General features: G+C 42.0%; 2 protein-coding genes across 3 annotated transcripts; one reads left to right on the forward strand and one right to left on the reverse strand.

Annotated features, from left to right (window-relative positions):
- Positions 1–5,387: 5,387 nt before the first annotated feature.
- RPL6 (ribosomal protein L6) lies at positions 5,388–13,660 on the reverse strand. Its single transcript, XM_088449236.1, has 6 exons — positions 13,488–13,660; positions 13,296–13,391; positions 11,078–11,221; positions 7,596–7,644; positions 6,162–6,346; positions 5,388–5,580 (listed from the first exon to the last, which is right to left on the reverse strand). The coding sequence occupies exons 1-6, from the start codon at positions 13,635–13,637 to the stop codon at positions 5,428–5,430; spliced, it is 777 nt and encodes a 258-aa protein (XP_088305362.1). The 5' UTR covers positions 13,638–13,660; the 3' UTR covers positions 5,388–5,427.
- A 935-nt stretch (positions 13,661–14,595) lies between these two features.
- PTPN11 (protein tyrosine phosphatase non-receptor type 11) lies at positions 14,596–83,317 on the forward strand. 2 transcript variants are annotated; one of them, XM_088449234.1, is made up of 16 exons: positions 14,597–15,046; positions 31,659–31,781; positions 32,912–33,106; positions 35,059–35,251; positions 41,932–42,048; positions 42,131–42,244; positions 46,927–47,023; positions 47,641–47,720; positions 47,859–48,017; positions 51,378–51,509; positions 52,596–52,750; positions 53,206–53,273; positions 59,490–59,641; positions 62,173–62,297; positions 76,166–76,267; positions 76,774–83,317. In XM_088449234.1, exons 1-15 carry the CDS (start codon positions 15,033–15,035, stop codon positions 76,233–76,235), a joined length of 1,794 nt encoding a protein of 597 aa, XP_088305360.1. In that variant the 5' UTR covers positions 14,597–15,032; the 3' UTR covers positions 76,236–76,267; positions 76,774–83,317. The 2 variants fall into 2 exon arrangements, with proteins under 2 accessions (XP_088305361.1, XP_088305360.1); XM_088449235.1 differs by lacking the exons at positions 59,490–59,641; positions 62,173–62,297; positions 76,166–76,267; positions 76,774–83,317 and adding an exon at positions 58,400–58,746 and having other exon boundaries at positions 14,596–15,046.
- The last annotated feature ends 60,862 nt before the right edge of the window (positions 83,318–144,179 follow it).

The raw sequence follows: 144,179 nt of genomic DNA on the forward strand, positions 1-144,179 counted from the left end.
CCGTGACAACAACTCCGGCAACTTCTCTACTATTCAGTTACTGCACCGTACCGTATGAACAATACAGTATGTGCAGTGATTTGCATCCTGTTATAAGATGTTACGGTACAGTACTACAGTATATACTGTAAATGTATATTATGCGACATTAAAAATACAGTATGGGTTGTGTGTTCATGCAAATGCTGTGAATATGATAGACATTCAGTACAGTGGAGCACTCGCCACCCAGCAGTTAAGCACTATATTACATGCAATTACAAAAGTGGAGCACTCGCCACCCAGCAGTTAAGCACTGTATTACATGCCGTAGCATATCCTTCGTTGAAGACCACGGTATTCCACAAGTCCATGGCGCGACTCAGAGGCGTGCACGCCACTCCACAAGTCCATGGCGCGACTCACGCCACGCCATGAGCAACAAAATAGCTGGGCAGATCTGTAGTTATAAAAGGTGTCGAAAACGCTCTCTATTTTTACCTTTGTGGGGTAACCCAGATTTTCCACCTAATAAAACATCACCATTTTTAAGACGTGGCACAGTGTAGGTCTGGATCATGTTTATTCGTTTTAGAACACCAAACCGCTGATCCCTATCACACGTTCACAATTACAGGAATGATTTCCTTCTCTCAATATCTCCATTTCCACAGACTATTAGTTATGCAAACTGGTTGAAAGGATTTGCGGAACCTAGATCAGCTTTGCAACTTTTAGAGATTCCCTCTCTACCTATGCATATGCATGCCCTGTCTTTGAAGTAGAATTTAGGTTTGCAAAAATGGAAGCTTCCCTCCCTGATCTATGAAAACTATTTAAGATTCCTATTTAAAGCTCAAACTATTCGTTTCAATATCAAATACTGAAATGCATTAAAAAAAAATTCATAGGGCGTACTTTACCCCGAAGTTAAAATTGAAGCACCTAACTCCAATTGTTACAAAATGTGGCGCACCTGATGCAGGTATAATACATTGTTTGTGGCTTTGCCCCCAGATTCAAACATTTTGGATGGCCCTTGAAACCTATATCACCAATACTTTAAAGAGTTTAAGATTAGTGCAGAATAGGCCTTTTGGGGTATTGAGATAACCGTATATTGCTAGTCAAACTGGCAGCAGCTGCCCCCCCCAAAAAAACCTATATTATCACAATGCATCTCCGCTGATCCCATACCTGTAAACTTATTGCACTCAAAATTTTCTCTTATTTTTTATTGATTGGACTGAAACTTGCATCCATAAAGAAATTATGACTGAAAACTTCTTTGATACTTGGCTCCCTTATATTCATACTCTATCAGAAAATTATTAAGGAAGTTCTGAGAAAAATGTTTCTACTTAACATCTTGGTATAATTTAGAAGTATTAAGTGCAGGGGTGCCTTTTAATTTCTATACAGTTAAATAAATGGTCTATATAACTTTTAAATTTAATTGAAATTAAAAATTGTAAGGTAGATTTTTTTGGGAGAACTGTTATTTGATATGAAATTATATGATTTGTAGTATATTCTTGTTAGCGCCAATAGCAAAAGTTTTTCTGCTTTGTATACATTTATGGCATTAATATTGCCATGCTGCTGGTACCATACGTGATATGGGTAAAACAGAGCGCGGGCATATTTCTTTTGTTTCAAAATTTTGCCTTATGCTATCATGGCAGCTTCAATTTAGGCTATAAAAGGCCTAGTTGGGTGTGACTAACAGCCAGCCCCTGTATAGATGTGTCCCTCTGTATCTAGGAGGTGAGTACATTTAACTGCATTGTAATGATATGCTAGGCATATATGCTAGTTAGGGACCTGCAGAAAAATGGGGTCCCTTGATGCTGGGCTGCAGGCTTGACAAACACCCTACAGTGTTTCATGACAAAGGCCCTGATTCAGAGCCTGTCGCTCTGACCAGAGCGCTCGCTCTGAATCAGGGCCCACCTCCATAATTAGGGAGCGTCCTCCTGGACGCTCGTATAGCTGTGGGTCACCACCCACAGCATATACGAGCGTGCAGGATGATGGTCGCGATGGTCTTGACCATCGCCACTGCGAGCCGAAGCCTGCGGTTGAGTTTCTCAACCGCAAGGCCCGGAGTGATTTTGGACAAAATCACTCCCACTGACATCACTAGTGATGTCAGTGGGGCCGGCTTCTGACGGTAGGCGTTCCCTTGGGAACGCCCCCGGCACGCCCACCAAAGGGGGCATGCTGTCAATCAACATCGACAGCACGCCCCCTTTGATCAGACACAACGAGCGAAGGAAAGTCCTTCGCTCGTCGCGTCTCGCGCATGCGCACCATCGACCCACTTGCGAGCGGACAGCTGCTCGCAAGTGTGTCTGAATCAGGCCCAAAATCCCATTTGTTTTATTTGCTGCACACATATAGATTTGTAGTATATTATTGTTAGCGCCGATAGCAAAAGTTTTTCTGATATGAAATTACCCCATTGGAGTTTATAAAGGCCTACCTATCTTTCAGTGTAAGGGCAGTTATACTAGGAATGCTCGCTATAAGTAAATCTACTTTAACCCCCTTCACTGCTGAGTTCTTATTTCTGTGCAGAGTCAATTTTCCAATGTGAACACTAATCACATTTCAACATATCTTTTTTTCTTTCACAAATTATACTTTACCTTTCACGAGGCTTTGTAATCTTAGAAAATACTACTCATCTTAAATGACCCAAAAATATATATATTTTTTAAATGACAAATTTTATTCATAAGATCATGCAAAGATCGACAGTAACATATATATCCATCTCATAATCAGGCATGGAGTACACATTGTGGTATGCTAAGTAATGTCTTTGATACCCAAAATAGAGCAGAAAAGATGAACCATCATCAATTTTAGTATGCCTTCATTATTAAATGGATAAACATTCCAGTTTAATTTTACAGCAACATCTTCAATTGTGACCATTCTTTCTGGATTTTCTACTTAATGGATATGCAATAAAAACCATAATTTTTGATCAAGTTCCTCAAGATACTTTTTCAGACTAAAGCTGGCCACACATCTAAAGATCTGTCCAACCAGCCAACTAGTTGATTGGTTGGAATGAAAATCTGGTAACGTATAGGAGTAAATGATGATCAGGAATTTGCTCCTAAATGCCAGAAAACAGATGAAAATGGACGTTCAGACAAGTTTGTTAAATGTTTGATCTAAACAATTTGTCCATTTTCCAGCATTTTTGAGCAAATTGACGATTGTCATTCGCTTTCATACCTTACCAGATTTTCATTCCAACCAATCAACTAGTTGGCTGGTTGGACAGATAATCTTTAGATGTGTGGCCAGCTTAAGGCTTTACATCTATACAATAAGCACAAAAGTGTGTGTGTCCTTTATGCACGGCCAGAGTTTTGTACCTACACCACTATACCAAATTTGGTGGAGCAAAGTTTGACCAGGATTAGGTTTTTGGCTATGTTTAGTCTGGGCCATTGAGATCTACATGGTGCACTGCACACCAAGTAGGCCGTGGAATCTGTTTTGAAATTTTTGTTTAAGCAAGTTTGCTCAGGATGTCTCCTCCCAGTACTTTAAACTGCACTGATCTGAAGGTACAGGCTGATCTTTACCAGTAGGGGGCAGGCAGAGCTCCAACAGAAGAGCAGTGAGTCAGAGGATCAACTGTCACATTGCACCGGCACTTACTAATTTCTTCCAAGCACATTTTCATATGCCATGGTCTCTGATGTTGTTCTGCAGAGATTTCTGTTCAGCAATGATTTCTGTTCTGCACAGATTTGGGAAGCTATACTGGATTTCTGTCCTGCAAGTCAATCTGCTCCTGATATACCCCCAATTCCAGACAGTTAAGAGAATATGCCTCCCTGCACTGTCATTTACTCCTAAATTGCATGGTTATCTAGGTGCGAATGACTTCTGTGTTTTGTCATAGCTTTCCCCCCCATAAGTATATCACATTCAAACTAAGTTTAGTTCTTTCCACTTCACAGCCTTCAAAAGTGTGGTCCTTTTCAAGACCATTCACTGTTAAAGCACAACCAAGATCAAGTTTCAGAATAGCCATGCCACCAAAAACCAAAACAAAAAAACCCCAAAACAATCCAGTCTGGGTAGCAGCTCCTCAACTGCTGGACATAAAAGAGGCAAGATGTGGAGCAGACCTCAGCGGAAGTACAAACAATGTCAATAGATTAATGAAATGGGGTTATAGGCAAGGACAATGCAAATTATGAAGTCTGCAGATGCACCTCAAGGTCCATTCTTCAACCCAGGCAATGTTGGGTATCACAGCTAATTTATCCCTAAGCATATGTTTTACTAAACCAGACATTGTCATTGTCCAAATTAAATCTGCTTTGTTTTGCCAATTTTATCTAATTTGTTATTAGAGGAATTACCCAGCACACTATGTACTGGGTGCAAATATCTTTACACTTCTAGTCATTAAGGACCTGTCTCTCAACCACTTCTTTAGTATAAGCTGCATGGTTTGTTTTATTAGCATTGTGATACTCTGGCTACAAAAGCCTACTACAGCCATATACCGTGCAGTATTAACTTATGCTAGAAAGTTCCATCACATTCCTTTGTAAGAGGAATTCTCTTTAGATCTAATACAACAATATTGAAAATATACACTATCACATGCATGTGCAGAATACTCTTCTGCTTAGAAAGATTTAAAATGTTTTGCCATCAGAATTGCTAGAGGCGGCACACTGTAGCCCCCTGGGTAGCCAGCCCGGTCCTCTGTCCTGCTGCATGAATGGTGCAGCTTTGGGACTCCTCAAAGATAGTAAAACCCATCTTAACCAACACACAACCTGCCTAGCAACCGGAAGCTCACTGGGGGGGGGGGGGGGGGGGGGGGAAAGGAGGAGAACCATTATATACCATCATGCAGGCATTCTTAAAACTACTCGACTTTACCCATCTAAAATAGACTCAAACCCATTGTAAAGGTTGCATGGAGTATAAGTATTGATCTGTACTAAAACACCAAAACTTAACAGGTCAACTCTTAATGGATAGACTTCAGTGATTCTCAACCTCGGTCCTCAAGGCACAGTAACAGTCCTGGTTTTAGTGATATCCATGATTGATCACAGATTGTTAAATCAAAATAACTAAGGTACTAATTAAGTCACCTGTGCTCAAGTATGGATATCCTTAAAACCTGGACTGTTAGTGTGCCTCAATGACCGTGGTTGGTAACCCCTGGGTTAGAGAGTAAAGATGATAATCCCAATGATATAATGTATTTTATCATAATCAGGATCCAGTTGAAATACTTAAGTAAACAAGTGGAACATTATCTCTAGACCGTTCAAAGAGTGACAAAATCAAAGCATTTCTTGAAAGAAAAACCCCCAGAGAACTAAATTCTGAAATAACACAAAACTCGGCAGTAGATTTACATTATCTTTTAATAATCCTTTGTGAAGTGTTTTAGAAAACCAGTTTGTGTGGATACATTCCGTTTGACAGTGAAAATACTGAGTGCAGGTATCCACGGAGCTGGGGCTCTTTTTTGATGAGAGGCAGGAGCTGCGAATCCACAAACTTCTGATCGGCTTTGCGCTGCTGTGTCACTGCGTATTTCTAGGAAACCAACAAAATAGTCAGGTACTATTCTGAATATATTCACTCAGACTTAAACAGTTTCAACAATCCAAGTTTAAAAAAGCATCTTAAAAACATTAAAATATACGAGTAAATATTCTTACACAATAAGATGTGCTATTTGGAGCTGTATGCTAGGTGCTCCTTTTTTCCAGGTATAAGTGACACGTATGACGGAGACCCTACTACAAAAATAATTCCTGGTCAGTGCCTCAAAGAGTGTTATTAAGGCATACATTTGAATGGCATATCTTATCTAGTTCTGTACTTGTTCAGGGAATGTAGCCAACAGCAACTGTTAATGTTATCGGCTTATACAACTACAATTTCAGCAAGATTACGGATCTGAATTTGAATGTAGTTTGTAACTTTATGTGAGAGACCAGTATGATTCGAAAGAGAAAAAAAAAAAAAAAAAAGCACACTGTAGAATACAGAAAAAGTTGCTCCACGTGTACCAGTCTCTAACACACAGGAGACTGGAGTCCTGCTAGACAGCAGACAGAATAACTACCCTCTAATAGGTCATAGCAGCTTACTGCTATAAGGCAATGACTTACCTCCTTCTCGGTGTCAAAGATCTCTCCCTCCTGGTGCTTGGGTTTTCGCAGCTTCTTCTTCTTGAAGTAAGAATCACTTAAGTGTTTTGGTACCTTGACACTGGAGATATCAATTTTAGTAGACGTTGCAATGACAAATTTCTGGTGGGCCCTCCTCAGGGGAACTCGGTTGAGAGCCAGAGGACCTAGTTTAATAGGAAAATATAAAAAATTAAATAGAGATTCAATATTCATAGTCCATCTAAATTATATACATATATGTTTTGCACTGACTTTAAAAAGCAGAATATTTAAAGGAAATTAGGTTTTCAATATTCAATGGTTTATTTTGATGCTCAAAAAGGCCCCTTGCCACTATGGACCAGAGATTTTAATGAAACAAAAATGGTTATTTTGGGGAGCACCTCAATTCTATTATGTAGGAATTACCAGTTTCATTTTACCTCAACAATTGAACGAATTAATAAATTGTATTCTAATTCAAATATGTGAGTGTGATAATTATCCCTTATATAAAACTAATCTTAGTACACCCAAACAAGTTAATCTCAAGTACAGATACATATATAAAACAGTTTAATTTCAATAAAACACAATAGGCTTTCACACAATACATGTACAAATCACCATTTTATAATTTATTTTTATTTTTTTTAAACAGTACGCGTATTAGTGCCCTGAAGTGGGCAGACGATGTTAGCCAGTCCACTTTGTTTTGCAGAACAGTAATGTTTTCACACAACGCGTTTCAGGTAACTACTTCTAAAAAGGGGTGTTTTTTAAATGGCTTTTTATTAGCTTTATTTTAATCTAACTAGTATAATAGTTGTTCTGAACAGGATATCCTAATAATAAAGTTAGTCTTAGTTTCTGGTTCCTCAAGTCGGACAGCTCTAAAAACTCCTAAAAAGGACTTTTAGTACAGCTCCATTGGTGAAAATTATCTTTAGAAGTACCTCAAGTCAGGCACCTCTAAAGATTTCCAGGACAGTTATTAGCACAAATATATCTCTCTCTCTGTGCAGCTCTGGAGCTTTAGTGATATAGCGTTCACGCTTTAAAATGGGAAAATGCACCCTGCTCTTATGGAGAGGTACCTTAAATGAACATACAGAGAAAAACTTTAACCACAAAGTCAGCCACTACCTACAACAGATGAATGTGTTTTTTTTTCCTGTCTTCTGTTGGAACAGTAGACTTTTTTATTTACATTTCTTTTTAAAAATAACCAAAGAGAGGAAACTGACAGAGGCAGTAAATAATAGGCTCAGAGTTGCAGGAGACACAATCATTGTAAATATACAGAAAGCTGATGTAGAGGATATTTTACATGTCAGTCTTAAAAATGGAACAATTTCACACCAATAATTTAGGAACGTATTGTTTTTGCTAGAGGAAAAAAAAAAAAAAAAACACCATACATATCCTGTTTACCTGTTACTAACAGGAGACCAGTTTGCAGTTGTTTCAGGAAGACAACACGCTGTAAAATAAATAAGTGTATTTAGTCTTAAGGTAGAAAGCAGTTTAGCAAAGCTATCCAAAGCAAAGAAAGTTCTGAAAATTGTTTGACCATAATATATGGAAGAACTACAAGCAGCAGTAGAATAAAAAGAAAGGTTTGATCTTCAAAATATAATGGTAATCTGTATATGACCACTTGGACGGCTGTGTATTGTTTGATAATGTGCCCCTGTTTTGCTTAACGTACAATGAGGACTATCGCCTTCTACAGCTGGGTACACACCATATGACTGTGACCCAGCAATGTAACAATGCATTGTGCACCGTACACACTGCTAGATCCAGCGTATGATGGCGTGATGTATTGTTACATGCGTTCATTGAATCATCCCATGTGCTGTGAAGAAGTGTGGACACCTCTGACGTACACACTATTATAATGTGTACGATATATAGTTCTGACCCGCGTTGGGACGAATAATAGTAAAACACAGGGTTGGGGGGAAAAAAAAAAAAAGTTTTTTTAAAAAAAGTAAAAAAAATAAATACTTTTTTGCAGGTTTATACAGTTTTTTGTGCATCACTGTTTTCATAAAAAAAAATGGATTCCTGCATATTATATTAATACTGTGAAACATTGCAATGTATTAGAAATATTTATCAATCATGTTTTAATGCTTTCAAACATTAACAATTCAAAGTTATTAGAATTTCTCTCACAAAAGGACAGCCAAACTAAGGGCCTCATTTATCAACGAGTTTCATCCGTCACAACAATTGATAAGCTTTGATGCTTATGATAATGGTGCTCCAGCCAATCAGCACCCAACTGTCATCAGTCTGAAAAATTAAAGTTGGGAGCAGATTGGCTTGAGCACCATTTATCATACGCAACAAGTTTTATCACTTATTGTGAAAGTTAAAACTAGTTGAGAAATGAGGCCTTGAAAGTCTTACACTCGCCTCAGTAGGATTGAAGGTTTTGAATTGAAATTAACATGAAGGAGATTAAACCATGAGGTGTTTCTCTGTATATTGCCTCTATAATGTGTTGGGAGTCAGGGGCGTCTTTAGAGAGGCGGCCTGTGTGCATCCCCCGACACGGGCCCCCTCCTCTCACTCCGGTGGCGACAGACAACTGCCGCGGCTGGCCGGCCACCAGAATCAATAGACTCTGGGCACTAGAGTGTGCCCAGGGTCTAGAAATGGCGCGGCTGCCATTTTCCTGGCGATCTCACAGCGCATGACGCCGGAAAAATGGCCGCGGCGGCAATTTTCCAGCATTTGAACAGCGCTGAGAGACCTGACACGGGACTTCGGAGAGGTAAGTAATACAAAGTTTGGGTGCAGGGTGTGCGGTGCGGGCCCCCCCTGAACCCGGGGGCCCGTGTGCACCGCACCCCCTGCAGCCGTTATAGATACGCCCCTGGTTGGCGTGGTTTACCCTTTAAGATTTACAATATTAGTTGTGGTTTTCTTCTGTCCTATAGGATTGTTAGTGAAGGAGTTTGTGCAGTCTTAGCTGATGCTAGGCAGATTTAGTACCCCTCTGATCTGTTCCATTTAGGTTATGTGTGTGAATTTATTGTATTGGTTCAGCTCAACCCAAGTGAAGACCAGAAGCAACAAGAATGGAATACTACCAGGGGGATTCCCTTATTCTAGGCTGTCTTTTTAAAGACATCACGGCACTGTGCCTGTAGTCACAACACAATAAAAAAAAGTAAACACTAACATTTGGTTTAAACCATGGAAACCATTTGGTTTAAACCAGCCAACCCTATATACATCATATAGTGTGTATCCATCTTAAGATCAAGTCAATCTGGAAATCCATCTAAGGTGAGGGGGGGGGGGGTATTTGAATGACTGCATGCTGGGATATGGAGAAAGGGCAACAAGTACTAAAGGGAGCACAGACCTCTGGAATGAGACACCAGGGAGGAGGGTTCGGTATACATGTACGACAGTCAATGTCAACATTGACCATGTAGACATTCAGCATGTCAACACTGATGTTATGTCGACATGTGTTAGGGACAGCATGAGAAGAAAACCAGTATGTTGATATTCTAACACTAGCCTTCCAGGAATTGTTGATGTTTTAACTATGTCAACGTTCCACTATTGACAGTGTGAATGTAGACATGCTAAATACTAGAGTAGTGACTGTGTATTGGGAGGAGGCCCACATAATAGGTTCATCATTAGGAAGGTTTTCCTCTAGCAACCACAAGGACGCCACAATCACTTCAGCATATTCTAATGCAAGTTCCTATATATAGTCATTTTTTAACATTTTAATTTATTGATGTATTTATTCTTAAAATGGATGCAACACCATTTGTGCAAATTTAACTGCTCACTACAACGCACAAACTAAATCTAGAACCAGTATACACATAACCATAATATAGAATACATGATCTAAGCCATATATTTAAGTGTAGTTTCTTGAGAAATGTATGCTATTTACAGGTTTTTTCCAAAATATCCACATCAAGAAACACTTAAATCTTGTTGGAAGCACTAATTATTTAAGTGAATTTGTAATGAACAATATTGCAATGATTAAAGAACTGTCATTTTTTTGGTCCATGCCCAGGTCAAACAAAATAAACTGCCCTGATATTAAATCGGGCACAAAAATGTGTCCAAAGCAAAGGAGCATTATGGTGTAACAGAATGCTCAGGCAAATGGATGCGACAGTATTAGGCCACCATAAAAAAAAATAAAAAAAAAATAGAAAGATATACAGGTCATTTCACCTTTGGGCCTCTGCAACCAGGCTGCAAATATTTTCCTACGCTATCTCACTAAATGCTGGAGCACCAAGAAAAAATTGCACTATAATCTATGCATTGTTGCACACCAGGGAGTCAGTGTAAACAAAGCAAAATAATGAGCAATTAGAGCATGTTTTCTGCAGTCTTTGTTAAAAGCACTGTATAAAATATCTACAACTGAAAACTTAACATTCAATAAAGGACTGACTTTATTCTTCTTTTGTTAGTTTGTTTTAATTAGACATTATGCGAGCAGTGTTGTGTTCCATACTTTATGCAAATAATGTACTTCGTATAGTGAGCGGCTGTTTTTATTTTTCTTTCTACTTCTTGTGGATACAGTCTAACATGCAAATAGGACTGACCAGGTCAACACATTTCAGTTTTTAAATGGATCTCCGTAAAACGAGTGCACTAAACTCAATTTACAAGAGAAAACGGTTCATTGACTGAGCTGCTGTTTCATACCCAAATTAAACTGAGCATTTTTTACATTTATTTTTTTTGACATGACCAAAACACTGCAAAAATGGCTCACTGGTTGATGAAACCCTGGCTTGTGTAGCTACTAATGATAAAACCTCTGCACTACACATAATACTGGAGTTTAGTAGGCCCAAAACAAATTATCCTACACCCCCAATAAGCAACCAAGGTGCATTTACCTTCCCCCTGTGACGTCCGTTAAGGAGGATCAGCACAGTCCCAGGAGTGATGCTAGCACGCAGGTTGCGCTTGTGTTTGCTGAAAGGCTTCTTGCCGTGGCTCAAAAGCTTGCGGGGAACATCTTCAGTGGGATAATAACGTGGCTGGGGGTAGAGGAAACAAAAGTTTTAAGCCCAGTCACAAACCGGTTCTGAGAAAATACAAATCGTTCGATTACTCCTATAATGTACACAATTCTGCCATCTGAGTCACAGAAGGAGATACTGTATACAGTGACAAATATAATTGCTGTTCAAAACCAACACAGAAGGTCTAATTTTACATTCACCATGTTCCTTATACACCGGGGCTATGCATGAAAATCTATTGACTGCATTAAGGGGACTATCCATTACACAACTTTTTAAATGATCCGACTAAACCAGGAGGTTTTGGTCACACTGTTCACAAAGTCGAGTAATGGATAGTCGGCAAGGACCAGCGATGCGCGTGCACGCTGGGTTCTTGCCAACCCCGCCACCTGATGACGCTAGTCAGGTTCGGCATGTTCAGAGATAGGAGTCCAGGCTCCTGCACTGAATGATGTTTAGTGCAGGCACCGCGGCGACCTGAAGGTCTGAACGCTAGACGTTCAGTCTTTCAGGTCGCCTAGTGGATAGGCCCCTTTAGAGTTCACATGTTTTAACTGACTATCACACAAGCTTTGTCCTGGGGTTTAAGGTAAATAGGAAGCACAGTATTAAAAGCAGTATCCATTTATATAGAGTGATTCATGTTTTCTGCACAAGAGTACATTAGAATCTTTATTATGCCACTCTTGTTCCATTAAGATTTTTGCCCAGCATGTTGGGATGCTATTAAGTGTACGCAGTCCCAGACTAGAACTAAGGGGTCGATTCAGACCCCGACGCTAACCTGGGCTCTCTCGCAGCCAAAAGGGACTGGGTATGCAAATTCCGCGTTTGCACTGTCTGGTGCAAAGACACCTCTGTCTCAGAGAGCGACGGCAGAGCGAACGCACGCCAGTCTAAAGACGCCCACTTTTCTATCTTAACTCACGTCACCTCCAGGAAGTGCATGATTAATCATGACCATCGAAAGCCATCGGAGCTGCTCGTAGCCCTCAAGGTAGACCCTACCTCGCCGCAAGCTGAAATATAAGTGAAGTATACAATGACGCTTCTTTGCCAATTATGCACACCCATAAGACGCCGTTGCCGCATAGACACGCCTACGTTCGCACCACCACTCCCCCGTTCACAAGTACCTTCCGGTTACCACCCTCAAATGGCACTGTCACTCAAAATAGCGACGAGCGCACGATTCCCGGCCGCAGTGACTGGTCCGCGCATGCGTACTTTGACACATACGCACGAAAGTCGCCCATAGCGTGTGTCCGCAGCTTAGCAAACTAGTCTGATTCGGGCCCTCAGGTTGCTGAGGGCAAAAAAAAAGAAAACCTCTGGATGAACAGTCTCAGATTAGTACAGGAAAGTTAACCTCTATTTTATCAAATAAAACGTTTTACTACAGAATTAGAAACATACAAATCCAACATCCACAATCTACACTCTAAATTTGCATAATAAACAAAAATACTTTGCACTTTAGATCTTGAGCGATTATGCGAAGCGTGATGTAATCATAATTAGGGATGTGCAGGCTCGTATAGGTTCGAGTTTGCACGTGGAGTTCGGATTTTTCCCTCCAAAAAAACGGAACTCAGAACGAGGCAAAACGTCATCTTACATGGACGAACATCATCATTCCTGGTCTTTTGTCCAGGAATGATGATGTTCGTCCATGTAAGATGACGTTTTGCCTCGTTCTGAGTTCCGTTTTTTTGGAGGGAAAAATCCGAACTCCACGTGCAAACTCGAACCTATCCGAGCCTGCACATCCCTAATCATAATAGTCGGCATGTCAGCGCCGGAACCCTGACACCTGTCAGAATCCCGGTGCCAGCATCCCGACGGTACGCAGTGATGTTAGGGAGAGGGGTATAATGAAGGTTAGTTTTAGGCAGCGGGGAGGGTTGGTTAGGGGTAGAGATGATTACTATACTTACAGGTGTCGATTTCCTAACGGGATGCCGGCGTCAGGCTCCCATACCCAACTCTGTTAAACTTTTAGTGCAATTATTTACTACAATTAAAAATATTGCCCACTAACTTAGTATTTACTTATGGATTACAGTTTTGCCTAATATACACTTACCATTTTACGGAGCTTAACCACACGTGTACCACCATTCTTGTCTCCACCAACTGTTTTGCTCACTGTGGCCCTGGGCTTCGCTCTCTTCTTTTCAATCTAAGAAAAGCAATAACAGTTGTTAAAAAAAAAAAATACACCCAAAACACAGAGTATACACAATTCTACTAAATGATGTATAGATTTGTTTGTTACCTTTGTCTCAGGGGCCTTATATTTGCGCTTGTATAGTGCTTTCCTGGCAAACATCGCAGAACGGGAATATTTTCCAATCCCACGCGCCAACACCGGGTTGCGACTGGCATGATGCCTTTTAACCTTCTTCACAGGCTGCTCTCCTGCCATCTACAAAAAATTAGTGGAAAAAAAAAAATTATAAGCCAAAGCTTTAGAACACAAGGCAGAATAAGTGTTTACCCTGAACTGCATTTATTTGTTAAAAGATGCAAGTAACTTGTGAGAGTTTGGCGGGATGGATGTAATGTACTATTCCGGAGTGGCAAATTTCAAGTAATACCCTTCACCTCAGAGGTGCACACAGAGAAACTTGCAGGGTTGATGGTACTGTAACTGGCCAATGTGTGCAGCAGGATATAAAAGTAATGCTCGGCTGCATATTGCCAGGAACTTACAGGTAACTGCACTAAGCTATATATGGACACACATTAGCATGCTGTACAATCCCACTATTACACTACACATAGGGCCACAGCACAAAACCTGCACAGCACACACTATGAGGCACAGGCAGCCCATGAGCAGTGTACAGCACATCTCTCTCACAGCCATCCCAGCACAGGGCCGGTGCACAGTACGGCGGAGATGAGACCTGAGCTGGGGCTGAATTCCAGAACTAGTGCTCCCTGGGTGCAGGAGCCGGGTCACTGTCACATCGCTGCCTTATTAGTGTCCCCACGACAGAAAGGCGAGACCGGGTAGCATATCCGAAGGCGGACAATTTGCATGTAAATCGGGACTATGATTACAGAAGGTGGCAGCGGCCCGGACATGTCAGAGTGACACTACACTGCCGGGACCCGGAGCAGCCTCCGCAATACCGGCCGTGTGTGAGCCCATACACTGGCCACTACAGCCCGGGGCGGGTTCGGGGTGTGCGGGAGACCTCCCGGAGCAGGATGACACCGGATTACACCGCACAGAGCCCGCGGCCTGCTAGCTGAGGCCCGCCATGCCTACCTTGGCTGAAAGGGAAAAGGAGCAACATCCGGCCAGAGCACCTATAAGAACCCGTTGCGTTGCGTCATTTCCGTCGCATGGGCTTCTGGGAGATGTAGTCCAGACTAGCCCGAGTCAGGAGAAAGCTTGTCGCTCGCAGATGACGTCATGTACGGCGCCGGTGACCGGTACGGCTGCTAGTGGCGGCGAGCTCTGGGCGGTGCGATAGGAGCTGATGCTGCATCTAGGTGCGGAAGCAGCCGGTGACACGGGCACTCGCCTCCCGGCGCTGCTGCTGGTGACTACGAACATCGGTCACAGCTGCTGAGGCGTACTCGGTGCTGCTGGTAACTCGGTAGACAGCGCTGTCGTCCCGTTTGGTGCCCGGTGTCATCTGCTGCTGTGAGCGACTGCGGAATGGGCCGCCGTGGCGCCGTTTGATGACGTCACTGGTGGCCGCCCGGGCGCTGCTGTTACTGCTGGAGGCCTCGACTGCTGCCGCTGCCGCCTTACACCCGAGCTGGGAGAGACCGAAGGGGAGACTGGAGCTGCTGAGCCCGTACAATGACATCCAGGAGGTGAGGCCGCTGCAGCCCTGCGCCTCCGCTCTGCACCGTCCGCCGAGATGTGGTGGCTACACATTGCCCGACATCTAGCTACACACCCCGGGGGGACACTCGCTGTTACCGCTCTCTGTAATCTTCCTGGCTGCACTGTGCTCCCCCTGTGCTGTTACTGGGTACATGGGGGGAATGCCGGCTATCTCCCAGTATTTACATGTATCCTGCACAGTGTGTGTATTGCGCTGTTCCCGGTGTGTATAGCGGTATTCCCGGTACAGTGCAGGGGTCATGTATGACTAATGTGAGGAGGCTTCACATGTGGAGTAGTTACACATGTCCCTATAACCATGGGAAGCCCCAGCAGCCTGTACTCCCTCAGGAACATCTGTGGGACTGGGCATACATACATACATACATACATAGGTCCTGCAGGAATGCTGAAAGAAATCTAAAATATGGATATAATTCTATAGCCCACACAGACCTGTTCCCTAATGTAATGGGCTCCAGATTTATGTGAGACACTTGTGTTTCCAAACCTCCTGCTATGACAGTCTGGGACTAAAGCCATCCTCAGGTAGCGATCATATTTGCCATAAAATAGGAAACCTACCTGGACGAAACTTTTATACATTGGCTCCAGTATTAATGTTATCCTCGTGACCATGAGCACTGTGTACAAAAAGTTGTCATTTCCATACTGTATACACACTTGTGCCTGAGACCATAAATCATATTGAATTCATAGCTATAGATTTGAGTAGATCACTGAAAACATTTATATTCTACAATTTTTTTTTTTTTACTCTGCATAAACTGAAATAGATACAGTATTTACGCAGTTTTTTTTTAATTAAAATGTAAAAGACTCTATAGCCAGATGACAAACAAAGCAGTGGTCACCTGGAAAGGCCTGGCCACTTGCTAGCTATTTCTATGCAATCACAGTCCACCATGTCAATTTTGTTTGCTAATCTCGTAATCCCTTATTGAGCACTGGGATTCAGCATTCCACTGCTAATTCTACCAGGGCATACAACTATTTTAAGCAAATAAAATGCACACAATTCATACACATTGTGTCAGAAAAAAATTAAATAAAATAAACCTTATTTTTTATAAATTCCAGTTTAAAAATAAACAAAACTGTTCTAGCTCTTTTAAGGTGCGTACACAGTAGACGATTTTTTGCACGATTTGTGCGATTTCGACGCATCGGAACGTCAAATCGTGGAAATCATACAGTGTGTACGAAGATATTGATGCCAATACGTGTTCCTGCTGGTTTTTTCGTCGCATTCTCAGATCTTCCCTGCATGCAGGAAGATCTGGCAATCTCGTTAACGACCCTATATATATATAACGATTTATATTATTAGGATGTTGGTCAGATTACACAGTGTGTATGCACAATATCGTTTGTGTGGGAGTTCAAGGGAAATCGTTCACGACATCGCATGATTTGCAGGTCATCTAGTGTGTAGGGGCCTTTATTTTTCCAGTGATACCCTGGTGAGATGTGCAAAATAATTGTCTGGCAAGGAAGCTGCTAGCAAACATTTAAAGCACAGGTTCTCAAACTCAGTACTCAGGACCCCAAACAGTGCATGTTTTCCAGGTCTCCTCACAGACTCACAAGTGAAATAATTAGCTCCACCTGTGGATCTTTTAAAATGTGTCAGTGAGTAATGACTACACCTGTGCACCTGCTGGGTGACCTGGAAAATGTGATCTTTGTGGGGTCCTGAGGACCGAGTTTGAGAATCACTGATTTAAAGTATTTTCATTGACCCAATGTGACTGGCAGTTTGTACGCTTATGCATTTTAGTGATTAATTATGTAGCTATTGTCTTTAATCTGGTATATTGTATGAGAGTAGGATTATTGATGGATCTATATAAAATAAACTAAAGGTTAAGGTAGTATGCTCCTTGTATCAGAACAATTCCAACAGAGTCATTCATCTGGTACAATATTTATTGCTTTACCAGAGGTATTTCTGGCTCATTGGTCAGTATTCAGTTGTTATAGCGCGCCCGATCTCCCGTCTAAAGTGACAGGAGATAACAGTGCGCTATTCAATTGTTGCCGATTTTCGCGCTAATCGCGCCCAATGAGGTCAGGTTTAGCCGCGTGAAGCGGCTATCCCCAAATAAAGTGCTGGGAGCGATCGCGAAAAGTGCACACAGGGAAATTTTTGCCCATTTCAGCTCGCACCCCCAGGGGTGGTTTGCGAGCTGAAATGGTGCGCTGGCAGCTGATCGCGCCCAACAGGAGCAACAGTTGAATAGGTCCTGTCGGGCGCGTAGGAGGGCGAAATAATTGAATACCGCCCATTGAATTAGAGACCTATTTATATAATTTTTCATCCATTTGTTTAGTGCATTCAGGTTACATTGCAAGTAAAGTAAAGCCAATGCAAGAATGTATTAGTGGGCTGAATAATGTACATGAAAGTATTTATACTTATCCAAATATACTCTCTTCCACTCAGCAGCAGGTTACCATGTTAGGAGGGTGATGCTTCTGTAACTAAATAGAGCTGATTAACCTTCCAATGAGGTGCAACATTCATACTGAACCACAGCAAATAATCTAAACTTGTGTTTTATCCATCTTGTTCAAGATAGATGATGATGGCAAAAGAAACTAATTTAGAGTTATGATCAAATCCATTTACTGGGTTCAACACTCTCACCTGTAAAACTGTTTTGTGCTGCAGGGTGAGGGGATGTAAAGTGAACTGATAGTTATGTCCGGGGCAACTGTAAAATGTAGTGTAAAAATAGAGTTGGCCAGTATGTATGTGCAGCATACAAGAGAATGTGTTTGAAGGAACTGCATGTAAGAAAAGGTTTTGCATTTGTATCCTGTGCTGTACGGTTTGTTTCAATGCAACGTCCTGCACATGACAGAAGTTGCACTGAACTCCACAACAGCTATGACTAGTATGGTTTATGGGGTAATTTTCAATGCTTGGAGATAGATAAAATGAAGATATAATGTAATAACCAATCAGCTTCTATCATTTTACAGGCTGCTGGGGTCTATGTACTAAGCCTTGGAGAGAGAGAAAGTGGACAGAGATAAAATACTTTACAATCAGCTCCTAACTGTAATTTTTCAAACGCAGGGCCATATTCAATTAGTTTCGCGTCCACAGAAAAGTTTAGCCTGTTTGACTTTCCATTGACATCGCATGTTTTGGAGGTGGAAACTTGTTGTGCGCGTCCCCACTATTCACCGTAATCAATTCAAACCATGCGAAAACGGCAAGCGGTGAAGTCAGAACAGGCGGAAAACGCTGTCAGAATTGGGGAAATCAGCCTGAACTCCCCCCAAAAATGCCCTAACATTGAGGATAAATGTAGATGTGTCTGAATAGCCCTAATAAAACTATTTGGGGTACTTAAGTTGTTTCAATAGCTTCATTTTAGCGACTTTGCACAAGCGGTGAAGAATAGCATTAAGCAGTATTTTTTTATGAAAATAAGTAGTCCAGTCAAATTTGGGGTACCTGAATATGGAGGCTAGCATATTTTAAAGTCTCAAAAGTGAAGTTTTAAAAAAACGTCAAAATCGCACCTGTTGTAATCACCTGACCCATCCTTGCAGACCCCCAAGGAGTCTATTTCACTAGTTTTTAAACTTGTCCCCCCATTTTGTGGCTTTTTGCCCCCAAAATGAAAGTATGGGATTTTTTGGCACAGTTATCCTTTGGGGCCTGTTCCAAGGGTTATGGGCCATTTCCCCACGTTTGCACCCCAAAATAAAAATGTTGCACTTCTTTTCTCCTGCTATTCAGAGGTGAATCTTTTTCGCCTATTACATTGTATTGACTTTCCGCATAGGCGAAAACATGCTGGAACTGAATACGGAGATAAGTTCTGAGCACGTGAAAAGCCCCGATCCACGATACTTTTCCGTGGAAGCCGGCTTATCTCCTTTCACTTTATTTCCATCCAAGGCTTAAGCTGGGTACACACTGGCAGATATATTGGCCGATCAATTGATCGGCCAATATATTGTGTGCCAGTCGGCCAGTGTGTATCAGCGACATGTCTGTTCACACATATCACGTCCGCTGTGCTGCACAGCCGATGGCAGATGTATCTGTCCATCGTGCTGTGTGTATGGGCGGTCAGCTGACCGCCGGTGTACTTGCAGCAGAGACCTTGGGGAGGGGGGCACGATGCGACCCCCGGCCAGCAGGACCCGTGGACACATCACAGATGATGGTTAAGTGTGCATAGCTTCCTACACACTAACAGGTATATGGGCCAATCAATTAAAGTGAACGGAGATAAAGTACCAACCAACAGCTCCTAACTGCTATGTCACAGGCTGTGTTTGAAAAATGACAGGAGCTGATTTGTTGGGACTATGGGTGTCATTCAGACCCGGTCGCAAGCACCGATGTGCTTGCAACCGGGTCGATGGGTAGCCCTGCGCACGCACAGTGGCCGCACTGCGCGTGTGCAAGCCCCGGAGCGAGAGAGAAACTCTCGCTCCGGAGCTCGCTACAAAAGGGGAGGCTGTCGATGTTGATTAACAGCTTGCCCCTTTTTGTAGCGGGTGGGGTGGTTTCCAAAGCGGAGGCGTTCCTTAAGGAACGCCTATCGTTTTGTGGGCGGCCGCACTGGCATCATCAGTGATGTCAGTGGGGAGCTTCCTGCTCTATCAGAGCAGAAAGCTCCCTGGGGCTTGCGAGGGCCCAGACCCAACCTTAGGGTCTTTTCACAAGCCCCGATGGTCGTTCGCTAAGCTGTGGGTGGTAACCCACAGCTTAGCTTGCGACCTGGAGGCCGCACCAAAAAACAAGAAGCGCCCGCCCTCATTCAGAGAGAGCGATCGCTTCTTGCGACCGCCTCTGAATGAGGTCCTATATCTACATCCACTTTATTACGGCATCGTTCACAGACGCATAGCGTCAGCTGTGCTGCACAGCCGATGGACAGATATATCTGCAGACATATCTGTCCATCGGTAAGTGTGTACGGGCGTTCTGCTGACCACCTGTACACATATACACATCTCTGAACTACCGTGTTTCCCCGATAATTAGACCTACCCCGAAAATAAGACTTATCCTTACTATTGATGAATGGCCCAAAATAAGCCCTACCCTGAAAGTAAGACCTAATAAAATCTTAATTTTTCCCGGTCCCTGCACTACACTAATATGCACCCAGCTCCGCCCCCCGAATGAAATCCGGTACTAAATAAAAGAGCTGGAGGAGGCTGCCCGGCCGCTCCTCCACCAGCTTACAGTACCGTAGTCAGACTGCAAAACAAGCTTTCAATACAGCTTGTTTTGGAGTCAGCGCACGTGACGTCACAACGCGCCTCTGAAGGTGGACAACGGAGGAGCCGCGGATCGTGGAGGAAGGCGCGACTCTGAAGGTGGACAACGGAGGAGCCGTGGATCGTGTGGGAAGGAGCCGCCTCCCGATTCTTCTTGTAAAGGTAAGTTGGGGAAATGGCTGCGTTCAACAGGGAGACGGACAGGCTGAATTCAACACCGGGGTGGGGGGGGCTGGAGACGCACAGGCTGTATTCAACAACAGGGGGGGAGAGAGGCACAGGCTGTATTCAACAACAGGGGGGAGGGCTGGAGAGGCACAGGCTGCATTCAACAACATAATAAGCCCTACCCCGAAAATAAGCCCTAGTGTGTTTTTTGGACCAAAAAAAAAAATAAGACAGTGTCTTATTATCGGGGAAACACGGTAGGAAAATATTCTTGTCATATGGTAACCTCAGCAGCTCAGTTAAAATGGTCTATTGTCCTGCCAGAAAATGCACAAGGTTTTTACTTGCCTGGCACCTTTTTCCTCTGTCAGGGGGTACGGGGTGATGTAGTGACTGAGGCCCGTGATACACATGATGATAGGGTGCTACCCTCTTTGGCATGAGATTTTTCTGTTACAGAGCTATTTTATCAATGGCAGGCATGAGAAGTTTTGCTATAAAAATTGAGTAGTTTTGTTAAAGGCAAAGGATTTTGTCCTGCTGTGCTTTATCCCAGCAGGCTTCCACTAGTCCGTACAGCAGGAGAGCTGTGACATGAAGCGAGTACAATGTACTGTGTAGTACTGCAAAACAATGATGGACCTGGTGAAATACTCTTTCCCCTCATCTGTCATGATTAGTAAATATTTGGGACCTCTGTACAGAGAATGACTCATAGTGACTGAAATGATCCTTAAAAATCAATTTACATTTTCAGACATGAACCATGAAGGTAAATCATTTTTTAGTGTAAAGTTGGGTACACACTAAACGATGTGTGTACCCAGCGATGTCGCTGACGGGCCGACATATCGGACAGTCCGTAAACACTGGGATCTGGAGCCCAATATGCCGCTCCACCCCTCCCCCACATAGCGCTGCATCGCCTGGTCTTGTATGCTACGCTGCACATAAGATCAGATGATGAGGCTGACGACCCCATGGGTGCGCTCACTAGACGATTTGTCGTTCCGATGTGTCGGAATTGGCCAAATCGTTAAAGATATCGTGTAGTGTGTAGGGGTCATAAAGGTAAAGTACAACATCAACCATCATTGTTTAGCAAACATTGGTGGCGTTTCAATTCGGCGTGAATTGCATAGTGCTGGGAGGGAGCTCCCGGAGCTATTCATTTGGCTGAGCTGTTTAGTCTGACTAATGATTTCTCTTAAACACTCTGCTTTAGTTGCGAGACTGGCATTCTAGTGGACTCAACATAGCTGTGAATTGAATAGTTCTGGGAGCTCCCTTCCAGTGCTATTCAACTCCCGGTTAATTGAATCACCCCCATTGATTGTTAAATTCCAATGGTCGATGTTTTGCCATCAGTGGTAGAGTTCATCAGAGTTATGGTCTTGAGGAACCTAATTAAGTGAAAGAACACAGTAGGAAAAAAGAAACCTTGATGCGCAGTTCCTGCACTATTTGTATGTAGACATTAAAGTAAGCACCCATTTGTCTAAGCTGTGACACGTGGTTGGATTTTCAAGCTTAAAGGTGAGCAATTGTTTCGTCTGTCGGATACGGCTCTGTTCATTGTTGAGAAACACTATATTCCCACTACATTCACCCTGGATTAGTGTTTTTGTGGCAAATGCTGGATTACACTATTGTCTTTCTGTGTATTTTATTATACATGTTTGCGGGAGATTTCAGGCCGCACTATCAAGAACACATTGATAAGTATTTTTCTATTGCGATATTCCTCTTGGAACAGCTGTATTTAGCGCATATTCGTGTCAATATCTGTATTTATTTTGCTTGCTTTGAGTTGGGTGACTTTTTTTTTGTTTGACATTGTGCAGCTTGATACAGTTTGCGCCTAAAGGGTGGGTTACTGTTTCCGTATATTTTAAGGAAACTGGATTACCCGGGGGAAGCCCGCACAAGCGCAGGGAGAATATACAAACACCACACAGGTAATTGAACCCATGACCTCAGTGCTGTGAGGCAGTAACGCTAACCATTACACCGTCTGTGCTGCCCATTTGATGTCCATCCCTAGTATTATCTCCTCAGTCCGTTACAGACCATTCGTTTTTCCCACTTCATCTGATACTACTTATCTCTAACCCCACGCCTGTGTTCGAATGAAGCAACATCCCTATGTGTCAGTCACTATTGGTTAGAGAAGCACCTAACTGCTAACATGGCATCCTGCCGCAGAGGGGGTAATTCAATTGAACGCAATGTTGAATAGCGCCAGGAATGAGCTCCCAGAGCTGTTCAATTGGCCACGCTGTTAACCCTGACTGCAGGATTTCTGCTCACTCCCTCCTGAGATGTAAGCAGAAATCCGAGTAATCTAGGACCGCGATGTTAGTTTCTGGTTTAGAGCATGCGCTAACAGCATTGCAGCCGGCACTTGAGTCAGAGAATGCCGATTACCGCAATGAAACACCCGCCGAGAGGCGCCGTAACCAGCCTCTCCTAACTAAAGTGCATGGTGTGATGGGGACAGTTGAATAGCTCCGGGCACTCCTATCCAGCGCTGTTCAACATTGCATGCAATTTATTTCCCGCCCACAGTGGATATATTTAATTGTGTAAACTCCAGTAATTTCATGATATTATTCCGCTCAGTGTAGCACAGCATTTGGTATATAGTAATGTCAAATAGTGGTTTTACTTCCCACTTTAAAATGGCTTCACCGTGTTCTTTTGAAATAACATTTCTCTGACCACATTTGTTTTGTAATGTGGATTTCACTATGTATTTGGATAGCAAAGCATGCCAGACTGTGACGTAAAAAACTACATCAATAACAACTCTTTATTATGATCTCTCGGCGCTGTAAGTCTGTAATGGGATTTATTATCCAAATAATAAAACAGTTACAAAGCATTTTTCTAATTATGCGCATTATGAGAACAAGAGACCTTTTTTTGTAGCATAATCTAAAAGCAGAAAGTGAAGTTTTCTTGACCTTTTGGAGCCCATTTCTATTCCACATTTAAACCACAAGAGGGAGCAAAAAGACTATAATAGACCATAACATTTTTCTTCAGTATCCAATTTATCAAAATGTTTTTACCTAAGTGGTGCATTGTTTAGTACCAGTTCTAGTTTCTAATTAGGAATGAATTCTGCTGCACAAGTATATATAAAAATGCAAGTAAAACAATTTTTTTAGATTAATACACATCAACAACTGTATTACCGAACTTATTAATAAGGATTATGTAAGTAGGATGTTTATATTTAACAAGATATGCCCACTAGGATCCTTCACACTTGCACAGGTTGTTAGGAGGGAGGATCTTTTCATATAGAGCAGACACAGGGTGCCTAACAGCATGGCAGTATTGCTTTCAGGAAATGGACTTTGTGGGTTGTTTTACTTATTGTCAGGGAGTGTGATGTCACAGCAACCCAAATGCCTGCAATCTTAAGCCGGGTACACACTAGACCAGGGGTGGGCAATAAGCGTACCTCCAGCTGTAGTTGAACTACACATCCCAGCATGCCTTGCAAAAGTTTTAGCATGGCCAAATAGCAAAACTGTGGCAGGGCATGCTAGGATGTGTAGTTTTACAACAGCTTGGGGGGCAGTTATTGCCCACCCCTACATTAGACGATATGTCGCCCGAACCGGCAGATCAGGCAGACATAGCGGGCAGTGTATACCTGCTATGTCGCTGATGATGCGCTCTCCCGCGTGTCATCAGCGGCATCTTCCGACAAGCGATATCGTCAGCTTTACTGTAACTTTTTTTCAGTGTTATGTTTGTCAGCATTCTTTTTTAACTGTAAAAATAGGAAGGATGAAAGAATACGAACAGTGTACATAATGAGTCACTTTGTGACACTCCCTGTCCCAATAGACGATTTAGTGCCACTGAAAGACGTTAAAGGATCAAGATCATGTGTCAAGTAACTTTCAATACTGGATGCTTAAATTAAATAGGGTCTAATGGGCATTTTTTTTTTTTTTTAAGCTTATCTGAAGTAATGCACAAGCTCATATTAGTCAGCAAGAGCCTTATGTCTGCTCCTTACAGAATTTATAGGGTGAAATCTCATGCTTTAGTTGATCATCAAGGCAAGTTCTCTGAGACATACGGCAGACCGGTTCTTTAAAGTGCAGTCAAATAAACAAAAATAGAAATGCTTATTATGCAGAGAGCACAGAAAATGCTGAGATAATGAAAATGTCCTAGGTTTTGAATATTCCATTATGTAAAGAGATAATTATGGTGAAGAATTGACTTGGAATATTGGGGGCACTTTATTAGTACCATCAGTGGTGATTTGGATGTTGTCCTGTCTGAACTTACTAGAATAATAATTACTAGTAAAGGGGCACAGCATATGCCAGGTCACCTCAATCAACCACTGGCCTTGCCCCACCTACTCCCTCTCTATCTGCTCCTCTGCTCGGACTGACTCCCTCCTTTGTCCTGCTCCTATACTTAAAGCTCATAAGAATCCAATAAAGTCTACTTTTAAACACTTTTCAAGAGTTGGCTAGTGAATAGAAAGTGCATAGATGTGATGTTAATGCATTAAAAAGTAGTTTTTAATACTCCTTCAATCGTCAGTGCTAAAAATTCACTATGTATACAGGGGATGCAGTCAGGAAGCCGACGGTCGAAATGCCGACCGCCGGCTTCCCAACTGTCAAATCCCGGTAGAGTACTAATGACAGGCTTCAAAATCCCGACGCCTGTCATTATACCTATGCCGGGTGCCCGACGCCCGGCATACCGATCGAAGGTTAGCCGGGCGGCGGGAGTGGACAGCCGTGTGCGGGGGGGGGTTATGTTAGGTGCTCCCGGGGGGGAGGACTTAGGGTTAGGCGCCCCCCGGGAGGGTTAGGCTTAGTCTAGGGAAAGAGGAGGTTAGGCACCCTCGGAGAGAGGTTAGGCACAACCCTGGGAGACTTAGGTTTAGGCTGTGTGGAAGGGGGGGTTAGGTTTAGGCACTAGGGGTGTGGTTAGGCACCCCCAGGGGGGGGGGGGTAGGGTTAATGATACTTATTCTAAATCCCCTGTCAGGCTTTCCACTGCTGCCGGTCTGCCGGCGTCGGGATTTGAACCGCCGACCTTACAGCCGCCGGTCATTCATGCTGATTCCGTATACAGAATGGTTTGACACTTGCTATACGCTGTCCTAAATAAAGACCAGTAAGACCATGCTACATATAACAGGTCATTGGTAACCAAATGTAAATCTGCATAAGAGTATGTGTTTGCAGATGTGTTTTATTTTGTCTCCTAAAATTTAATGTTGTGCTTGACATGGAACAATCTATTAGCACATGGAAAATATGTAAAATAAAAAAAAAATTACTAAAATTGTTCCCGGCGCTGATTATGCCGGCGGTCAGGATCCCGACATTAGAAATACTGTTGCATGCAGATAAGTATTCTAACTCTTCCCGTAACCCACTCCTCCCGCAGATTAAAGGTGCCCACACACATAGCGATATTTTACACGATCTGGCCGATTCCGACGAATCGTGACGACAGATCATTGTGTAAAATATGGCGAAATCGTGAGTCCTAACTCACGAACACGATGCGATGCGCGTCCCCGCTGGTCGCACATCGCATCGTCAGATCTGCCGTGCAGTAGGGCAGATCTGACAATCTGGGACAAAATGCACTGGGGAAAAAAAAAAAAAAAGTTAAGAAGCACGATAGATCTTATGCTTTTTACTCCAAATCGTGTGTAGGAGCTGCCGGGGGAGAGTTCAGGGGGAATCGCACACATCGTGGGATCGTGTGCAGATCGGTATGTGTGTGGGCACCTTGAGCCGTACCCTCCCCCTAGTGCCTAACCCTAATACTCTTCGGCGGGATTGCAGCCTGGGTTCTGTCCGTCGGCATTGTATGTGCCGAGATGCTGATTACATCCCCCCCACTGAACGTGTTTGTACAAGCCCTGAAGGTTCCACTGCATGAAAACCGCTACAAAAGGGAACCTTTCTCAATAACAATCTTGATCTACTTGGAGTTTAGAGAATGAAGGGGATCTGGCGATTTATGCCTTGCACACACCTCTTGTCTGCCTAGTACCTGCTTGTACATAGAACTAGTAGCGCTAAATGCAGCTTTGTCTGTCATTTGCCTTTTTCATTTTCTATAGTTCAGCTTCTAATTGCAGGTCTCTGTCAGCAGCATGACAGGTAAAGTTGTTACCTTTCATCATCTGCTGAATCAATACCTCCCAATTTGTTCTTTCTGATAGTTTAGGTGATCAGTCATGGAGAGGATTGCTCCATTCTGTCTGCAATACAGACTTCAGTCAACAGAAAAACCTGCATTCATGTGTAAAGCTCGGCCAATAGCAGTGCTCTTTAATCTTGGCTTGAGAAGATTCTTTTTAGTACTTTAGATGTTTTCGCTTGGAAGGTCTCAGAACTAACGTAAGTTTAACATAAAAGAAAGAGAAAGCATGAGCTAATAAGGTAGTCTTAATGACCTTTTTGAAGTGCACTGTATGTTTTTCTGTTCCTTTGTTATGCTTAGTACTCGCAGATACGAGTCATCACGACAACTGTACAATGGGCGCACTTGACCGCAGCCCGAATTGGCATAAAAGTGCGCGCAGCCCCTTAGGGCCGCCCCGAACAAAATTATGCAAGTAAGGGCTCTGAGCGGTGTGCGAGATGCCGTGCCGTTGCCGCCGTTTTAACGCCGTGGCAACGGCAACTCGCACCCTTCGCATGAGTTGGATTGCATAACTGCAAAATCGCCAAAAGATTGCAGCAAAAGGCATACTATTTGACTGTCAACCTTTATCAGTTTTGAGCTCTAGCAAAGGGGACTAAACTAAAATCAAACAGCTCTATGGTAATAATTATATCTAATTGCTGTAAATTTTGGGGATTTTGTTTACCTCCGCCTGATCGCTGTCTGTTGTAGATGGATAGTAGTGTCCAATCGCATCTAACCTCTGTATTACTATAGAGATTAATTTTTAGATAAAGGGGCAATTTAAGTCTGCACAATGGCTACAGAGTTTGTTCCGGAACATCACAACCCCCAGCATCTCTGATGTTTGCCCCAGACCATACTTGCCTACTTTTAAAAACTAGTTTCAGGGAGATTATAGTTGGTAATAGAATGCGGAACGCGGCGCACTGTTGAGGGGACGTGTCATGCTCTGCTCAAAGGGTGTGTCTAACTCCACCTGTGGGTGTATCTATTGCCATTCAGGGAACTCTTGTAGGATGCAGGAGGCTAGGCAAGTATGCCCCTTACCCATACAGTGCTAAGCAAACACCCCCATACCCATAGTGTTCAGTATACATCCCCCATACTTACTCAGTGCACAACATACACCCACCCATACAGTGCCGAGCACACACCCCTTTCATACACACACCCCATTCCAACACAGTGCCCAGTAAATACCCCCCCACATATACCCATACAGTGCCAGTCATACATACCCACAGACTCATACAGTGCTCAGCATGCACCCTCCAATACCCATACAGTACCCAGCATATAACCCCCACATATAACCATAGAGTTCCAGACATACATCCACCATACCCACCACTCTCACAGTGCCCAGCATACACCCCCATACCCGTACAGTTCCCAGAATGCACTGCCCATACCCAAACACTGACAGTGCCCAGCATACACACCCATACAGTGACTAGCATGAACTGCTCATACCCTTACAGTGCCCAGCATACACCACCCATACAGTGCCCAACATACAACCTCTATATCCACACATTCACACAGTGCCTAGCATACACCCCCCACACCCATAGTGCCAGACCCACACATATAACAGTACAGTAATGATATACTATTCTATTCCTGTAGCACAGCCACACAGCATCTGTCATAGCCCTGTGTCCAGCAGAAGAGAGCAGGGATATCTAGAGGAGAGGATAATTACTGATCTCACTGCAGAAGGTTGGCTGCCATGTTGCTGAAGTTCTATATGCTCTTTCATATGCTGTCCCCCTGGTGGCCGCCAGCGGCATCTGCAGCTAGAGAGGGTGCAAGTTATTTGGGGCAGAGGAATGCGGGGGTTTTAATTCATTTTCCGTGGCAGCGGGAGACTGGAGTCTCCTGTAGGATGCGGGAGGGTAGGGAAGTATGCCCCACACCTCAGATGTGTGCAGAAAATTGGCACCGTTGGGCTACCATTATATACTGTACAGTAATGTGCGCATCTGCACATTGCGACCCAGCGTTGCACTGTATTCAATCTTCCCCATAGTGTTTTGCTCAGTTGCAAGTAATGAAGTGTCCCAAGAACTTGTGCATACTTAAGAATCCTGCATTCACCATAACAATGCACAGCATAGGAGGGCTCGTTCAGTATACATGGGATTTTAATAGAATGCATGTAGTATATCAATCTGGATAAATAGCACAGACGTAAATCAACCTAGAAAAAGGAAATGTTACAAAATAACGGATAAAGAATATACATTACTTGAAAAAAAATATTATATAGTACCTGTACCACCATATCATGCAGCGCCGTACAGATATTTATTCATTCACATAATTCCCTGCCACATTATAGTGCACAGTCTAAATTCTCTACCTCACAAACATTTTGCTCTTGGTAGGTTGATGACATCCTTTTCATTGACATGTACAGCAATGTATGTGGCATAGTAAAGCCCACTGAATGGTCAGGAGGAGATCTATGTACATCTGAGGGTATGCAGTTGGGAAGCAGGCGGACCTAATCCTGACAGCCTTGCTTTATCCTGGCAAGGGTTAAATGGCAGGCATCTAAATCTAGATGCCTAGATTTAGATGCCTGATGGTGCGGTTTGGTTAGGTTTAGAGCCCCCGGGGGGGGGGGGGTGGGGGCGTGGGGTTGGGCACCCCCCGGGAGGTTGGGGTTAGGCTAGGGGGAGGGGTTAGGGTTAGGTACCCCCGAGGGGGACTTGGGGTTAGGCACCCCCCCAGGGGACTTAGGTTTAGGCAGCGGGGAAGGGGGGGGTTAGGTTTAGGCACTTAGAGAAGTGGTTTAGGGCTAGGCACTGGGGGGTAAGGTTAGGGTTAGACACCCGTAAGGAGGGTTAGGGTTAGGGGAGGGAATTAGGTTAATGAATACTTACCTTAAGGACAATCGGGATTTTCACCCATGTCTGGCAGCCGTTGTCGGGATTCCAACCGCCAAACTTGCGTCCGACGCTGAGTCATACCGATTCCTGTCTGAGAGACTGCACATATTTTCAGTGTAACGAATATACGAGAGCGAGTCAAAAAATTATCCGCACTCCAGTTATATTAAAATCTCTTTTTGCACTCTGTCTTACCAATGCTTTCCATACTAGGTAGCTGTCTCCCCAGTCAATGCTGTGCAGGTTTGAACGTGTTACGTCAGTTCATTTGTGACTGCAGTGCAAGAAAAGATAGCTGCACCACTTGTGATTTGCACGAAAGAAGAGCAGTGTGCAGTAATTAGTTTTTTGTGGTCTGAGGGTGTTTCTGGTGCCGATATTTATCGAAGACTCCTGTGCACAGTATGAATAAAGTGTTTTGTCGCAAAGAAGTGTGTATGAATGAATAGAGAAGTTCAAAGAAGATCGCACAAGTGTCAGCCATGAAGAAGGAACCGGATGCCCATCCACAACTGATGAGAACATTGAGCATGAACTTATTCTGTTGGATAGACGAGTGACGGTGGATTATTTTGCAAATCAGCCATGGCTCTGCCTATGCAATAATCCACAACAGATTTTGGTTTCAAAAGGGCAGAGTATGGAATGGAAACATCCTCAATCGCCGACCAAGAAAAAGTTCAAAAGTCAACCATCAGCTGGATTATTGATGCCTACAGTTTTCTGGGATTCTCAAGGGCCAGTATTGGAACATTATCAGGAAAAAGGTTCAACAATCAACAGTGCTCATTACAGTGAGATGCTCACTGAAGAGCTGAATCCTAAAATTCAAACAAAACGCAGAGGAATGTTATCCAAGGATGATGATGTATGACAATACACGTCCGCACACCGCTGTTCATATGGTCAACTGGACCTTATGCAAATTACACTCCCTGCAAGAAGTTAAACAGAAAGGAAACCACCCAAATCAGTCATTTATATATGCACGGCTGTGTATTATTGAGCTCCATAATATAATCACTGGACTATTAATACATCACTATGTCCACTGTGCTTTCTTTAACACCTCGGCAGCAGGTTCCAATATTAAGAGGAATGTGCTGCATATAACTGAATAGTCAGATGGCAACATTCTGCTGAAATGTTTTGCGTGTATTGATGGATTCATAAAACGGGGCAGGTTATAAATATGAGAGGAGCATCAGCTACTTGTAATGACAAGTTTCACCTCTATAGTTATTATCTGACCATTTTAGTTATGGAGTTTAGTGGTCTTTTAAGTAATTAAGTAAATTCCTTAGGTAATAGTATATTTATTGTAGACACATTCCTTTTAATTGTAGAATATGTTGCAGAACGTCTTTAGTTTGTTTATCTGGTAAACGGCTCTTAGAACGGGAAGCAATTGGGAAGCCGACTGCCTAAATACCGGCAGCGGGCTTCCCGACTGTCATATCCCAGCAAGGGTGAAATACCGGGCGTCTAGATGTAGACGCCCGCATTTCCCCGATGGCGGGAGACCGGCGCCCGGCATCCCGATCGTAGAGATGCCGGGCACCGCGAGCGGACAGCCGCGGGGGGGAGGGTTAGGTTTAGGGCTCCCGGGGGGGACTTAGGGTTAGGCACCCCCTCGTTAGGGTTAGGCTAGGGGGAGGGAGGGTTAGGGTTAGGTACCCCCCCGGGGGACTTAGGTTTAGGCAGCGGGGAAGGGGGTGGTTAGGGTTAGGCGGTATTTCATACCCATTCCCTTAGAACTGATCTCCCTTCTTCTGAAAAATACTCTATCAACTATTTTCTTTGAACACTATCCACAGCAAATTAGTACACCTGTAGAATATTTAATTTAGAAGGTGTTTTATCTCAATGGAAGTTTTGAGGTTTGTTTGTTTGCTTATTTAATTTTGCTTAAAGGAAATTAGTTATTTTAATTTGCTGTCAAATATTCTCTCTGGCTATAGAATATACTTTTTTTTTTTTTTTTTTTTTTCTTCATTTCAAAGTTTGCTAAAAAGAAGCATTCTGTTTCATGCTGTTGAATTCCCTTCTGGTACAGATGGTTCCACCCGAATATCACAGGCGTTGAGGCAGAAAATCTTCTATTGACTCGTGGTGTGGATGGTAGTTTTTTGGCTCGTCCCAGCAAAAGTAATCCAGGCGATTTCACACTTTCTGTAAGGTAAGAGGGTTCATATGTCCTTTTTATATTGTGTTTCTTGTCTGTGAATATGGAATACTGAATAAAAGATGTTCCGCGTATTTTCCGCTGATAAGAGTTGTTGTTTTTTGTTTTGTTTTTTTAATTTTCTTTCTTATTAATATTTGCATGATGTTAATTTGTTAGTGAACAGCAATACAATTTTATCCCTTCAGTACTCCAACTGTCCATAGGAAAAATTTGGTTTGGAAAATGTTGTACTTCATTGTAATATTAGGTCACGTTCCATTTTTCTAAACCTTGTTCTGTAATTCAACACTAATTACAGCTTGAGACTACTGTACATGGAACAGTGCTGTATTAATGTTTGGAAGGCCAACTGTGTTTCTACACCCTTACACAGAAACAATTTTTTATTTGTTGATATCTCTTATATTAAGGCGGCGTTAGACTGACTACCAGGAACACAGGAAAAGCGACATGCTATTGAGGCAGAGACAGAAAAAATACTGGAACATCTACAGTATAGACACATTGATTTCAATGCAATAAATCTGGACATTCGTTAATTTTTTTTTTTTTTAATTAACAAAATAGGGGACTTTTTTCTCCTTTAGCTAATTGCATGTATTATGGTTGAATATGAAGTCAACATTTTTCTACTAAAACTTTTCTTAAAATGTTTTTGCAACCTTTGATTTTGTTTTTTTGTTATTGTAATAAATTCTACAAGTATTAATCTTTAATAAAACTACAATTACTTTAGCTGAAAAATAATGCAATGGATGGATATCAGCCAATCAAAGCTTCTCAAAATTCCCCAAACTGCCAAAATGCTCTTGTAGACACCAATCTTGTTTTAGAAGGTTCATAAGATGCATTCTTGAGATGGCTTTACCATAAATACATATATCTATTTGTTTTTTTTCGGGAACTGATGGCATCTATACAGTGTGGGTTAGATTCTGGGGACAGGCCAGCATCTCTGAAAGTGATGAAAACGGGAATGCCGTGAGGCCTTGCCTTTTCATCATGAGACTACACCCATTTTCGTCAATGGTCCTGCTTTTAACTATCTGGGGACTCTTATAGGGGTAGGTAGTGGAGGATACCTAGAAATTAATGTTTTGGGTTTTTTCTTCATCTTTCAGGAGGAATGGAGCAGTAACACACATAAAGATCCAGAACACCGGAGATTACTATGATTTGTATGGAGGGGAGAAGTTTGCTACACTGGCTGAACTGGTTCAGTATTACATGGAACATCATGGTCAACTTAAAGAAAAAAATGGTGATGTTATTGAGCTGAAATACCCATTGAACTGTGCTGACCCTACATCTGAGAGGTGAGTGGTCTTTATTATGTGCCCAATTATAGACACAACACACAGACTTGTATAGCATTGTTTTACCTGGCTTATGTAATCACACGCCTTTTATGTATAGTGTTTTACTAGTGTACAACTCAATTTATGTAAGATGAGGGGGGTCATCACTTTTTGGCCAGTGCTTGTTTCTTTTTTTATCTATTCTGTTTTTATTGAAGAGATAACAAGTGGATGTCAAATAGAAATGTTACAAAGTACCAGAGAGAAGAGTGTGTAGTAGAAGAAAAGGTGGTGGTGGGATTTAAGACTATTATTAAGACAAGATATGTACCTCGTATAGTGTTGAAGCTAAACTCATCCCTACACTTGGGACATGTGGACTTGGGCTGATAAAGGCTTTTGGTCCTGCTGGGATGAAGGACAGATATGTTTTTTATAAGCATCTGAAGCTTTATATTTTAGCAAAGAGAACCGGGTCCCACTAAAATCTAAGTTTATCAGCTGAGGAAAGCAGGATGTCTTCCATGGACATAAAATAATCTAGTCTGTGGAACCAATTTTGTTCAGAGAGTCTGATAACATTTAACCATAAAGGTGAAATCAGAGGGCAATCCCACCATATATGGAGTAGTGATCCTAAAGAGCTAGACCTTCTCCAGCATGGAGCAGGAGTGATGGCTAACATAATATGTAGCAGGGGGGGTGTCTATACCATCTCATTATATTTTTGTATTATGTTTCCTTAACTGTAACACAGATGGAACTGGAATAAGCTTTAAGAAACCTTTTTAGCCAATCCGCATCCGTCAGAGACTAATCTAGGTCTCTTCCCCCATGCCTTAACATGCTGTGGGAGGCTATTAGAGAGGTTATCCATTAAAAAAATTATAAAATTAAGAAGTAGTATGTGATGGTGGCTGAGGGGGATATGTAAAGTTTCTCAAAGAGAGTAAGAACCCTCCTAGCAAGGTTCAGCTTATCAGTCATCAAAAGGAAATGTCTGAGTTGCAGATACCCCCCCCCCCCAAACTCAATATGAGGTATAGCCCACTTGTCATGAACATCTAAAAATTGAAAGAGCCCAGATATGGTTACCAGCTGGCTGATGCAGAGGGCCCCAGCTTTAGCCCACAGTGCAAAGTGAAAGGGTAGAAAGCTTAGATTAGCAGTGAAGGAGGTGAGAGGGCCAAAAACTGAGGACAATAATAGTAGGCATCTGAGAAGCTACCAGCAGGAAAGTGTAGGAGTGATTGTCAGATTTACAGGAAGGGTCTTGCAGGTATTAGGCACCCACAGAGCTATTTCAGAGTGTTGTTGCAAAGAGATGCCTTCTATAGTGACCACTGTTTAGTATCTATGGTCCTTGTCCATTTCATTATCCTACTCCGAATAATGGCACAGTGATGGTTCTTTATGTCTGATCGATGGAGACCCACTAGGTGCTTGGTCTTGATAAAACTTCACATCTAATTCCTCGGGTTTTCCAAGACAAGCTGAATTTTGGAATCAGAAGGTGTAACTGAGTGAAAATAGAAAATGGAAACGTGCTTGAAGCATGTAAAGCAATTTAGGTATTCATCTTTTCCACACTAAGGGCCGGAGTCAATTGCCGGCGATGATATTGCACCCGCGATAATATCGCCGATTTTTCGGCGATATTATCGCTCCTGTGATAATTTATCGCAGATTTTTCATTGAAAACTGGACAAAACTTTTCTCAATTTTGGAAATGGGGAAACATTTTCAAAATCCCTATTTTTAGGTAAAAGTGTGGGGATTTCTTTCAGAACCGTTTGGACAGCCCCACTAATGATACTTTAGTGAAAATATTTTTCGTAAGTTGCGTACTTTGGCGAAAAGCGACCAATATAGTTTCTTACTTAGAGAAATAAGTAAGTGCTTGATTCATTTGTAAATACAGTCAAGCTGAATAATCTTTAACCAGAAGTATGTATTATATTGGCTTTTAGGTGGTTCCATGGTCATCTCTCGGGTAAAGAAGCTGAGAAATTGCTAACCGAAAAAGGCAAACATGGAAGCTTTCTGGTGCGCGAGAGCCAAAGTCATCCTGGAGATTTTGTCTTGTCTGTTCGCACTGGTGATGACAAAGTAGAGAGCAATGATAGCAAGTCCAAAGTGACGCATGTCATGATACGGTGCCAGGTAATCCGTCTCGAGAAACATTTAATTTATTTCAAGCTCTTCTACAATATTTTGTTGTAAGGAAACCTAAAGAAATCTCTTTACAGAGATTTTACAGTACTTTTCACAGCTGATCTCTTAGATGTATAGCATTTTTCTAAATCGAAAATTTGGTTGGAAGCCAAGCTGAACACAGTGCACCCCTGGACACTGAATTCCTACTAAACATTGAAACATTTTAGATTACTGTTCCAGTGTGTCTTCATCTGGGACAGATCAGTGGACCTTGTTCTACAAATACCAGTAAAAAATAGTTCTTGAAAGATTTTCTATTTAAGCTTTTTTTTTTGTCTGTTTTCACAGCTTCTTGAATAGTTTGTTCATATTTGTTTGCCTTACTGTGTTTAGCACTTCTATATTCCACCATGATTGCCTATTGACCCTGAATCTACATTTTTTTTTTTCTAAAAAGAGAAACTGTCGTCCCAACACTGGTATTCATCTTACTTTATTTATTCGTTATTAATCAAAATGAAAATTCCAGGCTATTAGTACATTTTTATTGTTGAGATGTGCAATAATTAGCTAATCAAATAATAGTTGACCTGCCAGTTTATATTGGAGCTATATGTGTTGGTAGTGGCGGCGTCACTGTAATTTCAGCATGTGTCCCTATTTTTTTTTTTTTAATGCTTATATTTATACATCCCACCTAGATGGCTACATCTGTATCAAATATAAGGGGTATATTTACTAAAGTGCGGGTTTTTAGAAGTGGCGGTATTACCCATAGCAACCAATCAGATTCTACTTGTTTATCTAGCACCTTCTAGAAGATATTAACTAGAATCTGATTGGTTGCTGGTGACAACATCTCCACTTCTAAAAACCCGCACTTTAGTAAATATTCCCCTAAAAGTCTACATCTACTATCCTTCTGCTATAGAAAATTTGATTAATTAAGGTAGTTTTCCTATTTTTGTGAATTAATCTTCAGCAAACAAGTGTTTCCCAACTGTATTACAATGTAATATATATATTTATTGCACTATAAGTTCCCAAATGTGTTCAGAATAAAATTAAACATTTTGCTTGGCTCTGGTAAAAAGTATTGAACACTGTAAAAAAAAAAAAAATAGCTGTCCTCCTGTAGTGCACTTAATGCCAAATAAAATTTTATTCAAGCATCTTACAATGTCATTTTTTTTAAATGTAATTATATTTTCAATGATATTAAACAAAAAAAAAGTGTAATGATGTGAATTAAAGAGATTGTAGTTTTAATAAAATAACGTGAGCCAGGTGTGATATTTATTTCATCTACACATTTAAAGATTAATTTTGTTATTTAGGTACCTTTTTTTAAAATTTCATTTCACAAACCTCTTTTAAATGACCAGGTATTGACTGGATTGTTTCAGCAAAAAGATTTTATTATATATTTTTTTTTCATATCTTGGTCATATATTTTCATTAGTGCCTGATCACCATTTTAGACAGCTGTAGCATTCTTAAGGTGGGTACACACCTGACAGATATACAGATATATCTGCAGAACGAGAGATCTGCAGATGATGGTCGTTCATACACACTGAACGGCCATCATCTGCTTGTGCCCTCAGGTCCCGGCGGGACCCAGTGGGCGGGTCGGGGGCGTGTACCGCCCCCCCACCTCTCGGCTGTCGCTCTGTGTATACGGGCGGTTTGCAGACCGCCCGTACGCACTTGCCGATGGACAGATATCTGTCCATCGGCTGTGCAGCACAGCAAATGCCGACGTTCACCGACATATCGCGGCTACTCACTGGCCGACGGGCAGCAAATATATTGGCCGATCAATTGATCGGCTAATGTATCTGTCAGTATATACCCAGCATTAGGGGTATATTTACAAATTGGCTGTTTGTCTAAGCCAGGGATGGGGAACCGGCCCTCGGTATCATTTGGTCTGGCCCTCAGAGCTTTTATTCTGCTAGCCTCATTTGGCTAGCAGGGTACCTAGAATAGCACTGCAGCCAGAATATATGCAGCAGTGCTACCTGGAGCATCCGGGCATTGCTGTAATCACCGGGGATTGTGGCCCAAACCAGGCCCGCAAATGTTATATCAACATGGCCCTCAGCAGAAAAAAGGTTCCCCACCCCTGGTCTAAGCCGCCATTCATCAGCAGCTTTGACTGATTGTTTTGCAATGGCAACAGGAATCCATTCTAAACATGTCTGATGTAAGAGTTGATTCCTGTTGCCGTTTTTAAAAATATTGGTTAAAGCCACTGATGATCGGTTGGTTTGACAAACCACCCATTAGTTAAGATTCTACAAGACCCTAAAGAGTATATTATCTCAGATTCTCCCAAAATTGTATTAATCTCCTAAATGAGATTTTTTTTATTAGTAATATACACGCATCAACATATTTTTATTATTATTGTACTTGATATGACAGGAATCATCAAAATATACTGGTTTATAAGTGAAGTTGGCTTGCATATAATCATGTACAGAATCAGTATCCCTAATGAGAGGTTGGCTGGATAGTCTTGCAGTATGTAAGCAACTTGTCTTTATGTGCTAAAAATTCCTCCGAACTATAGGCAGAAGGGAGTAATAGATTTAGTGGCAACCATCTGGCATGCACTAAATTTTCAGAAAGGAGAGAAGCAGAGCCGACCCTACCTAATTTGGTGCCCTAGGCAGGATTTTTCTGGTGCCCCCTAGCAGATAATTATACCATTAAGGTGGGTGCACACTAGGCGATATTTTGCCTGATCCGACGGATCAGGCTGACATATCGTCAAATCGGCTAATGTGTACCCACTAAGTTGGGCCATGCATGCTCCCGCATCGTCAGGTCAGCCCTACATGCAGCTCAATCTGCCAATGCGACTTACGACCCCATGCAGTGGAATGCGGCTGATTCCGACATATTGTGTGATCGTGCGCCGGATTGTCTAATGTGTACCGGCCACCCGATATGTGCAGTCGTCATCACATCGCTGGGTACGCATGTTGTTTTGTGTGTACCCAGCTTTAGTGTTTATACGCGTGTTCTACCTTTTTCAAATATGATGCTCAATTTTCACTTCCCTCTGAGGTGGTCCTACTTTTTCTTTCTTCTTTTGCATACCATTTTAACATATTTACAGCACACCACCCCTTATCCAGCTCCCCTCATCCAGAACCGCTTTCCCAGCGCAGCACCACTGGCCTTATACAGCACGGCACCCCTAGACTCATCCAACACCCTTTCCCAGCAAAACACCACTCATCCAGCACAGCACCTTTGCCTCATCCAGCACCTCTCTCCCAACACAACACCCCTTTCTTGGCCTCATCCAGCACCCCTTTCTCAGCACAGCACCTTTCATCCACTACAGCACCCCTGGCCTCATCCAGCACCCCCTCTCCCAGCACTGCACCTCTTGCCTCATCCAGCACTCCATTCCCAGCCCAGTCAGCACCCAGGCAAGCAGCACCTCTTAGTCAGATCCAGCAGCATCCCTCTGTCCAGTGCCCTCTCCCAGCTCAGCTAATTTACTTAGTTGGACACACTCACTCTCATCTGTCTCTTCTTTTCAGCCAGGCCAGGGAGGCTGTCGTGGCCAAACTCCAACTTCTTGGACCATTCCTGCTGCTGTACTTGGTGGGCGGCTACGGATGGTGGAGGTGGAGCCGTGAGTTGTGACTCGCGACTCATCTCTGCAAAGACCCATGGGAGGAGTGGTCGCGACTGGGCATGTGCAGCATGCCCTTCTATGTCCATTTTACTTGTAGCCATAGTGATCTTCTGCGCATGTGCAGAGGCTTATTCTGCCTGCTGCCCGATCGGAGATGGGTATCATGGACTTGCCACGTCCAGTCAGCGAAATCACTATGCCGCAGAGTCACGGAAGGTCCATATGCCCTAGGCTTTTGCCTAGAATGCCTATGCTTTAGAAGTGTCAATAATTCTTAATCTAAAAGGAAGAGGATACTGTGTTTTTCACCTCTTTTCAGTGACCTGAAAGAAGGTTCCAGGTCACATGTAAGCTGCATATCTTTTATTCCCTCACCTGAAAGTATATGAAAGAATGATCCGCTGCCTGGGGTGGATGCTCCCATAGGGTAAGACCAGAATATCCTTTAAGCCCATGTGTTACTATTCAGACTGTGGTTGGCCAGGTTCAAGATGGATTTGTGGTGTCCATGATTATCAAACCAGAGAATGTGTTTTACCAGTGGAAAAATATCACTCTGCAAGAGCTCGGGTAATCCCGTTAAGCTCAAAGATGAATGTGTTTTCACCTGTTGTTGTTGTTGTCGTCGTCGTCTTATGGCGCCACAAGTGTTTCGCAGCGCCTTACAAAGTACATAAACAAATTGTTGACAAGCAACTTTTGCTTGAATGCCATTGGAAATATGGTTTGCCAAGACTGGGGGCAATCTCTCTTCATTTCCTGTTACAGGCTCTTTGGGCTCTGGAAGAATCAAAGTTCCTGATAAACATCCTGGAGCTCAGAGCAGTTTTCAACAATCTAGTCATCTTGTGTGGTAGGACCATTAAGATGCGTTTGGGTAATGCATTCTTTTATAGGCCATATGACAGACCAGCAGGATCATGCAGTGAGTGGAAAAAGCATTAGTGTTCCAATTACCGCAATGGTTTTCTTCCCTGGGATGGTAAAACGGGGAAGCAAACTACCTTAGAAGATGGAGACTTCACCCCGGGAATGGTTCCTTCATCCGGAGGTTTTCCAATAGCTGGTAGAGCAGTGGGGGCAATGGATGTTTTTCACAAAGGTATATCTGTTGAACCATAGTGTGGAATACTTCTTGTATTGGGGACCTACATGAGTTTCTGGTTGATGCTATGGGGTAAATGTAATAGCCTGTGGACTTCAGGCATCGACGAGTTCCGTGCGAGACTCATCAATGTTTTAAAGTAGCAGTCATTTAAAAGGCAAAATCAGGTTGCGTTTACCCTTATGTCTGTTCCTTGTAGTTTCCATCTGAGCAGCATGGTTTTTGAAACCATAATCCTTAGATCTAACACTTTTTTGGAAAATGTGGTTCTGACCATGTTCAAGGCTTAACATCCTGTTTCAGCTAAGAATTGCCACAGGGTTTGGAAGCTCTGCATCACGCGTGAGATGCAAAGGCTTTCCTTTCCATCCTTTTTGTGCTGACCAGTTGCTGCTGTTTCTGCTGGGCAGTCTGTTTGAGGGTTTAAAACTCTGCTCATTGAAGTTTCATGTCTCAGACCTTATGTTTTCTTTTAACCTAAAGTATAGACTTTTATTAAAGGGAGTAATGCAGCTAAAGCCTTCATACACCACCTCCCTGTAGCTCATTGGGATCTCATCTTGATGCTTACCTGGAAGAATGCTTTCTTTATAAAAATCCTCTCTATGGACTTGGTAGTAACAGCTAAATGATAAATGTCTGTTCAAGAGGGAAAGAGGGTTTTCCACCTTTTTGAGTTGTCACAACTATTTTCGTTGTAAATTGAAATCATTTGAGTAAATAGTACCACCTGGTGGAATTAAGTTAAAATAAATATATATATATATTATGTATAATGATGCGGCAGAAAAAAAACATTTGTCAAGACACACATTACTCGCAGTGAGTAATGGGTTTCCTATTTTTGGGTGGTGTTGGTTGAAATAATTTGTAATAGCACGTGTGCTTCGTTCTCCAAATATCAAGACAATCTCAACATGTTCTGTTTGTGTTAGTGCCATTGTCTTTAATGTCACTACTTGAAAAAGAAAACTCAGCTAAAACTTGAAAATGAATAAAGATACGTTAAAACGAAGATCATCATTGTTTATTTTTTAGGAATTCTGTTTGATATGTCACATGTCTACATTCCCAATTAAAAAAATTGTTGGATCCAAGATGGCCAATTTCAAGATGGCCTCCATACTGCTGACGTACCCTAAAAAGTTTTTCCCCCACTCCCATATCATATGTGTTGACACTGGATTAATATTGTCCTTACTCATTTATTTGTTTGCCTCTTTTAGTGAGTGGAGTTTACAGCTTGTTGTTACACCTTTTATAATGTGATAAGTTTTTTTTATTTTGCAATTATCCTCTGGTCGTGTGGTTGTATTTAAGTAAATAACACTTTCAAGTATATTTGGAATATACACTGGACTGTCCTGAGAACAATAAAATGTGACTTGGACAGTCTCCCTCATATATAATCTATATTTCTACTTTACATGTTTTACTAATCAACAAACAGAGCAATTTAACAGCAGACTTGGCCGCTTGTAGCGAGAAACTTATATCTACTGGCTTTTTTTTGTTTGTATTTTGTCATTTTCTTGCTTCAGACCTTGCAATCAGGAGCTGTATTCCACTTTTAAACTGTAGCAAAACTTTCAAATGGGAAAAAGTTACTTGATCTTGGCATTGTTTGCTGATGTTTTGAGTAATAAATAAAAACCCAGAAACAAGCTGTCAATGGCGTAAGTCAAACATGCAACGCAAGTGGTCTATTGTCACTTTTACAATTCTGTTTTATAATTTCAAATCTTTTTATGCCGAACACATTATAAAGACCTTGTCACTGAATTTAGAGCTCTCCTAAAAATATACATGAAAGTCCGTTATGCAGCTAAATTAACGGAGTGAAACAAATGTGAAAACATCATCTGCCAAAATGTCATCATCCAATAATAATCTTTTATGTTCTTCTTTTTTCTTTCCAAGGAATTGAAATATGATGTTGGAGGTGGAGAGAAGTTTGACTCCCTGACCGATCTGGTTGAACACTATAAGAAGAACCCAATGGTAGAGACCCTAGGGACCGTGCTACAGCTCAAACAGGTACAGAATAATACACGTCCTGTTGAGAAGCAGCTATAACCTGTAGCATTTATGTAACTCATCTTTTGTTTTTATTTTTAAGCCTCTGAATACAACCCGTATAAATGCTGCAGAAATTGAGAGTCGAGTAAAGGAGTTGAGTAAACCTGCTGAAACAGCTGATAAATTTAAGCAGGGATTTTGGGAAGAGTTTGAGGTATGTACTGTATGCAGCCCGCATTGTTCATTTATCCGTCTGTTACATTAGGCAGATTGTCTTTGCACCTCCATAGGCATCAAGCAAAATCTGCTTTCTGCAGTTAACACATGGTAGCCATTAAGACCCGTTCCAATGGCTCCTGTGCATAAATGCTTATGCACCTTCTGAAGCTCCCTGATTACGTCCAGGCTATTATGACCGTTTGATTAACTAGTTGGAACAAAGAACTTTCCCAACAACTACATAATAAGTGTTGCCCACGTATGTTCTGTATGGGGTCTACTACCAAAAATGCTTGTCTGCCTCATTTACTGCTTACAATTATAGTAATATTGCGTCAGGATAGCACATCTACTTACAAATATAATATTTGGCCCTCTTTTGTATGGTTTTCTTCCTCTAAATGGCAAAGCTAAACGGGTGAAATCTAATTTGAGAATCTTTCCACTTTTTTTATTGTTTGCTGTTTTTGGGCCTGAAATGTTCTGTAACTTACTAGACAGAATTTCTCAAACTTGTAAATGCTGACTATTGACAGTAGTTTGGCAACAGCTAACCTCTATTCAGCTAGTTCATGTGCAATGCAAATAAGTCATGGAAATGAAGGGGAAACTAGCATTTTCCTGTTCGTTACCCATACAAAGATTTATGTTTTGTAGTTGTAAGTAGTTTGCAAAATCACTTAAGATTGTTGTGGTTGGCACATTTTGATTCTCCTCTCTTACTCTTTAGTCCCTTTGTGGCATTGCAGTATTCTATCTAAAAAAGAACTGCACTGTCTGTGCTATAATATCTATCGCTGCAGTGTCTGAGACAGGGTATAGTGCCGCATAATGAGAACCTGTGAAAGTAAAATGACTAGACCTCAGTGGCTATGCCAATGCTTTTCACGGAATATACAATGCAACCAGATAGCCTGGTCAACAGACCGATTTATTACTAATTACTGTTCATTTACATTCCATTGCTGGTAAATTTGGAATGTGAGGCATTGTGAGTTGATAATTGCATGTAAAAGGGAATAAAACTGTTATTAGATTGGTAAAGATAACAAATACTGTAATAGATTATCAACAATGATGTGAGATGATAATAATAATAATAATAATAATTTTATTTATATAGCGCTTTTCTTCCATAGGACTCAGTCGCTTTACAGACATCAGATGTTAAAACAAAGTAGGTCTCGGCAAACAATTTATTAGGATATTAAGCTAGGTTCACACTATGCAATTTTTTGATCATACTGGTAATTGGGACGATTTTTCGTAAAAATCATGGTCCCGATATCTGTGCTACACACTATAAAATTTAAATGAAATACTTGGAGATTTTCAAAGTGAATTTGTGTATTTATGCCCACAAGAATGATGAGATAAGCAGGAAAAAGCAAAGGAAATATGGGCAGATTATTGAGAATGCGCACACTGCGCAATATCAGGAAATTGCGGCCAACCTTTTTGTTTTTGACCGACAGATCGGATAAATGAAGGAATGTGTTTGAGGATGTCTTCTAACCGTTTAATTGGTAAAATACTGAAATGATCGTTCATACACACTATGCAATAAATGAGGCCGATCACCCGATTATTGGCAAAACGGCACAATATTGTGCAGCTAGCTTTAAATTTTATGTTCAGGTTATCAGCAGTAACATACAATTGCACAACAACCCAAAAATTATTCAGAACATTTCAATTAATTTTGAATTGTCATAGTGAAACTAGAGTTATAAAGAGGGTGAATGGCTCAAATTATACTTGGCAATACATAAGGGTGTTATGACATGGGAGCGTTTGGTGAGTGGTCTTCAGACTTTTTAAGGTTTGTGGATGGCTCAGGAGAGCCGGTGACCCATCAATATTCTGGAACTCCAAGCAGTGTACAAAGCTCTTTGCCTTGCACAGCCTTTCCTCCAGTATCGACCTGTCAAACTGCAGCCTGACAATGCGACAGCTGTTGCCTACATAAAACTTCAGGGCGGCACCATGACTGAGGCAAGTACTATTCTTCAGTGGGCAGAGCTTCATCAACCAACTTGTGTCAGCTGTCTACATCCCTGGTGTCCAAAATTAGGAGGCAGACTTTTTAAGCTGCCAGGATGTTCACTTGGGCTCCCCACCCGGACGTCTTTCAGCTCCTAGTTCTCCGTTGGGGCCTGCCTGCATCGACATGGCGTTCACGGCACAACCACAAACTGCCAAGATACTGCTCGCGCACCAGGAGCTCTCCTATTGGATGCCTTGGAGGTTCAGTGGACCTTCCCTCATGTACATTTTCCCTCCAATCTCAATTGCGGGTTCTCCGCAAATTAAAGTTGGAGGGAAGCACAGTGATAAGAGTGGCTCTAGATTGGTCACACAGGGCTTCGTATGCGGATCTTCTAGACCTCTTCATCAAAGCTCCTCTTCGTCTTCCTCTACAGCTGGTTCTTCTATCTCAGGGCCAATGCTTCTATCCGGATCTGTATCGTCTTGCTTTGACGTGTGGTTCTTGAGACATCCATCCTGAGAGCTAAAGGGTTCTCATGGTTGATTATTTGTACCATGCTTAGTGCACGGAAGCCGCCTTCTGTCAGGATTTATCACAGCGGTTGGGGAACATATTTTTTGGTGGAGTTCGGCTCGAGATTTCAACCCCAGAGTTTTCCATCTTCGCTAGTACTGACTTTCTTGCAGTCTGGACTGGATTTGGGCCTGCAACTTTCCTCGTTTAAAGTTACAGGTTTCAGCCCTTCCTGTTCTCTTCCAGAGGCAAATTGCGCTGTTACGTGATATACAGACTTTTTTTTACAGGGTATCCACCATGTGCAACTTCCATTTGTTCCTTTGGTGACTAGTTCTTCAGGCTCTCCAATACGGGCTGTCCTTCAGATGCGATTGGGCTATCTTCCTAAGGTGGTGTCCCTGTTCCCTTTTTCAGATCAACCAGGATATTGTTGTCCCTTCCTCCTGGGTAACAGATTCTTCCCTGGAGCAGCCTCCTTGGATATCGTGCGGACCCTCCGGATTTATGTGGCCAGGACAAGTGATGCACCTGGCGTGCGGGGCTTTTGCACAGTTACCGGTTCCACTTATCACCTCCATTGCATGTTGTGTTTTGTACTGAGTGTATGCCGGTCTTCCTTCTCCTTCATCTTGTGCCTTGACTTGGGTTGTTAACTTAACTGGACCTCTGGACTGGGGGTGGGGTATAGGGGAGAAGGAGCCTGGGGTGCTGGGAAGAGAAACTTAACTATTTGGTGCCCAGACTCCAGCTCAGCCACCTATACCCAGTGTTGAAGCCTGTTTCCCCTATGGATTACAAGAAAACAATTTAACAGGTATAAATATAAACCACCTTATTATGGAGAATGGCTTAGGAACGTGCTACCATAAAAATAGCTTCTGTTATTTTAAGTTGGGATGCACTTTGGTTAATATCCTATATTTCTGTTGATATTGATTTGGTTCTAAAGCTGTCTGTACACCAAACAAACTTATCCATTTAGAATATGGCCACATACAGGTTACCTATTCCGCCTTGGCTGAGTGATCAAATCACTTGAGGCCCAGCTAGTTTGCTTACTGACAGATTACAGTTATTAGCCAACAGGACTGCATCAAAATCCAGATTGAAGTTTGATCCCTGTCAGATGATCTTCGAGGTTGCAGGTCATATTTTTTTGCATATAGCAGTTTTGTTTTATCTGGATTCAGTTTGCTTGTGTGGGTTTGATACCTTTTTTTTATTTAAAGGAACTGGCAGAATAACATGTAATAAGGTTATTTTGCAATTATTCATTGTACTACATACCTTGATTGAAGAGTAAAATGGTTATTGATTGTGACTCTGCAGGGAACCATTCTATTTTCTGCCATCTATTCTGCTAGAACATTATCCTCCAATGTAATGTACAGGAGCTGGAGGACCCTAAATTCTGTTCTGCTGCAGGATTAATCAGTTTATTAAAAATGGCATCTCATATATTGCCAAGAGCACACCATGCACTGTTTCCCTATTCTGATTGTGTGGTTCCTTGACAAATACAATCTGAAGGTTATTCCATGCTGTGTGCAATCTTTCAGCACTTAATGGATGGAAGACACTAAAAATATCCTGTATGCAAACAGGTACTTGTCTGTTACTTTGTGGAGACCTCATACTGTCAGAAATTGTGCATTTACATCACTACTTATGTTGCTTGGTAACGCTAGAAAGTTTGTTTGGAAACGTTTTAAAAGTTATTTCTGTGTTTCCCAACCTTAGCCTTGCAGATTGTCAGCAGTGTTTTATTTGAATGAAATCTTGCACTCTTGAATATGTTATATTACTTCCTTAGTGTGTTACACCTACATATAAATAAGATGTATGAATGAAAGTTGAAAAAATATATGTTTCGGTAATGAGTGTCCATGAAACAAAATGCTGATGCTAATGAGCTGCTACGGCTATTTTCACCTCTGCATCTCCATGTATAAGACTGTACCATCCACAAGAGGGATGTATATTGTAAGAACGCGTTGACAACAGACCTCATTGTGACTCTGACTGACAGGTAATTGCTCAGCCTGGAGCTGCAGCAGGTGGAGAGAAAGTGGAAAGCATCTGCCTTAAATGACAAAGGATAAATGTTTATTGTAAAATGAGCTCTATTAATTATTATTATTATTATTATTTTTTTTTTTTGTCCTTTTCAGACTTTGCAACAGCAGGAATGCAAACTACTGTACAGTCGCAAAGAGGGACAGAGACCTGAAAACAAGAACAAGAATCGTTATAAGAATATTTTACCTTGTGAGTATAGTGTGTCAGAACGTGTTTCTCTGTGGGCTTCAGTGACTTTCAGGCTTACTAAATCCTTAAGAAAACTAAAATCTTGACTTGGCTGTAAAGAACTGTCATGAGGAAAAATCTACATTGTAAAATATCTAATAATACTCTGTAAAACCATTCGTATTTGTATTATCCTTCATCACAAGAACACCTGCCGCACACCGAGATCAGTGAGTAGTGCTTCAGTGAGAGACCCGGTGATCTAGCACGTTGTGACTTTACAACATGCATGCACCCCTTAGGCAATGAACACTAAAAATGCCAGGGAAAGGGGGAAAGCTATTTCAGGCCCTTGTAATCAAGTTTTCTCGTTTGTAGCTGGTGATAAATTTATATAATTTGTGTCATTAAATGGGGAAGTCTGAAGTTGCAACATATATTTTGTTTGTCCAAGTGACATTAGAACGATACTACCATGTAATAAGGACCTACAGGAGCTGTTAGAGGTCATTTATCCTTGAGCAAACCTGCAATATGGGTTATCTTAGGCTACTTCCTTCAATTGCTTCACACATGTAGTCCTAGAAATAAACCTTCAGAATATTGATAACCTTACACCTAATTTTCTTTCAATACAGTTGATCACACAAGGGTTGTTCTTCATGATGGGGACCCTAACGAGCAGGTCTCTGATTACATCAATGCCAATACCATAATGGTGAGATCAGCCCCTTTGTTTAAATACAGATTTATCTTTGTAATCGTGAAACATGGATGGAAAAGTCGCAGTCGTTCATTTGTAATTTTTGTTTCTTTTTCTTTTGTTTTTTTTTTCCAACACATCTTTTTTTTTCAGCCTGAATTTGAAACAAAATGCAACAATCTGAAACCCAAGAAACGTTATATTGCTACTCAGGGCTGCCTGCAAAATACAGTGAATGACTTCTGGCGAATGGTTTTCCAAGAGAACTCCAGAGTCATTGTCATGACGACAAAGGAAGTAGAACGAGGGAAGGTGAGTGTCATCAATATATTAAGCATGGATGTCCCAAGATAGATGTACGTAGTGGGAACGAAGACACTTGTGCCCCCCTCCCTGTCAACAACTACCACACTGCGGGAGACAGAGATTTGACCCTGTCCAGTATACTAGTCATTATGTAGCAAATGAAACCTGCGCATCATTGGTTTCTCAACTGTCCATTACGTGCTCGCGGTTTTATTTATTGTTTGTTTAAGGTGGGATCTGCCTAAGGGCTTATACAAAACTCAGCAATTTGTGTGCAGTGCCTTTTCTTATTACAAGCAGACCACTTCAAATCTGGATGAAAAATGATGCCATTGCAGAGATTATTGATCCCTTTGATAACCGTTTCAGCCACTTCTGAACGTGCTGTGAATGCTGCTTGTAGTGGTTTCAGCTTCTTAGATATCTTAATGAATTATAATGTGTACAGGGCGAAGTGACCGCTATGGGAATTATTTTGCTTAAGACGAAAGCATTATTCATCCAGTTATGGGGTGTATTGCTTACAGTGAATGCCCTATAGTAGACTCTATGTGGGAGCTTCTAGGAGGTGCAAGGTTTCGTAGGAACTTGGTGTGAAGTTTGGCTGCACACATTGCGGGAAAATGTAGTAGGGAAAACCTTGCTCCTTCTTTTTTTTTTTTTTTTTTTCTTTTTTCCTCTGAGTAGCGAGCGAGAATAATGGAGGTTATCTGACACCCATAACTCATGTTTTAGTAGTGTGAGACGTTCAGATGGAACCTCGCCACTAATTGAATTTCCCCAGATTTTGAACAAGTTAAGTGCAGTAAATATTTTTTTTGCAGCTGTGATCTCTCTGTACTAAGCATAGGACAAGCACCTTTTACTTACATAAGTTATACGCGGGTGGTTCAATAAATAAGGTGACACAACCACTCCTTGCGTACATTTATTAAATACTGAAAATCCACCCTGTTCATCAAAGCGTATCCTTCCACCACATAACCCTGTCACCAGGCCGCTCACCCCACCTACCTTAGCCGTCTCTACCTCGTCTACTTCCTGCCCTCAGGTCCCCATGTAAGCTCCGAGGAACAGGGTCCTCCTCCCTCCTGTTCTCACATCCCTCTTCTTCTCTAGCACTTCTATGACAGCCTTCACCTTCCCAGCTGTATCTTGTACTGAGAATTGTGGTGCTAATTGTTACTGTTTAAGTTTCGTTTGCTGTATTGTAATGTTCTGTGTACCCTGCACTGTCCCACTGTTGCCATATGTACGGCGTTGGAGACCATTTGTGACGCCTTAAATAAAATGTAATGATAACTCTTACACATACGTGTAATCAATAGTATGGCCTTGGGGGATGCAATCGGGAAGCCGGTTGACATAAGCCCAACAGCCGGCTTCCCGACTGCTTTATCTCAGCGAGGGTTAAATGACAGGTGTCTAAATCTAGACGCCTGTCATTTTTCCAACGCCGGGAGACCAGCGCCCGGCATCCCGAACAAAGGGATGACGGGCGCCGCGAGCGGACAGCCGCGGGGGGGGAGGGTTAGGTTTAGGGCTCCCGGGGGGGACTTAGGGTTAGGCACCCCCCCGGGAGGGTAAGGGTTAGGCTAGGGGGAGGGAGGGTTAGGGTTAGGCACGCCCCCGGGGGACTTGGTTTAGGCAGCGGGGATGGGGGGGTTAGGGTTAGGCACCCCCCTGGGGGATTAGGGTTAGGCACAGGGGGGGAGTTTAGGGTTAGGCACCCCTAAGGAGGGTTCGGGTTAGGGAGGTTAGGTTAGTAGATACTTACCTGAGGACGATTGGGATTTCCAGCGCTGTCGGGCTGCCGTTGCCGGGATCTCTGCTTTTGTCTGCCTGACGCTGCCGGGATTCGAACTCCCAGCCATGCGGCCGCCGGCATTTCATACCGCTTCCGGCCTTGGTACGGATTGTTTTCCACATAGCCCCCATACTTATCTAAGCATTTGTTCCATGGTACACCAAGTCATCTATCCCGGCATAGAAGATATCTGTGTCAAGCGCCTGAAGTCGGGACATGACTGCTTGCTGAACTTCACTGTAGGTTACGAATCTCCTTCCACTTAGGTGCTTCTTCAATGGTCCAAAGAGATTGAAACCACTGTGTCAGAGCTGTAGGGAGGATGGTCCAGTACCTCCCAATGGTAGCGCCTTAAAAACTCACGCATGTGGTTGGCTGAGTGTGGCTTGGCGTTCTCATTCAGCAATACGATGCCTGTTCGCAGCAATCCAGGTCATTTGCCCTCCACAACCAGCTCAATGTGTCACAATAGTGGACAACATTCACAGTATCTACCTTGGTGAAGAAATCAACAAGAAGCATGCCTTTGTGGTCCCAAAACACGTTCGCCATGACCTTCTTTGCTGATGGAGTTGTTTTGAATTTCTTTGTGAAGGTGCGGAAGATGTGTGTTTCCATGTCATGGATGCTTGCTTCATCTCTGGTGTCACGTGATGCACCGATGTTTCATCGTCTGTAACAATAAGCTGCAGGAACTGCACTCCTTCATGGTACCATGTCAAGTGCACGAGAGACAATCCCATCCTATTGGTTTTGTGATTTGCTTCTGTACCCAGCGTGAACACTTTTTTTTTTTCCTGTACACCAGTTGCTCATGACTGTTGTGCAGAGTACCCACTGAGATGTTCAGTTTGTCAGCAATATCACTAACTTGAATGTCTGTCCTCCTGCGTCAGACCTTCAATGCAGCACAAATTGTCTTCTGTGGTGGACGTGCATGGTCGGCCGGATCGCTGCTCATCTTGAACGTCTGTTCTGCCATTATTAAAGGCAAGTGCACCAAACCAATTTCCGTGACCTGATGTTATCACCGTACACCTCGACAAGTTTGTGATGTATTTAAGCTGCTGATGTGCTCTTTGGATGCAGAAATCTGATCACACTAAGCACCTCAATGTTTGACCATGTTTCCGCCAGCGCCACCATCTTACAGCTTATGTTGGGACAGTATGACTGATGGGAGACACAGTCTAATGGCCATGAGGGGAAGCAGTGGTCTGCCTACTCTGCTAGGAAATTAGAATGAAATATAGAACATTACACACGTGAAAGTTCTTGTTACCTTACTTATTGAACCACCCTTGTAGTTGGTAATAAGTGTTATTGTCACGTCCTCCTAGAAATAACGGAAAAAGGAATGAATTGATTTTGGGACCTCTCCTAATGTGTTTTAAACAATTAGCATCTCTTCACATAAAAGTTTTCATTACTTTACAGTTTGTTTGACCATAGTGGCTGAAGGGGTTGCTGTAATGTAGCTAATAGCTTTACCAGTTGCACCATCTTTTATATTAGAACCTGTTTTTGAGATTTTACTGCTAGTTTTATCTATTTTGCAGAGTAAATGTGTGAAATACTGGCCAGAGGAGTTTGCCCTAAAGGAATATGGGGTTATGCGTGTGAGAAATGTCAAAGAAACACCAGCACATGATTATATATTAAGAGAGCTCAAACTTTCACAAGTAGGACAAGTAAGTAGTTTGGAGCAGTTTGCATTTATTCCACTTCCCTCTTCCCTCCTCCTTTATTGCTTTAAACGGGTTGGTTTATTTAATCACCCAAGTTAATTTGTTTATTTTATTTTTAATAAATGGAACCCATACTAGCCTAATCCTTCTTCATAACATAGGCTGTCAGTGTACATATGCCGATTATATACTGTGCGTGACAGACACTTTACAACACAACAAACATAAACAATCACTATGGGGCAGATTCAATTACTTGCGGTGTTTACCACATGGTTAAAGCTCGGAGGTTTGAACACCTGGAGCTATTCAATTATTAGTCAATTTCCCCGCATGGTAGACCTCCAGGTAGCGTGCAATAACCCATAGATTCTATATTAATTGCTGATATCTATGGGTTTCCCCACATGTAAAGCCCCAGTTCGTGCATTCAATGCGGATTTTTTCCTCACCGCTCCTGAGGCTGTAAGGAAAACTGTTACGTGCACACTCTGGTGGTTACGCCTAAAGCTGGGTACACACTAGACGATATACTAGATGATTTGTCGTTTTGAGGCGAATCGGAACTTATTGCGTGCTCTCGTGCATTGTTCATTGCATCTTTGTCAGAAGATCCGGTGGCCGACACCATGCTTCTGTATGCGGCCAGGGAAGTGATTATATTGGGCACTTGTAAACTAGATCATGCAGTGTGTTCGAATTGCCCAATATATCGTATCTGCCGTTGCTGGGTACATACACCGTCTATTGTGTACCCGACTTTAATTGAATAGTGCAGGGCTGACCATTAGCTGCGGGGCACTTCAATCTGCCCCTATAAGCTTTAAGAAACCTCATTGTAATATTAATCCCAAAGAGGACCGTCAACAAAGAAAAAACAAATAAAAAATGCCCGCAAAGGGAAACCAGTTCTTTAGACGGAGCTGCTACATGAGGAGGAGAATGACTATCCATTTTTTTCCTTTGGATTGTAGAGGCCACTTTCTGATTATTATTAGAATACCAAGGCCAAGATAAATTCATTTTACTTCTGTTCTAATGAAGAGCATTCCAAACTTAATGGATATGTACATATTTCTTATTAACTAGGGGAACACGGAAAGAACTGTATGGCAATACCACTTCAAAACTTGGCCGGATCACGGAGTTCCTACTGATCCTGGTGGTGTCCTGGACTTTTTGGAAGAGGTTCATCACAAGCAGGATAATATATCTGACCCCGGACCTGCAGTCGTTCACTGCAGGTAACTTACAGCACATATCTTACATCTTTGGAAAGCTGTCTTCAATGAAGAAATGATCAATAACACAATCACAGTAGTAAATGTTGTGTAATCCTCCAAATTCAGAATGTGACTTGATCTGTAGCTTTTATTTAATGGGTAAACTTATTTTTTTCTACTATATCAATGTGACTACGATAATTACTTTTATATGAGCCGAGTAACTGTGATAGAGCAGTTCCTCCAACTCTATGAATGCTTTCTACTTTGCTGGAGTTGGTTTTTACAGTCCTCAGAATACCTGACATTTATTTCCCACACAATAGTGGCAAACTATCATGCATATTACTGTGTTCTAGACAAGAATTTATGTGCTGCCAGCTGGAGTTTGGTACTGCTCAGTCTAAACAATAAAGTCTGTTTGTGACACTTTAGGACTGACTTGCTCACTGTGCTGCTGTTTTCTTTATTAACAGTGCAGGGATAGGACGTACAGGCACTTTTATTGTGATTGATATTCTCATCGATGTCATCCGAGAAAAAGGTGAATATGGAATTTGCAACCATCTGCTGCTACCAGGAAACTGGATATTATTGCCAATTGTATATTCATTGCTGTCTCCCAGAGCTGATTTCATTCTGTCATTTAATCCTTTGATAGGAAAGACCTTTACAAGATGCATTATTTGTTGAACATAGTAGGCAAATAAGGGAGCTTAAGAGTAACTATATTAAATATCGTCATTAAAAAGTTGATTATTGCAGTTTATTACATCACTCTATCCCCATCTTTGTTCGATCAGCACAGACCCCTGGGGCATGTAGACATTCTACTGCTATCTAAAGGCCTGATTCAGCATTGATCGCAATTGCAACAGTGTAAGCAGATCGGGCAATTGTTGCGTACTGCCTATGCACTGCGTGTGAGAGGCGATCACACTTAGTACGGACGCACTGTGGAATCAATCGCAGAATGAGTGACGGGCTGTGAGCATTTGGGAGTGGTGACAGAAACCCAGGCGTGCCTGTCCATTAGAACGCCGTTGCATGGGCGTGCATAAATTAGCCACTGCGATTGCCTACGCAGCCTGAGTACTCACTGCGTGCAACGTGACTTGCAAATTCAGGTCAGACTTGCTGTAATTGTGTGTGAGAGGCCATTGTTCTCCGATGTTGCCGATGTATACGCAGGACTGGGAAATATTACGTGTGTGAGAATGCAGTAGTCGGTGTTTCTATGCTGGCTGAGCGGTGGCAGACATTAGCATATTTCTTCCTAAAATGCCACATTACCCATTCATACTGCAACCTCCTTAAAGGAGACTACAGACAGACGTAAACAAGCTTGTCATAAATCCATTTACTCTCTTACAGGAGCTATTACTCATCCTGCTAGGGCTACGGCCTGGGTGGTGAAAGCCATTGAGAGTTGGGCAGAGGCCCTAGAAGAGACATTTTCTCCCTGATGCTTCAAGGGAACACCTATCCTTCATATCTTAGATTAGGGATGCAGCCTCCTACTTAGGAGAAGCAGCTATGGATATGGCTCTCCTGGCCTCTAGTATATCCGCTACTGCAGTAGTGATCCGCCATATTGTTTTGCCTCTTCCTGGAAAGCAAATTCGAACTCAAATCATGCTCTGGAGTCCCTACCTTATTCGGGAGACATCTTATTTGGTCCAGAATTAGATAAAATTGTGACCACCTCAGATGCTTGGATAAGAAGTCTACGGAAACGCCCTCTCCTTCCTGAAGCGACCCACTCCCCCCAACTGTTCTTTTGCACAGGGCCTCCATCGGACTCGACCAAGGCCTTGCTGCTCCAAAAAGCCATTCAGTTCTTACTGAATTCAGGAGTAATAATTCGGGTCCCCTCCTCACAAATGGGGAAGGGTTACTATTCTACCCTTTTCTTAGTTCAGAAGCCTAATGGGTCTCATCTGCCTATCCTAAACCTCAAATCTCTGAACAAGTTTATCAGGGTGCCCAGGTTTTCTATGGAAACCCTCTGTTCTATTATCCTAGCTATGGAGATTTTATGGTATCCCTAGACATTCAGGACGTTTATCTACATGTACCTATAGCGCCTTCTCATCAACAATATCTCCGGTTTGCTACACTACAGCAAGATTAACAATTTCAAGCTCTGATTTTTGGCCCTTCAACAGCCACTCAAGTCTTAACCAAGATCATGGCAGTAATGGCGGCCTCTCTTTGTCATTAAGGGCTCAGACTGCTCCCATACCTGGACGATCTCTTGCTGTTGGACAGCTCCCCAGAGACTTTTCACCGCCACCATCTGCAGATAACCATTGCTTTTCTACAACAGCACGGTTGGTTGACCAACTGGAAAAAGGCTTCCCTGACACACCTTCAAATGATGGTACATTTGGGAGCCCTCCTGGAGACTCGGTTCAGAGAATCCTCCTAACGATAGACAAGATTTCAGCACTACAGCACAGACTACGCAGACTGCTCCACAATCGCCGAGTGTCTATTCACTCTGCAATGCAGACATTGGGATCAATGGTGTTCACATTCACATGGTGGAATTCGCCCAGTTTCGCTCCAGGCCACTACAACACCTGATCCTCTCCAGGTGGAATTGGCTACCCCATCTGCTCAGATCCCAAAAGATTAGCCTCCTCCACCCCCCCCCCCCCCGAGGTTCGCCTGTCCCTATCCAGGTGGCTATAGACTTCCCACTTGAACAAGGGTCATCCCTTTTGGGTCCCTGGCTGGGCCCTCCTCCCCACGAACGCAAGCCTCCGAGGGTGGAGTGCAGTAACCGGCCAGCACTCCTTCCAGGGCCGATGGTCCCCAGTCGAGGCAGTGCTGCAATCAATATCTTGGAACTTCAAGCCATCTAAAGAGCTCTCACTCTGGCTCATCATATTCTAAAAAACAGGCCAGTACAAGTACAGTCCGACCACGCCACGGCAGTGGCCTATCTCAGTCGCCACAGGAGCACTCAGTCAGTCAGCAATGACCAAAATGTCACGCATTCTCACATGGGCTGAACGCAATCTCCCAACCAGCTCCGCAGTGTTCATCCCTAGGATTCTCAAATGGGAAGCGGATTTCCTCAGCCGTCAGGACGTGCATGCAGGAGAATTGTCTCTACATCCAGAAGTCTTTGAGCTTCTGGTGGACAAATGGGGTCTTCCAGAAGTGGATCTCCTGACCTCAAGATACAACAACAAACTTCCAGTTTATGGAGCCAGAACAAAGGACTCCGACGCGGCCTTCATAGACTCCTTTTTCGGTGAAATGGAACTACCATTTGGAATATCTCTTCCCTCTAATATCCCTGCTTCCTCAAGTGCTTTGGAAGTTCACACAATCATGTTAATATCTTCAGCTTGGCCCAGACGTCATTGGTACTCCGATCTTCACAGGCTCTCCATAGATGTTCCTCTTCAACTTCCTCTACGAGTAGACCTGTTGTCTCAGGGTCCATGTCTACATCCGGACCTAGCTCGTCTGCCTCTAAAGGCTTGGCTCTTGAGATATCCCTCCTAACTGCTAAGGGTTTCTCCAGCTCTGTAGTCCAGACCATGCTTCGAGCACGTAAACCGGCCTCAGCCAGGATTTACCACAGAATTTGGCATACATATTTCCAGTGGTGTGCTCCAAGAAACTCTGAGCTCAAGTCTTTAAAGTTTCTCCTATTCTTGCTTTTTCTTCTGGCTTGCCTAGATCTAGGACTCTGCCTACCATCTCAAAGTTCATGTCTCTGCTTTGTCTATCTGGTTTCAGTGCAGAATTGCTCCTATACTGGATGCTCACACCTTCATGCAAGGTGTTCTACGTATACAACCTCCCTTTGTCCCTACTGTGGCTACATGGGATTTGTCAGTGGTGCTCAAAGCACTTCAGGAACCTCCATTCAAACCCCTGGAATCAGTGGCTGTCAAATGGCTCACTGCAAAAACTCTGTTTCTTCTGGCCATAGCATCTGCCCATAGGGTATCGGCTTTAGGGGCGCTTTCATGTCGCTCCCCCTTTTTAATATTTAATCATGACAGGGCTGTTCTTCAAACACGCCCAGGCTTCCTTCCTAAGGTGGTTATTCGCTTCAACCTGAATGAGGAAATTGTGCTTCCGTGCTTTAATTCTCCAGACCTCTCGGCAAGTGAAGCCTCTTTGGATGTGGTTTGTGCTCTGAAGATCTACATGGACCTTACTACTTCCATCAGGAAACCTGACTTCCTCTTTGTCCTTTATGGATTCCATAAGAAGGGATGGCCTGTTAACAGACTCTGGCCAGATGGATTCGCATGACTATCTCACAGGCTTACACGCAGACTGGCCTTCCTGTGCCGACTAGAGTCTCTGCTCATTCTACTCGCTCTGTGGTTCCCTCGTGGGCAGCCCGGCATGGCGCTTCAGCTGAACAGCTATGCAAGGTGGCCACCTGGTCCTCTGTCCACACCTTTCTTAGGTTTTATGCCTTTGATACGTTTGCAACTCTGGATGCTTCCTTCGGACGTAGGGTTCTCCTATCGGCTCAGGAGCGTTCCCGCCCTTGTAACAACTGCTTTGGGACATCCCCAATGTCTCCCTGTGGAGCCCTATGGACCCTGAAGATGAAAAGGAGAGTTATGGTAAAACTTACCTTCGTTAACTTTCTTTCTTCGAAGTCCATAGGGTCCACAGAGCACGTGCCCTGACGCACCTGGCTTCTGTGGGCTTCTCCTCTTGGTCACTTGTTTCCTTCTCTGTGTGAGTGTGTGATTCCTCAGTGTACCAGTCTTCCTTCTCTCCTATCCTGCTCCTGCCTTGGGTTTGTTAACAAAACGGAAGGGCCCTCAGACTGTGGATGGGGTATAGTGGGAAGGACTGGTCATTCTGGGATTGAAAAGCTTTGCTGTTGGTGTCCGGTCCTCCAGGTCCCACCTACACCCCAATGTTTTCCTGTGGACCCTATGGACTTCGAAGTTAGAGAGTTGACGAAGGGAAGTTTTTTTACCATAATTCTCCTTTTTCGCAGATTCATAGCGTGCGATTACGCAGCATTGATCCGTGCTGAATCAGGCCCTAAGTTCTTATTGAAACGTTCCTTGTTCACTAGTGAATAGCCTTAAAGCTTTTTGAAGTTAGTTTGGAAAAATTGGAAAATATTGCAGTATATCTCTTGGCACAATGCTATTTTTGGAGGCACTTCTGCTACTGTCAATATTGTTTTAACACAGCCGAAAACATTTGCTTTCTGTATTTTCTGTTATTGCCCTATTTTTGTTTTCCCCTTCAAATCACTTCAACCACCTAAGCCACTTTCTCTCTCACTTCTCCTCGATTATCATTCTGGACCAGTGTGCCTCTTAACACTGTTGCCCTGCACATACTATACTCTAGTGGCATTCGTGACCTTGTTTCTTCCTTGTTCTTTTTCTACAGTTTTTACCACACTCCTTTTAGTGTCTATGTCTTGCACTTTCTCCCTTATCTTTGGGTCCAACAGGGTTTGTTTTCAACCCTCTGCTTTTTCTCACTGTATAACCCCTCTATTGGTGAACTAATTTGATATCAAATAGATCTGATCTTTCCTCATAAGACAGACCATCTCCTCTCAAATCTTCCGCGCTTACCTCAACAACACAAGTTACTTAATCTCCCAAAACCAATGACTTTGTGTCACTCTTGACTCCACTCTCTGCTTTTCTACAGTCTGATCCCTCTCAAAATCCATTCTGTCCCAAGATGCAATGGGTGCTTTCATCAATTCCCTCATCATCTGCCACCTAGACTACTGCAACCTCTGTCCACCTGGCATTCCCCTACCCGGATCTTGCAGTCTTCGCTACATCACTTCTGTTGCAGGAAGATTATTTTTTAACCCTGAGATGTCTTTGTAAATGTTTAATTATATATACCTCCTTTGAAAGACCCATTTAAAATGATTTATGATTTTGTTATTATTTTATTTTTTGTGCTATCCACCCTGTGATATACAAGCCAATGTTTGACCAATGGAATGTGTTCCAATAATGATGCTTGTGTGGACTGAAAACCAAAGTGATGTCTTGTACTGTGATACATTGATCAAATTATTATTGGGTATTGGTTTAAATGTGCTTGAGACAAACAATTGGATCTTGTCCGTTTTTTGGCCACCTACTTGTGTGACCAAATTATTCAACATTTGCAGGATTGATCTGTGACTGCCCAACTTCAGTTGCGAAACCAAATAGTTGGTTAGGAAAAAAAAATATAGCTGTTCGTTGGGCATCACACCACAAGATACCCATTACCTATAACTAGTTGCCATTGTATCCACACTAATATCAAGAAGAGTAGATTTTTTTTGAGCACCAAGGTGTGTAGATTAGTTTAACTGCCCCTTACTTACTAACCTACAGAGCACCTAATTGTATTGGCTGCAATTCCTACCCTGTTAGCTTCTCATACATTGTACCACTCTGTCCCTGCTGCTTCAATAACTAGGATGTGTTCAGTCTATCCAGTAACACTCTTCTCTCCTGCAATTTTTAAAGTGCGGCAGATCAGTTGTTTTGTGCAGATAATTGTGGTGCTACCGCACCAGACGCTGAAGTTGTCTGCAATATTTGCAACCATTGGCTGGGATACAGTATACGTAAATTGGTTTGAACCATTTTTTCTTCGTAGTTTTATATCTTAATAATAGAAAAGATCTAATGTATTCTACTTGTCATTGTGTAAATAGACATTTTTATGGATTGAGTTTCACAAAATGCCAACTTTCTTAATTTTACTGTAAATTTTGGTATTAATTTAGGTGTTGACTGTGACATTGATGTACCCAAAACTATTCAGATGGTAAGATCTCAGAGATCAGGAATGGTTCAGACAGAAGCACAATACAGGTTTATATACATGGCGGTACAGCATTACATAGAAACCTTGCAACGCAGAATTGAAGAAGAACAGGTATGTGACCTTAATGAATCTGTGCTATTATGTGTGTTTTGAATGCATATGTTCGCAGTATTTAGTGGGCAGATCATCCATCAGGCCCACCCCAAAAAAATCATAATCTGAGATCATCGGATCTCCACCTGTAGTTAAACATAATCGCCCTTTTTTTTTTTTTGCTCTCTAAAAATTTGTAAATTCTATGAAGGTCATGTCGGTCATTTTCTAGAAGTACATATTATATGATGAATCCACCATTTTGCCTCTCATTATTCCGTGATGTTTGCACATATTATAAACTATAATACTTTAAATACAATATTATGAGACTCTAGAGCATGAAATATATCATGCAGCATAATGCGTGTAATAGAAAGACCATATATATAATTAAAAAAGAAAATTCTTTTAAGCCATGGAGAGCCAGGTTATTTAACCACTTAACTGGCGTGGTTGCATGTGACAGTTTCCCTCTGACTTCCCGGACCCCCTAGAAGTGATACGTCAGTCTGTGACCGCCGACATCACTGCCAGAATTGCGCCCAAAATGCTGTGCGAACGGCAATCTGGGTCGCATGTGCTACAGTGAAAGTGAAGGCACAAATATGCTGATCTCTATATGTGCAGGTTACAGGGGAGGGAGGGCAAAGATTGAGCGGGGCACCTTTTGGCACTGGGATATATATATGACTCTGGGGGGGGTGGGGGTTGGGGGTGTTTTGATGGGGGCTTATGGACACTTGGGTTGGAGGGGGGGGGGGTGGTGATGCAAAACCTCCCCAAGGTATTTTTTTTTAGAATTCAAATATATTTTTAAAAATACTATTAAACTTAATTGCATAGAAAAAAAAAAACACTATCTTTCTATGCGGTTTTAACACATTTTTTTTGTCAGTTACATTTTTAACTGATATATCCAAGTCGTTTCTTTTCTAGAGAATTTATTCTCCAGATCGCCAAGCTCATTCCCCCTCTCTCACTAATTTTATATACAGTACAGAAGTAAACCTAGGCCCATTGCATCATTTAAAACCGTCACCGAGATGCAGACCCTGGCGTCGAAGATTCAGATCCTGGCCCGACATGCCAACAAAACCAAGGCGGCGACTTCTGTTTTACAAAACTGCCCCGTTGCCGCCCCCAAATGGGGCTTTGTTGTCACTGTGAGCTATCCCGCAGGACCTGTTTAGCACATCTGCAGAACGCGTCCTGCGCACGCGCCATTCCCCCACCACAATCTGGTTTGCTTACTTCTCCTAATCAGGCCCACTATATGATCTATCATATGATATATCCTTCCGATGTGGATTGGAACAATATATTGTACACATTGTATAGTGTGTACGCCCAATCAGTCGTTCACCGCATTATCTCATCTGCTGTTCTGCACAGCAGATGGGACGATGCAATGAACGATGTGGTGCTGTTACATGCTGCATGTAACGATACAGTGCGCCGTCGTACTCCGGACGCTTTAACGTTACATCACATTGCACCATTGGGGAGTAGTCTAACCCTATTTAAATTGATGTGCTAGAAAAGAGAGTCGGACTTAAATCCACTTGGTCTCGTAATTGAGATTAAATACCAGGTGCACTTACAATTTATGACTCCGCATAAGCTCCTACAGTGTTTTTCGACATATGTCAGTTAAATATAGTTCATAATATTTAATGGTCTCTAAAAATTATAAGTGTAATGTAACAATCTGTTCTGCTGTGAACTACACATTGTTTAGATAGGATATAGATGTTCAAAACTACCAGACTGATGAGACAGCTTAACATCAATATATGTAGTGAAAGGTGTTGCATTTGTTGGGAGTCTTACAATAGAGACTGTTTGTATGACGTGGGTCTGGAATCAGTGATCATTTGTTTTTGGCAAGACTTTGTACAGATGCGTCCTCATACATCTAGCCTCCATGTGCGCTAAACAGCCCTTCTAGTTGCGCCATGCCGTGGCGTGACTCTGTAGCGCCGAGCGTCTTTTCATGCAACCTTTTACCTTCAAATGCGTCTTATTGGCACATCGATGCGAATATTTAGCACAAGCAGCTTCTGATTAAAATTATATGCAACATGCCTATATTCTATGAGCGACTGCAAGTTTATCTGCATGCGAAACGCTACGTTGGTGTCAGTCGCATACAGAACATAGGCATGCTGCATATTGTAATCAGCAGAATCTGCTTATGCTAAATATTCGCATGCAAATAAGACACATTTGAAGGCAAAAAGTTGCACGAAAAGACGCCCGGCGTGCTACGAAGTCACACGGAGCTCCCGCGTTATGTGAGGCACGACTTGTAGCGCATGGAGGATAGATGTATATGTGTAACTGTACAGCCAATGTAAATAAAAAAAAAGTTTTTATTATCTTTACAGTTTATGCACTATGGGGAAAGGTTATACTGCTTCTTTAAGATGGGCAAAATTTACATAACTAAGTTAATATTAAGTGCCTAAGATGTGTAAAATGCTGTTTTATTGGCTGGATTCCACAATCTATTTTAAATTTATAATCATTCATTGTTCTGTTTTTAGAAAAGTAAGAGGAAAGGACATGAATACACGAATATAAAATACTCTCTCTCTGAGCAGACAGCAGGGGATCAAAGCCCCCTCCCCCCATGTACCCCAACACCATTACCAACACCCACACCTCCAGAGTAAGTAATGCAGTATTCAACCTCCCCATGTGCGTGTTGCAGCTCTTACTAGTGTATTATTATAATATACTTTGTTAGCCAACTTTATTGCTCCTTTTTCGTTTTGGCATGATACTGTTGGTATGATCCTAGTTGTGTATTTGTTCTTTTTGGTGTTCAAATAGCTTCTTTTTTTTTTTTATTTATTTAATACAACTGTTTATGCCAATCGTTCCTGCAGATGGCTGGCTTGAAATGTGTTAGAGCTGATTTAAGACTATAGTGGTAATATTGTCACAGTTGTGATAATGAGATATGCCTCAAAGCAATCGGAGGATAATGTATTCAGTTAAACAATTGCAACGAAAAGGGGCAAAACAATGTGTGTATAAGTATATGAGAAAATAACTTTCAAGTTCTCATAATCCAATAAAAGTGAAATTATTTTTATAGTCCGGCAAAACTATGCACAATGGTGCACCTTCTGTGTACTTTTTGTTTTTAAATTGAGTGATTTTTATTAAAAAATTTCTTGTGATACAAAAAAAACGAAAACACAGAACAGTAATTAGGCAAAACATAGAACTACAGATAACAAAGCACAAATGTACATTGTGGTGTCAGGAATCCGTAGACAGGTGAAGTTCCGGGAGACAACAGGATAGCAATATTTAAATGCATGGAATAGTGCGTGAAACCCATATAAGGGGCAAACCATGACATGGATGCAGTAGTATAGATACTGTTATAAGCAAGATGGTTCATATACATGGTAGGAGAAAGAAGCATATGTCTACAAGAGAAAAAAAGGAGTACTGTGAGATATCAGAGCAGCAGTCACAACTCAAACTATACACACAGAACAATAGTAGACTAGCTAAACAGGGACACTGCTGCCTAGCCAGAACTATGCAGACAGGGAAACTGGGCATATGAACTCAGAGTAGGGGACACAGTACATTCAGATACTCTGTTTCCTGCTAGGAGAGGTGGGAGGGGAGGCTGCATCATCCTGACCCATCACCGTATCGTATCTATACTGTTGCCATTTGTGCCAGATATGATAGAATTTGGATCTTTGCATTCCTGGCCAGTTACTATTTCTCGTGGCCAACAGTAGTATTGACTAATTGTGCACGGACCCGAGAACTAGACTCTCTGTGCATGTCTAATCTGCAAACTGCATAGGAAAAAAATCCAAATTCTAAACTGAGCTGCATGAAAGATTTAAGCTCTCAATCTACATAGAGTTGCCCAATTGAGGGCACCCCCACACCACCCTAGTCTGTAGGAAACAGAGGTCTGTCAAACCACCAGCATTCCATATGGAAGTACTATAGCTGGGTCACTTCGCTGAAAATCCAGGAGCCTAGATACCATATATTCCAGATCTGCACAGCTTGAGTAAATAGGGGGATCCCAGATCTAAGCTCCCTGACACTCAATGAAGCTTAAAGAGGAGTGAGACCTGGGGCCATCTGAGCTGTATAATAAAAGTAAAAAATGTGGTAGCGCCAAGCCTCCTGAAGCTTGGGATCTAGTAAGGACATTGATCTGTATCTAGGCACGATGATCCGTCCATACCATAGAGAGACTTTCTATATCATAAAATAGACAACGGGACATAGATAGGAGATCGTGCAAAAACCATATAGGAGTTTTTGATGTGCTTTTCATTTTTACAAAGTTGGACCTCACCTTAAGATAATCAATCTGTGGCAGCACTTTTAAGGCAACAAGATCTTGGGGGTTATTAGTGACCCATATACCCAAATATTTTAATCTCTTGACCCATTGTAAGGTGAAGGCCATAGGGGAGTCGCTGGACAGCGACCTCAGAGAGGGAGAACATAGGATTTGTCCCAATTAATAGTGCGGCCTGAGAAGGTGCCAAAGCCATTCATTTACTGGAGGATATTGGGGATAGCTCATGGAAGTCTGATAACGAGCTGGAGATCATCCGCATATAGCGCCACTATATCTGTCCTGCCTCCCAAAGGTAGCCCCTTTATATCTTGGTTAGTACATATCAACCAAGCTAAAAACGCGCTGCCTATTGCAAAAAAGGCCGGTGACAGGAGCATCCTTGTCTTGTAAGCTAGGACAGAGCAAAAGATGATATGATACCTTTAACACAGTGGTTCCCACATGCCGTATTGTATCAGCATACAGATGTGTCTACATACATCTAGCCTTCTTGCACATTAAACAGCCCTTCTAGTATCGCCATGCCGTGGCGTGACTCTGTAGCACCGAGCATCTTTTCGTGTGACTTTTTACTTTCAAATGCGTCTTATTCATATACAAATAGAATACACACGCAGCTTCCGCTGATCAAAATGATATGCGGCATGCCTATGTTCTGTGTGCAACTATGTTTGTATCTGCATGTGAAATGCTACGTTAGTGTCACACCTGCTGACACCTGTAGTTGCACACACAATATCGGCATGCTGCATACCATTTTAATCAGCAGAAGCTGCTTGTGCGTTATATTCGCGCTGCTGTGCAAATAAGATGTAAAAAATTGCACGAAAAGACGATGTGTAACGCAACTTGTAGTGCATGGAGGATAGATTATGTAGACACCCCTGTATTTTCACAACACCCCTAGGCCAAAAGTTTCTACTGAGAAATTCAGAAAAAAAAATTATTAAACTAAGTAAATTGTGCTTACCTGTCATCCTCAGATTCAGTTATGCGGTGGAGGGCAGTGTTGCGCTTCTGTTTGTCCACAATAAATCTATCTGTCTCCAGGTCAATCAGGAAGTATAAAAGGAATTATAGAAGGAAAGGAAGACCTCCGTAATATCAGGGGTTAGAGAAATAATAGAGCCCTCGGCAGTACTAATTTCAGTAACTGTAGCAGATGGTCTATCAGCCTGAACTAGGCTAGCTAAATAACTACCAGTCCTATCAACAAATGTATAATGAGAGTGGGCAGTAAACAGGAGTCTACTGTTAGCCCTATCCCTAAGATGATCCGTCAGGGAGGTCTTACATGTGATCCTAGAGCAGGGGTGGCCAACCCGTGGCTCTCGAGCCGCATGCGGCGCCTTTGTTTCTAAAATGCGGCTTCCCCCACTGGAACTGGGATCGCTGGTCTCTGAAGCGATCAGAGACTATAGAAGCCTCTGATCGCTTCAGAGGCCAGCGTTCCCAGTGATGCATTGCGCGGGTGACGTCACCCGCGATGTGAGGAGCCTGCTGGATCTAGTTGGATCCAGTCAGAGCGAGGCAGCGTCAGTATGATCCAGAGCCAGCTTGGTCAGGTAAATACTGGGCTGGGGGCACTACTTTAGGGGGCACAAATACAGGGGGCACTGCTTAATGGGCATTACTTTTGGGGGCACAAAGACGGGTCACTGCTTAAGGGGCATTACTTTTGGGGGCACAAATACAGGGGGGCACTGCTTAAGGGGCACAAATGCAGGAGGCATTGCTTAAGGGGCACTACTTTAGGTGGAACAAACACAAGGGGCACTGCAATAGGGGCACAGCTACAGGGGGCATTGCATAATGGGCACAGCTACAGGGAGCACTGCATATGGGGCTCAGCATAATGGATTTCAATATGTATTTTATGTGGATGTGTATTTTAAATGTATTTTATGTGAACATGGCTATTTCAATGTTTTCTGTATTGCTCTGGATTTTTCTTTCACTTCAACGGTGAGAAAATTATATTGGGAAGTTTATGGAAATTGTGTATTTTCAATGTGCTGGGCTCGCCGCCAGCCTGACTAAAAACAGGGGTGTGACACAAGGTCATGCTCCTGCGTATGTCATACCAAAGGCATGCGCACGAAAATGGGGTGTGGCCTTGTGACAGCTAGGCCATGCCCCATTTTTGTGCGCCTGCGATCGGCTCTTCAACTTGACGACAGATATTTTTGGCTCTTTGCCTCTGACTGGTTGGCCAACCCTGTCCTAGAGAAATCCAGCCCATCTTTCAAATAAGCCATTTTGAGGACCGTAATTCCGCCGCCTTCCACCTGTAAAAGCTCTTTAGTGCAGCCACTCACGGCTCCAAAGTACTCCTGTAAGTATGCTTTAAAGGTATCTCAGATAATTGGTAATGGAGTCGTCCAAGTATCATCAGAAGAATTCCGCCCACATCACTTCCAACTCAAAGCCAGTCCCAATGTGCAGCAGCCAGAATGGATGGAATTCCCAGAATGCCTGACCTCTCTGCCAAGCAAGATCTAAGTCTAGAGTCAGTGGGGAGTGATCAGATATACCTCTAGATTTGTAATCAACCGTACGTATTTTAGGCAACAAATATCGGGAGAGCATGGCCAAGTGAATCCTCAAAAAAGCAGTGGTAAGGAGTGGTAAATGTGAGAGAAGAATGAATGCATCCGTGAGGCCCACAAGAGAAGCAAACTTACTACCTCATTGCAGAGGCGCAGCAGGGGACGTACGCTACCTATCAAGATCAGAGTTTACAATCTTGTAAGTCCCCTAAGCACAACACAGGAACATCAGGGGAAAGTGCAGCAAATTCAGCAGCTCTTTCGGGAACCTCATGGCAATACGTGGGAGGGATGTACACTGCCAAAATAATAAGAGGTGTGGAATTCACCCAATAGATAAACACAAATCTGCCCCTATGATTGGTTTGTTTTGGAGTCCAAAACAACAGACAGATAACTTAATAAGGACAGAGTCACCTCTGGAGGAGGATGTATGAGAAGCATGATTGGTCCATCCAACCCACAGGCACTTAAAAGACATAAGTCTACCACCCACTTTTTAAGTTAAACAAACAATATCTGAACCATATTGTTGAAGTTGTTTAAAGATTATGGAACTCTTAAGCTTGTCATTTAGTCTGAACGTTCCATGTCAATAAGCAGCGTTAAGCAGCCCTGAAGACATTGATAATGCAATATATGGACTGAACAGCAATAAGTACTATACTTTAGACCCACCAAAATACTGCATACAGAAATCCCTGACAGACTGACAAATGCATATATGTCCCCAACCCCCACTAAAAGTGGAAACTGCATCCCGGGAACCACATCAGCACCATAAAATGATATACATACACATAAAATAAGATAAGCTCGAACAAAACAATACAATGCAAAAATGAAAAGTGAGAAAAGCAAAGACAATTTCATCCAATATAGCCCCCACTCCGTACACCACCTAACCCCATACTTAGATCCTTAAACTAAACAAGTCACCCTAAATCTAACCCAGACCCTAAAGGTCACTCGACAGAACCAAATACCCAGTAGGGTGTTGGTATGACTGTATTACAATGACCATAAGAAAGGGAGGCTTCCCGGGCATATTGGCCAAAGTGGCATGCAACAGGTAGTAGACTAACCACACAGGAAACAGTAGTGTGCACAATATCAGACAATCACTAAACAAAATACAACGTGCTAAAGTAAAACCTGGGTTTTATTAGCTTTATTTGGTGGGTAAAAAAAGCCTTCCCAGACAGAAGAGTAGATGCTGACATAATGTCAGTGTCCTTAGTAACTACCGTCACTCTGCTGAGCAGTTCCTATAGGATGTTGCAAGCTGCAACGCCTCCAGAAATTACCTTCATCTTGCTCTGCAAACTCAAGCGTTTACCAGTAGTCTGGGTGCTGCTGCACAAACCAAAGTGCACTTTACCATCATAGAGGATTTTATGCTGTGCACTGTAAATGAGGCTTCACTCTGTAACACATATTACTTTAGTTTACTTTGCCTTCCATGTTTTCACTAGGAAACAAAATGCTTTTAAATTACTATTAGGAGCCATTTATGTGAGAGTTGCTTGTTATTGATTGCTGCACAGGCGTGCATTGCAGTAAAATGATTGCCCTGAGCCATCGAGGGAATCCTACACCACTAACCACCAGCAGTATTCACTGTGTTTCCTCTGGGGAGTTTGGTATTCATCTCGACCAATTCCAGACAACTGATGATACTTGCTGGAAATTAACCCTTTCACCTCCAGTGATATTAAGCAATAATGAATTTCAACTATATACATAAAAATATTAATTTAACTTTACTTCATCATTACATTATTTATGTATGAATTTTTGTAATTCCTTGAAATAATGACAAGAATGTTGGTGTATTGTTATGTGATCAGATCTAGTATTGTTATTACTTAAACGCTATAACACAAATCTTTATATATTTCTGTGTGTGTATATTGTTACTGAGATAGGAAGCAGGCACCGTCTCTAACGTAGATGGTGGCACTTGGTAACACAGCAGCCAGTAACAAATACAAAAGTCCAGCAATCCGGTGTAAATAGCCCGCACTAGTCTTACATGCACTATTTGATTAGTGTTTCTTGGTCAATCCCAATATTCCTGAAACCTTCTAAACATTACAAGTCGGTAAAGGTTTACTATTTAACAAGCACATATTTGGTGAACTACTAACAGCAGCTTAGTCTGCCAAACCACCGAAACAAGCCATTTTATTGCATGCCCCATGCCTGCTTACCCTCCAGCTCTCATGAGCAGGGCCCTCTTCCCTCATGTGCTTTTCCCTCCCTTATACCGTCCTCAACCTTCCCACTGTCAACATCAGCACTAAACCTTGGGTTTGGCCGCCCTGCAGCTTATTTGGGTACTATGACTTCTTCTGCAGAAATATTTATTTACCTTGTCCATATTCTGCAAAGTTTTGTAATGTAAGTCACTTTTTTTTCTTTTCATACTGTTTCTGTACTCTGTAAGGCGCTGCGGACCACTCGTAGCGCCATATAAATAAAGGATGATCATGATGATGATGATGGATATTCTCTAAAAGTGAAGGAATTGTTCTCCATACTCTGTAATGTTATACTTCCGTATATACCAACACTTCCACCACTACTTATTTTAAAGTTTCTAAAAAAAACAGACCACCTTTTACTTATTAACATATCACTTTAAAGAATAGTGTAGTGTGGTAACTTCTTATATATTTCATTATTTCCCGAGTCACCCAGCCAACCACTTCTGGTTTGTATTTGCAAATGTAAAGATGCCTGTCTTATACACTATATATTTATTGAAGAAATGGAAGATGAGAGCTAGCTACAGTGCTATGTATACACCATTGTTGGATTAGATATGTATATGTACACATTCATTTATACAAATTCATATCTTTTATTGTTGGAGTCTTTATCGCAGGATTATTTTCCCTAAAGCTAGTTGTGGATTTAGAAAGCACATGCTGCAGCTTTATCACAAGTATTTAGCAAGATTGTGGAACAAGGCAAGGAAGCTTCTCAGATGGTTTGTAAGTTCTACATTCTGTGAAAATGAGCTGAACTGTGTGATATCACTTATAGGAGTAAAGAAAATAAAATTTTTGTATCATCCAGTAAACAGAAAAGTTCAGTTGTTCTCTATCTAAATGTTCCTGTTACTGGTGTTCCGGCTTATTATATACTGGAATGTCTGTTACGTAATGAACAGATCTGTCCGGAAGCATTGTTAGCCAAGGAGTTAGTAATGTATAAATGAGTTGCTAAATAAGTAGAAGCTTCAGTTTTTGGAGTTTTTTTTTTATTTATGGAAATAAGGGGAAGAGTGCAGATATACTATTGTTTCTACATTTAAAGATTTATATATTAATGGGGATCTTCTGTCCTATCTAGATTTACCTGCCACGCATTTGCAGTAACCAGCAGTTGGCCTCCTCTCGTTGTTGGCTTGCTATTTCACACTAGCTGGAGTACTGGTTTAGCTATTGAGTATAAGGAAGAATATAGAGAAGAAGCAAGTGAATTGGAAGAAAAAAAAAAAAAAAATTTCATATTGAAATCCTTAAAATGCTGATAAATATTTTTTAATTTTTATTCCTTTTTAATTTGAGTATAGTGTCTGAAATATGACAATAATAGTGTTATGGTTTCAAGAATAAAATTTTCCTGCTGAACTGAAGAAAATTTTATATTGATGATAAACAGGTTTACAGTGGTTAGAAAAATATTTCACTCCTTTTGCATTTTTCACATAGTTTTTATGTTTTTACTTCTTGCAATAGAGAAGGATTTATTCAGTATTTTTTTTTTTTGTACTGAACAAAATACAAAGTTAATTCTATGTCATTTGCAGCATTATTACCTAGAAGCTTTGCCTTCATCTTACTCCATGCTAAGTTTTCAGCCCTTGCAGCAGAAACGCATCTCCATAGCATTATGCTTCATGGTAGGAATAGTGATGCGCATGATATTTGGGTTGATGCATATTGTTACACTTGTGCCAAACTTAACTGTTAGAATTTTGGAAAATAAATTTAAATCTTGTTCTTTTTTAGACCACAGTATCTTCCACCATTCGATAGTGGCCTCCCACATGCTTTATAGTAAATCTTGTGTGATTTCAGATGCATTTTTCTTTGGCAGTGGTTTTCTTTTTGTCACCCTTATATAGTGTACAAATATATGAAGTGTGTTAACTGTTATCCCATGGAAAGTTTCACACATCTCTACAAAGGTAGCACTGTGCCTTTTTAGTGGCCCTGTAAAAAGGGGATGTAGTCTGGAAGCCGATGGTCTCAATGCCGACCGCCGGCTTCCAGACTCTCTAATGCCGGCGTGGTACTAATGACAGGCGTCAAACTCGACACCTGTCATTAACCATACGCCAGAAGACCGACGCCTCGGCATACCGAACGAAGGTAAGCTGGGCGCGGACAGCTGCTGGAGGGGGGGAGGGTTAGGTTTAGAGCTCCCAGGGGAACTTAGGGTTAGGCACCCCCCCCCGGGAGGTTTCGGTTTAGGCTAGGGGAAGGGGCGGTTAGGGTTAGACACTTAGAGAGGGGATTTTGCAAAACTAAGAAATGGACTTTCCCACAGTTCAGTATGTATAACTGTGTTTTAAATGTAAAAGTTTGTTATAAAGTTTATTGCATTATGTTCTAAATGAAATTGCCATTGTAATGAAATACACTACCGTTCAAAAGTTTAAGGTCACCCAGACAATTTCGTGTTTTACATGAAAACTGGCTTTTATTTATCAAATGAGTTGCAAAATGAATAGAACATATAGTCAAGACATTGGCAAGGTTAGAAATAATGATTTTTATTTGAAATAATTTTGTCCTTCAAACTTTGCTTTCGTCAAAGAATGCTCCTTTTGCAGCAATTACAGCATTGCAGACCTTTGGCATTCTAGCTGTTAAATTGTTGAGGTAATCTGAAGAAATTTCACCCCACGCTTCCTGAAGCACCTCCCACAAGTTGGATTGGCTTGATGGACACTTCTTGTGTACCATACGGTCAAGCTGCTCCCACAACAGCTCAATGGGGTTGAGATCTGGTGACTGCGCTGGCCACTCCATTACAGACAGAATACCAGCTACCTGCTTCTTCCCTAAATAGTTCTTGCATAATTTGGAAGTGTGCTTTAGGTCATTGTCCTGTAGGAGGTGGAAATTGGCTCCAATCAAGCGCTAACCACAGGGTATGGCATGGCGTTGCAAAATGGAGTGTACGCTTTCATTATTCAAACACCCTTTTACAAATCTCCCACTTTACCAGCACCAAAGCAGCCCCAGACCATCACATTACCTCCACCATGCTTGACAGATGGCGTCAGGCACTCTTCCAGCATCTTTTCACTTGTTCTGCGTCTCACAAATGTTCTTATGTGTGATCCAAACACCTCAAACTTCGATTTGTCTGTCCATAACACTTTTTTCCAATCTTCCTCTGTCCAATGTCTGTGTTCTTTTGCCCATATTAATCCTTTCCTTTTATTGGCCAGTCTCAGATATGGCTTTTTTTTTGCCACTCTGCCTAGAAGGCCAGCATCCCGGAGTCGCCTCTTCACTGTAGATGTTGACACTGGCGTTTTGCGGGTACCATTTAATGAAGCTGCCAGTTGAGGACTTATGAGGCGTCTATTTCTCAAACTAGAGACTCTAATGTACTTGTCTTCTTGCACAGTTGTGCACTCTGGCCTCCCACTTCTCTTTCTACTCTGGTTAGGGACTGTTTTCTCTGTTCTCTGAAGGGAGTAGTATACACCGTTGTAGGAAATGTTCAGTTTCTTGGCAATTTCTCGCATGGAATAGCCTTCGTTTCTAAGAACAAGAATAAACTGTTGAGTTTCACACGAAAGTTCTCTTTTTCTGGCCATTTGGAGAGTATAATCGAACCCACAAATGTGATGCTCAACTAGCTCAAAGGAAGGCCAGTTTTATATATTCTCTAATGAGCAAACCCGTTTTCAGCTGTGCTAACATAATTGCACAAGGGTTTTCTAATCATCCATTAGTCTAACGCACTTAGCAAACACAATGTACCGTTAGAACACTGGAGTGATGGTTGCTGAAAATGGGCCTCTATACACCTATGTAGATATTCCTTTAAAAAACAGAAGTTTGCGGCAGGTATAGTCATTTACCACATTAACAGTGTATAGAGTGTATTTCTGATTAATTTAATGTTATCTTCATTGCAAAAAACAGTGCTTTTCTTTCAAAAATAAGGAAATATCTAAGTGACCCCAAACTTTTGAACGGTAGTGTATGCTTTTTGGTATAATTCTAAATTATATTAGTTCTATATTAAACTTCAAGAATGCACATTTTCTAAAAAGGTTTTCACAATTTTGGCCACTAGTATTACACATAGAAAGAAATGGATGCAGATGCACTATGCAATCATTACTGCTCAAACTTGAAATATATGTTACTAATGAATATCATATAAGAGGTTGTCAGCCTATATTTGGCCAAAAATATAGGCCTGCCCACAAATATCCAGGTCACCTCTTGTCAGGCAAGTCCCTAACACTTTGGGGTTCACATCTGGAGCGCAGGGTGCTCCCAAACCAACACAGCCAAATCACTCCAGGGCATCACATTAGTGAAAAATAGTAGTGGAGTGTTACAGATTATCAGGTGTATGAACGCAGCTACACAATATTAAGTGTTTTCCACATATATGTGAAAAAATATATAGATAAAAAACAAACAAAGTGATATACAATGTAAAAATAAGTGTTATGTGTTGATGCCCTGAAGTGGTTAATAGCATATTAGTAGTCACTGTTCAAATTGCCAATTAGAACATATACAGTGATCGCATATACGCGCATTAGCACGTATTTTACCCGACTTTGTGGACCAGGGACTCACTTTTTCCAAATGTTTGGGTCCCCAGGGATGCATGAGGCTGCACTGCAGAAGATGGACTATGGTGGGGTTACACCCGGGGGAATTCTGTCACAGGGGGTTCACTCTCTCACGCAGGGGTGGGGATTCTGAGTACCAGTAAGGGCGAAGCCAATATGGCAAGCCCTGCCCACAATTCGTGGCATTACATCGTGAGGGGACGGGGCCTAATGATGCTAGTCTGCAAATAAAGTCTCTGCCTGCTTCTCTGCAGGTCTATCGCTGGCTCAAGCCTGGCTTGGCTGCCACAGCTACACAAACCCCAGTTCGGTCTTGGTGGCCTTCCCTGTCTCCTACAGGTATAGGCTCTGGCTTTCTCAGCCTGCTGCTTCAATGTACAGTCTGAGTTTTCTGTTCTCCCTGACTCCTGCAGGTCTGGACTCAGGCCCCCTGGGCTCTGTAGTGACCACTCTTCCTTGGACTGATCCCACATGCAGCCTGACTGTAGGTCTGCCTTGTTAGCCCTCACCTGAGCTCTCTCCACAAGGCAGCCCCTCTGCATTTTCCCACAATCCTTTACTTCTCTGTGTGGACGGAACTCTTCTGCCCCTCACAGAATGTGCTGCTCACTAGCGCCACTTCTGGTGATCCTGTCACACCACTTATTGTAGCTCCTCTACCACCCGCTATATTAGGTTTGACTTCTTCTGTATGGAAACACTAAAGACCTTGCGCTAACCCTCTAGAGACTGTTATTCATAGTTTTTAAATACCGTTTTTCATTTGTTATGATATAATGAATCTGATAGAAAATCTCTCATTAAAATAGAGATTTTCTATCTCTTGGCAACCCTCTTCTCATGAGCTGATTGCATAAAAAATTGGGATTTTATTTCTTTTAACGCTTCTCCTCCACTGGAAGGGAGATGCTATTTCCTGTTGTGGTCTTTTTACGTAATTATAAAATCTTTGTATTAGAATTATCTTATATATACTTATATATCTGTAAACTTGTTAACTTGTCTATAACGATCCTGTTTGATCTCCCATGTACTATGTCCTTTTGCTATAAGTTCTATCCACTATGTATGGCACTGCAGAACCCTTGTGGTGCTTTGTAAATAAAAGATAATAGTAATGAAAAATCCCACGGTGATCATGAACCCAATAGAACACTACTAGTTCCTAGCCATTTCCATGCTTTCTACGTGACCTCTGTTTACCTAATTCAGGAATTCTTACTGATAGTTATTTATATGGTTATTGCACATAACATACATATTAATCTATATTGGAAGTTATGTCCACATTGTAAATGGTTTAGCCACATAGACAAAGCAGGAAATGCAGGAATTTTTCTCTCATTGGGGCACCTTTTAATCAAATCACACAGTTGTCCTTACGATGCACATTTTGAATAAACTGTTCAGACACAGTTGTGTAGCCATACATCAGCGCTGTGATTCCCCGACACCCGTCTGCGGGCATCGATGATTGGCAATCTGTTGGGGAAATTTAACATTTTAAAAATCCCCCAACCTGCTGATTCTGGCCATTTTCAGGGAAGCGCCAGGTTGTGACATTCTTTAAGATACCTGGTTCATGCTTCAGCTTTACTGGTCCGAGTGTTTTTGTTTTTTTCTGAGTACTGATATCATTGGTGGACTTAAATAATGGAACCTTAGTCTTCCTAGTGAATATATATTGGCAGTGTTTCTAAATTAGACCCTTTTTAATGAATTCTCTGCTGTTAATTATCTGTAGCAACTCGTTGGCATTGGTATTTATACTTGTACACAATGGCCCACTGGCTAGATGTTTACTACTATTTTTTTATGCTTTGTTATATTGCAAGATTGTTACCTTGTTCTGCCTGTACTTTCATGCAAGTATGTTGTTGTTATGGTACAGATGTTTTTTTTTTTTTATTCAATAGCCCACCAAAGCAGCCCAACTCATTGTGATACATAACATGAACTTTAATGTGCATCAGTCCAGATATTTAACTTTTTATTTTTACCTCTCTTTATAGAGGAAAATAATAATTGATTTTGAACCCCATCTGTTGAGTACCACATCAGATTTTGAAGAAGTTTACATTGCAAAGTAGATTATCATTACAGAATGTAGGAGAGACTTAGTTCAAGATGCGGTTATACCATATTTAGGTGAATCCCTTGACATTTGGGATTAAAGAGGGACTTAATTTGTTTTGAAGTGCTCTGAGTCTTGTGTGCCTTAATCTCTTTGACCTTCACAGGTAAAGTAAGTTAAATCTAAGGCTTAATACTTTCTCACACTGTAAACATTTTGAAGTGAATCAAAAGTTAGTACTTAGTTAATTGTTTTAGACCTATATATTATTGGCGTACACCTTACTCTGATCTGTTTAGTGACCCCTGAATGCTAGCTTTCCTAATAATTAGCATGTATTCAGAGTGATGCTCTGTTGTCTCTGCAGTAAGAGTTACATTAAAGAATTTTGGAGACCGTGCTCTCTTGGATTAAGGTAGGGGGTATTTCAGGGGCTGCAGAACCAATACAGTTATGGTAGTAATATTTAATCGGACCTACCAAGAGGCAACCTGAAGTATGCATTTGTATCTTAAAGTGATGCCGAGTCTGGTGATAACGAGCCTAATGTCAAACTTTCAGTCTGATATTTTCCAGCAGACCAAGTGTTCTGTGTATAAACTTAGCTTTGTGGGGGCAAAAATATAAATATATCTTTATACTGCAGAACGCTGCATTTGCAGTCTTTTTAAACTGCACAACTTTACCTATATGTCTTCATGTCCTGTTACAGAATGAGAGAAGATGTCAGTAGAGTGTATGAAAACGTTGGCCTCATGCAGCAGCAGAAAAGCTTCAGATGAAGTGAAACGCGATATGTCCACCACATAGACTGGTAATGTGCGATAGGATTGTATTAAGTGTGTCGGATGTGTAGCCAGTGCAGTGCCAAAATTCTATATAAATGTCATTCTACAAACTTACTATAGTTTTCTCTACTTTTACTAAATATCTGTTCAGTGCTCTGTGTACACCAGAAACCTAGTTTCCACTAATTGTGCACAGTTCTATAGATAACTTCTAATAAATCTGAGGTGTACTTGTATAAATATTTATATTTTCTTTATAACCTAAAATGTTGTTCATTGAAGTGATTGGTAAATTCTTGTAGGCATGAATTGGAATCAGGGGTACGTTTTCCTGAAAATTCTCAGTGATGGCAATGAAAAGGACTCCAGTCCTGCAAAACAGTAGGAACTATAAGACCATATAGCCTATAACTGCAATTCCATCCCTGAAACTAGCACTCTGTTATGCTCATAAAGATGTAACTATACATGATCTCATGTAGTGTTTGGTATACAGTATTGGTATTCATTTTGCTTTTTGTATTTTCTACAGAATCTAATACTGATAAAAGGCAAAAGAATGTGAAGAAATGATGGGACATATAAGACCCGGCTTATAAAGGCTTTATACAATTTAAAAATTGGTCTGAAATCCCTAAACGGGTTAAATTATTAAGAATCAAGAGCTTTTGGAAAACCTTAAAGTCCTCTCTGCATCACCCAATTTTTGGACTGGTTCTCTCTTCACAATGAAGCATCTTTAACTCTACACTTTTATTTTGTAGAGTCCATCAAACAGGCTGTAACTAAGCTGACCTATTCTTTTCCCTCTTTAAATCAGCCCCTGTTGTTAAGGTGGTGGTAGCACACTTGGGTGCACCTTAGTTCATTGGCAACATAAAGTATTAAGGTGAAAGCTAACATTACAACAGGAACAATTTCTCTCCACAGCACAGACTGTGAAACAGACAGTCTCTCTGTAACAAGCTCCAGTCTGTAAAACTCTAATCTTTCAATTAGATCAGATGCTAATGTGGAGATGTTTTTCAAAATGTGAATATCTGCGCTCTTAGCATTAACACAATATAATGGTGCTTTCTTTTATTCTTTCCTGATGTACGAGAGACTTTCTCAGGAGAGTAGGGAGTCGAGATAGGAGTACAGAATGGACAAAATGTGTCTGCCCAGTGCCAATTGTATTCGGTCAGTAAGATGTAACTGATACTGATCTAAAGATTATGTATCGATCACAACACGTTTGTGCCAGATGTAACAAACGGGGAAATACAAAGAAAGCTTTGCGATGCACTTTACAAATGGTTACATTTTTACTTGTTCTGCTCATTGAGACTGGCAAGGCAGTCATGTCCGTTTTTCTGTTCAGTTTGATTAACACTTGGCCTTACATCGCCCACTACTTTAAATTTGCGGTTTACTGTGAAATACAGTGCTTCAATATTATTATTCAAAAGTAGTGTTCTCAGTAAAAAGTGGTGCTTCTCATTGAGCACCTGTTGTGCACCTTCCCATGGTAGGACCTACATTAACCATCTTCTTAAAGTGCCTTTGCAATCACAGCCTACCTTCAGTCAGAAAGTACTTGTTCAGGTGAGGCCTGTTCTCTTCCCATTGTACTTTGGTCTCCACCTGATTAATAATGCGCTCTTTTCAGTTACATTCTTCTACAGGTGCTTCATTGTGTTCTGTTTTTCTTTTCTTTTTTTTTTTTTTTTTGTGTGTGCAAATTTTTATTTTATTTTTTTCCCTTCAAAAGGTGTGTTATGCCAAAGGCGCCTGGGCTCTTATGTTCTGTTTCTTTGTCCATGTTTACTCAAGATACAGGCACTTCTCATTGGCATTACATCACCAATTGTAAAGCTGTTTTACGATGGAATGTCTAAGGGTCACTGATATAACTAACATGTTTGTACAATGCTGTCTCTTTCCAGACATTGCTGCTTCTGTTGCCATTTTGCCTTCACACTATGCTATTCTAATTAGTGATGCTTGCAGGAAACTTTGTACATAAGCCCAGGATCTTACTGGTCTTGCCCAAGCTCACACTCTGTAGTTTTGCCAATATCAAAGTTTTACACTTGCTTAAGTATTAACTATTTGTTGCCCAGTGTCAATGGTTGAGTCTATTAAAATTATGAATGTGTTTGTGATGATGGTGTAGCAACTGGTTGTTAAATATACAGATTTAACTAATCTCTATATTATATACTCTTTTTGCAATCTATTATTCATGTAGCAGTGCAGGTTATAATAGAAGCGCAATTTAAGCCATAATCACTTAATTGAATGTTTAATGTGTACCTGCTACCTACACTTAATGGTAACAGCCATGTTGCAGTATTCAGCCTACCAGTTAGTTTGGAACTAGTGACATCACTGAAGCATAAGACACAAAGGGGCCGTCCCAGTTAGCAGTGATATTCCTCGGAATATCCTGCCATGTTCGGCTGTGCACATAGCATCCAATTTCAGTAGACTGAACACCGCTAGTTTTCTTGCGCACCTCTATGGAATGCAAGTAAAAACTAGCTATTTTACTGGCTACCATGTGGCATTCTGGAGAGACACATCGTGGCCATTCTGCTTATGGAATTGTCCCCAAAGTACTTTTTTACCAGTGATGTCACTAGATCCCAGAATAACTGATAGGCTGCATTCTCATGAATATTGTTTTAGACTATATAATTGTTCCTGCCACCTCTGTGAGTAGTCAATGTGTCTACTTTAATGGATTATGGAGAGCAGCCTGTACAGAAATGATTACTAAAGTGTAAATTTGACCCTTTATCCTATTGGTCAGCTGTACCTATTACAGTATATGAATATCCAAAGTATTGGGCCAGAACTTTTGTACTCCCGGGCCAAACCCAAATATTTGGTTTTAATGTTTTGCTTTTTAAACAAGTCTAAAATTTATGTCTGATCTTGAAAATACCAAATTACTTTACAGTTAGGACTGCTAGTAATTATGCAATGAAAAGCGCTATATTTTAATATCAAGAGTTAATATGATTTCCATTGTGTAAAAAAAAATTTGGTGGTTAGGATTTCCTGTTTTACAGAGACTTTTCAGTGTTTTCACCTAGCTAGCACATTACTCAGTTGTTGTTTTTTTTGTCAAAAATGAATTCCTTTGTTGTACTCACAATGGAATGATTTGTCAAAAAAGCTGCACTCTCCCTGAATAGCTGTGTCTGTTCTAAACCTATATCAAACTCCTATAAATCTATAATTGCAAAACAAAAAATTATACACGTTAATAAATGACCTCTTATAATAAATGTGGAATGGGCAACTAATGAGTTAGCTATTTTTGACCTACACCTTCCAGGATGCTCTGCTCAAGGCGTGGGGAGTTTTGATATGTAACAGCTAGGGATTTACATGCTGTTTAGTCATTCGTTCTTTTTACTAAAATAATCAGGATTCACATTACAGTCATTTTTTTTGCTTTCTGAGAGTGACTAGGCATGCATCCTATGCACTGAATTGAATGTTAACATTTTAGTGTGAATCATTATGACTTGTAAAAAGACTATTCTTTGATGTTCTTGTGATATTAGGGCTAAGTTTAAATACCCAAGTGTTGTGTTAGCTATTTACTGGCATTCTTTAGCTGTTTTATTTATGTTATTACAGCAGCTTTTTATTGAGGTACTGCTTTTTACTCTGTTTTACGACCAAAACATAGAAAAGCCCTTTTTAAATTATCATTGCCAAAGGTCTAAATTTTAGGGACATTATAATAAGTACTTATTTTTAAAAATATATATATTTTATGACTTTTTTCTTTTTTTATTAGAATATTATTATTCAAAAGCACCCTGCATTCTAAGACTTTGCCTTGTGGTCTCTGAAACTATGGGTTCTACAGGTGATCTTGAGATGAACCATGGCAGCTCTATCCATACACAAAATACAGAGTGGGATAAAATTTCCTTTGCACAGAATTGCCTTGTATTATGTTTTCCTGACTATAGGGAAATATAGTGAATGTAACCTAATCTAAATAGAATATAATTTCCCTTTTACACCACATGCCAATAATGTCTTCAAATACTAATGAGGGGTAACTTATTAAAGTTTAAAATCGTATAACTGAATATTCTTACATAGTAGATGACCTTTACAAAAATTAGTGTCAACCAACCAATCGGAATCTCCTTTTATCTTCTAAAGAGCACTAGAAAATGAGTTTCTTATTGGGCAATTCTTATTTTGTGATATTTTTCATAAATGTCCCCCATTGTGTAAATGAATGTACGTGAAATATTGAATTTCTAGAAACAAAACAAACCTGTTTTGACAAATAAGATAATTTGTTTCTTTTTTTTTTCCTTTAGGGGATCCATACAATTATTAGTATTTTTACCATCTCCAAAATCTTTCTAGCGTTTTTTGTTAAAGATACACACCACAAGGTGACATATGACCACATACACACAAACCTACAGGTACTTTTTAAAAAAAACAAAACATTTTTATGGATTAAAACTTGAAATGTGCAAGTAGACGCTTAGTCAGACTGTAGTATGGTATGTGCCATTCATTGCTTTCACAGAACAGTGTCCATTTTTCATAGTGTGAATAGCTAATTCAATTTTACATATAGATTAATCACATATACCAAAAACAATGCTACTACAGTGCAGAATCACACAACATCCTCCAACATCATCTTCTCAAATTTACAAATCAGGTTTATTCACATTCCCTTATTGTTATGCCCAACCACAACACACAGGCTGTTCAATGAATTAGTTATGTACTTTACTTATTTTATTCAGCAGGTTGTATTAAAATGAATACTGGCAGTAATCCATTGACTGAGACTGCCATTTCTTCATTCACATGCAGCCAGAAATATCTGTATCCGATAACTGTATTATCTTGTGGTGATGGATGCAAACATTATACAGTAGGAGTAAAACCAGTTTACAGTATAGTGGTCACTATAAACTGCTTTTCGTAATAAGTCATATTGTGAGAAAGCTGGCTGTGATCATGCAAGCTCCATATCCTTGGGAATACATTCTTGATTTGAACTAATAATTTGATGTTTTTGATTTGATATTGTAGAAAATATTGCATACATAAGAGAACTCCAGTACACTGGGCTAGTCTTCAGTATGTTCCCCTAGAAAAGAGGCAGATATATGCTGTGGATCGGAACATCTCCATGGTGTGGTCACAGAACTTTATAGGTTTTCAGTGGAAATGAACTCACTTGCCTCATTTGTTTGAGGACATTATTTTATCTCAGCCTCGCTGTCAGGGTGTACACTCTTGCAGCTCCTCACAAATTTATGGTAGGAGCAAGTTTAGTTCTCAGTGATTTGTTCCTGAGACCTGCTATACCATATAAAATGTGATTGAAACAAACTGATGCTTTCCGTTGATTATTCCCCCCAATGAAGAGTAGCTAAAGAAAAAAAGCCCCAGTTTACAAACAACATTTCTATTTTGGGCAATGTATGTGGTGACCTTTATGCCAACTGGCAGCGACGTTCACATTGGCAGTAATTTATTGTCAGGCGAAATCCTCTTGTGGGTGATTTTACATACAGTGGTAAAAACTTCTTTTTTTATTATTATTATATAGAAGTCCCTATAAAATAAAAACTTGTTAGCTACAATGTGTTGCCTTTTTTATTTTGTATTTTAAATTACATTTTAAGTGTAAAGTATTAGTGGTCTGATAGGACTTGAACTCCTCTTTACAAAATATGTTTGAGGTATCTACCAAATAAAACAGCCACAATATATTTCATACAAATAAATATTTAAGAGGGAAGTCCACCTTTAGAGAGAGCATTAGATTGTCCAATCAGGTGTGATTATTATGGCCGAACCTGGATGTGGTCAGATAAACGCAGGTCTGTGTGTGTAAGGGCAATAATAATAAAGCTGCAAGAACAGTAGAATTGTCTGAAGGTTGAATTCCCTTCTAACAATGGAAACAAAGTCAAACTGCACAGATAATCCAAAGGCTACTTGATCTTCAGGCTCATTATATGCGGACAACAATTTGAAGTACATAAAGACAGGAAACACTGCAGATGCTGGTTGATATTTACTTGATACAATTTAGTAAATGATTTCTCAAGGTAATTACCATTGTAGTTGAATCCAATAATTTTATCTATTAATTATGTCCATCACTATAAGTGGAGATGTTGCCTATAGCAACCAATCAGATACTACTATTGGTTTATCTGGCACCTTCTAGATAATAGCTAGAAACTGGTTGCTATGGGCATTATCTCCAGTAAATATACCCCTATGGTTCTTTAACAACGGCAGTGCTGAATATTCTCTATCTAATCTTACTGGTGTAACCTTCCTCCATTCAAGAGTCAATCTACAAATGCTCTCTAGTAAATGGTTTGGAGATGGGTGGAACATGGCATATCAGGGACCCGTCACAAAGTTTAGGATCAGGCTCAAAAATGCAGGTTCCCCACCTCCTGAGGCCTCAATGTGCATGCTCAGAACTGCATCGCTGGGACCTTGGGTGGGTGTCCTTGTATTGCTGCCCCTTTTTCGCCACTGTGTAGGGATATATGTCTGTCAGATTTCTGTTTTATTACTATATTTTATTTTACTTTTTTTATATGTGTAAAACTGAAATGTAACACATTGAGTTGTTTAGCATATGCCCAGTTGGTACATTCAGTTAGATATAATGATATACAGATACCACATCTATGTACCCGGTCTCACACTGCCAATGGAATTGGTCTGTCACAATGGTTGACGATTAAAAGATGTATGCCAATGTTTAAGATTTTCTTTTCCAGACATATGAAGTATTGTACCAGAGTATTAGTTGAATTGTAATATTTTATTGATGATTGCTATCCTTTAAAAGGAATACATTTGAGATGTCATCAATCTGATGTGAATTGTGTAAATGTTAATAATGGCAAGCTGTGTGTTTTTATTACATTTACTGTTAAAAGAAAAAAAGAAAAAGAACAGATTAAAAATGTATTGCATTTTTGACCACATCTATTGCAAATTATGTAATCCATGTACAATTGTCAAACAATGTGACATTAAAAAATAGTTTACATATAGAAGTAACAGCACCTCATTTTTATTTGTCTGGTTTCTAAGCTCTGAAGAAGGACTCCACACTAGTGAAATGTGCTGCTCCATACCATCTCATATAGTGCATGCCTTTGTGTCACATTTCACGGGGATATTGCCCTGTGCATGTGGGTCTAATGCAGGGAGCATGCACCACACGTTCACACAGAAAACTTGAAATACCCAACTATTACTGCCCTATATTGCACTGCTTTTTTTTTTTTCCCCAGTCTGTACCCCCCCATCCTCACACAAGAAAGCAAATTGCCGGGTTAAACATGTGGACCTGATAATTTGCGGATCAAGCTGGGAATTTCTTCTGTGTGGAAGGGTCAACCCGGGTCACAAACCTCGGGACTTCGACAGTGCTAACAACCAGGGTCGAAGTCCCAGGAATTTTCACTTGAGTTGACCCTTTCATACAGAAAAAGGACCTGTGTTGATCTGTATATTACCGGGTCCCGGCAATTTGCTTTTCTGTGTAAAAGGGTTATAAAGTGAACTAAATGCTTTATTGAACGTGCACAGGGTAGTGAAAGGTGAAGCAGGGTTCAAACAGTTAACATAGGCACCTAGAGTAGGCAGGATATTTACAGTTGCTACAAGCACTAGGAGTTGATCACTTCAGCATAAAGTCCATAAAACAATGTAATGCAGCACACAGCAAACAGGGATCTGTGTAGTATAAAGTCTATAAATCATATAAAAGCAGTGTTGAAACGCTTCTGTGTGAAAGGGGAATTGATTTAGCAGTCGTGGCTGCGCCTGTGACTAACACTCCGCCTGATTCAGCAGCGTTCGCAAATGCATCTACATATGTAGGACGGGTGATTGTTAGCTATTGCGCATGTGTATAAGCCACACTGCATGTGCGCTGCGGTCGCAATGCGAGTACGCACGCCCAGCGGAATCCATCGCAGAGTGAGTGACAGGCTGTGAGTTTTTTGGGGCAGTGACGGGGAGTGGTTGGAAAAACGTAGTGGAGCCTGTTTGATTGAACACCGTTGCTTGGGTGTGCATACATTAGCCGCAGCGATTGCCGACGCAGCTTGAGAGCCCACTGTGTGCGACAGGACTTGCAATATCTGCGCCTGGTCAGACCTGGTGTAAATGCTGTGTGACTGGCCGATGTGCGTCGATGGTACCGATGTTTACACAGAAGGGCGAGGTTGGACAGATATGAGAAGGCAGCAGTGGGCGTCTTTATGGCAGATGTGCTTTGGCAGGCATTAGCATATTATCCGTACGAAATCGTAGCTGCATACGCAATAGCGATCCTTACTGAATCAGGCACACAGAGTACAGAAGGGGAGAGCAACACCACAGGCAGGAGAGTGGTACTGCACAGATCTGTGACACTAGTCCTTTAATAATGATGTTGGGACAGCTCACTGTAACATTCCAAAACCTTTGTCAGTGCTTACAATCATTTACAAGTTAAATATTCAAAAAATGTTTTACTTATTTATTTTTTTTAAACAGTGTTAAATGAACTAGCTATTCTTTGGAAGATAAAATACCCTATTATCTAAATAGCACTGCAAAATCAATCAATTATGCTGATTGGTTAAAGTAGATGTTTAAACTTAACACTGTTTTCTAAAAATACATGCAACCATGCATTTTCACATATTCATTATTAATTTGATCTTAATTTTAGGCACCAGATTTTTGCATCACTGCACAAAAAGATACAAAAACAGAGAAGCTAACATAACATTGGCACAATGACTGTAAAGGAGATATAACTGTGGTACAGGACAGAGTAAAAACAATGAACTAGGTATGACGCATACAAAGGTAAGGTTAGGGTGAGTCCCTGGGTCTTGATGGCATTTGTAGGAGAGACGGGGGGTTCAGCATACAGGGAGACTGTACCCAGTTAAGGGCGCACACACACGTAGTCCGAGGCGCTGAATGGGAATTTGAGACGAGACAAGAAGCACTGGAAACCAGGATAATGCTAGGGATGTAACATGAGGAAGAAGAGCACTGCTTACATGCTAAGTGGAGGGGTGAACAGCTGGTGGGTGGATGTATTGTGATGTAGGTGACAACAAGCGCTTCAAGGTTATAGCAGCCATAGTTATCCTTGGTTTTGGACCTACAGCCAAAATAGTACTGCACAATAAATTGTGGGAAAACAGACGCTTAATATATATTATTTTTATACATAAAGTTATGAAAGAAGAATAGTGTGATATATTTCTTAAAAGTTTACACACTTTATTCACCGTCACAATTTAGGCCAAAATTTTAAAATCGTAATACACAATATGGGGTGTATGGAGAGTCCAGCCTCCTACCAGAGTTCAGATGTTAGTGAGCGTAGTAATAGGTAAAGATGGAGGCTCCGGGTACCTCTTCTTCTGGTAGCGTGCAGCTGGCTTCAAGATCTTCCCTCAGCACACTTTATCCAACACGTTTCAAGCCTCCTGGGCTCTGTCTAGGCATGGTGGTGTTTCATTGTGTTCAGTCAGTGGGTGAAGTTGCATATAATTGTAACAATAGTAGACTATAGTCTTAAGGTGGGTACACACTTGGGCAACATATCCACTAACCCAGGGATCGGCAGATTCGTAAGCCAATATACACATCTGCCGCTTGATGTGTCTTCGCTGACATCACAACTAGGCGTGCATTTAAATTTGCAATCCCAGTTGAGATGAGTCACTGGTGGTCTCTGCAGCAAGTGTACGGACGGTCAGCAGTTTGTCCGTACACACAGCCAGTCATGCCAATATATCTGCAAGATGTATTGGCATCAGCTGTGCTGCAAGACCGATGCGATGTGTCTGTGAACGGCGTAGTTTAGACATATCGTTGCACACACCTACTGATGTAAGTTCAGAGCGGAGTCAATTAGTTACAAATGCAGCACCAATATTAGTCACAATATCTTATGTTATGTCCATGTCCTATTAGATACACCGGCCAGTCACACATTAAAGCCAGTATGAATGATCATGACTAATGCAGTACATTTTATTATTTTTTAAGAAATCACAAGCACTCAGGAAGATTGCTTATCATGGTACATTGAGCAATATTTTCTCTTTGCCTCTAACAGGTATCTAATGACTCACTGATCCAAGCATGATCTTTTTATAACTTGCTACAAACAAATATCATTTACAGTATATGTAGGAAAATAGCTTTTCTTTCTAAAGTGTTAATTTTTATTTTTCATTTTTTTATTGTACGGTGCCACAAATGGTCCACAGTGCTGTACATAGAGAGTGCACAGAGAACAATTCAAACAATTTAACATCAAATTGAGTATAAACAGAACCATGAATTACAGACCAACTATTGACAAGAGTGAACTTATGTGAGTGAGGCCAGTTCACTGGTGCTTTGGGCTTGAGAATAATGGGGTGAGTGCAGCATTAGAAGGTTGACCAGAAAGAAAGGGGACCCTGCTTGTGAGAACTTACATCTTGGAGAGAAGGGGCTGCCACATACAGGGTGGAGTAGAGATCGAAGCAAAGAATGCTTGAATGAATTGGTGAGTTTCAAGGACATATTTGGGGACTAGTGGCTAATATAATAGAATGTGGACAGGAGCAGCACAGAGGGGGGAATGCAAAGAGGTAATGAGGCAGGGTAGTTAGAAATCCAGTTTGAGATGTAAGGGGGGGGGGATTAGCTTGAGGATTTTGTAGGTTAGGGTGAGGAGTTTCTACTTGATTCTGTAGGAGGCCAGGAGCTAGTGTAGTAAGTTGCAGAGTGGAAAATAAGGTGGTGAATATCAAATATTGAAGTGGGATGAGCTGGGACTTAGGGGGGGGCGGAGAGTAAATTATAATAATCAAGGGGAGAGATAATGGAGTAAATTAGACCTTTAGTTATTTGCAAGGTGAGAGAGCCAGATCTTGGAGCAGTGGTGTAACTAAGGTATTTGGAGCCCAGGGCAAGATAAGGAAAAATGGAGCCCCCCATCTGCGTGCGCCGAATAATGGGCGTGGTCACATGTCTAGACAATCGTGCAAGAGGCGAAAGGTTTTGTCAATTATAGGGCGCACAAACAATGCCTTTGTATACATAAATTACATTTTTATTAGGTATGCGTTAAAATGTCCCTTTATGGGACGATGACCAGCAAACTAGAAGTTGAAATGTGATGAAAATAGTATGTATTGGAAAAAGTGTGTTAAAATAAAGACAAAAGTATTTCTTGCTGTGTCTTTTTATTAATTCATCAATTAATGGATTTTTACTATTTGTGCGGAGCTACGTGGTAATGAGAGAGTAAAGTTACGTTGCACTCGATTATGATTTATACTATAGAGTTTTAATGAAAGACTTCCCAAATAGTCTCAAATAATCTCTGTAAATAATGCTATTTAGGTATAGACATAGTAACTTCTCCAACCAATAAGTTTATATCATATTAAGTATTATCCTCTTACTCTTTCATAGATGGAACAATTATATATGTTCTATGTTGGGTAATTATGTCGCATTATGAGATTTGTGTCTGATCACATTGTTCAAACCCCATTATTTAATAACTTGTAATGAGTTCATTAATGTATTGGCTCACAGAATCCATATATCAAATATCTTTATATGTGAATTAGAAATACGAGAGCTATCCCGCATTATCAATCCTTCATGCTTTGTCTATTAATATTATTACACCTTCACAGTTCTTTCACTTACTGAGTGGTTATAGTTAGCAGGTTTATACTGCACACTTTACATTAGTAGATGTATGTGGGCCATATTTACCAATTTAGTGTCAGTTGTTGTATGTAATAAATTAAATTGGAGTATATACACATTGTCAGTATAAGAACACCATTAATACAATCATTGAATTCTAAAAGGTTTGCTGATCTCTCTCTCTTAATATTTTTTCTTTGTTAGCCTAGAATTCTTGGCTTTCCTCTACTTTTATTTGTATTATGACCTTTGTAAAATTGTGAATCTAATACACACTACTATCACAATCTGTAATCAATCTCCATTCACTGTTTCTGATTAATGTTATAATGTATCCTACCACAGCCTATGATAATGTACGTTTGAGGCTGTTCGGGAAAAAAGATATATTGAAGCAGTGTAGCTGCTGTCTGTTATCAGACTGTGCACTAGGAACTCAATTATATCCCTCTGATACACATTGCTGTCACAGACTGCAGTCGATCTCTATTTACTTCTCACTATTTAATATTATGAGATCTCTCACTGTAGACTCTGGCAGCTGACCGTTGTGGCGATTCAAGACACATTTTTTAACAATGTTACCCCTCTGTCAATTACAGACTGTGTTATCAGACCTCATTTACACTTCAGCATCCTTGTAACTAGGACCATTTACACAAAACAATTTCATGATTTTGCATTGTTAGTATTACAGCATCACAGATATTGTTTGCTGTAATGCAAACAGTGCGCCGACGCGCATTTTGCTAATAAGGCTTTTGCAAGGCAAACAGATTGCCTCCACATTACCATATTATATTGGTGCTGGAGGACCAATAGGATCATGTTTCTGTGACACGTGATAAGAGGGACCAATCTGGTGCCGTCTTTCTTTCCCATTGAAAACTTCATGTCTTGACATTTTTAGCCAATTGAAGGCTTCCTCTTATTCTCAATGGATACTCCATACTTCATTCAGTAACTTAAGATCGGTGTGTTTGTTTCTTCCAATCAGATCGTAGTCAACATACAGATACCTATTAGTGTGTTATTGTATGGTAAGTATAAGTTCCTCACATCATATAGTGTTTGGCATTATAAGTTAATACCATTATATTTATAACTATGGTTTAATTAAAATCACCCATTCATGTGGTATTAGTTAGAATCATCCATTCATGGTATTTAACAATATTATTTAATGATATCATATTTTTATAATTTAATTAGAATCACCCATCCATACTATAGGTAGATGGTGAGGATACGGGGTTCACTCAATCACCCAGACACCGAGCAGATGAAACCAACGTGATGGTTTATTTTTCCACAGCACGCAGAAATAGATAATATGTCAGGACAAGCAGTAAATCCAGTGAACGGGCAATAAACAGGTAGCAGTCCAGACAGAGGCAGTCCCAATAGAGTATAATGTCCCAGAACAATTCCACGAAATAGCTAGAGACCCTCAGTCCCCACAGTAGAAACTATCACTGATCACGCAGCAGTGCATAGCGTATGTCCACTCAATCACTTCCAGGACCCCACACGTAGAAACTATCAGAGATCACACAGCAGTGATAGTCCCTGGGTACAATCAAGCATTTCCAGGACCCCATGCAGTAGAAGCTAATCACAGAACACACAGCAATGAATAGCGTATAGGTTCTTGCAGAATTTCCAAGTATAAATCCACAGAACTGGTGATGTGTTCCACTAGCACCTTGGCAGAGCGAGGCCTCTTAGCCAAAGTCAGCGACTAACATGTGGAGTTGCCTTCAGTGACCTGTTTTAGAATCTTCCAATTTCCCACGATATTGTGACCACCCAGGGGGGGTTGCACCGTTTCCTGATTGGTGCGAGTCCCTTATGCTGTCACTTTCTCCTACCTCCTCTGGGTATTACTTCCCTGACGAACACCTGCTGGGATGGTTCCGTTCAGTCTACCAGGTTCACGTGAAGCACAAAACAGGCAAATGGAAGGAGGAGTAAATCCTGAGCGTCCCATGGGGAGGTGGGAATTAACTTAGAGGGTCTTTTGTTTTGGGAGGTGTCACCTTGCTCTAACACAGACATATGGACCAGGCTAACATCAAGGCTTATCCAGTATTAAACATTACAATTACTTACATTATTACAGTACATAATAGACATGCTAATGAAAATGTGTGTCCTGAGAATGATCACACATACACTAGGAGATGGATGGGGGACACAAAAGGACTAAAAAGTAAATTGATCTCTGCAAGGACTGAGATGCTGCCAGTACATTTGTAACACACATCTCATGTCCTCACATTCCTCTCCCACTTTTTAGGCCTTGTTCCCTGGGGGGATCCAGAACCACTACTGCTGGGCGAGGTGGGGTGCAGGGTAAAGCATCTTGTGGGTGAGTGTGCCACCAGTGTCCCACAGAGTAATGTAACATAAGACCCAGGATGTGAGAAGCAGCCTAGTTAGACCATCCACAAATATTAAATTACAATATAACATGTCCCCTTTTACCACGAGAGGATTTAGCAATTCCCCCAAGTCAGACGTTCGGTGTTCCCCCTTCACATTATCACACCCCTTTCCCCAAATCATACTAATCGGGCATCCTAACACCCTCACTTCTGGAACACAGGGGCAGTGGGTACCTTCCCCCTCACCACCTTGTACAAGTAACGGTTGCCCAGGGGCAGGCAAATATTGGGTCTCTTTACATGACACTTCTGTGGCAGTGTCCATTCCTTCCTCCCCCAAACACCAACTGGGGGGCTGACAGCTTTCAGTGCGACATGTGGGCTCCTCACGGCTCGGGCCCCAGGATGATCCTTGTATATGGAACAATGCAGTTAGTGGCTGCAGGGGAGCCACCAGGACAGGCTGGTCCTGTCCCAGCCCTCCCCCCTCAAAAGCCAGAGTCTCACCTGGAACTTCTTCTGGACTGTCCTCCACCTTGGTAACTCCCTCTACTAGCCCGGTCGGCTGGATAACTGGTTGGGTACCACACCAGGTTTTAACCGCTGAAAACTCCAAAATTATCTCCACAAATGCCTCGTGTTCTGTGAGATGCAGGGGCCCGGGTTGTGCAGTGCCTTCTCCCTGGGGTGGGAGAAGGGGTTGCAAGCGCTGTCTCCTGACATCCACCTGGTCTGTATTTGCTGGAATCTTACTAAGGGCAGGCAAATCCCCTGGCACATAGTTACAGTCCACACCACTGTCCGAGTTATTACAGGGTGATAACAAATCCTCTTCTGATTTATGATCTGATGTTAGGTTAACAGTCTTTGCTACCCATGTTCCATTTAAATCACAGGGTACGTACCAACATTTTGCCTGCAATTCCTCAGCTTCCAAATAGGGGATCAGGTACAATCCTTCATATCCTTCAGGGGGAGTTAGGATAGCAGGACATACACAGGGCATTTTCTCCTCAGCCTCCCCCGATGAAATAAAAGAGTCTGCCATTGCCAGTTCATCATGATGGGCCTCTCCCAGCTGAGTATGCTGAACCGCCTGGACCACGATGCCATCTGCGACTGGTATGCTTGTGGTTGGGAAGTGAGATGATACTCCCCCAACCTTGGTGATCTCCTCTCGGACACCGTCCTCATAGATGCCCTGGCAGCTGGTTAATAGGTCTCCATCTTCCACCTCAGCAAAAGGGAAAGTGTAGTGCGACTCCTCCTGGGGTGCCTGTATTATGGGCACTGCTTCCTTCACTTGGGCGCTAGCCTCTCCCAGTATAGTACACTGGGCAGCTGTGTCCTTTGGGAGTGGGAGAAGCTGTTGCAGGCGGTGCCTTTCTGCATTCACCCTGCAACACTGGTCCCGCCAGCCTGGGGTATCCAGGAGACCACGATCTGAGGCCTCTTCTTCTGCCACAGCAAAGCATGACTCCAGACACTCCAGCTGTTCCCCCACACTCATCCGTGGGCCGAGATGGAGTATAAATGTCCGATAATCAGTGAACGCTTTGGTGGGGTCCCCCTCGTCCTGGAGTATACACTGAAGGATTTCCCTGCGTGTGCCGAATTGGCCAGGGATGCCCCGCAGCTGGCATTCTGCTACCAACTCCTCCATGCTCATTTCGTCCAGAGGGCTTAGGGGCCCCCCTGACAATGACCCCGCTCCACTGGTAACAGTTAATTTTGGGGCAACCCCCTCGGTTGTCTGGCCGGGTTGCAGTAGTTCTATTTCGGATCTTTCCTCTGGGTCTGTCCAGGAGGACCACTTATCCTGGACCTGCCCTTCTGTCTTTGTACAGTGGCTTCCTTGTATCATTTGGACCATTGTAGCCTTAACTTCCTCCGCGAATTCTTCCCACTGCGGCCCTAACTGTGTGGAGTTTGTATATTCTCCCTGTGCTTGCGTGGGTTTCCTCCGGGTGCTCCGGTTTCCTCCCACACTCCAAAAAATATACTGGTAGGTTAATTGGCTCCCAACACAAATTAACCCTAGTGTGTATGTGTGTGCGCATGTGATAGGGAATATAGATTGTAAGCTCCACTGGGGCAGGGACAGATGTGAATGGTAAGATATTCTCTGTAAAGCGCTGCGGAATATGTGTGCGCTATATAAATAACTGGTAATAATAATAATAATAATAATAATAATAAATGGTGGTCCCTGTATTATTAAATATGTGTTCCATACATTTTAATTAAATATAGTACATAAGTTCAATATTAAGTAAGGGGCTCTCATTTTCTCCTATTCAGGAACCTGACAGGTTTGAGTGTGAAAAAGATTTACATCTTCAAACCAGGAAATTTCTTTTGAAAAAAATGTTCTTTAAACCAAAACTCCAAAAAGGATTTATATATAACATCTGATTAAGACAGTAATACCCTTCAACCAGATTATCAACCAACATTACAAATACTGGAAGATCTGGAACAAGAGAATGATTATCACATTTTCATAATCAAGTACCTTTTGATAGTTCCAAATTAAGGAAAAGGTAAACTTCCCAGATAATAAAATATGTCCAGCAATTAATGTGCATCAGGATTTAGTTTCCAAGGATTTAGACAAACTGTTTGCACAAAAAAACGTTATAGGGATAATATTAAAAAAGGTGAAAGGAAAGCACTGGAACAGATCTCCAAAGGGCAAGATGTCATAATAAAGCCCTCCAATAAGGGGGGCAATATAGTACTGTGGCCAAGACAGATGTACATTGAAGAACTCAAACAGTTGAGTGATAGCAGCTGTTGTAAACAATTTATATTTAATCCAACCCAAAACTTCCTGAGACAATATAACAACCTAATTTCTACAACCCATAACAATGGGATTATCAATAAAAGGGATTTTGATATTCAGAAAACTGGCAAACCTAAAACATCAGTGATGTATCTTCTCCCCAATATACATAAAAATGAAAAAGTACCCCCAGGTAGGCTTATAGTATCTGGTGTAGGCAACCTATTGGAGAAGACCAGTGTATTTGTAGACCAACACCTACAGAAACATGTACTCAATTTACCATTGTATGTGTGAGATACGATGGATGTGTTGATGAAACTTCAAGATCTGAATGTGAATCCAGGTTATGGTTGGTCTCATTGAAAGTATTTATACAAGCATAAATCATGAGAATGGAGTCCCAAGCTGTTAAATATTTCCTGGATATGGGAATATCCAATGATTTCAATGACTTTCTGACCAATCTCTTAAAATTTGTATTGACCAAAAATAATTTCCTTTGTAATGAACACCACTACCTCCAGGTTAGAAAGATGGCAATGGGGACAGCTTCTTCCTCAACATATGCCAACCTCTACCTGGGGTGGTGGAAGAAGGTGGTAGTCTTTAATGAATGTCATGAAAAATACACAGAAAATAACTTAGTATACCTTTGTTACAGTAACGACATTCTGATGTTGTGGGAGGGTGATAAAGGGAGCTAGAAGAGTTTATCTCTATTCTAAATATGAACAACCTCAACCTAAGATTAACATGCGTAATGAGTCCAAAATAAATTGACTTCTTGGATTTGACGATAAGGATTGGGGAGGAAGGTCAAATTACAACTGACATGTTCGGAAAAAGTACAGCTATGAATAGTATATTGCATTCAACCAGCTCACACCTACCCACAACCATTAGAGCAATACCAAAGGGAAAATTATTACGCACAAAAATAATTTGTTTCACTTCAGAATCATTCAAAAATAGGCAAAAACAACTAAGTGAGAGACTCCAAGAAAGAGGGTACAGCCAGAGGCTAATTAAGAGAGCAATTAAGAAAGACTGAAGAATACCCAAGAGAGTCATTGCTGAAACCATAAGTAAAACACAATGAGATAGAAAAGATTAGATTTATAGGGCTTTCAAAGTGCATTGGAGAAAATTCAATTATATCCTTCAAAAACATCAACCAATCCCTCAAACAGATATTGACCTTGCCTCAATTTTACCTCCCAAAATCCAAACCAGCTGGAGAAGATCACGTAACATCAAACATAGATTAGTCCACAGTCATCTCACTACAATTCAAGAAACCAATATACAATAAAAAAGGATCCTATGGATGTGGACACTGTAGGGCCTGTAAATATATGACACAAAACAATGGTTTTACGACAAATATAATAGAAAATGCACAATACAAAGTTACATTACCTATACCACAGTGGAAAAGATAAACCATCTGGAGTGTCCCTGTGGTAAGAGAGATATAGGCAAAACTTCAAGACCATTAAAAACAAGGATATTAGAACATGCCGGAACAATCCGGAATGCCAGTAGAGATATAGCAAACCTTAAGACTTACATCAGTAGCCAAGCATTTCTATAAACATCATAACAGCAATCCAAATACCATGAAAGCATTTGGAATGAGGCATATTCAAATGGGGATTCGTGGTGGAAGTTTGGATGAGGAGCTCCTTAAAGTGGAGACAAAAATTATTTTTTATTGGATACTTTATTTCCCAAAGGTCTTAATGAAAATAACAGTTACACCCAATTTCTCTGCAAATCTAGGATGAATCCCCCCCCCCCCCCCCCCCTTCTCTCTATCCCTCTTTTTGTTACAGAGAAATAAGTTTTTGAAAACTACTTGGAGGTGACATTATTGAATACATTAAATAATCAAACATCTATGTCTTCATAATGTACTCATGAAACAACTATATTATAGGGGATAGATAATTGATCCCTGATATTGAAATTCTTGGAGAATTAAACACATTTATGTCTCCATAATATACTCTCAATATGAATATATATGACAGATAATCCCTGGGAATATAGGAGACATTATTTAGATAAATGAATAATGATTTATACACTTGAAAGCCGCTTTATGTTGGCAATAGATTAGAATCATATACATTTTCACTAGGTCACTAGATGAGTACCAAAATAGTAATGAATTATTTTTGGAGGAACTGTAAATTCACCGATTTGTTTGTTTTTTTATGTCTCTACTTTTCTCATATTTTTTCTTTATTTTGACTCACATTTTTTTCACAGCAATCACAAGCATAAGCTAAAATTATATATCCATACCATTGGATAACTGATGGAATATGATTTACACAAATCACTTAGAGTCACCTTTGTTGTAATACACTATACGAATGTATTCAAATATTGACTTTTTCACTCTATTGTTAATTCATCAATATCACTAAGACACTAATCACATTCCCATAGAACATTATCACTTTTGACATATTTTATTATTGTTGCAATAAGACTATGTAGATATACTGTATGAGACATTTTCATTACTATTCACACCAAAAGAGAGCTCTAAAATAAATATCTCATGCCACTCTATCTTCCTACATATTCTTCACTGATTTATTCATAGATGTATTCTTTTTAAACTCATATACTTGATAAATTAAACAATTATGTACTATATTTAATTAAAATATATGGAACAGATTTTTAATAATACAGGGACCACCATCTATCTATAGTATGAAGGGGTGATTCTAACTAAATTATAAAAATATTACCTCATTAAATAATAATGTTAAATACCATATGAATGGATGATTCTAACTAACACCATATGAATGTGTGATTTTAATTAAACCATAAATATAATGGTATTAACTAACAATACCAAACACTACATGATGTAAGGAACTTATACTTACCATACAATATCAACATAGTAATAGGCATCTGTGTGTTGACTACGATCCAATAGGAAGAAACAAACACACCCCCTTAAGTTACTGAATGAAATACAGAGTATCCATTGAGAATAAACGGAAGCCTCCAATTGGCTAAAAATGTCACGACATTGAGTTTTCAATGGGAATGAAAGATGGCACTGGATTGGTCCTTCTTATCACGTGATTGGGAAACAATCCTATTGGCCCTCCAGCACCAATATAATCTGGGAATGTGGAGGCAATCTGCTTGTCTTGAAAAGCCACACTGTGTGCATTACTGCACACAATATCTGTGATGCTGTAATCCTAACAAACAATGTGAAATTATGAAATTGTTTTGTGTAAATGGTCCTAGTTACAAGGACGCTGAAGTGTAAATGAGGTCTGATAACACAGTCTGTAATTGACAGAGAGTGGTAATATTGTTCCAATGTCTCTGTCTTGAATGCTCTTAATATAGCCACAACGGTCAGCTGCCAGAGTCTACAGTGAGAGATCTCATAATATTAAATAGTGAGAAGTAAATAGAGATCGACTGCAGGCTGTGACAGCAATGTGTATCAGAGGGATATAATTGAGTTCCAAGTGCACAGTTTGATAATAACAGGCAGTGGTTACACTGTTTCAATGTATCTTTTTTCCGAATGCTCTAATAACAGCCTCAATAGTAAATTATCATAGCCTGCGGTAGGATACATTATAACATTAATCAGAAACAGTGAATGGAGATTGATTACAGATTGTGATAGTAGTGTGTATTAGATACACATTTTTACAAAGGTCATAATACAAATAAAAGAGTAGAGGAAAGCCAAGAATTCTAGGCTAACAAAGAAAAAATATTGAGAGAGATCAGCAAACCTTTTAGAGTTCAATGATTGTCAGTATGATCAGAACATTATTAATACAATGTGTATATACTCCAATTTAATTTAATATTACATATAACAACGGACACTAAATTGGTAAATATGGCCCACATACGTCTACTAATGTAAAGTGTGCAGTATAAACCTGCTAAATATAACCACTCAGTAAGTGAAAGGAACTGTGAAGGTGTAATAATATTAATAGACACAGCATGAAGCATTGATAATGCGGGATAGCTCTCGCATTTCTAATTCACATGTGAGATATTTGATATATGGATTCTGTGAGCCAATACATTAATGAACTCATTACGATATATTAAATAATAGGGTTTGAACAATGTGCTCAGTCACGAATCTCATATAATGCGACATGATTACCCAACATAGAACAAATATAATTGTCCCATCTGTGAAAGAGTAAGAGGATAATACTTAATATGATATAAACTTATTGGTTGGAGAAGTTACTATGTCTATACATAAATAGCATTATTTTCAGAGATTTTTTGAGACTATTTGGGAAGTCTCATTCATGAAAACTCTATAGTATAAATTATAATTGAGTGGAACATAACTTTACTCTCTCATTACCACATTTCGGAGCTCCGCACAAATAGTTAAAATCCATTCATTGTTGAATTAATATTAATATTACCAAGGTCGTCATCCTACAACAGCGGATCAACCAGACTCGTGCCACCTTTGCCACTTCCTGCCCCCTGCGCCTGTCAGACATACCATCATCTCTTCCCTGCGTTGTCTCTCAGCCACTACATCATCTCACCCCTGCGTCTCTCATCATGTCCACCCTGCATCCTCTTAGTACACCATCATTTCCCTGCGTAATCTCATAGCACGCCATCATCTCCCTGTGTCATCTCATAGCACACCATCATCTCCCTGTGTCATCTTTCAGCACACCATCTACTCCTCCCTGCGTCATCTCTCAGCAGACTATCATCTCCCCCCTGCGTCTCTCTGCCACACCATCATGTTCCGCCTGTGTCTTACCATCCCTCTTCACTCCATGTCTCTCAGTCCCCCCCTCCTTTCACTGTCAAACGGCCTCCTCCCCCTTCATTCTCTGTCTCTCTGTGAGCATGACATCATGTGACGCTGGTGTCATGCTCCTGGCAGCAAGGTGGGAGGTGCAGTCATGCCGCCAAGCACCATGGGCTTTGCTCAGCGGTGCAATGGCGAGTCTGTGGCGGGCGGGAGCTGTGTTATTTTTCCTCATATATAACTGTATGGTCCCCTCTCCCCTATATAATAATACCACATATCAGTGTATGCTGGGAGCTGTGTTATTCCTCCTCATATATCACTGGACGGTCCCCTCCCCCCTAAATAAATTAAATATATACAGGACATGTTACCTGGCTCCGGCTGTGTCAGGAATGTCTATGACAAAATGGCAGCTAAAGCCCCTGTGGCCCCGCCCCCTCTACTCTGTGACTGCGAGACTATAAGAATATGGGCTGCCGGTCACCATATATGAGGACACCAGTGATGAAGCTGTGAGCAGCAGATACAGGAGGCTGTTAGTTAGTCCTCTGTACTTTGTGCCGCCTGATTAGCTACTCGCTGCTATCAGTCACTGATTGGTAGCAGCAAGTAGCCAAACAGGCGGTACAAAGTACCGAGAACGTCCTGCTGTAACCTGCTGCCCACAGATCACCACACTGACGAGAATGAGAGGAGGGCGGTCAGGGAGGCGAGGCCAGTTAGTACTAGTGAGTAGCGGTAGCAGCCATTGCCGGAACATTATGATAACAATGGAGTGGGCGTGTAGCCCCCCTCTGCTCGCCCTGCCCTAGTTACGCCACTGTCTTGGAGATTTGGCATAGGTGGAATCAGCTGGATTGGGAGAGGGACACAATATGGGAAGAGAAGAATAGAGATGAGTTGGGGATGACTCTTAGGGCCTGATTAAGAGCCGGACACTCTGACAGAGCGCTCGCTCTGAATCAGGACCGGCCTTCTTGTTTCTTAGAGCGGCCTCCTGGCCGCTCGCAAAGCTGTGGATAACCACCCACAGCTATAGCGAGCGGCCAGGAAGATGGTCGTGATGGTCTTGACCATCGCGACTATCGGGCTTGCGACGAGACCCTTGTGGTAGGGTCTCGTTGCCGCAAGCCCCAGAGAGATTTCGGCTCTCACAGAGCCGAAATCTCTCCCACTGACATCACTCGTGATGTCAGTGGGGCCGCCCCCAAACGGAGGCGTTCACATGGGAAAGCCTCCATTTGGGCAGCCACTCCCCCGGCCCGCCCACCAACATCGACAGCATGCCCCTTTGGTACGAGACCCAAAGCGACGGTTTGCCCGTCAGCTCTGTGTCTCCCTTCCCTCCCTAACCAGCCTACTGCCCCTTACCTAAGACCTCCCAGTCAGACTAGGCACAGGGTCCCCCAGTTGACCCCCCCCATCTTTCCCACCTCATTCAGCATTCAGTCCAATGTCCACCTTCCCACGTCACTACATCCGTAACTGGGAACAATGCGGCCACCACTTAACCCCCCCCATTATTAGGACAGCCCCCTCTAATGAGAGGAGTAGCGTGGAACCATGGCACCTGGAGAAAGTGCATGTCATAGCGCCCTCTCCCCCCGAGTACTCATCTGTGCCAGTGGGGTATGGCCAGCCTGCGGGGGAATACTGAAATGAAGAGAAAAACAGCAAACACTGGCAGTATCACGCTGCGCATTGAGGTCCCATTGGGGTAATAGAATGCTTCGTTGATGCACTAACTGACTAAGGGGTAGCTCCTTTGACACAGCTTTATTTATGTATAGCAGCTAGGATCTGACTTTTATCTCCTTTGAATCATTGTTATTAGTCACCAGAGCAGATTGTATTATATATTCTGATCTTTTAAGTTAAATTGACAGAATACATGTGCTAGAGTGAATATCCACAGGGTGCACAGATTATTACTGCAAATACGGCCCAAGCAATTTTCACCTGAGTGGGAACACCTATGGGAAGCTCCATTCTCAGCTATGCTCCTACTTCGCAAATATACATTGCACCTATATTAATGTGAGTGCTACTAATCATGTCATGTTCTGTCTACCACCATTATTTCAGGTCTCCTAATACAGTATTTATTAAGAGATCTTTCAAATAACACGTTGTGGTCATGCCTAGGAACACCTCTTTACTTTATATAGCAAAGCAGTGACTTTTTTAAAATTCATACCTGCCAATAAAAAAACGAGAGGAGAGAGGTGGTGACAGAAGCCAATAAGAAAAGGAGAGAGGTAGTGACAGAAATCAATAAGAACGGAGTGGGCAGTGGCAAAGAGCCGATCCCATGGTAGAGAGGGGAGGGAATTAAAGAGGTGAGAAGTGAATATAATCAGTCTGACAGGAAAGGGGAGGTGACAGAAGATGATCACAGAGGAGGGGGGGCCGGAGAGGAGACAATCTGGGCAGCTTGAGGGAGCATGAAATGTAGAAACGGATCACAGATCCGTAACTTATTTAGGATATAGAGCAAACAAACCGAGATAAAGCTAACAGGCGGCCATCATACTGTGCAGCGCCCCATGAATTCCGGAAACCTGAATGGCGCCCTCTGTCCATTTTTGCGCCCGGAGCTCATGCTCCACTGGAACCACCCTCGCTACTCCCCTGCCTCTATTGATACCCTGGAGGGTGGGCACAGAGGAGATAGTGTTGGGGGACACAATGGAGATGGCACTGTAGAGACACATGGGGGGCTGGGGAATTGGTATGAAATACCGTCGGCCGCAAGGCAGACGGTAGCCCGACAGCCCGACAGCAGAAGCCCGACAGCGCTGGAAATCCCGATCGTGGATAGGTAAGTATCCACTAACCTAACCCCCCTAACCCTCCTTAGGGGTGCCTAACCCTAACTTCCCCCCAAAATGCCTAACTCTAATCCCCCCTCTAAGTGCCTAACCCTAACCACCCCCTTCCCCGCTGCCTAAACCTAAGTCCCCCGGGGGGGTGCCTAACCCTAAGTCCCCCCCGGGGGTGCCCATCCCTCCCTCCCCCTAGCCTAACCCTCCCAGGGGGGTGCCTAACCCACATCCCCACGGGACCCCTAAACCTAACCCTCCCTCCCCCGCGGCTGTCCGCTCGTGATCGTGATGCCGGGCGCCGGTCTCCCGGCGTCGGGGAAATGCGGACGTCTACATCTAGACGCCCGGCATTTCACCCTTGCCGGGATAAGAAGAGTCGGGAAACCGGCTGCCGGTATTTAGGCAGTCAGCTTCCCAATTGCCTCCCGGGGCTGGTGCTGGAGACACACAGGGGGATGGTGCTGGAGAGACACAGGTAGGACCAGTGGTAGGATTAGAAGAAAAGGGGGGACAGTAATCTTCAGTAAAAGACACAAATTAAAAAACAAAATATATAACTGATATAAAAGGTAATAAATTAACAAATATATTTTATTAATACAAATTAAATTGTTGATCAGGGAACTCTTATTTTGCCCTGCACCAAAAATCATGTTACTATGTATTATCTGGTTTAACCTCTGTTTCATGTTGATGACATTGACTTTATTCCTGTGCAAACAGGCGGCTTCTAGAACATGTGATCTCCTGCATGAATAATGAATACCGACTCAAGACACTGCCCATCCAGGAAAGATCAGTTTCTTCAGAGGTTCCCCATTGCAGAGAATTCACATAGGTACGAAAATACTCATTCGCATACTCGCTGTGTTTATTCATTGGACAGAGACTGGGGGCATGGCTGTCAGCATGATGAAAACAGGGGGTAGTGGCTTGCGGACATGGCATTTCACACGAGGTCATGCCCTTTGCCACAAGGCCACACCCACTTTTCAGGCACACGCCTATGGTGTGCACACGTAGGGCCACTTTCATGATTCTTTCCAGGGCCACTTTAAATTCCCAATCTGCCCCTTCCCTTACCAATACTATCACATATGCAATACAATGGCACCTAACCCTTGGCTCCTGCCTCCCTGAGTGTTAAGATCGTGGATGCAGCAATGTTTATAAAGTATGCCCTTGTCGTGCATTGTTTTGTACTGTAATTCATTGTTTTCTTGTTGTGCTCATTTGTAAGGCACTGTGTAAACCCTTGTGGTGCCATAAAAATAAAGGATAATAATAATTATGTATGTAACACTCATATTTTTTTTTTTATGTGGATTTCAAAGGATACTACTAAGTCAATGATGACACCTTGGCAGTGAGCCTGATGGGCAGTGTTTATTAATGGTTTTTCAACAGAAATAGAGATGTCAGGTAATTAAATATTGTTGACTGGTGGAAATATTTACGTTTTTTGAAAAAACAAGTTTGAAGCTGCAAGATGGCATTTAAGATGTCTGAACGACTTTAATAAAACATGTCCATTCTGATGGTGAGAGATCTGGAGAGAAGAGAAAAATGGGTATCCTACGCATAAAGATGGTACTGAAATGCAAAAAAGCTAATTAGTTTTAAAAGAAAAGTGCCAAAAGTCATGGGAAGTATTTAAAGGTAATGGTAGGTGGTGTCACCGTACTGTGACATCTTGGAAATGCCCAGACTTGCATCATTTGTAACCTGACATCTTGTGAGTCAGTTTGAACACCGGATAGGCTGCTCATGGCAATGCGTCATAAATTATCGGAGTTCAAACTGGGCTTTAGTGGATGCCTGACGGATGGAACATTCCATTTCCGAAGTCGTGCGGACATTCAATATTCCTCAATCCACTGTGTAACGTGTGTACTGGGAATACCTCATGGAAGGCATTAGCACCTACCATAGACAGCACAAGTGGCCAACCACGGGTGCTTAATGATCGTGGCCAGCGGCGTCTGGCCAGAACTATCCATAGTAACAGGCCGGCGACACTGGCTCAAATAACATTCAAAGCATATCCAGATGGTCAGGGCAGCATTCTTTAGCTTCCATTTGTTATGGGATCAGAACCCCACCCTACTTTTTTCGCTATTGTGGGTATAATAGTAAGAAAAGGAGTTAGTAATGATTTACTATAACCTAAGCTCCAATTTTTGGAATCGGCACAGAGAGATGTTAGCGAGTCTGGAAAGATCTGTTTAGAAAAAATCTTGTTGATAAAGGAAATAAGTTTGTTCCAAAAAAATTTGATCCTGCCAAATTACCCGGAAGCAGTAGATAAATCTAGCGTTTGACATACGGCATTTGGGACAATCCCCTGATTCTGTGGTGACCATATGTTTGCCTTGCGCTGGGGCAATATATGCTCAAAATATGGATCTTAAGTGTACCTCCTGCAGATAGGCTGATTGCAAAATACGTAAAGTCAAAATGGTCAAATTCACAAGGAGAGGTTAGAGAAGAGATAGATATATGAGCTACAAAGCTGGAACGTTTGTTTTTTCCCATTGAGAGTTATAAACAGAATTCACTAGGGAAGAGTACAACAATTTTGTTCTATAAGGGATGTGGCCTATATAGTTTAACAGTTGAACAATGGGATCTCTCACTTCTGGTGGAGTCATAGCTGTGAAAAGATTGGCTATAATGTCTAGTCAGTAAATACATATAAAATTCACTATGAGGAATGTTGTAGAGGTGTTGTAAATCAGAAAAAGAGAGTAAGGTCCCACCATGGTTGAAGACCTTTAAAGTCATGCTAAACCTTTTATCACGCCAGATTATATATTTTGAGTTAGTGAGAGTCGAAGAAAAGGCTGGGTTTCCCCATAAAAGTATGAATGGGGATGATAAATAATTTCTATAAAGCTTTTCATTTACTGAAATCCAGTAGTAGTAAGTGTCTCTAAAATAATATTGACCAAAAGAGATTTGGGAATATCGTGGAGACTGAAGTGTAATAAGTCACTGGCGTATCTAAAGAACACAGCTAGAGAATAAGCATTAAAGTCTGGTACTCCCAATCCTCCTTTGTTACGTGTTAATTGTATTTTAGACATCGCAATTCTGGGGCGTTTGCCCTGGTAAATAAAATGGGATATTAATTGAGTGATTTGTCTTAGGCCTTGCTTAGTGAGTGCTATGGGGAGCATCTGCATGATGTAAAATATTTTGGGGAAAACCACACTTTTAATGACAGCCACCCAGCCCAGTAGAGAAAGGGGTAACAATTTCCAGTTGTCAAGCATACATTTAACTTTAGAAAGCATAGGGGAGAAGTTTGCAGAGTATAGTCGAAAGAGGTATGCAGTTATCTGAACCCCTAGATATTTAATCTGAGATATATTAAGTTTGAAACTTCGGACGATAGGAATAGAGGTTAAATGCGGTAATCTTTTTTTTTTTTTAATGGTGGCATGTATGCATTGCAAACATGTAGGTGTATTGCAGTAAAGTGGTCAAACAATATTTCGGTAAGTTAGTTGCATCAGTGAAGGTGGATTAATGGGCTGGCCTAGGTCAGCTGCATGTTGTCCCTCATTGGTGGATATGGGAGCTCAGACCGGGGGGATGATTATTTTTAGTATCTGAAAAGCTGTGTGGCTTCTCAAGGTGCATGTGTTTTTGACACCTCTTTAGAAGCTGTGCAAAATTTCTATTAAGTAAGAGCTTGAGGGCTCTGGATTTTGAGAATTAATGTAATCGCCTCTGAACTTCCGACGCTGCAGGGATTTATGCAAGTCTCCCATGTTATTAAAGTGACAATCTTTTTAAAGGCTAACCCAAGCTGGGGAGACATATGGGGAGACTCTCATGAACCCTTACAGCGTCGGAAGTGTGGATGCTATTACTTTTAGCCCTATAACAGTACTAAAGTTTAATGTAGTTAACAGTGGCAGGTTGGGCAAGGGAGCATGTTCCCCTTGCACAGAACCCTTTAGAATGCCTTCAAACTGGTACCATTTAATGCAGTTGCATTATTTACTGAATAGAATTGATCCTACAGGGCTCCCATAAAGAAGCCCTGTAAAGGTCTGAGGGGTAAATTTACTAAAGTGAGAGTTTTCATAAGTGGAGATGTTTCCCATAGCAACCAGATTCTAGCTATTATCTTCTAGAAGGTGCTATTTAAAAGTAGAATCTGATAGGTTGCTATGGGCAACATCTCCACTTCTAAAAACTCTCACTTTAGTAAATTTACCCCTGAGTCTGAAGGCTCCCTGGTTAAGCAACGCCAAGGTCACACCAGAATGTTGCCTCCCAGCCATCCACAGTCGACTCCCCCTTCCAGTAAAAATGTTGCAGATTCTACCTCCAGTCCAACATCCCACTTTCAAGCCAGTGTGATCATCCAAACACCAATATGTTATTTGGAATACCAAGTATTTCATTAGATGCAGACGCAGGTAGTGAAATAGAACTGGTTCTTGGTGATGATATTGGATGGAAAACGGTAGCATGAGGTCTCACTACTATTTTGACTGTAGTAAGTTATGTTAATTTTCATCTTGTTCATTGTAGTGTTTATTTATTTTTTAATTCTTTTTTATTGAATCAGAGACATATACGCAAACAATTCAATTCAACAATAGGTAAAAAAAAATGTGTTTGTGAGTACAGAACATATATTTTCTATTTGATTTAAGAAAATGTCAAGGTGTATATAATGCAATACATAAATATCATTATATTAAGAATGTAAATAATATAAATAGTATAAATAATATAGGTAATATAGTTGAAGGGTGCATCGTGTGGGATATCACCACTGATTCACTGGGGGATCATTGTCAAGTAAACGTAAAAGGTACCACGAGGAAGAGGAAAAACATTTAGTGAGAAGTTGTTGAGTAACTAAAGGAAGTGTGGAAATATTGCTCTCCCATATTTAAAAGAATCTTTCTACCCTGGATTCCTTATCCAAGGAAGCCTCCACCCAATCCATTTGGAACAGATAAAATAACTTCTCTTTAAATAATGAAAAGGGGGGTGTACCTGGCTGATTCCAAACCTGTAAGATGGTTTTCTTTGCGGCAGCGCTGACTGCCAACAGCTATTTGCGGCAACCTTTTGTAATACGTTGATCTTGGGGGAATATACCCAATATTGCCCATAGGGGGTCAAATGGCACAAAATTAACTAAGTTATCGATAGCAAATTTGCGAACCCTTAGCCAAAATACTCTGACTAGGGGGCAGGACCACAGACAATGAAAAATATCTGCATTATCCTCCCCACAGCGGCGACATGTGTGTGAAGTCGAAGATCCCATCAGGAAACTACGATGTGGGCTAATATATGTTCTGGTAGTGTTTATTTTTAAGTGAGAACAGCTACATGCAGTCAAGGTTTATTGTGAAAATGGGTCATGAAAGGCAGACCTAGAAAACCATGGAGGCCGTCCCTATAATAACATTCCTGACTGGTGGTACAAACTTATTGGTGGGAGACTTGTGCTTAACAATAGTTTCTAGGTTGTGGTGTTACACATATTCATTAGCAGCTATAGATAAATGGACTAATTCAGTATTATGTGTAGGTCTGTTTTGCAGACAAATCTCATGATTTTCAGCACTTCAGAGTAATTTGAATCTCACTTGCGGCTGAGTGGACATATCTGGACGGCCACAGGACATGTAGATGGAATTGTGGGTTATTCAGAGGTAAATATACACAGAGATTCATCTGATTTCTCGCACCAAGGATGGGTCTGATCAGCTCATCCTCCTTCCCTGCTCGGTCTGTCATCTCAGGGGCCCTGGGGCTCATGAGTGTGGGGAACTTGGCTGAGCTGCAGCTGTCAGTGGGTGCTATGATGCCAAGTTTGTTGCATAGTTCTCTCCTCATGGACAACTTTATTTACCTTTCTATATTAACTGTAGTTGTAGCTGTGCCTTTGAACAGTCACCCAGTCAGACCTTTCACAAGTGGACTTGATTGAGGTATTATTATTATTAGCATTATTATTATCACTACTACTTTCTATTATTCTCTTTCCTTTGTTTCTGTTTCATGTTCATGTTTTATTGTATAATTGTTTTTGTGCTTATTTATGCTCATTCGTTACATTTCCCACATTCTGCCCAAAAAGCTTTATTCATGACTAAAGCAATTTATTTAATGCAGTACTGTTTAAATGTTTTATTTTTTTTACTGAAAAAAACTTGATTGTTATATTTTTCACCCTTTAAAAAACAACCTCAAATTCAAATATTTCAAATATATTAAAAATAATGTCTATAAAAATTTGCCTCCCCACCATTGCATGACACCCTATAATTGTGTACCAGTACCTGATGGGAGTAGTCATTATGTTGACAGTTATTAAGTCTACATTGAACACATCTGCAGAATAGGGAGGGTTAGGCACTAGACTAGAGGGAAGGTTAGGCTGCGGGAGAGGAGATTAGGTTTAGGGATACTCACTGCCAGAAACGCTGCAAGATGACCCGGAAAACACAGCTGAAACCAGGGTCGGACTGGGACTAAAAATAGGCCCCGGCATTTTAAAGCACACAGGCCCACCTCCGTGTCAGCATTTGTTTCCTGGCACAGACTGCTCCCTTTACTATCCCTAACTCCTCCCACTGCTTAGTCTATGCTCTTACACATATAATTAATATTAGAACAACATAAAAGTGTACATTATACTCTGTATTGAAATACACACAAAAGAGCACATCCTGCAGGGTATTCATACATGTGTCATAGTCAAACATTTGATATTCGGTTGATTCTGTTAGGTAAAGCTGGCACTACATTGGTGTATATCACACCCAAAGATATTCTTCACCCTCTTTCTCTCCCGCTTCTTTGCCTCTTCCACCCCTTGTCCTGCTTTTTTTTCCCGTCACTCTCCTGTCCTTCTAAGGTAATGTCTAAATCCCCTTCACGGAGAGGACCCTGAAGTCATCAGCCAGTGTCCAGCGTCATTCCCTACCATCCAAGTGGGCATAGAGGGGGAATATAACCATGTGGCGAGTGCAGCGAGCCGGCAAAGGGATAACAAACTTCTTTAAGTGGGGACAAAGTACTTCTTTAGCTGGCTGTCATGGGCAGGAAATGCACTTCCGCCCTCACGTCACTTCCAGGTCCCTAGCACGAAGGGGAAATACAGCCTACAGTCCTTCTAAGTCTATGTCTTAGTTTCCATTCTGCCTATCTTTCTTATTTGTTTGTGTGATGGAGAAAACTGAGGGTGATGGTGTACTTACGCTGAGCATTTAATATACAATTATCTGGCCGATCCACTCAATATCAACTGATTGGCCAGATAATTGTACAGTGTTTGCACGCGGCCGATCAGAAAATATCGATTGGTCAGACATGCCGGAAGGGGAGTTACGGGGAGGGTGAAGGGGGGTTACTGGGTAGGTGAGGATGAGGACACTAAGAGGGAGTTACAGGGAGGATGAGGGCTGGGTCACTGAGGGGTGTTACAGGGAGGGTGAGGGCTGGGACACTGAGAGGGGTTTACAGGGAGAGTGAGGACGAGGACACTGAGGGGCAGTGCCAGATTAAGGTCCACATGGTTTTGAAGCTGAAATTTATAATATAACTACAATGCCGTCACACAGAACATCTCACTACCTCCCCGCACTACATCATACACTCACTACCTCCCCACACTACTTCATACACTTACTACATCACTATACTATCTCCCCACACAATATCACTATACTATCTCCCAACACTACATCATATACTTACTACCTTCCCACACTGCATCACTATACTATCTCCCCACACAATATCACTATACTATCTCCCAACACTACATCATATACTTACTACCTTCCCACACTGCATCACTATACTATCTCCCCACACAATATCACTATACTATCTCCCAACACTACATCATATACTTACTACCTCCCCACACCACATTACTAGGCACCCACCACACCAACTGACTTATTTATATAGTACTGGCCACTGCAGTCTCAGCTGGCATCTGTGTCAGCAGCTCATGAGGTCCAAAGATGGCGTCCAGTCCCCTCAGGTTCCCGCCCACGCCGCGCTTTTTTATCCCTGAGCTGGGCCAGCCGCATCATGACATCACCGTGGCGGCCGCACGTGACACTCCAGTGGATGTTGCGCTGCTCGCGCACCAGTCGGCCCCCTTACAGTTAGCTCACAGGAGGCAGGAGCTAATGGAGCCGTTTGCCCTGGGCCACGCCCCCGCCGCGCATCACCCGCAGCACATAACGCCGGCTGCATCCCAGCTAGTTGCCAGCTGTCAGGAGCTGCTAAATCTACCCACATTCACACGTCCGCCGTCCGCGTAATGACGTCATGACGCGATCGCGTCATGACATCATTACGCATTGATGCAGCCGCCGCGCATGGCAATAACAGGGGAAATGCTGATCACTGAGGTGCCGGCCGGGTAAGCCTGCGCTCAGCATCAGCCACATCGGCCCATCGGCCCTTCTGGCATTTGCCAGAAGTGCCCGATGGCCAGTCCGGCCCTGGCTGAAACTGCCATACCAGGTAAATCACAGCTAAACCACAAGGAATGTATTGTTGACATTTCATCCGTGTTAACATAATGAATGTCGACATGGCCAATGTCCACTTGCCAAGCATGTTAATATTATGAATGTCAACACAATATATCACACATGTGCCTGACATCCTTTCACTTTTAAAGTAATGTCTGAACCAACATAGAAAAGTGTGGTATAATGATTAGCCCATATTGCACTCCTTCTCTTACCATGTACTGTAACTCACAGGCACCTCTATATACACAATTAACCCATGTACATAATATTAATGACTCACTACAGTTATCCCTTGAAGACTCTAAACACCCATATCAATCAACTTGTAACCACTGTACCACTAGCTTATTGATTGATACAGCCCCACAACCCAGTGCTCACCTCTTCTTTAGCCATCTTCACAACTTGAGACCATTCTCTATTAGCCTGTGGGTGGCTGGCTCCAGGTTGAGGTTCACATGTGTTGATCCAAGAACATTATACCTTCCTCAGGGAAGAGGATTACAGTAGGAGCAGTTGAGAAACCCCAACTGTAAGAGATTTCAGATCCTTTGTTACAGAGTAGCTATAGATATGTCTCCATAAATTTGGAAGTCACCCAGGACAACAGCAGAGGGTTCAGATTGATGTACTGTTTGGAGGATGCACTCTATCAAGTGAAATTAATGTATTTTCTTAAGCGTCCCTAGGTGCTTCTGTAATGGCACATCTGGCCTTGAGGAGCTGTGGATCCGATAAATGAGGAATTGTGAGGACACAAGGTCTGGAAGAAGTTTTTGAAATATCCACGACAAACTGGTTTAGTTCTGAAAAGTGTATGTATGGTCTTATAGATCCCACAGATTTTAATATTACTTCCTTTGACGTCTGTCCTCCAAGTCAGCCATCTTGTCTCAATTTCAGCTAGAAAGGAATCGTGGGACATAATTAGATCATTGTGGGGGTGCACCAGTTAACACATTTAGCATTCCAGATGGTCAGTGCGAGTACCCAAATCGTTGAGCTCCGGTCTAAAATTGTGAATAGATGCTAGAATGTCAGAAGAGATATAATTTTACAGTTCCGCTATAAGCTAAAGCATTTTACAGAAATAATAAATAAAAGATTGTGCTCATATGTTGTGTGGATAGTAATAGAAGTAGCTGCCGTCGGAAAGTGCAGAGGGTTTGTACAGCTGCAGGTAAAGGTTTTGGTAGTGCCAGCTGTCAGGTGGCCATCAGGTGAAGCCATAATATGTTGCATAGTGAATAATAGGTATTGGAAGAGGAAGATCTCTAGTGGTTAAAAGTGGTAATGCAGACTATAATATAATATAGAGGCGGAGCGTGTTCTGGCTGTGGTTGTTTGCCCAGATAGCCAGAACTTCCTAACTGGGGCTTCCTTGCCCCCTGACTGCCTTAGGGCCCGTAACTGGATCAGCACCCAACCAGGCCTCCTTTGCACTCCCGGGGACCTGCCTGCTCTGAAGCACCTGGAGCCTCCGCTCTGTGTCCCTACACTACACGACTGCCTGATACTTACCTCTGATCTGCGCCAGATCCCTGCTGTCACCCATCATGGATTGATGGTGTCTCTGTAGAGCACTGCAGCCAGACTTTTCTTACATGACTGGTGCTCTACAGCAGCAAAGAAAGGGGGGAGAAGCAGGTGCACACTATAAGCACGAAGAATTCTAGTGATCAAAAAGTCTATAATAAACTGCAACAATTAACAAACTTTTAAAAGTAAGGTTTCTTAGTACATGTTTGGCCAAAGATGTAGGTCCCTAACATTCCTAATACTGACACACTAATTAACCTTACTTTTAAAATCATGTTGATTGTTGCAGTTTATTATAAACTTTTTGATCACTAGAATTCTTAGTGCTTATAGTGTGCACCTGCTTCTCTTCCCTTTCTTTTCTGCTGTAGAACTACAGGTCTCAGCATGATAGCACCTATTATCATATTAGGATATGCAGCCAAGCCCCTCCTTTTCCTATGACTGGTGCTCTGCCAGTGGGAGTCCTCCCTTGTTATGCTGCCCTAGGGAGACCTGTCCACTGAGTGCCACTGATCCCATTGCTGCCTGTGCCTGCTGGGCATTGTGGGTTATTCCTCACTACCGGATGTTGGTGTGTGTGACACCCACCTGCCTCTGTGGCTCTGGTTCACGTGTCACTGCCACGCTGATGTTGGTGAAGTACTCCTGCCATCAGCTGTTATACCCTGTGTTGGAGACAACCTCTCAGAAATTTGGCAAGTTCTCAAATTTCAGGCTGCATCACTCGAAATCTATGACCTTAAAGATTTCTTCCTCTCCTCATATCATAGATGGCCTCAAACCTCTCTCCCCAGTTTCCTGGTATAATTCTTTATACAATACCTAGGGATTAAAATGACTAGTGACCCATCCAGACTGTTCCATACCAACTACACAGCCCTAATTAAAAACCTTTGTTCTGATTATAGGCACTGGAGGCACTGGCATTCTAAACCACTCTCCTGGCTAGGTAGAATAAACGTAGTCAAAATGAACACCCTTCCAAGGCTGCTCTATGTTTTTCAAACCTTTCCAATACACGTTCCTAACTCAAAACTGTACATAACTTTATATGGGTTGGAAAACATCCACGTGTTTGGCACAAGGTTTTAACCCAAGGGAAACAATTTCCAGACATTAAAACTGACCAGAATACGTGAGTGGACTAAGGACACTCATGTATTCTGGTCAGGACAGAATCCTGACCAGAATGCGTGAGTGGACTAAGGAGAGGGGCGCCAAGCAGTGGGTTTCCGTAGAGGCAGACGTTCTTTGCTTACACTCTGAAATTGCCCCCTGGCTTCCCCATATCTGCTCCCTCCCAACATTCTCATCCTACTATTACCCCCACTCTCACTTGCTGGAAATCATTAAGACAGCTCCCATATATATTGTCCACATTTTGTCCCCATACTTTATTTCTGGTGAACTCTGGTTTTCCCTTGGGAACGAATATATCTTGCTATTCAACCTGGACTGAAGCAGGGCTCTTTAGTGTCGGCCAGCTGGTGTCTTCATTAGAGATCTGTCAGTTCTCTGATGTTTAACGAAAACGGGAGCCTGCGAAGTGGGATTTGCGTAAAGTTACGGAATTTTCCTTAAAACAATTGTAGGACCCCCTAAAGTTGTAAAAACATGGGGGATCACAATGGGTACCCCCGTTTTAGCCTGTAATTGAAAGTCGGGGATTTAAATAGCCGCAGCAGGTGTTTTTTCCCGTCATTGAAGAAGTGATGCAGAAGAGCATTTAGGTTATTTTTTTTGTTTTTTTAAGAGGTCCCATCAAATTTGGGGTACATGAAAATGGGTACTAGCATATTTTAATGTCCCTAAAGTAAGTTTTTAAAAATTCTGCATTTGTGCACCTGCCGCTATAATTCTATTCTAGAAAACATCTGCCGCATACTTGCAGAATAGCCCTGAACCTATTTCCCTATTGTTAAACAATTTTTCCCCATTTTTTTTTACCCCAATTTTTAAATTAATTTTTTGGGGTGTCCCTATTTTTTTTAAAACTTTTTTTGACACAGTTCTTTTTTACATGTCATTCCCAGGGGTGCAGGCTATTTTTTTTAAGCCTGCACCCCTAAACCCCAATTCTGCACTTTTTTTCAACACCTATTCAATGGTGAAAAGTTATCCCCGTTTTTTATCAAAGACTTTTCGAACCTGCGAAGAGTCTTTGAAATTGAATACCCCTGTATGCCTTGCTTGGCGGTACCTTAGACCTTTTGAGAGACTATGTGTCTTCCCCCCCAAATATCCAACCATACAATATTTACTCTTTACAGACTTTTGCTAGAAAACCATTCTCAGTCCATCACCTCTTATACTGTAGCCTGGGATAGGGACCTGATCTCTCTTTATCAGAAAGAAATTGGTGTAAGATTTTCCAAAAACTGTCTCTCGCTCTATTTGTATTACAGTTGTGGAGAGTGTAAAATCTTATCTTATTTAGTTTTACACCAATCTAGTTGTTATAGAAGCCTCTCACTGTCCCCTTATTGCTCCCTTCTGACGTGATGTAATGATGTTCCAGGAGATCCAGTCTTCTGGCTGTTATCCTACATGACGACCCCTGTTGGCACATATAAGAAATCACTTATACACCATCTCAGCAAAGCATGCTGGTGGTCTGAAAATCTCTCAATCCATCCACTTGTAAAGATTGGTTCCAAAGAATGAAATGCTATATGTCCATGGAGAATTTCCTATTTCTGCACCTGTTTAATTATTTGAATTCAGTGTGACCTGGCTACAGTGATTGGAATTTAAAAATCTGCCTCCTATAATAATTTTTTGTCTAATTCACCGTCATTGACTGACGGCTGCTCCCACTCCTTTTTGCATTGGTTGTTAGACTAAGATACATTTTTTCCCTGTGTTTGTCTTCACTCATAGGGCTCAATCCAATTACTTGTGAAGGGTGTGATGTGTCGTTGCCATGGGTTTAAACGCAGGCAATGGCACCGCATCTCGCATGCCTCACGGCCTGCTCCGAACCTGAATTTGCAATTTTGCTCGGAGCCGCAAGCACTTTTATGCAAATTCTGGCTGCCGTAAAGTGTGACCATTGCCGCAATGACTTGCACCCGCAAGTACATCACGTGTAATTGGATAGACCCCATAATGTCTATGCTGTCTACTTGTCCTTTTTTTTTTCTCTTTCTTTCCCTCACATCGTTATACTACGCAATGTATTGTTTTGCCTGTTTGACCCCTGTTAAATTTTCTTTCTCTTAATAAATACAGTTTACACAAAAAATATAATACAGTGACAAACATGTTGGGAGAAAACAGTGTCCACCTCAGGCAATGCCCTCAGAAAAGATCAAAAGTACAGGAATCCAACGATGGCTCACTCACTCAGCTGGGGCGAGTGTTGGCAAATGGGATCAAGGAGAGAGAAGGCTGGCCACTTGCTTACTGAGGATGTCCACAGGATAGATTACGGCCTCAGCCTGAAAGATGCGCATTAACAGACACAGCTGGAGCCTCAGCACACAATAAATTCTTTGAACCAGTTCCTTTTGGAGGCCAATAATGCCCCATTCAGTGAGGCTGCAGCCACTGTAGGAGTGGAGGGGAGCTGACTGGAACCAGCCAAATTGGCGGTTCTGTCACACCTGCAGCCTGGGAGGTTTAGAAACAGACAAAATCTCAGGTGCACAACTCCAAATCATCAATAATATATATAAATGCAATAAAATTTTGCAATCAATAGAGGTTTTTAGCATAATCATGGCCAAGTTTATGGGCCTACCCACCATATCCAGGTAACATCTTTCGGGTAGGTCCCTAACATACTAAGGTTCAAATCCAGAGCGCGGGACCCCCCAAAACCGGCCAGGCTAAGCTGCCCCAGGGCACCACCATAGTAAGAAAAGTGCAGTGTAAAGAGATAGTTAGGAGCAGCTGCTGCTGCATATAAAGAATGAAAATTAAAAAGTGAAGAACATATATATTAGACACACAGTGAAGGGTTAAAATGTGTTATAAAGGAAATGTGTTATAATGCAGTGCCCTGAGACAGACCAACCAACGCAATCCAGGGGGACCCACGCCCCAAAAATGAACCAAAATTGCACTACAGTATATAACTTGTAGGACTTACCTAGAATTGTGCCTAATACAGTGTGCATATACATTACCATACTCCATGCTTTTAAACCAATAAGAAAGGGTGCTTCCTGATTACTTCAAGATTACATGTTAGTAAACAATAAAATATATATTTTTCAATTTAAAATGAAAAAGCATTGAAAATATTTTTGGTCTAATGCTTCTCATCCTCTAGTACATTATTTATTTGTTTGCTTTCTTGCAAGCTGTTGTTAATCTTGGTCACAAAAAGGATTAACCTGTGTCCTGAAGCACTCAAACATGCTGAACAATCAGAGTAGCAGATTAATAGATACAACGCAAACTGAGGTACAACAGAAGGACTGAGATCCTCAGTTCACACCTGGCGCTCTATATATCTTAATGAAAATAATAATAATAATAAACAAAATGTAATAATAATCTCCTGCACAAATACAGCACTGCAAAACTTAATTGCCAGTTGCTAGTCTGACATACGTAACAAATAAAAAGGAAAAACTATATATAAGTTGCGCTGCTGTAATGTACAGTGCAATTTACCAAAATGCTCCACATCACAAAATGTCAGTATTGCGATGATATTTATAGTGCACCGTGGCTCTTTGGATTATATAGTCAATATTAAAGCGCTGATAGATGGATTCTTGAAAAAGCTCCAAGAGGGGAGCGAAATGCGTTGAAGGGGACTTTCATACACTGTGACCAGTGCTGTCAGGGCCGTAGCTAGGGTAGTGCGGCCGGTGCCATCGCACAGGGCACCACAGGTTAGGAGGCGCTGTTTGGGCCTGTCAAATTTCTGTTTATTATCATTCTTGCTTGTAGCTTCCTCTTATTTCATCCCCAGCATCTCCTGGCCTCTTCTATCTCTTCCCTGGCCCTTCCCCATGAAGCCATGGCCCTTTTATTAGGTGCATTATGTCCCTTTGAAAAATGAGGGTGGCGCCAATGTTCTTTCTGGCACAGGGTACCAAAAAGTCTAGTTATGGCTCTGAGTGCTGTTATACACTTGGAGTGGACTTTTCATCATTTGCTAACATCGATTACCACTTTGAACTTCAATTGCACAAGAGAGGTGTCAGTTCAATCCAGAGCACAGCCAGCCGGCAATCAGAACGTGGAGGAGTGCGGTGGATAACATATTACCAGCAGAGACACGAGGCCGCTATTAGACTGCGGTGTCAGCCAGGTACATGTCTCACAGCCGCCACTCCTGCCCTACAATCACGAGGTGACTCCTGTTGCATATGCCATCCATGTGTAGAGTGTCAATTCTGAATAATCCTCTCCACTACATTCAGCGGGTTACACACAATAGCAAAGAAGCTCTGGCGCACCACAAGTCCCAGCCCAATGCTGACACACACGCAACCCAAGTAAAGGGGGAATTTCTTGTTCAGCAAGTATTGTGTGAAGTGCCATCTGGGTGGATACGTGGTGTCTCTATCAGTGGTTTTATATTGACTATATAATCCAAAGAGCCACAGTGCACTATAAATATCATCGCAATACTGACATTTTTAATCAATGGGATGCTACAATTATTTGATATATCAAGCGGTGAGCAATTGAATTGTATCGAAATTAGATACATTTATTAGAGTTATATGAACAGTCACAGATATTGTTACAATCTGATACAATATTCTCCAGAGAGAGATATTTATAACCATTTTTATGACCATTTATGAGTTTCAATTATTGTATGTATATTAAAGTTTTTTTATGATTCAGAGAAGTTTGTGAAGTGGATCATTTTGGTAAATTGCACTATAGATTACAGCAGCACAACTTATATATAGTTTTTCCTAGCAGATTAATAGCACAGAACAGTTCACATATAATCAATAATTACATTTTACTAATTATTTTCATATTTTTCTTTGTATAGCAGATCTCTCTCTCGTCCCCCTTCCTCTCCTCCCCATCCCCCCCCTCTCTCTCCACTTCCCTCTTTCTCCCCCCTTCTCTCTCTTCCACACCCCCCTCTCTCTCTCTCTGTCCCCCCTCCCATCTCTTACCATTTCAAAGCAATACCAAACACTTTTTTTTTAATTATTATTATTATTCTTATTATCATCATTTATTTATAAGGCGCCACAAGTGTTTTGCAGCAACTTACAAAGTACATAAACAGCTAAGTGACCAGTGACTTACAATACAATACAGTGCAGGACAAGGAGATGGATAATATACTGTACATTGCTACATTAGCGACCATAACACCCAAATAGCAACAGCATAAGCAACCAAGTGTTAGGTGCCCTAGTGGGGAGTAAGGAGTAGATGAAAATAAAGTAAAGAGAAGCACAAGAGGGTAGAGGGCCCTGCTCGTAAGAGCTTGCACACACAAATTACAACATTGCCAATGATCACCAAGTTAACTGAACAATGTATAAATCTATTTCCTAAATAAATTAGCTGCCTGGTTGAATGGTTTCTAATACCACTTTCAGACAGAAAATTACAAAAAACCCGGCTTTTACCCGGCATTTTGCGTGCCAGGTTTTTTGCCATTTTCTGTCTGATATCCCTTTCACACAGGAAAATTAAAATCGTGGGTAATTCACTTTTACCCGGTAATTTGCTAATCAACTGGGTTTTTTCCCTGTGTGAAAGGGTCAACCCGGGACTTAATTCCCGGGTCTACAACCCTGCAAAAAAACAGGATGACCCTTTCACAGAGGGAAAAATCCCAGGTTGTTTAGCAAATTAGCAGGTAAAAGTGAATTACCCGGGATTTTCATTTTCAGTGTGAAAGGGGTCTTAGAGGAATATTATCTTTCTCTGGCCTCAATGACCACTTTCAGACAAAAATCCCTAAAACCTGGGTTTTTCCCATATCTTTCAACCCGGGAATTTGCTCCTAAACCCCTTTCACACAGCACATAAGACCCGGGAAATTCCCGGGTCGACCCCTTTCACACAGAACACAGATTATCCCTGCAATATACAGTGTGTCATAATAAATGGACTGCTTTTATGGCACACAGAGATGAGGTCATGAAAAGTGCAGCCCGTGCACCACCATCTCAGCCAATAAGCGCTGTTTACTATGCCCGGAGTAGAAAAACCCGGGTCGACACCTTTCAGACAGTCGCCAACCCGTGTAAGACCCGGGAAAAACCCAGGTAAATACCTGGGTCGAAGTACCGGGAATTAGGTCCCGTGTTGACCCTTTCAAACAGAAAAAAAACCCGGGTCGACCCGACTAGAGCCGGCAAATTAGCGGGTTCTTTTCTCTGTAAAGGGGTATGACTAACTTCAGTTACGAACATACCTTGAGATTAGCATAAAGTCATCTTTTGGGCTCATGGTTGATATCTGCATTATACATGCATAGTACTATCAGGACAGCTGGACAATATGTAGACTCACTTATGAATGGTGATTGCGTGAAGGGTCATTGTTTAAAATTAGCATAATTATAGTATGTTTATGTGCAAAGTATGAATAAGACTTGGCAAGTAGTGTGTATATTGGGGCTGCAATGACAGGTTATTTAATAATTTGCAATATAAGATATTCAGCATCACTTACATTCCTGTCAATACAGTATTTATTACATTTTCTGAAGTTGTATGTGGAGGCTGAATAATTATATAGTAATGCTTCCAGTGATTCTCTTGGATTTTAAGACCAAGTCTCCATGGATACTGGTCTCTGAAATCCTCTGTTGCTATAGCAGCATTATTGTGAACTGACACATTAGTTATTGCAACAAATTGACATGGAGGAATGTAAAAGGCAGCAATGCCACAGAATGTGGATAAGAGTAACCTCTAGCTGCAAATAATATAACCCACAGACAATAGGAAGACATTCTTAAAATATGTGACAATTGTGCACCACAGGCATTGTATATTTTGATTTACAAATTTACTATTATTCTTATTAGTTTTGTTAAACATCAACATGAACATCCAGTGATGTCTTTATGTAGGCAATTTACATTGTTTAACTATTTGTTTATACCTATTTGCATATTGTTACTTTTGTATTAGCTTGCCATGCACATAAATTGAAAAAATGACATTCAAGATATGTTTCTGTTATTTTTTCCCTAGTAGGGGAATATTACTCTTCTCATGTGTCTGGAATTAAAATATAAACAAGGGAATTGCAGTGAAAGTAAAATATGCCAAGGCAACACCTCAATTCTGTAATGGTCAACAGGTTTCTATCCTGACAGTAACTTATTTAGAGGCCTTTGGTCTCCAGAGCCGTGATCCCCTTACTTGTTTGCTAAAAAGTCCAAATGATCAGTATATGACTGAACTCACAATGTCTAGTGCAAGGATGGACTGGGGCTGTACATTAGGCCTGGCAGTCCGCCCTGTGTGCGTTTGTGAAGGGGGCGTGATTTCGTTTCAAGGGGGGGGGTGTGCTGCGAGTCACTGGGGCCTGGCCTCGCGGCACGCCCCCCTCTCTTCCAGGCCCACTGCCGCCTCCCCTTTCCTCCCCCGGAGCTAATACCATGTATCTGGCGGCGTGGGGTGGCCCAGAGACCACTGACCCTTCTGGCAAATGCCAGAAGTGCCAGGTGGCCAATCCAGCCCTGGTCTAGTGCATAAAACAATGCCTATAATACATCATGTTTATTATATATGTTAATTTTTTAAGTATAACAACCAATGATATGAACACAATGGCATGAAACACTGCTTACCTGCATTGTATTGATACAAATGTTAGCAGGGAAAATATTCTGTCTGGTGTATGTTGGCGGCAGCAAAGGTCACTACGTCTTTAGGTGGTGATGGATAGGAGAGCCTTCTTGTCCAGATAAAAGGCACTCATGTCAAGAGATAAGTGATCCAGCAATCATGTTAGTATTCATTGTGTACAGTGATGTGAAGAGATAAAGCTGTGTGCACTTACTGTATGTTTCTATGTAAAAGCATTGTCTTGTTCTACAAACCAATGTCCTGAGCTTGGAGAGATCCGTGGACTTCATCCAGGCCCCAAAACAGATAGAGGAACTCTGTCTACACTGGAGATCCACATTCATCTGCACACTCATATATGTCTCAAGAAGACGAAGAAGCAAATTGGGTACATCATTCCATGGATAATTGAATAGAACTGACCTTAGTTTATAATGGCCACTCTAGCGGACACTACTTTAACTTCTGAGAAGGGACCCCTACTTGGACTCTGCTTCTCCTTTGGAAGCTTCTGTTATAACTGTGGAGCAGCTATTGCATGCCACCACTACCTCTGAAAAGAGGGTGACAGATCGGATTGCTGAAGTGCAGGTGAATTTGTCCATTCTCTGTGAAGATATGCAAAAAATGAGGGAGAGGATTGGTGAAATGCAGAATTGTATTTTCTCATTGAAAGATACCACTGTGCTGGTTCGGGGTGCATCTCAGATGTCTGCCTGCACGGCAAGCGTAAGCTCAATGTTATAGAATGGTGCCTTAGATGGAATAACATTTGATTGGTGGGGGATCCTGAGGAAAGGGCTAATAGGATACCCATCAGGGATCGTCCGCATGGGGTACTGAACATTTTTTGTAAGATATTTACATTTTCAGGTTAGGAGTCTATTTATGTTTAGCCAGGACAATAGGCTCTTTGGAATATAATGGACATTGTGTTGCTGTTATTCCTGATTTCTCTGTAGACATGCATAAGTCTTATTTTCAGTTTACTAATGTTAAAAAATGGCTCTATGATCTAACGCTCCCATATATTATGCTGTTTACTGCTCAGCTCCAAGTAGTTCCAGATGGCTGGACCCATTTCTACGACTCTTTATGCAGCATCCTGGCTGGATCTTCTGGCTACTGGGAGAGATGTTCCTTTTGGCTGATCTTCTCATATAATGTTAAACACAAATGAAAAGGAAAAGGAATAATGTGATTCTTTATTCAGACCGCAAATTTCCAAAACAGATGTGTTCCCCACAAAGCCAGGACATTAACCATGTGCCCTCACTATATTACGTCACATCTGGAATAAGCACATTATTCCTCCTTGATCCACAATTTTGGTCATTTTTATTGATTAGAAACAATATTACACTGTTGTGTTTTTTATATTTTTATTTTTCATGTGACCTATGAAACGGCATACGAGAATACGCATCAGAGAATTCTTGCTGATAAGTATTGTGGACTTTACTTGTGGAACATTGGTTTTAGCACATATTCATTACATTATGTTCTCATATAATGTTGTTGCCCTGCCCCTATGCGCGAGATCATGATGTCATGTGCAAAGGGGACGGGGACAGCATAGGGTGCTCAGATCCCTTGTTACAGCCCTGTAGTATATATTGTATTTTCTCTGAGCTTGGAGCAAGTGTTTTAGATAAGCTCACTAGTTTCATTATGCTTTACTCTCCGGTTCCCCTGGTTTTAGTTTAGCTGTGGTTTTGCTTTTTATATATGCTACTTATTTTTGTTATCTTATGACATGCTCTTACATCTTTGGATCTCGTTTATGGAGGCACCAGGTTTCTCTACTTACAGCTTCACTGTATATCCTTTTATTATATTACTTCTGTGTACATGCTGAGGATTTCATCTTGGAATGTAAGGGGTCTGAACAATAAAGTAAGAGGTCCCTGGTTTGGCACCATTTGATATCACAGAAACCTAGTACAGCGTGTTTTCTGGAGACTCATTTCTTTGGGGGGGGGGGGGGGGGCAGAGCTTGTCTTTAATAAAAACCATGAGTGTGTTGGTCCTTCCACTCCACTTTCTAGTCCGGTTCTAGGACTCATGCCTCCCCTTTTGTACTCCTAGTGCTCTATGTTCCTCCCACTGATTTATTCAGTGATAAAACCAAATACTGTGTATTTTTAATATGATTTCATGGTGTGTCTGTTATGTGTGGGGGATTTTAATGTTGTTTTAGATCAGGGATGGGGAACCTCAGGCTCGGGGGTCATATAAGGCCCCCGGAATCATTTGGTCTGACCCTCTGAGCTTTATTCTGTTAGCCTCATCTGACTAACAGGGTGCCTAGAATTACACCATGCAGCCTGAATCTATCCAGCAGTGCCGCCTGGGGCCTCCTTAGCACGCTTCAGACGGTCATACCACTGCCCTTACATCTCCATTTTTGAAATTTAATATGGGGATAATGAAAATAGGCGAAAATGACGTAATTGGCGATAAATTCGCTTCAAATTGAATATGGTCCTATGTGTATTAAGTGGTGATGCCCTGAAGAGGTCCAGCCAGGACAGCTCAGGGGGCCCCGCGCCCAAACGCTCACCCCAAATAAACTGACACTATTACTATTTCCAACACTTCTTAGCTACTTTTACACACCTGATACTTTATAACACTTCACAGTCACTCTTTTTCATGTGACGTCCTGGTGGTGGTGTTTGGCTGGACTGACTTTTGGGGTGCCCTGCATCCCAGATGTGAACCCCAGAGTGTTAGGGACCTGCTCAATGAGGTGACCTTGCGCAGGCCCAGATTATTGGCCACTGATATGCTAACTACCGCTGCAATTATATTTAATGACAAAATACATTTAAACGTGAACAGTAATGATCGCATTGTGCATCTGCAAACTTCTTTTCCTCTCTCTCTCTATATATATATATATATATATATATATATATGCATTCAAACATATTTAGCTAAACATATGACTAGGAAGCCAGTCTCCTATTTTGATGCACTTTTCTAATTTCTTTCCCCCTTTTTATCATCAGCTGTGTACGAATGATGGCGTTGCTGTTACCATAGCAACGATGATGCCGATGTGTTACATTGACTATAGATGCACTGAATGTAGCGGAAAATGGGGAGTGGACAAGATGTCGCCAGCAGGCAAAAGCAACAGCGCAAGCTGGAGGACACTTGGAGAACTCTGCCGAGCTGAGCCAAGCTGGATCTACAGCACAGCCACACACGGACCACAACAAAATGGCGGATGCAATACTATAGATGCGGACACATTCTGAAGCGATCTTAAGTTTACCTGTGCTATTGACAAAATGACTATGACGTCATCTTTGGACGGAAGCTGAGGAAGTAAGGGCGGTAGCCGGTATACGATCAAGTGGCCCCAAATTACTTTAGGATCCAGTGAACGTTGATCCAAGATTTAAAAATCCTAGACCAAGGACAGATGTGGGATAATATATATATTACTAACTTAGTATGAATTCTCTGTAAAAAGAACGCTTTTTTCGGATGTGACTAACGGGAAGTGATGTCATTGATGATCTAAGCGAGGCAACTGGAGCCCTGTCTCATAAAGGGTATAAAAAGTGGCAAACCCTGATTAACTGCACTCCTTGATGAAGTCCCAAAGTGGATGAAATGCGTTGGGGTAGCTGCCTTTTTGACTCAATGAACTAATACAGATAAGCATTTCATTTTGTAGAAACTTCCTATACTTTTAAAACAAGTTTTGAACTATTTAAAAAAAACTTTTAGAATTAGTTTTACTTGTTTTTACCCATTGATTTCTCTGTGTAACTGGCTATTTTAAATATATGAACTCCATTTGCTTTTTAGATGTATGTAAATGTATGAATTGCATTTTTAACATCATCTTAAATATTTATTAGCACATTGTGGGAAATTAATTCAATTTATTTGCATCATCTGTGCTTGTATGCACAGTCTTTTGTCATGTTTCATTCAATTATTTTAAATATTAAATTGTGATATATTTATTTTTATTAAACATTTTGTGGAATATGTTTATTGGTTAATATTTGCACACTTCACAAATCATTGCATAATATACGTCAGTCGCTTATCACCTAACATACTTGCAACATTTCACATTAAAGGGCTGACACCTTTTATATTAAGGGAGTACGTATAATTACCTATATTCTATATTAATCCTCCGAAAAACTTGAAGGTGGCGCCGACACATTTTTGGTGTACTATATATATATATATATATATATATATATACACAGAGAAAATAATCGGCACTCACCAAATATATGAAAAAAGACTCATTTATAAATGCAAAAGCAGGTTTTTGAAATACCCATTGCAGCAAGATACAAAAGGTTCAGTCCAGTCTGGACTGAACCTTTTGTATCTTGCTGCAATGGGTATTTCAAAAAGTCTGGACTGAACCTTTTGTATCTTGCTGCAATGGGTATTTCAAAAACCTGCTTTTGCATTTATAAATGAGTCTTTTTTCATATATTTGGTGAGTGCCGATTATTTTCTCTGTATATAAATGGACAGCTCTAACTGCCTTTAAATTGAGCACCCCGCCTGTACTTTTGCTATACTGGAGTGTGGACACTTTGGAATATATATATATATATATATATATATATATATATATATATATAGATATATATATATAAAAATATATATATCTATACAAACACATAATATACACACGCAAGAATGCATACATAAGCACAGCATACACACATAAGCATACTTCCCCACAGCACACATATACACACATGAGCACACTTACTCAGAGCAAACATACATACATACACACACACACAAGTAATCAAGCATACTTAAAATACCGAGGGCTGAGGAGGGAGGAGGAGGCTCACTGCCGGAGTCCAGGGGAGCTGCTACTGCTACTCAGCAAGCGTAGCAGTTCCTGCCTCATCCATATCCTCTGCAGAGATCTCTGCCAATCAGACCTCTCTGTCTGAGAAGCGGCTGCTCCGTCGCACCCGCCTCAGGTGACCCGCGGCCAGTGCATGACTGCACGCAGTGATGGAGACAAGGCTGTCTCCGTCTCTATGAAACAAATGTAGTCCATTATGGAAGGTTTCTGGGTACTCAGAAATCCCCCCTGCGTGTGCATATGCTGTCCTTTTGCAGATGTCTCAATTATTTATTCTTGTTTGTAACATGAGGTAGGTAAAGGAGGGAGGTTTAATGTGGGCACCATTCCAAAATCCAAGTGCCCTGTTCTGCGGAACATTGGAGCAAATGCAGGGGTTTTGGGGAGTGTCAGAAGATCCTGGCTTCAGCCCTGGACACCCTGCATTTGCCTATGATAAATGATCAGTATTTAACACTTATAATAAACACATTGGCTTAATTCAGTAACAGAAACATGTTTCAGTCTAATGTCTGTCTAGGTGATGGATTGAAAGACGGTTCAGCATTTGACAGCTAAAAAGAAATATGGATCGATATTTATCAGCAAGAGGAAATGAGTATGCATGATTACTGTCATTAACATTTCAGCATCGGCATATGTGCGCTGGTTGTCAGAGCATTAATTACATTTCCCTTTACATAAAGCAGGTGGCAGAATATTACTTTTATTAATTCAGACCTCCCTTCAAACCTGCCTATAACTTGTGACTTCAAACTGGCCTAAGCTCTTTAATAACAGTACATAATGTATCTGAAGACACCAGGGCCTGTACATGAGATATATCTAAAGGGGTTGGGTATGGATTGCCGGCGGTCGGGATGGTGCTGGTCAGAATACAGACAGCGGCATCCCGACAGTTAGAATCCTGATACCCATATTTGAGTATGCTAGGATTAACCCTAACTCCTACCCTAAACCTTCCCTCCCTGGTGCCTAAACCTAACCTCCCCCTCCCCGCACTCTAATCCTAACACTCCCTACCCGGTGCCTAAACCTGAACTCCTCCTAATGCCTAACTCTAACCCTGCACCCTAACACTCCCATAACTGTCTGTACTTACCTTCGGGAAGCCGTCGGTCAGGATACTGGTGCCGGGATCCCAACGCTGTCGGGATTTCAGCGCCTGTATTTAGACCGTCAGCATCCCGCATGACGACTACATCCCATCTAAAGTACAGTACATATATATTGGCCTGTATGCCTTTGGTTCAGTGATTTGTCCCAGTGATTTGTCCCAGTTTGTTTGGTTGTATGTATTTATTTTGGACACCCTCCAACCTTGCTTTGTTCGTTCCTCTTTATATTTTATACCTAAAACAGGCAATCTCTATTGTGGTGCACAAAGAAAAAAAAAGAAGGAAATATTTACACATAAAATGTAACTTTTATTAGTTTCATATAATATAACAGTGAATATTATAAAAGGATAGAATTGTGTGATTTAAGCAAAGGAAAAGTGATTAAAATGTTGTCTACAAATCAGCTGTGTAACCGACATCAAATATTATATTTAATTGTTTGTTTGTTGTGTGATTTTCTTTCATCAAAATATTAATGTTTCTTTATTCAGACTATAGATTACAAAAATAATGATACTGACATACAACATATAGCTATAATCAAATGGTATAATTTATATCTCCAGTTTACTGGCATCTTTACCACTGTTCAGTATTTTGAGCAGTATGTTGTTATATAGCCGTAATAGTTTAAATAGTGCAGGATATGTATTCAGTCGAATTTACCACCCTCCACTGACTTTATGTTTTTTTCGGCAATATATTGTTATCACAATAACATAAATATATGGCCTTTGTTAACAGTGGCTGTTCCACTATTCAGTGGCCACAGGGTTTAATCAGGAACAACTGTATCAATTGAATATGGAGTTTTCTGTAATTATGGCAGTAGTGAATTAGCCATTAATATTCCTTCAAGATTAATTACATTTATTTTATTTTTGTGATTGTAATATATCTTTTTTAAATCATAGTTACACATTTCATCTGAAAATATCCTGCACTACTTATAAGAAACTTCCTGTTTGAAATTATTGTGAATAAGTAGATATGACAGTTTAGTCTTCGATTGTGCAAATATAGCAGGTATGTGTTATAAGGTGACAGTTAAGAGTTCATTTCTGATGGGTTAACTGTTTGGTAGCATGGCATATTATTAAAGGAACATTATCAGTATTATTGTCAGTTTGAGGGGTTGGTTCAATTAACTCACCCCCACATGTGAGGGCCCCTGCATGTGAGGGTGGTGTTGCAACGGCAGCCGAACTCTCCCTCCTCGCGGCCTGAACCCGCCCTAGACTCAGGAACTTGCAATAAAAATCAGTGAGTTAAGCGCTACTATAAGTACGGCATATAACCGCATTTATTCACAGGCGAGAGATGAACGCACCTAACTCAATAAACCCCTTATGGTGCATACACACGATCAGATTTGATGAACGATTTTTACAATGATTTGAACAATTTCATCAATGATGGACGATTGAACGATTTCTGACAGTATATGATATGAACAATTGAACGATATGAACAATTGAATAATTGAACGATTTTTACACTCGTTATCATTCATATCTGATAAGAAATCTGACCGTGTGTATGCACCATTAGTGTGATTTGTCAGTTGTTCCTTATGTCAGCGGTATTTTCTGTGCAGCATCTGCAATAGTTAATAATTCAGCATTAACAAAATAGAAACATAATTGCAGTATGTTTCTTTCCCTACCATCTACTATATATTGGACAGTGGGCCTGATTCAGACCCGCTCACGAGCACTGAGCCCAGTGCGCATGCGCACGATGGAGACGGCTCCATCGCGCGCATGCGCGAGACCTGGATAGCAACGGGCAAACCCTCGCTCCGGGTCTCGTACCAAAGGGGGCGTGCTGTCGATGTTGAGTGACAGCACACCCCCTTTGGTGGGCGGGCCAGGGGCGTGTCTGCCCAGAGGGAGGCGTTCCCATGGGAACGCCTACCGTCTGGGGCCGGCCCCACTGACATCACAAGTGATGTCAGTGGGAGTGCTTTCGGCTCTGTTTGAGCCGAAAGCTCTCTAGGGCTTTCGGCAACGAGACCCTACCACAAGGGTCTAGTCGCAAGCCCGATGGTCGCGATGGTCTTGACCATCACGACCATCTTCCTGGCCGCTCGCTATAGCTGTGAGTGGTTACCCACAGCTATGCGAGGGGGCAGGAGGCCGTTCAAAAAAGAATAGCCCGGCCCTGATTCAGAGCGTGCGCTCTGTCAGAGCATCCGGCTCTGAATCAGGGCCAGTGTCTGCAAATGTATACCTTTTTCGGGAAAGCATAGGCGTATTTATAATGGATGCAGGGTGTGCGGGGCCTCACAGCACACACCCTGCACCCATAGTATACTTATTTTGTGCCAGCAAACGGGTCCCCTCTCCTCCTCATTGCCATCTTCCCAGTGATATCTGCGGGAAGATGACACCAAGCAGTGAAAGCAAAGGCTCTGCCTTTGCTCTATTGTGCGCATGTGCCATCTTCCCGAACATCACTGGGGAAAATGGCACAGCAGTGCAGGTGTGAACCGCTTGCCGGCACTAGGTAAGATGAGGGGCTTGGCAGGGGGTACCCGCTGCTAAGAGGAATGGGCATGCTGCACACTGGCTTCCTCAGGGACAACAGCTGACACAGGCCCAGGTAGTGGAGGGGGGCTGCCATGCCTACTACAACAAAATGTTAGAAAAAGGTGTGTTCCAAAGGGAGACTTTTGTACCCGTCAGCAGCTGACCTGGCCCCTCCAAAAACCCTGGCCCTGGTAATCACTGCCTGTCTGCCCCTCCTCCCTCTTGGCACCCCTATATATAGGGAGCTTTTAATAAAATAGTGGGTGCGGTCTTGCAGAAAATGTGTCCCCTCCCCATTTTCATCACTTTGGAGGCAAGACCCCCAGTCCCTCTCCACTGTGAATAGACGCTGCATGCATGTGCACTTCATCTATTCACAGCTTGCTTTTTTAAGCAGAACAGTGGGTGAGAAGGGGCCTCCCAATCTCCCCACGCCCAACCGTGGGTCACTGCAGCCCGCAGTTGGCATGGCGGGTCACTGTCCAAAAAGTGGGACTGTCCCGCTAAAATCAGGGTCATTGGGAGGTATGTTCACAAATCCACCATCTAATTCACATGCATACTATACACAGAAATGTTTATCATTATAACATTTGTAAAGTAAGTGTCTGTGGGTACACAGCCAAAAAAACACAAATGCGCGTTATGCAGTGTCGGTGGCTCTGGTGCAAGCTTCATGTGTATGTGCCTCATGCATCACAAGCTGTGGTAGTTACATGGATTATGTCCCCAAAATATGCAGAACCGGCTTTCTGCCCACCAGCCCTTGCAGTTGTCATCTCCATAGTTTAGTATGGGGATGGTATTTAACAAGATCAGCAAAACAAAGCTTTGGGAATCTTGCATGTGTCGGCTAACGCTCTCTTCAAGTGGCATTAGCCCATTAACTGCAATGGGGTTGCCCTGCCAGAAAGAGCCCTCTCTGGAGGGCTGCAGGATATCCCAATGTGCATTGTGGGCCTTACCACTTTGTGCATGCACATCTCGAAAGCCACAGATGCGCAGTAGCCACCCGGTGCCCAATGCTAGGAGCCGAGCCGGCCCCAGCTAATTTGGTGCCCTAAGCAAAATTTTGGCTGGTGCTCCCTAGCAGATATCAAGCCTCCCACCTGCCCCCCCCACGCAGTAATGATTAAAACCCTCGCAGCTGGGGGGAGAGGGCGGTGATGCGATTCGCGCTGAATTGCGTCATCGTGGCCCTGCCCCCTGCTTCACAATGCTGAAATTAACATTTAAAATGTGTGATGTCTCTATTTGTTTAATACCACAGTACATACACATGCTCCATAATACACATGCCGTGACACAGTACATACATATGTAACTGAGAACAGGGACATTCTTGGTGCTGGAGAAGCCTCTTAGAATGGGGTCCAGATCAGTCCAACAGGACCAGGAAAAGTCATATCTGCAGAACCTAATGGCTCACTATCCTGCAGCTGACACTAGAGGCTCTGCACCTACCATACAGCACACACAGTGTACATTATTATTATAGCACATGACAGAGAGCCCTCCTCTGCACCCTGGCATAGGACTACAGTAATGTCAGCTATAGAAGTACAACGAACAAACTTGGAATTCAGGCTGCTTTTGGAACATTGTGCATGTGTAGGTGAGTGTCCCTTCCTTGCAGTGGCGGAACTTCATCTCAGTTGCCCGGAGGCAAGATAAATGTTGGTGCCCCCCCCCTATAAAATATATGCTTTATAAATATATCGTCCCCCCCTCCCTCAGCACACCCCTCCGCCCCTAACATGGCGGAGTGATAAAATATATGCTTTGTAAATATATCATCCACCCCCTCCCTCAGCACACCCCTCCCCCCCTAACATGGCAGAGTGATAAAATATATGCTTTATAAATATATCATCCCCTCCCTCCCTCAGCATACCCCCCCCCCCCTAACATGGCAGAGTGATAAAATATATGCTTTATAAATATATCATCCCCTCCCTCCCTCAGCACACACCTCCCCCCCTAACATTTCAGAGTGATAAAATATATTCTTTATAAACATATCATCCCCCTCTCCCTCAACACCCCACCCACCCCCCTAACATGGCAGAGTGATAAAATATATGCTTTATAAACATATCATCCCCCTCTCCCTCAACACCCCACCCACCCCCCTAACATGGCAGAGTGATAAAATATATGCTTTATAAACATATTATCCCCCTCTCCCTCAACACCCCCCCCCACCCCCCTAACATGGCAGAGTGATAAAAGATATGCTTTATAAACATATCATCCACCCCCCCTCCCTCAGCACACCCCTCCCCCCCCCTAACATGGCAGAGTGATAAAATATATGCTTTGGAAACATATCATCCACCCCCCTCCCTCAACACCCCTTCCCCGCCGCCGAGTCCAACGCCAGGCTTGCCAGACACTGTGACAGACAGACTTACTTGATTTTTACTGCCTGTCTCCCCAGTCACAGTGCCACAGCCCGCTGCGCTGCCCACGCAGATCCTCTGTCTCCCGGGTCCCGGCCGCACTCTACACAGACCGGTCTGTAGTGTCGGGCGGCTCTTCAGAGTAAGGGGCACAGGGCAGGCACAGGGTGAGGTCGCGGGCGGTCACATGATACGTGGTGACGTCCGCGGCCTGCCGAGACCACAGAGCACAGAGTGTGAAGTGTAGTGGAGCTGGAGGAGGAGCGCCGCGGATGCCGATTGGCGCTCAGCTCAGCGGCTCCTCTCTCGGGCTTTCTTTTATTTACAGCGAAGCCGGCGGTAGTGGTATAGGGGTAGATGCGGTGGAAGGAAGTGGAACGGCCGGGACCCTGGAGACAATGGAGCCAGCTCAGCCAGATGCCCCCTTCAGGGCTGGGCGCCCGGCGGCAACAGACTCCATTGTCTCCGGGAGTTCTGCCACTGTTTCCTTGCAGCATTCTCTTATCTCCCCCCAGCCCATATAAGAAGCTGTCACTGTCAAGAAGATCTGACAGTTCTGCTACAATACATTGAACCCCCTCTGCACCCCCTTAGAGTGCAGTTCTATTAACCCATATTGAACTGTGTGGTCTTTCCAGAGCGACACACATAACAGACCTCTGACATATCCTGTACACAGCCTCCTATTCTTATACAGGACAATATAAGTTGTTGCTGGTAGCTGTATAATGTAAGTTGTTACTGGTTGCAACAGCTGGCACAGTGACTGAAATGCATGCCCATTGCCCCAGGTAGTGAGGGGGCAAATGGGGGCAGTGGATACACTGCATCACAAAAGCAGAAGTAGCAGCATTCCTCTCCATAGAAGGTTTCCCCAGCCATACTGCACTCCACTCACTGTTTAGCCAGGAAGCTGTAGCCAGACACTGCTGGTGCTGGCGGGCCCTCGAGGGGGTTGCTGAAGAACAATGCACTTCCTTGTAAGCTGCATATATCCTGAAGAGTAGAGACAGGAGGAATTACCCTCAACACCCCCCTCCACTGGCCTGATCAGAGAGCTGAGCTGTTATCAATCTCTGCAGCAGCCAGCAGAGTGTGGAATGCCCCCAGGAATTCCAGATGCCCTAAGCATTTGCTTAGAATGCCTATGCCTAGGGCCGGCTCTGGCTAGGAGTTAAGTGTGTTCACTTTACTTTTTACTGAGTACTGGGATGGACTGTTATCAGAGCAATTAAAATTTAAGCAAAAAAAATAATCCTTATTCGCAATGACCAGGAATAATAAGGATTCATCCGTAATGACCAGGAAGCTCCCGAAAATCGTGTGGTACTCCTGGCTGTCCGCAAGAGAGGACAAGTCTCCCGAAATGGACGCCACCTTCCCGCACCCCCCCTCCAACTTCCTCCCACTAACCTAGCCAAAGTGAGCAGTCCGGAGGGGGCCCATGACACGATTCACACTGAAATGCATCATCGCAGCCCTGCCCCTGCTTTACAATGCCGGAAATCTCACACTGCATAGTCTAGGAGCGGCTGCGATGCCACAATCACGCCACTACATCCCAACACCGACCACCATTGCCGCCGCCACATCCCCTGCAGTGCTGACCTGGCCAGAAAGTCGGCATGTATGATTCACTGTAATGCAACCAGCACCACTTGGTATATACACTGTAGTATTAAAATGAAGGATAGTTAAAAAGAAAACTACTAATAAAATATTTCCATGGGAGAAATCTATGCTGCATATACAATGAATGTTTAAAAATATTTGTTCTATTTAATGTTCTTTTCTATTGGGTAACTTGATCATCTGTATCCAAACAGTGCCTGGAAGAATAGAAAACAACTGTCCTCCTACACAAGCCCACCAGCACTCTGCCCTCTTCTAGGCTGTGTGCAGTTATATCATCAGGTGCCTTCATCTCTTTATGCACGCACTCGGCATTTGCTAGTCCCCTGCTGCCTGGGCGACCTCCATCCCACGCAAACACTGGCATAAAATAGAGGGCAGACAGTGCTACAGACATGAGAGTGTCATTTTCACAGCACAGCTTATAATTATCAGGACCACCATGGCCGTTCCCCACTGGGAGCATTTATATATCTTCTAAAGGATGAAAATGAGCAATGTGATTTCACCACAACATATCATCATTACCAGGGAATTTCCAATGCATTTAACCATACCCATGCTGGCAAATTAGATCCAGTGCAACTCATGTCATTACACACTCCACCATTGTTCATTCTTTGATGATATCAACATTATGCATGAAACCGTTATTTATCATAATTGCAATACAGATAGCTGACATGGGTGTATCTATAATGGGTGCAGGGTGCATCCGGCACCGAAACATTATACTTACCTCTCTGGCATCGGTGCCATGTGCAATTGCAGTAGAGAGATCACCGGGAACATGACAGGGGCACCATGGGCCTGATTCAGAGCCGGACGCTCTGACCAGAGCGCTCGCTCTGAATCAGGGCCCTCCTCCATTAAAATGGAGCGTCCTCCTGGACACTCATATAGCTGTGGGTCACCACCCACAGCATATACGAGCGTCCAAAAAGATGGTCGCGATGGTCTTGACCATCGCGACCATCGGACTTGCGACGGAGACCCTGCGGTAGGGTCTTCCTGCCACAAGCCCTGGAGTGATTTTGGCTCTATCAGAGCCAAAATCACTCCCACTGACATCACTAGTGATGTCAGTGGGGCCGGCTTCAGACGGTAGGCGTTCCCATGGGAACGCCTCCGTCTGGCAGGCATGCCCCTGGCACGCCCAACAAAGGGGGCGTGCTGTCAATCAACATCGACAGCACGCCCCCTTTGGTGCAAGACCTGGAGCGACAGCTTGGCTGTCGCAGTCCGGGTCTCGCGCATGCGCACGACGGAGCTCCCTCCGTCGTGCGCATGCGCAGTGGGGAACATCGACCTACTTGTGAGCGTACTGCCGCTTGCGAGTGGGTCTGAATGACCCACCATGTTCTTGGAAACCTGCACATGCACAGTAGACTCTTGGACTGGTGAGTGGAGGACCTGCACGGAGACTGCACATGGTCACATCCTCTAAAGCTGCTGCTGATAGCTGAATATAATCATACAAAACAGTGTTTAATTTCAGCTGATTAAATATGTGTGATATTATATTACGAAACTAGTGGATAATGGGCCTGATTCAGCATGGATCCCGATTCTGCTTATACATGTGCAACGCAGTTGCTAATATCATGATATGTAAATGTTTGCATTCGCATTGCGATCGCAGCCTAACATAAAGACGCCCACTTCCCCTTACATAGTGAAACAATCGGTAACATCGGACCCATACGCACAGTTAAAACAGGTCAAACCTCACTCAGGAATTGCTTACTACAGCACACACTATGAGTCCCCAGGCTGCGTCTGGTATCGCAGTGGATAATTTATGCACGCTCATGCAATGATGTTGAAATGCACTGGCACCACGCCTGCGTTCGCCCAACCACCCCCCCGTCGCCACCCACAAACAGCGCTTCCGGTCAATTACTCTGCATGGGTCTGCATAGCCTCTGCCGATTGCACCGTCTGGTTCGCGCACGCACTTTAATGCATACTCATGCACCTTGCCAATTAATCGGCCGATTGCATGCGTATAAGCAACTGCATTCCTTGCTGAATCAGGCCCAATGTTCGTCCAATATGTCTGACGCAGGCCCCTTAGTTCATATGGCGTCCTCTTTATTTCATTTAACCCCACTTTCTTTAGTTATTTTTTTTTTTTTTACTTTTGAGCACTATTGTATTGTATTATAATCGCTTTGCTACTTGACAGCGCTGAGAATCCCAACTCCGGCATCCTGACTGGGCTGAAATACCGACACTGTTGTACCCTAAACCTAACCCTCCCTCCCTGCAGCCTAAACCTAACCCCCCTTCCCTGCAGCCTAAACCTAACCCTCCCTCCCTCCCTGCAGCCTAAACCTAACCCCCCTTCCCCCACAGCTTTGTAACTGATTTGGAAGGTATTGAAAATATGTAACAATATTTAATATTTAATAATTACAAAGATCAGTGATCACAATAAAATTGTAATATAGCATATGTATTTAAAATCACATCAAACACATCCCCTATCCCACACTATTGTTCCTTCAGTTCTAAGTGATATATAATAATAGTGAGACAATTCCTTAAATGTCCATAATTGTAGTACTTCTCCTGGTCTTGATATTGATACTAGTGTCCAGCATATTAGGTACAGTTACCAGGTCTGTGTGTAGATGTTCAAGGTCCCTTTAGCAATGATGACAATGCCCAATGATTATAGAGTCCCATGAACCACTGTCCAAGCTGGAGTTGGATGCAATTACAGTACCAGGTGGAGATAAGGTAGAAGTGGCTCCTGATGAGCTGTAGGTAGATAAATTGCCAGAGAGTGGACCGCTCTCACTGTGGTCCGCACTACACTTAAATACTGTGGGGCCTGGGGGACACTGGCGGTGGGTGCAGCAGTGCTGTTGGATGCAGGCAGCTATGGGCCCCTGCACCACAGCGGGCCCTGGTGCAAGGTACCGGCTGCACCACTGCTAGTTCCGCCACTCATTTGAACCATATTGTATTGTACAGTAACTTGGAACAGTGCATACTAGTATGAGTTTGTAGTAACTACAGACACTGGGTCATATAGTATAGAGTGCATTTTGATGCTACAAATAGGCTATAAATTCGGCAAACACATGCATTTTTACCAGAATTAGGGATACATCTCCTGTAGCCAACGGTGGCTATGGCAGGTAATTGAATATGACAGCTTTCCCATGTGAAGCTTATTACCAGATATATTATATATAAATAGTATGTATGTATGTATATATATATATATATATATATATATATAAAAAGCCGCAAAGTGTCCACACTCACGTTATCATGAATCCAATGCTGGGGTAGCTGACCCAAACAAGGTAAATACCCTGTCAAAGACAATCTCCAAAAAATGAGGGTGCACTCACCAGACTTCATAGAATAATCATAAAATATTGTTTTATTTACGTCATCATAAAAGTACAGCCATCGACGTTTCGGTCCAGTCCATGGACCTTTGTCAAGATGCAAGTACACATAACACTGAACACATATAAATAAATACACACACTAATTACATGATTAAGCAATTACCTAAAGCAAGTACCTCCCACCTAAATCACCTGCGTGGTATCTATCCATTACTGCATATACAATCATACCCAGCAGCCAGAAAAACAACAATTGAGACTTGATGATGAGTATAATAGGCATATATAGAGCATAAAAAACATCTGAGAATCGCTCACCATTCACTGTATACTCTGATCAGGCGCGAAACTCCCGCGTGCGTTCCAGTCTATGCTCATTCCTCCTCGTGGAGCGCACACATCCTGGTTACCAGAAGCGCTGTAAAGCTGTAACCAGGAAGTGAGCCTGAGCATGTGACTCAACCAGAGTCATGATGACCAGCGCTGATAACAGTGGCTGGAACGCCGCTGAATCATCTAGCAAAACACACACCCCCATGTTGCCATGGATATGCAAAAACAAACAAAAAAACAAAAAAACAATGTTGCTATGATGATACGCTATTCAAGCGTATCAATCATACTACTGTGTGCCAAATAGCACACATGCTAAACAACCACAGGTGATGATGGGTCATATCATGAAATATAAAATATCATACATTAAAGCTGAATGAAAATCTAATAAGCATAGTATCAAGTTTACGGGTCCAAAAAGCCTCTCTCTGAAGTAGCAGTTTACCACGATCTCCTCCTCCTATCCAAAGGGACTTAATGAAGCACCCCATTTGAGTATGTTCTTGTAATATTTTCATGAGAGGTGCACCTCCAGCATTTTTCCATCATTTTTCATTATCAATTAATTTTTCTAATGGAGAGCTACAGGTTGCGTGTCAGTTAAAAACTTTATTTTTTTATTTTTCTATTTTTTATTTTGTTATTTCTTTACATGTATCACCTAATAATATAATGGATTATTCAAACATGGTATACCATTTATGTAATATATCTGTTGTTTTGGGTTAACATAGGGGTTGTGCTTATTAGATTTTCATTCAGTTTTAATGTATGATATTTTATATTTCATGATATGACCTATCATCACCTGTGGTTGTTTAGCATGTGTGCTATTTGGCACACATTAGTATGATTGATACGTTTGAATAGCGTATCATCATAGCAACATTGTTTTTTGTTTTTGTTTTTGCATATCCATGGCAACATGGGGGTGTGTGTTTTGCTAGATGATTCAGCGGCGTTCCAGCCACTGTTATCAGCGCTGGTCATCATGACTCTGGTTGAGTCACATGCTCAGGCTCACTTCTTGGTTACAGCTTTACAGCGCTTCTGGTAACCAAGATGTGTGCGCTCCACGAGGAGGAATGAGCAGAGACTGGAACGCACGCGGGAGTTTCGTGCCTGAGCAGAGTATACAGTGAATGGTGAGCGATTCTCAGATGTTTTTTATGCTCTATAGAGTCTATATGTGCCTATTATACTCATCATCAAGTCTCAATTGTTGTTTTTCTGGCTGCTGGGTATGATTATATATGCAGTAATGGATAGATACCACGCAGGTGATTTAGTTGGGAGGTACTTGCTTTAGGTAATTGCTTAATCATGTAATTAGTGTGTGTATTTATATGTGTTCAGTGTTATGTGTACTTGCATCTTGACAAAGGTCCATGGACTGGACCGAAACGTCGACGGCTGTACTTTTGTGATGGCGTAAATAAAACAATATTTTATAATTATTCTATGAAGTCTGGTGAGTTCACCCTCATTTTTTGGAGAATATATATATATATATATATATATATATATATATATAAATACTTTACTGTTCAAATACATGTGTTGTGATTATGTTATAACATCCATTATAGAGGACCCAAGGTGTCCTTTTTCTTGAACTTCTCAAGTTAGTTCTTATGATGAACTACTTCTTGAGAATTCTACATTCAATTGTTGTGCTGCACAATGGGATCTTGCGTAGCCCCTGCATATGCAAACACATTTATGTTTGATGTGGAAATGTTCTACATTGTTTCCAAATAACATTGGATAATAATTTACTACCTGCCAGAGCTGTGGTGGAACTTTGTTTCTTTTTACATGCTAAGTTGGTGGTATTTCCTGCAAACAGGTCTTTCCACTATCTGATTTGTACCAATAAGGATACATTCTGGACACATGTATTCATTTCAATGTGTTTTTATATGTAATATGTGATTAAATATGTGCATTGACTAATTATATCACAGCGCTTCAATATCTATATTGTATGTTCTTAACCTAAACTGAGAGTGCCACCCCTACTGTGTATGAATATACAGGTTGAGTATCCCATATCCATATATTCCGAAATACGGAATATTCCGAAATACGGAATATTTTTAGCATGACTGAGATAGTGAAAACTTTGATTTTTGATGGTTTGATGAACACAAACTTTGTTTAAGGCACAAAATTATTAAAAATAAAGTATAAATTGACCTATAGGCTGTGTGTATAAGGTCTATATGACACATAAATAAATTTCATGTATGTACACAAACTTTGTCAGAGCCACAAAATTATTAAAAATATTGTATAAAATTACCTTCAGGCTGTGTGTATAAGGTGTATATAACACATAAATGCAGTCAGTGTTTAGATTTGGGCCCTATACCTAAGACATTTTAATATGGTATGCAATTATTCCAAAATACGGAATATTCCAATATCCAAAATACCCCTGGTCCCAAGCATTTTGGATATGGGAGACTCAACCTGTATATATAATGTTTTTTTGTCTATGGAAAATATATATGTATATATATATATATATATATATATATATATATATATATACATATATATTTTCCATAGACAAAAAAACATTACGGTTTCACATATCCCATTATGGCTGCTTAGACATGATCTGAAAATTCACAAAACCTATTGATTTTCTGCCACTCAAACTTCAAAAAGCAATGAAATTACGATCATTAAAACTGACGCCTTAATGGACGTGTTCCTTGCGCAATACAGATATGGTATGCCATCACACCCTGTGGTTAACTGCAGATTCAGCACTCTCACAGAATGAGATTGCTGTCACTCACAAAATGGTGGAGCTGCTAATTCACAGAATTATGTGCTCATTGGAATACACACATGCAGTCTATGCAACTGAAGTTTGAGCAGTTATGTGGCTCCCACCTCCAAATCAGTGCCCACAATCTTCCCATTTGATCACCAAAACAATCTCACTGGCTTCGAACATCCTTCTCACTGCATACATTTATCTAATTTAGAATACACGTTCAGCTCCCTTATTTTTAAAAATATCATACTCTGTCTATGCATGTACACTTTCTTCCCCTATATGCCTCCATGCTGCTATATATTCCCCAATCCCTACTGCTGTGTGGTCTCCCAACTGTGATAGTCTGTGTTCCTGCATCCACACCAATGTTTTTCCCCAGCCGCACCGCCCTGCATCCGTGCCTTCTCCACAGCCACGTTGCTGTCTTTCTCTCATCTGTGGCACTCTTTCTTCCTTCATCTGCACTACTCTGGTCCCCCAACCGTGCAACTCTGTCTCCCCCCACCACCCGCACCACTCTGTCTTTCTCCCCATCCACACTAATCTGTCTTCCCCAATCCCTACTGTTGTGTGTTCTCCTATTTGTGCTAGTCTGTATTCCCTTATTTGCACCAATCTGTCTTTACCCATCTGCATTGCTCTGTCTTGCCACTCTCTTCCCCCATCCACATCGCTGTCCCCCCAAACCATGCCACTCTGTTTCCCCCCATCCCCACCAATGTTTTCCACCCATCTGCATTACTTTGGCTACCACACCCTCTGTGTGCTTAACTGCTTAACCTTCCCTCCTCTACACGCCTTTGTGTCTCACCTATCCACACTGCTGTGTCTCCTCCCCCCATCCACACCACTTTTATCCTATCTGCACAGCTCTATTTTCTGCTTTGACCTCAGTTTCACAGACTGCATATGTGTATTCCAATGAGCACACAATTCTGTGAATTAGCAGCTCCACCATTTTGTAAGTGACAGCAATCTCGTTCTGTGAGAGTGCTGAATCTGCAGTTAACCACAGGGTGTGATGGCATACCATATCTGTATTGCACAAGGAAAACGTCCATTAAGGCGTCAGCCTTAATGATCGTAATTTCATTGCTTTTGAGTGGCAGAAATCAATAGGTTTTGTGAATTTTCAGATCATGTCAAAGCAGCCTTAATGGGACATGTGAAACTGTAAGGTCTATGGATTTCATAACTTTTTAAAAATGTATTAACTATCAGGGTTTGGATGAGCTAATCGGGCCACCTGCAGGGGAGAAGGGCAACAAAATGGTACACTAACGCAGGTGGAAGAGGAGACAGCACACAGGAGGTTGATTTGGGAGGTGCAGAGTGCAAGACGGCTGTAGGTGTGTGGGGTAGCGGCAGCAGCGGTGGTGCAGAGCAGTGGCAGCGGTGCAGTGCAAAGGGGGCATCAGTGGGTGACAGAGAGCTCACTGGTAGTGCGTATGCACCTGAGAAAATCAAATCAATAAGTCACAGATGCACGAATGCAGCAGTGAGATCCATCTATGTATCTGTTAAAAATTGAATGTGTAACAAAAAAAAAGGTGTAGCCCCACCCCCTAGAAGACAACCAGCACTGGGCTTTGCAGCCCCAGTACAACTTGTGCTAAATACAGGGGACAAATGTTGTAGGGGTCCCCCGTATTAAGCACAACCAGCACCAGGCTTTTCAGAACCAGTCCTGGTTGCCAAAATACGGGGACAAATGACGTAGGGGTCCCCCGTATTTAGTGCAACTAGAACAGGACTCTGAGCCAGTTCTGGAAATACAGGGGTGAAAAAAGCAAACGGTCCCCCTGTAGTTAACAGACCCAGCACCGGACTCCTTCTAGCAGGGGGGGGGTGATGCCACAGCCAGGGGAGCCCTTTCACCGGCCCGCCACCGCAGCATCACCCCTGACTGCTAGTCAGCCCAGGCTGGGGATCCCTGGGGAGCTAGGGACCCCCGAATAAAGGGGTCCCCCTCTCCAGGGCACCCCGGCCCAGGCTGATAGCCCGGGGCTATACCCAGCACCCCTTGGGTGATGGGTGCTGGGTTGATTGTGTTGTGTGGTGCATATGAAAATATAAATATTGTCTTTTGCAGTAGTATTACAGGTCCCAGAAGGCATCCCCGCATACTGATACTTGGAGAACCACAAGTACCAGCAGGCGGGGCATTAAGGGCCTGCTGGCACCTATAGTACCCTTGCAAAAGAAATATGAAAATAAAACAAACAGACACCATTTTTTTAAGTATTTTATTATGCCACACCTTCACCTGTGGGGCAGCAGCCTTTAACCTCTTTACATGGCTGCTGATCCCCCAGGACTTCTATGCCGTCTTCACCTGGAGCGCGGTGGCCATTAAGCTCTTTTATGCGGCCCCTGCCCATCCAGGGCTTCTGCTGCATCTTCATGCTTCAGCTGATCTCTCCAGCTCCCTGGACGACGACTGAATGGATGGGGCCTCACTCTGGCTATATTTAAGCCAGCCGAGGGGGAGGGGCGATGACGTTGCGAGCCGTGATTGGCTCACAGCGGCCTTCTTTGAATTTCAAAAATGGCGCTGAGGCACCATTTTTGAAAAGGGCACGCTCGGTTCTCACCATTGAAATCAATGGTGAGAACAGCTCATTGGCTGGGAGGCGGAAGGCTCGCCTCTCTTAGCCAATGAGCGCTCCGCACCAGGATTTCTGTACTGAAATACTGGGCGGAGCTGTCATTCAGGTAGTAGTGTTCTTAGAGAACACTACTAATGTGCGAGGGTCCGGGTATCTCAGTTTTTTTTTTTGCCAAGACCCTGGATTGTGTGAAGAGGACCTGATCCACACATAGGAAGAGGTGAGTATGGAATTTTTATTACAGGTACTCCCCATTGGATTATCTACTGGAGAAGATGACAGATTGGCTTCAGGGATACTAGGTGAGTATGTGAGATAGTGTGTGCATGTGTGAGTACATGTATGTGTGCATGTATGTTTTAATAAAATTGTACTTGGTGTGTTGTGTGTCTTTTTAATATTGCTTTTGCTGTGGAACTAAAAGTACCAGCAAGCCCATAATGCCCTGCATGCTGGTACTTGTGGTTCTCCAAGTACCAGCATGTGGGGGTGGCTTGCTGGGAACTGTAGTTCTACAGCAAAAGGCAATATTTATATTTTCATATGCCCCACACTTTACATAATAAACCCAGCACCCACCGCCCAGAGATGCTGGGGATAGCCCCGGGCTATCAGCCTGGGGTGCCCTGAGGAGGTGGACCCCTTTATTGGGTGGGGTCCCCGACTCCCCTGGGATCCCCGGCCTGAGCTGACTAGCAGTCAGGGGTGATGCTGTGGCTGGGGGGCTCCCCTGGCTTTGGCATCACCCCTTGCTAGAAGGAGTCCGGTGCTGGTTCTGGTAAATACAGGGTGACCCTACGCATTTTTTCCACCTGTATTTCCAGAACCATGACCGGCTCAGAGCCCTGTGCTGGTTGCGCTAAATACGGGGGACCCCTACATCATTTGCCCCCCCTATTTTTGGAAACCACGACTGGTTCTGAAAAGCCTGGTGCTGGTTGTGCTTAATACGGGGGACCCTATGTAATTTGTCCCCTGTATTTAGCACAACCAGTACTGGGGCTCTAAAGCCTGGTGCTGATTGTTTTCTGGAGGTGGGGCCACACCATTTTTTTTATCTAAGCCTGCATTCTGTGTGCTGCTACCTCCCCTGGGTCCTAACACCTGCCCCACCGCTGTCCACAATGCTACCTGCACTACCGTAGCTAAAGCCTGCTACTGTCCCCAGGTTCTGGATGCAGCTAATGCCCGCTACACCCCTGCGCCTTTCTGCTGGCTCCCGTTGCAGCTAACGCCAGCTTCTTTCCCCCGAGCCCACCACCGCTAAAGCCCGCAGATGACAGTCATCTTTGTGCACCTAAGTGAAGCCACAGAAATTACACCTGTTGGAGTTGAAAAGTCCTATCTCTACAATGGCGCATTCTTGAAGTAATAGTTTAAAAACGGTAACTTTCTAATTTACCTGAACCCCAAAAGCACGTACCCTGGCACAATAGCTACCTTATAAAACAAACCCCAAGTCTAAATTCCACCCCTACCCTGAGTTTTGCCTTCCCAAAAAAACCCCGTAGACTACAGCAGAAAAGTGTTCCTAATTGAGAATGTCAGAAAAAAGTGACAGTTGGAGCTTTAGATTACTCCCAAATCCTCATTTTTTATGTTTATGCCCTGAAATTTTGCATGCAGCACCCAGTGACAGTTCTACACAGACATAACAAATTTCAGATCAATACCTTTAATTGCTTTTGAGGTGTAGCCCCTTGAACACCCTGCCCCCCGTTCTGAATTTCTGGAGATATCCATTTTTTTAGATGCACCCTTAATATAATGGCACGACTGTGCCCTTATAATATCTATACTGTTCAAATAAATAATTTTGGCTACCTTAAAAAAGAAAAATAATAATAATAAAAAAAATATATATATATATGTATGTATATAATATATATATATATATATATATATATATATGTGTATATATATATATGTTGTAATTATGTTATGGATCAATATATTAGACCCCATGTCCCTTTGTGTGTGTTAACATTTATAAAATGTATTTCTTTTAATTATCATGCATGGTGATGTGCAGATAAAAGTCATTTTGTTAGGCCTGCTTTGTTCCCAGAAGCGCCCCCACACCAGCCCACCCCATTCCATTGATGTACAGATAAACCTTTATGTGTATGGTTCAACTACAGGGTTAATTATTTGTTTAAGAGAGTGCCAGGGAGGATGCTCTCAAGTTAGGTCACAGATAATGGTTTATGGGGGTCATACAGTTTTGTATGGCACATTTTGTTAGAAATATATAAGTATTCGCATGCCATATTAATCTACTCCCCAAAGTTCTTGAAAATCTGTAACACCTCAGATCCCTGCTCTTTGCCAGGACAAAGGGGCCATAAAACCTAATTTGCATTGACACAGAAAGGAAGGTGGGAGGGGGCTGAGTGATAGCCCAGGTGCATAGAATGGCATGTAAAATTATGAAATGTGTTTAGTTCTTGAAAGCCCATTTGATATGGAGAATCATTCCATCTTTTTGTGTCTTCTTTGTGTTCTGTCTCATCTTTTTCAGGGCTTCAGGAACTTGGTTAGCATCAGAGGTTATCACAACCTGAATAAGCTGTGAGTACATGAGGCCTCATATCAATGGTTGCGGATGGAACTGCTGGCCAACAATAATGCATTTTTGTCTGTAGGTTTCCTAAAAATCTCTATCGAAAATAAACCATCTCTAATAGAGACCAAAACATCCATAAAGCAATGTCGTATGCATTGCATGAAAATATAAAACAGATGTATCCTGGCAGGGCATTCAAAGAATCACCAAAATACCTCAGTGCAAGGGTATTGCCAGTCCAGATCATCTATATAAAGCATATAGAATGAAATATATTTGGAATAAACTGAATTAGACATATGTG

This window comes from Taudactylus pleione, unplaced genomic scaffold (genome assembly GCF_031769625.1).
Source record: "Taudactylus pleione unplaced genomic scaffold, aTauple2 ptg000479l, whole genome shotgun sequence".
Classification (NCBI taxonomy): domain Eukaryota; kingdom Metazoa; phylum Chordata; class Amphibia; order Anura; family Myobatrachidae; genus Taudactylus; species Taudactylus pleione.

What these genes read in the sequence shown, in the direction of transcription:
- PTPN11 (XM_088449234.1), top strand. An exon ending in CCGTGCTACAGCTCAAACAG is followed by an intron (nt 42,049 to 42,130) that starts GTACAGAATAAT and finishes TTTATTTTTAAG; the next exon opens with CCTCTGAATACAACCCGTAT. An exon ending in AACTTTCACAAGTAGGACAA is followed by an intron (nt 51,510 to 52,595) that starts GTAAGTAGTTTG and finishes CTTATTAACTAG; the next exon opens with GGGAACACGGAAAGAACTGT.
- RPL6 (XM_088449236.1), bottom strand. Translation starts at nt 13,637, where the DNA reads ATGGCAGGAGAGCAGCCTGTGAAGAAGGTTAAAAGGCATCATGCCAGT. An exon ending in ACGGACGTCACAGGGGGAAG is followed by an intron (nt 7,645 to 11,077) that starts GTAAATGCACCT and finishes TTTATTTTACAG; the next exon opens with CGTGTTGTCTTCCTGAAACA. An exon ending in TCTTTGACACCGAGAAGGAG is followed by an intron (nt 5,581 to 6,161) that starts GTAAGTCATTGC and finishes TTGGTTTCCTAG; the next exon opens with AAATACGCAGTGACACAGCA.